We start from the raw sequence: 137,310 nt of genomic DNA, 5'->3' as shown, positions 1-137,310 counted from the left end.
TGTCTTCTGAAAATAACTCAACACACAGCCATTAATGTCTAAATGGCTGGCAACATAAGTGAGTACACCCCACAGTGAACATGTCCAAATTGTGCCCAAATGTGTTGTTGTCCCTCCCTGGTGTCATGTGTCAAGGTCCCAGGTGTAAATGGGGAGCAGGGCTGTTAAATTTGGTGTTTTGGGTACAATTCTCTCATACTGGCCACTGGATATTCAACATGGCACCTCATGGCAAAGAACTCTCTGAGGATGTGAGAAATAGAATTGTTGCCAGCATGTGTGGCGGCGCCCTGGTGAGAAGTACCAAGACAACTGTATCTTGCCTACAGTCAAGCATGGTGGTGGTAGCATCATGGTCTTGGGCTGCATGAGTGTTGCTGGCACTGGGAAGCTGCAGTTCATTGAGGGAAACATGAATTCCAACATGTACTGTGACATTCTGAAACAGAGCATGATCCCCTCCCTTCGAAAACTGGGCCTCATGGCAGTTTTCCAACAGGATAACGACCCCAAACACAACCTCCAAGATGACAACTGCCTTGCTGAGGAAGCTGAAGGTAAAGGTGATGGACTAAACCCAATTGAGCACCTGTGGCGCATCCTCAAGTGGAAGGTGGAGGAGTTCAAGGTGTCTAACATCCACCAGCTCCGTGATGTCATCATGGAGGAGTGGAAGAGGATTCCAGTAGCAACCTGTGCAGCTCTGATGAATTCCATGCCCAGGAGGGTTAAGGCAGTGCTGGATAATAATGGTGGTCACACAAAATATTGACACTTTGGGCACAATTTGGACATGTTCACTGTGGGGTGTACTCACTTATGTTGCCAGCCATTTAGACATTAATGGCTGTGTGTTGAGTTATTTTCAGAAGACAGTAAATCTACACTGCTATACAAGTTGTACACTAACTACTCTAAGTTATATCCAAGTTTTATTTCTATAGTGTTGTCCCATGAAAAGATATAATAAAATATTTGCAGAAATGTGAGGGGTGTACTCACTTTTGTGATACACTGTACATATATATATATTTATATACATACAGTGGGGCCAAAAAGTATTTAGTCAGCCACTGATTGTGCAGGTTCTCCTACTTAGAAAGATGAGAGAGGTCTGTAATTTTCATCATAGGTACACTTCAACTATGAGAGACAAAATAAGAAAAAAAAATCCAGGAAATCACATTGTAGGATTTTTAAAGAATTTTTTTTGTAAATTATGGTGGAAAATAAGTATTTGGTCAATAACAAAAGTTCAACTCAATACTTTGTAACATAACCTTTGTTGGCAATGACAGAGGTCAAACGTTTCCTGTAAGTCTTCACCAGGTTTGCACACACTGTAGCTGGTATTTTGGCCCATTCCTCCATGCAGATCTCCTCTAGAGCAGTGATGTTTTGGGGCTGTCGCTGGGCAACACGGACTCCACAAATTTTCTATGGGGTTGAGGTCTGGAGACTGGCTAGGCCACTCCAGGACCTTGAAATGCTTTTTACGGAGCCACTCCTTCGTTGCCCGAGCGGGGTGTTTGGGATCATTGTCATGCTGGAAGACCCAGCCACGTTCCATCTTCAATGCTCTCACTGATGGAAGGAGGTTTTGGCTTAAAATCTCACGATACATGGCCCCGTTCATTCTTCCCTTAACACGGATCAGTCGTCCTGTCCCCTTTGCAGAAAAACAGCCCCAAAGCATGATGTTTCCACCCCCATGCTTCACAGTAGGTATGGTGTTCTTGGGTTCTTCTTCTTCCTCCAAACACGACGAGTTGAGTTTTTACCAAAAAGTTCCATTTTGGTTTCATCTGACCACATGATATTCTCCCAATCCTCTTCTGGATCATCCATATGCTCTCTGGCAAACTTCAGACGGGCCTGGACATGTACTGGCTTAAGCAGGGGGACACGCCTGGCACTGCAGGATTTGAGTCCCTCTTGTTGTAGTGTGTTACTGATGGTAGCCTTTGTTACTTTGGTCCCAGCTCTCTGCAGGTCATTCATCAGGTCCCTCCGTGTAGTTCTGGGATTTTTGCTCACCGTTCTCATGATCATTTTGACCCCACGGGATGAGATCTTGACCCCAAGGGAGATTATCAATGGTCTTGTATGTCTTCCATTTTCTTACAATTGCTCCCACAGTTGATTTATTCACACCAACCTGCTTGCCTATTGTAGATTCACTCTTCCCAGCCTGGTGCAGGTCTACAATTTTCTTCCTGGTGTCCTTCGACAGCTCTTTGGTCTTGGCCATGGTTGAGTTTGGAGTCTGACTGTTTGAGGCTGTAGACAGGTGTCTTTTATACAGATAACGAGGTCAAACAGGTGCCATTAATACAGGTAACGAGTGGAGGACAGAAGAGCTTCTTAAAGAAGAAAGGCTCTGTGAGAGCCAGAAATCTTGTTTGTTTGTTATTGACCAAATACTTATTTTCCACCATAATTTACAAATAAATTCTTTAAAAATCCTACAATGTGATTTCCTGGATTTTTTTTCTCATTTTGTCTCTCATAGTTGAAGTGTACCTATGATGAATATTACAGACCTCTCTCATCTTTCTAAGTAGGAGAACCTGCACAATCAGTGGCTGACTAAATACTTTTTGACCCCATATGTGTGTGTATATATATATATATATATATATATATATATATATATATATATATATATATATATATATATATATATATATATATATATATATATATATATATATACTGTATATATATATATATATATATATATATATATATATATATATATGTATATACACAGTTGTGTTCAAAATAATAGCAGTGTGTTTAAAAAAGTGAATGAAGCTCAGAATTCTTATAATAGCTTTTATTTTCATACACACAAATGCATTGACAACACTGCACATTCTTTTCCAAATCAAAACATGAATTAAAATTAATCAAATGTGTTATTACTTTACAGAAAGTGAAGAAAAGGGAATATTAGGCTGTTCAAAAAAATAGCAGTGTCTGCATTTTTCTTTACAAACTCAAACATTTACTGTTTAAACTGAAAAATGCTTCAATATTTAGCTTTCCTGTAAACCACTAAACTAATAATCAGTTGTATAACCACTGTTTCTGAGAATTGCTTCACATCTGTTTCATGGAGTCAACCAACTTCTGGCACCTGTGAACAGGTATTCCAGCCAAGGACGATTGGACCACATTCCACAATTCCTCTGCATTTCTTGGTTTTGCCTCAGACCCAGCATTTTTGTTGTCACCCCACAAGTTTTCTATTGGTTTAAGGTCCGGAGATTGGGCTGGCCAGTCCATAACATTAATCTTGTTGGTCTGAAACCAAGATGTTGCAAGCTTACTGGTGTGTTTGGGGTCATTGTCTTGTTGAAACATCCATTTCAAGGGCATGAGGCAACATGACCTCTTCAAGTATTTGGATGTATTCAAACTGATCCATGATCCCTGGTATGCGATAAATAGGCCTGACACCATAGTATGAGAAACATCCCCATATCATGATGCTTGCGCCACCATGCTTCACTGTACATCCGAATGGTAGTTTTCCATTTTCTTCCACGTCTTTTTGGTTTTGGTTGCCATTTTAAAGCATTTAAAATCATTTTAGCTGAGCAGCCTATAATTTTCTGCACTTTATGTTTTTCCCTCTCCAATTGACTTTTTAATCAAAGTACGCTGTTCTTCTGAACAATGTCTGGAACGACCCATTTCACTCTGTTTTTTAGAGAGAAATGCGCCATAACCAGCATGTACAACATCTGCTGCTTTTATACTTTAATAAGGGCCACCTGTTTGACACTCATTTTTTCACAGAATGAATGACCTCACTAATTGAACTTTACACTGCTATTATTTTGAACACGCCCCTTTTAGTTACTTATTCAATTACACAGAATCAGCAGCATGCATGTCATGATGGTTGGGTCTGTTGGTTTTTTATTACTCTACTACACCTACTAGTAAGTTTTTTGCCATGTATAAATATAATTTCTACCAAAAACAGTGATTGATCTGGTTAGTGATGTTGGACTGCTATTATTTTGAACACAACTGTATATATAAAATAGAAACAGAAATGTACGTGTCTCTGCTATTGTTTTTCCTTTCATGATTTCTTCAGTAGATGGCGCTCTTCAACCTGATCAGCTTTATACAAATGCCTACCAGACGGTAGAATTTCAATTATTTTACTTTAATGACTTTTTCATTGTGCTTTTAGTGAACGTATTTTGCTTTTCTACTTATGAATAAAAATATGTATTTGTAGTCATAAAAGTAATGTCTCAAAAATAAATCAGATCAAGGATTGTCTGTTTTACCACCGCCCAGTGATTTTAGTATCTCCAATTAACATGACTGTGTGTCTTTGGACTTGTGGAAGGAAACCGGAGCACCCGGAGGAGGAGGGAACCCACACAGACATGCGGAGAACGCGCAAATTCCACACAGAAAGGACCCGGACTGACTACCTCAGGCTTGTGTTTAGGCACTTGGCCATAAAACCCCAATGAGTAACGTTTGTGGAAAGATTGTGGCCAGCCTTCATATTTTCAAGTTCTCAACAGATACATAAAATGAAATAAATATGCTTTTAGCACTGGGAAGCTTATTTATATTTCAACATCATAAGAATGTAGTATGTATATTTCTACAAACAAAATCTTAGTGAAAAAACCCAGGTGAATAGGGTTCCAGTGTGGAGATTGAGTCTAAATCTGGTGGTCCTCCAACCACACCTTGATTGACATAGCTGTGTGACTTGGAGCATTGTTCTGCTTCTTTTCTCTTTCGTTTTTCTCTTTGTTTTCACAGTTTGTGAACATTCTTAGAGCAGAGGAAAGCATGTTTTCTTTAAGGATAACCTTGTACATGGCTTGATTCCACCCTTGCTAAAGCACAGCGAGTGTGAGACACTGTTGTTTGTAGTCTTGTTCTGGTCTCGTTTAACCCTGAAGCAACCAGGTGTTTGGCCAAGCCAAAAATTAGACTTTTCAGGGAAGATTGCCTTACTCCAGTCCTCTACTGTCCAATCTCTGGATTGTCCTGTCTTTACTTACTAATGTGGAGGCTCATTAAAGCTTTTGTTATGGCCTTTCCAAAGTTCTGACCTCAACCTTAAAATATGTGGACTGTACTGAATTAAAATCCAGAGAATTTGATTGAACATTTGTCAAGTAAAGCGGTAAACAGTTTAACTGGGAAATTAGTACAGAAAAAAAATACAACAAAGTCTTACAAAATTACTGTAAAACATTTATATAAACAAATAGAATAGAAATATTACATTAACATAGTTACATACATTAATAAGAATTTACAGTAGTAAGACCTGTTTTGTCCAAGTTAACAATAACTGCTAAATTTAATGTGAGTTCCTTGCCAAAATATCTTAGAACAGCTGCCCACAGACGTGTTTGGATTTGGGTTTTGTAGTAATTTAATAATAATACTAATAATACTAATTTACTGTATGCAAAAGTGTCCGCACCTTAAAGAAATTCTTCAACACACCTACTGACTCACAATTCACTTATAATAAAAGTCTGTTTGCATTTGGACAAGAGTGTTTTCAAGCAGTGGAAGACAAAGTTTGGAAAAGTCATTTTCTGAAACATAAATAAGCATTAGAACTTTTTACACATCTCTAAAGAGTGACGATAATACTCTTTGCTGGCATTTTTATAGCAACTGGGTGCATCCTAAATTATATAATACTGTTACTAATTTGACAAAGTATTAAGTATATAAGCTTGTGATACATTAATTATTTTATTAAACAGTAGAGCAGCCAGAACAGAAAAGAAGCTACTGAACCAAAATAAGTACCTCAAGTTATGTTACTTGGGGCATGTGATGAGCCACCCACATGACAACATTGAAGCCAGTGTTATGACAGAAGTTGTGGAAGGACTCAAGACGTGGTAGACAAAGAATAAGCTGGATTGACATCATCACAATGTGCATTGCATTATCAGGGGCTAGTCTGTTTCAAGCAACACAAGAAAGAGGGCACTGGAGAAAGCTGAGCCATCTGTGCAGCCAACCATTGCAAAGCAATGACCTGACATAGCAGAGTTATAAACCTCCAAATAGTGATAAACTAACAAATGCTTTTTGTTTTAAAGTGCATGAAAATGTGTTGAAATGAATTAAAATTAGTGCTGGTAAATTCAGTCCAAATCTCTTCCTCTTATCAGTTATACAATATAATATATATATGGATATTGGTTATATTCACTAGTCCAGTAAAGTGCTGATTTATACCTTATTACACTGTGAAGAGTTTTTGGCAAACACTTTTCTTGAGTGGTTTCAGTGCTATAGTTCTACTGTTGTTTCTCCTGTTGTTTCTATTGTGATTTTCACCTCATTTTCATTCTGCAGCTCTTCTGCTTTCTCCTGAAGCTGCTGCGTCTCTTTGGCTTTTTCAATATTTTCAGCCTTCACCTCTTTCTTCATCTTTCGAAAGTACAGCAGGTTTTTCTCAGGGTAGGTCACTTTGGCGAGCGGCAGTTTGTGGATAGTTTTTGTCTCTGTGGTGATCAAAAGGAATGTGAGGGCAGAGAGGCAGAACGGCCAAGTGCACGCTGGGAGCCCAAACTAAGAAAAAGAGAAACAACATTAAATGGGCTTGGAACCCACAAGACAGGATTTACTTCAGTTGTTTTCTCATTGTAAACAACAACTGTACTTACTGTAGCCATGACATTGCCAATAGCAGAGCCAAGATAGGCACAGAAAAATGCTGATGGAAAAAGGAAAGGACATTAAAGTCATTAGCCCATATCTGATAGCATGATAAACAGTTCTAACATAATCAGAATCATTTTGTGCACAGGAAAGAGAGTAATGGTCAGACAGGGTTCGTACCACAAGCTACAGACAGGAGGTGAACCTGCCAAGTGAGAGCGTAGAACATTCCACCAATTGCAATGCATGCCAAAACACAGTTGTATCCCCACAGTCCAAAGTAGATGTTTTCAAATGGTGCAGCCAGAGCAAGACCTGAAACAATAAATATATGATTTACACTTAGATAGCAGTTTATTAGACTTTATGGCTAATTTACCAAGAGCGTTTAGCATATTAGTTACTTTGTTGGCATACATTTAGTAGTAATTGGTCATGTCAAAGAGCTTTAAGGGGTGGCTGCTTTAAGGGGTGGCCGCTCAGGTGGCGCAGCGGTAAAAACACAAGCTGGCACACCAGAGCTGGGATCTCGAATACATCGTATCGAATCTCGGCTCTGCCATCCGGCTGGGCTGAGCAGCCACATGAACAACGATTGGCCTGTTGTTCATATAGGGGTGGAGCGTAGGGACTCTCTCATGACTGATGCAACTACGACCTCTGCTGGCTGGTTAATGGCGCCTGCACAGGGGCGGGGGGTGTGTCTCTCCGCACACAGTGCTGATCCGCAGCTGATCTCATCTAGTGTAGGAAACTTTTTGAAGAACCCTCATACATATACATATGAACAGTACAATGAAATTCTTTTTTTTTTTTTTTTTTACATATCCCAGCTTGTTTGGAAGCTGTGGTCAGAGTGCAGGGTCAGCGACACCCCTGGAGCAGACAGGGTTAAGGGCCTTGCTCAAGGGCCCAACAGTGGCTGCATAGCAAAGCCTGGATTTGAACCAACAATCTTCCAATTGATAGCCCAAAGCTCTATTCACTAGGCTACTAGGAGGGGAGGGATTAGGGTTTTCTGCCATTTGAAAACATTCCTGCCATCAGTAACTGATGGATCCTAACATAATGCAAAGCTAGAGAGTATATCCAGGGGCGGAGCCAGTGGGTGGCCAGTGGTGGCCATGGCCACCATAAATTAATCTTCGCCCCCTCATAATGTTAAGGTTGCTATATTTTGGTTTTTTCACTTGTCAGGGAAAATTAAGAGAGAAAAAAGCTTATTATTATCATGCGGGTCTTCGTGATGTAATTCTACATGGCACTCACTGCCTGTGTAGGTAAATTAGTGGGTAAACACATAAAAAAGGTATCAGTTTTTGAGCCACCCCTGTGTGAGCAATGGTCTCAGTCTGGCCACCCCTATGAAAATTGTCTGGCTCCGCCACTGAGTATATCATGTATGTATCAGTATACTAGGGTGGAATTTTGAGCATATCTGATGCCCTGATTGTATAATCTGATTTTTTTTACCACACTGGTGATCTGAGGCTAAGCACAAAGTATCAGCCAGTTCATCAATGGAATGAGATTACATAAATTTTCAGCCAACAGTAGTGGTAAACCCCCTGCAACACTGGTTATCTAATACACCGATAATAAGACAATAACACATCATTTGCAATTGTCACTACAGAGGACCTCTGATTACTGGTGGTCTTATGGAAGATATGAAAGATAAACACTTTGTTGACTCAGACTTACCAGATACCATACCAACAGCTGAACCAATAACAGCATGCACACACGTTATTGGTGATGAAATAAACAGGGCAATGATGAATATGCCCCCAGTCCAAGGATTGTCACAGCCATACACCTGTCCGATGCCCACGGGAATGGAGCGGAACAGCTGTGGAAATAAAGTTCATGGTAATGGCACATGATTCGGCATGATTATCAGTTTGCATTTTTGATGTCAAGTCATGCAGTGCTTTTTTGTAACTGATTTGGTTTTGTATTGAAGCTGTTGAAAACAATGAAGCTTCAGTCAGAGGGTTTATCAGTGCTCTGCACTTATGCATGCCTGACGAGAAATTTGCGGGCTGACAGCGCTAGACTTAAGAAAATTTGACATTTCCTGCTCACTGAAGTCTCAGCAGCTTCTGAACAAGTTGTTTCATTTATGACCTGATATACAGGTAGCAGAAGGTGCTTTGTCAGTTCAAGGTTTCTAACTGGCTCTAAAGCAGTGTGCATAGTGGAGGCTCAGTGGTTCATTGTCTGTTGGTCAGACAGTCAAGGGCTCAAGCATCCCCACTGCCAAGCTTCTCCTGTTGGGCCCCTATGCATATGCCCTTAAACCTTGGATGCTTAGATGTAAATTGAAATCTGATGAAAGTATAAATGCTCATCCTTTAGTATGGAATGCGAGTTTGATCCTCACCCTGACAAGAGGTCCAAGAAATGTATTGGTCCTGTATTTGGGTAGGAGGGATTGTTAGCAGTTAGCACCCCACACAAAACACATTCAGCTGTTGTGTGAAATTCCAACAGTTTGAAAAGTAACAGTTTTTATAGACCCCTGGACTTTTTGGTGTGGATTGTCTGGTGGATATGATTTTGAATGGATATAATTGCTATTTTCCCCCATCCATCTAAATGTAATCACAAATTAAAATCAAAAACTAAAAAGTCGATTTGGATTAAAGGATCTGCTATGTACTGTATATCTTCAGGTCTCTCTACTAATGTTTGATTGAATTTAACTCTGGCCTTTGGCTGGGCCACTAACCCAGAAGCTCCGATGTTGTTTTAGCGGTATGCTTCAGGTCAGTGTCATGTTGGAAGGTGATCTGTTTGCCTGGGCTTTGAAGTTTTTTAGTGATGTATCTGTTTTTGGCTGTGATCATTTATCCATTAATTCTTACCAGTCTCTCAGTCTCTGTAACTGAGAATCACCATATAACATGATGCTGCCACCACCACTACCTCCGGCCTACAGAGATGGTTGTATATTCAACAGGTTCTTTGATCTCTGCACAGGACTTCAAGAGCTCTTTTATACTGACCTTTGGGTTGTTTTTTACCTCCCTGATCAAGGCCCAGTTTAGCCAGGCAGCCAAACCTAAGAGGATTTAATGTTGTGCCAAGTTTCTTTCATTTCTCGATTATATAAGCCACTGCAGTCCTGGATTCTGAAAGCTCTGCGATGGATTGGTGTTCCTGCCTTGCACCCAGTGGTTCCTCTGAATCGGAATAATTTTTTAATCAAGACTAGGAAACTGAATCCACTAAATTTGGAGAAACCTTTGACAGAAAACGTGTGCTTAATTTGCCCTCTTAAACATACGCCAACATATATAGCAAGTTTCTTACCTTTGCATAATCCAGCTCGGACCATGTGATGTTGGGGAAGGAGGTGCGGGGCTGGATGAGAACCTGGGGAAAGTGGGGGTTGTAATGGCCAGTAGCCACCATGTGCAGGCACACCAAAATGTTGAAGGGCAGGGTGAACACTGGCAGGTCCCACCGACTGTTTATGGAGGCCAGGGCACTGGAAACAATTGGGCTGTAGAGGATGAAAGATACAATATTTATACTCTGCTATATTTATACCCTGTTCTGGAAGATTCTTAGCCAAAGCGAAATGTTTGTGATGTTTGACCTGTTTGGCTATTGATATTTATGTCTAATAACTAAGGTTAGTATACAATGGACAGCATCAGAATTAGAATTATTTAAGACTTTATAGAGTTCGTGACAGTCTATTTCTTATCTTCACCCAGCATTACCATGTACTTTCCCATGCGACAAGAACCAGTCCTAATTTTTTGCATCTGTAGATTCCTTATCACCATGGCATTGGTTTCATAACCAAATCCACACGTCATTGCATCAGATGACTGACTACCTTCGAGGAGTTCTCTTAAACAGATATGATCTTAGATGTCTTATTTATACATTGTGATCATGTGTGACCACATTCTCCTCTAACCTGATTAACAATAATCATGCCATGAATTTCATGACTGCAGAATGTGAGCGCCTTGCAGTAAATTTTTTATTTTTTTTAAGTCCTTGTGGTTAACATTCATAATGTCATGCTGATGCTATGAAAGAAATAAAACATTAACACAGGTTAATAAACAGAGAAAATATAAAAAATATACATTTTAATAAAATCATGCCATAATTATTGCCCAATTATCTACAGTACAGTTTTTAGGTGGTATTATAATAGGTTCATGAAGTCTCCAATACTCTAATAATATAACCTCTGTATTATAATAATAATATACCTCTAATAATTAATACACCGACTAGGCATAACATTATGAGCACTGACAGGTGAAGTGAATAACACTGATTATCTCTTCATCACGGCACCTGTTAGTGGGTGGGATATATTAGGCAGCAAGTGAACATTTTATCCTCAAAGTTGATGTGGTCATAATGTTATGCCTAATCGATGTATATAATAATTAAAATACCTATAAGCCAACAAGCTATTTAAAGACGCTGTGTTCATAAATAAAAAAAAAGATGTGGTTGTAAGCATAAACTAACATTTATGCTAAATACCTGGCTGCGTGCTCAAAATACATAATTAGCTATATCTGAGGGAAAGACAGGGATTCTCTTAATGCTGCTGCAGATTCTACTGCCCTGGTACAACCTCTGCTTTCTTGTTAATGCATTAGTACAAGCAGTGGAGGATGCACATGGACCATAAGGTCTCTATACTTGGTACTGCTCACTGTTAGAATCCACTGCTGGGTGGTAAAAAGAAGCAGTGTGAGACTGCACCCTTGTTAAAAGGTGGCGGGCCTGGTCTTCTGCCCCTCTCATGAAGGTGGTGCAATTGGCGGAGGAATTTTAATTAGGAATTTAAATTACTACATTTGAAGAAAAGTGTGTGTGAAATGTGCCTAAGTTGGCACATAGTGCCATGTTTTCCTGTCCTCTGTACAGAATATGCTGTTTGCAGAGATACAACTTCAAACTTACCATGCCATTGACATAAAGATATTGGGCAGCAGAAGCCACCAGTACCAGTCACCCGCATTGGAAAAGACTGCCATTAGAAGACCAACCAGAATTCCATTGTATCCATACAACCCTGCTGCTATTGCACCTCTTAGGAAGAAAAACCCACAATTAACAATCCATTTTAAAAGCACAGCATATTATAAAGTTCCAGACAAGTTACTCAGTAGCTCCTATGAATTGTGTAGTATTCACAGATGATTCAGAAAGTGTTCAGACCCCTTTACTTTAAGCACATTTTACTGGTTGTGATTTGATTTTAAATGGATATGGATAAAACAGAAATGTTTAAATGAAAACCTATTCACAGAAGTTTTCAAGCAGTTCCTGGAACCATCTCTACCCTCCACTGCCTCAGTAACTTGTCTTATTACACCAGAAAATCTTTTTTTCTCATATTTTCAGTCTTTCACATGCTATTTAGTAAACTCCAAGTTGGCTGTCACATGCTCAGCAGTGGACTATCTCCTGCCACTCTGCCGCAAAGGCTTGATTTATGGAGTGCTCCAGAAATGGTAATGCTTCTAACACTTTCACCCATCTCAACTTTTGGGAGCTCTTTTTAAAATGAATTCCTGGAAACACTCAAAGTCTTAGATATTGTTTTATATACTTGCTCTGATCTATGCATGACATGCAAACTTGATACACCTGACCAGAATGATGTGCTAAAGCATTCAGTTGTGAATGTTAGAAAAAATATTTTTACTTCAAATCAAATCTACATCAAACAGTGTGCAGGCAAAAGTCAAAGGGTTTTAATACCTTCTGAATCCAGTGTATATGGACCCACTGACAGGGTTCTAGGTTTTCAATAGAAGTTTTCTGTACCTATTTTGTTTAAGAATGAGGGCTGAGATTGTGGCAAACAAAGTACCAACAAAACCATTGAGGGCCCACCATCTGTTTTGGAGAATCAATCCAGCAAAGATGATCAGTCCACTTAGCGGATTGTTCACAAACATGACCTGAGCTGCTCCCCTCAACACCCAGTCCAAAATCTGAAACAGGATGAACTGCCCTGGACAGAAAACATTTCATAATCATCAAAAACAATGCCACAAGAGACGGGGCATATGAATGTAGAGCAGATTACAAAATAAATGGCAATTTCAGGACAGGAGATAAAAGTGATATCAGAAGTTCATTTTGTCCAATAAGCACAAGAAGACTCAAGATTTGTTCTTGTTTACATGGCTTTTATTACTGTTGCATAAACACAGGAAAGGGCAAGCACCCTCCTTCCAGATTTACCACAACCCTAGCAGCCCATCTAAAACAATATATAACTCTCTATATCAGTATATCTTATATACTAAAAGTGTGCTAAATTAAAGTGTGACCAATGCAAGGCTACTACTTCAAGCACACTGTATAGGATTTTGTGTGCTGATTTAGACACAGCCCACCAGTTTGATGACTGGTGGTCTTTTTGATCAGTTTTCATTTTGCTCTGTGTACAGTGAGTTTTGTATATTCTGCCAAAACCTTTCATATTGAGTTATTATATGTTTTCTGTAAAACTGTCCTTGTTTTTTAAGGATTTCTTTTTCATTTTTTTGTAGACAGTTTGTTTACTTGGACCTTCACAGTGCAGCCTTGATCATGTACAATATTAAACATCTACTCCAAGCCTGTATATTATACTCTTTTAGACATGTCTTATTTATTTAATTTCCTTTTTTACTTTTTATCGCCTGCTGGTATTTATATTATCTACTGATTACACATGTTGTATAAAACATTGGGAGATACCAAATTTTGCAATCAACCGTTTGATTATATTTCACATTATATTTCACACACATGTTGGCATGATCCCTATAGTAAGTGTGTCTGATGGCTTTGTTATTTTATTTACCTTTCATCCACTCAGCAAAAGGGGTCATGTCTCCAGAAAAGTAAGACACAAAGCGGGTGAGTTTGGCTTTGACTTTCTGAATGTTGAAAAGCCCATTCTGATGTGACTGCTGCTTACTCTGTGTTGCTGTCTGGGTGATTGTGTCAGCCATGAGGGGTTCCAGCTCCTGTAAAGTAAACATGTCAGAAACTTCATGTAAAAAGATAGATAAGGACCTGCTACTTTCTTTGAAATGAAGTGTTTTTCTAATTTGCAAAAGAATACAGCTATGCAATCACTATAGACACTGCATTCTTATAATACAGCACCTTACCAAGAAGTCAGATTTCCACCCTGATAGAGTTGCCCCAGTCTACTAAGTGTTTTTATTGTGAAATGTAAATGTGCGATAGCAAAATTAGTTTTAAAGGCACGGTCACTAAATGCTAAAGCCTGTAGCATTCGAAATTCATTTGTCCTAACCAGCATGCCAAACCTATTTTTGGACACATCCACTGCACTAGACCCATTGTATCGGGAGGCTCATGGGCAGGTTTTTATGGTCGAGCAGCTGCACACAATTCTAGAAATGGTCACATGTGCATTGCAGAGTGACTGTTAGAATGGGAAAACACTGCAAGTGGGCGACACCGTGGCTAAGTGGGTAGCACTGTCGCCTCACAGCAAGAAGGTCATGGGTTAGATCCCCAGGTGGGGTGGTCCTTTCTGTCTGAAGTTGTCTGTGTGGGTTTCCTACGGGATCTCTGGTTTCCTCTCACAGTCCAAAGACATGCCACCAGGTTAATTGGAAACACTGAATTGTCCTATAGATACCTAGCCGCTAGATGCACAAACCAGTGCATTGTAGTGCCGGTCCCAAGCCCGGATAAAATAGGGAGGGTCGTGTCAGTAAGGGCATCCGGCGTAAAAATTGTGCCAAATCGATGCGCGGATCAGGATCCGCCAAAGCGCTGACCCTGCAACCGAGCGGGACAAAGGCCCAGGAGAAGAAGAAGATCTATCGGTAGTACATTTTGAATTCTTCAGGCGTTTCTGGAGGCGTTGGTGAAACGTCACGCTGTTAGCTCCGCCCACCAATCATGAACTCGGCGTTCAAACAGGTACAGAAACTTGTTTTTTTTATTGTTTTCTCACTGCGGTCTTATTTTTTATTAATTCTTTACTGTTTACAGTTTAGTAGCACATTTCCTTAAATTAATGACAAATAAAATCTTATTTTCGTTAAATTTAAATGTACACGTTACAACAAAATGTTAACTTAAAACGCAACCTGTGCCACACAAGCACGCGGGGTTTTTTTTGCCATTAGTGTGAGCAAATCAACGTTCACTGTAATTCTAATCATAAAACTGAATTTAAATGTATTTTTAACGTTTGCTGCTTCGATACAGCTATGAATAACCTCAAAGATATCATCTTTTTGCCTTTACAAACTGTTTGGTGAGTACATTTACATTTTTGGCATTTAGCAGACGCCTTTACCAAAGCGACTTACATTACTGTGACAATTTACAGTCTAAGCAATTGAGGGTTAAGGGTCTTGCTTAAGGGCCCAACAACAGCAACCTAGCAGTGATGGGGCTTGAACTAGCGACCTTCTGATTACTAGTACAGTACTAGTCCAGTACCTTAACCACTAGGCAGATTTTTATATGGAGGCATTTATTGATTTTATTTTTAAAAATCATTATGGCATGAGGGCTACTGACTTATGATCACTTTTACATTTCTGGCATTTAGTGGACGCTTTTATCCAAATCGACTTAGTTGTGTAAGTAATCTATCTAGGCAATTGAGGGTTACGGGTCTTGCTCAAGGGCCCAACAGTGGCAACCTGGCAGTGGTGCCTTAACCACTAGGCTACAACTGCTCGTACAGTTACAGTTAGTAGAATAGGAGAGAACAGGGTTACATTGCTATGTTTGCCATTTCAGTCAGGTCTGTTTCTGTTGCTTAGGGCCACAGAGAATGCAGATTTTTATATGGAGGCGTTTATTGGTTTTATTTTGGTTTTCATTTAAGGACCCTTAAGGGACAGGTATGTCATGGTACTCTTTTTCTGGGACTAAATGATTAGAACACATTCCTTTGCAAGTCTGAGTTCTCTAATAAATCTACACATGTTTGATAATAAGGGAAATTCTATAATGTTATTTAACTTTGTGGCATGACCTCATTTCCTGTTAGTGATGACATGATGAACCACTGACATTAGTTGGTGACCTCTATATAAATAAAGCTAGTTTGACTACACCTGTTACAAGTACCTAGAACCCTGGTCTTGGGCAGTTGTAAAATAAACTGTTACAGTTAGCTTTATCTGAAAATAAATTTGCCAGAATGGTTGAAAGCACAACCAGAAGCACAAAAACAGGTCCGACATGAATTAAAAAGTTCTGGAACATAGGTGTTGCTTTAAACAGCCATGTAAGATTTACGTCAAGAGGCTGGCATGCAATGATGACGCGCATATAACAAAAATTCTTAAGCATAAAGTGACTGTATTATACTTGACAAGTTGTCACTTACATGAATTAGGAGCCCATGCAGTAAAGTTAAATAAGAATATACTATATGTGTTTTTTGCCCAAAACATTTTCTGGAAATCCAAAAACATGTTTTAATCATTTAATCACAGAAAAAAGAACAGAAATCATTGACATTTGACATCAACTTTAGAATCTATGTTAGATTATCCTCTAATGTTAATAGCTCAGATAACCTTGACAAGTAATGCATGTTAATAGCTAAGAAAACTGATTGATGTACCCTATCTTTAAGAGTGAGTTTTGCATTATCAGGGTGGGTACAACTATACATAAAAAAGCTAAAAAGAAATCATGCAGAACTCCTCACATTGACAAGGACCGAATTCAGTTCCCACATGTTAAAATTCAGGTTAGCTGTGCCACGTGACTAATTACATAAAAGTTTATATAAAGATGTTTCATTTTACATGTCATGTCTAAACACCACAGTGTGTCCTTTCTTGGAATTATATTCATGGTAAAAACTGAAAACCCAATTACTTTTTTGTCTGGTTGTCATTAACAATAAACATATATATGAAATAGGGATTTCTTCTGCTGATAGTTTTCATCGGAATATTATATTTATAAATGTTAATCCAAATACATTTATTTGTTTTGTTCTTACCTTGAAATGCTGAGGAATTGATGTTTCACAAAAATGTCCTGGAATACCCTAAATGGAAATTAGACATGTACTGTATACATTAGTCATTAAATGCACATTTATTTAGTAAATAAGGCTATTGTTAATTTATGTTAATAATAAAATATTTCTCAGTCATGAAAAAAAAAACTATTCCATTAACCTCAGGAAAATGTGTTCCGGGCATAAATAAGGCCAGGTTTGTTCTCTACAGTAACCAGCAGATGTGAACATAAGCCTAGTCTGACTGAGGGCTCTATAGTGTATCAGTGGAAGCCAAGCTCCTCCTATTTGTGCTCTAATTCAAATGAGGGAATGAGAGATCGGGCCCAGATTTGCTTGTATAAATCACTCACTGATACAGTAATCCTACAAAGGTCTGTAAAGAGTTTAATATCTATGCAAAAGTTTGATTATGGGCAGTTTCATGCAGTGGGTTTTGCACAGATGTTCTGCTGATATTACTATAACACCCACATTTTAAATACAGAATTTCCTATATTCCATAGTAAAATACTTTCTTTTTAGTTTTTAGGCTAAATTGGTAGAGTTAAATGATTTTCATTTATGCTACATAGTGAAAATAATGTATAATAAAGTAATAAAATAAAGTGGATATTCAGCAGTTAACAAAGGTAAGTGATACTGCACTGGGTGACTTTTGAATCCAAATGTACCACCTTCTGTCCAGGATACAGAACACAGTATTATAGTAGTATTATAGATATTACTTCTGCTGAAATTACTATTCAGCATCCTTAACACAGTAGCAAGCGAGTGGAATTTCTTTACATTACATCACTGGTACATCACATTCTTGTGCATTAAGTAAAAGTTACTCTGTGTGTGTGTGTGTGTGTACACGTGTGTGTGTACACGTGTGTGTGTACACGTGTGTGTGTGTACACGTGTGTGTGTACACGTGTGTGTGTACACGTGTGTGTGTGTACGGGTGTATGGTTTATCAGGAAACTTCATGCCTCATAACATTCATACAACTCTTGTCATATATGAAATGACAAGAATTCTTGTTTTTAAAAATGATTACCTCGTTTAACCTCGTTGATGGAAAAGGGAAACATGCACACAAAAGCATGGTAATAGTGTCTCATCTTTTATATTTGTTCTCCCTTTTTCAATTTTGGCAGGTTTTGCTAGCTGTTGCTGGTTGAGGTGTCTAAACTAACTACATTTACATCTACATTTTCAGCATTTAGCAGACGCTTTTATCCAAAGCGACTTACACAATGAGCGGAACACAATGAGCAATTGAGGGTTAAGGGCCTTGCTCAAGGACCCAACAGTGGCAACTTGGTGGTGGCGGGGCTTGAACCGGCAACCTTATGTTTACTAGTCCAGTACCTTAACCACTGAGCTATCACTGGCCTCCTAAAATTGACTAGGTGTTAATCTGTGTGTGTTTGCCCTGTGATGGACTGGCGATGTGTTCAGGGTGTTTTCTACTTTTTGCCCAGTAAATCAGACTCACTGAAACTTTTGCCCAGTGAATCTGCAACCCTGAGTAGAACAAACTGGTGGCAAAACAGACAATGAATGAATGAATGAAAATTATTAACATTTTTAACATTTTTTTTTTCTTCTAAGCCACATAAGGAAAAGAAAAGGCCCAAAGGCTAATTACATATCTTGAATGGTGGCAAAGTTTACAGAGCATTGTTATTTTTTCATTGGCACCAGACATGCTTAACATTTATTTTCAGCTTTGCATGTAACTTGTTTTTAAGGGTAGGGCTAATGCATGCCAAGGTGAGTCAGCACATATGTGCTCAATATCAATATGCTTGAGCAGTTTGATTTTTTTACATTCAGGCACTGGCTGTTACATTAGTGCATGAAAGAAGAACAGATCTGTCAATATTAACTGCATTATAATAATAATTAACATTTGCAGTGACTCTGCTAGTTTAGAAATCCTACATTTTTATTCACAGGTTAGTGACTTTATTAATAAAAAAATAAAAACCCCATTTTCTGGACAATTATGCAATAAAAAAGGAAATAAAATCTCAATTTTATGATGTGTCTGTATGATTTCTTGTGTCTCCACCAATTTTTTTGTTTTACACTGCTGAATTGTACACACTTACTGCAGATTTGACAAGACAAAAATGATTGTTTGATCTGGAATTGTTTCATCCAGTAAAAAAAAATAATTAAAAAAAAATAATAATAATAATAATAATTTCAATGCACAGATTCTCAATCTATACAATTGGGTCTCAAAACAGCAATTTATATATAAATAATATATAAGTAATATTACATATACCTATACCGTATACCTTAAAACGTATATCTATATATAAAAAAATACCAAGGCATTTTGATGCAGAATGATGTGCTTTCTTTCAACAACAAACCTTGCTAATAATTTGATTTTCAAGACAATGATCCCAGCCCTGGAATATTCTGGAATGGCCATCTCAGTCTCCAGATTCAAAGCCCAAATAAAAATGTGGGTGGGATTTGAAGAAAGCAGTTGCAGCACAGAAGGCCTGATTAGAATGGGGGGAAAGTCAAACAACCAGCAAACGGCAGTAAATAATAAAGTTTTGTTTTTTGAGTTTGCATACATTTCAAAGCTGCAGTTTTTTCAGGGTTTATACATCATGATGGACGAAATAGTGATTCATAGAATGGACAAAATGACCAACAGCAGATAATAAAGAAGCTGGTTATTAGTTTATAAGACTTCATTACAATTACACACTGGATGGAGTGCCAGTCCATCGCAGGGCAGACACACACACACACACACCATTCACCTAGGGCAATTTAGTGTCTCCAGTTAACCTGACTGCATGTTTTTGGACTGTGGGAGGAAACCCACGCAGACACAGGGAAAACATGCAAACTCTGCAAAGAAAGGACCTGGACCGCCCTGCCTGGGGATCGAACCCAGGACTTTCTTGCAGTGAAGGCGACAGTGCTACCCACCGAGCTGTGCTGCCCATGCCAATGATTTGTTAATCCCGAAATGTCTTCAATTCATATTGCTATGGGAAGGATCTTGTGGAAATCAATACATCCAGTGATGTCCATTTTTGCATAGCTATTTAAAATTAAACAACTTTGTGGAGGTTTGAATCAGAAGCCTTCTGATCATAAGTCCAGAACATTAACCACTAAGCTACTACTGCCCATGAAACATACAGTAGGGTATTTTTATAGTACCAGGTGCATGCTAGGGTGCAAACACTTTCCTGGCGATTTTTCATAGTTAAACGCCTGCCAATTTCCAGACATAAACATTATTGAAATTGTATGGAACGTTCCAGGGCATATACTGTAAAGCAGATCTTTACCTCTATTGTACCACAAAGGCAAATAACACATAATTTTGGTGGGCCAACATTTAAGTTCATTGCACACTTTTTCACGTGTATAAATTGTGAAGCTACTTGACTTAAAAACAACTTATTGTTTAGGAAATGCTTGAAAGGGCATATTAAGTGTTCTCCTGCTTTATTGTAATATCAGGCTGTAATGATCTTTGGTTACCATATACAGTACAGTATTATACTTTAACAGAGATGGTGGAATTTCTCATCATTTAAAGAATGTGAAAAATGAACTTGCTCTTTTGGGCAATGATGCTGTTACCTTGTTAGAAAAACATTTAGCTACACAAGAATGAAGAACGCTTCAGGAGGTGTTGTGTAATCATGTTGCATAATTACAGCTCAATTAAAGTTTGCATACACTTGTAAAGGACATGTATGTCAACGCAGATTTAGTTCAGTGATTTCAGCACGTTCTTGTTTGTCACTGAAGGATTTACACAAAGACATGTTTTCCCAACTTTCAACAAGTCTGATGTCTTTAAAACGTTTGTGTGCTTTCAAAAACCTGTTTGGATGTAAATTTGCATAGCTATGTACAGTAACCAAGATTGGCCATCTCTTCTAACCAGCAAATCCAACAAATTATGAAACGAATAAACCCAACAGATAGTTTCTAGGCTGTTTAGGCAGGTCATTTCTTGCACATGTTTAATTATGAATTTTTAAATAATATTTTTTGGCTCCATATGTGGGGCCAGTTGTAGCCTAGTGGTTAAGGTACTGGACCAGTGATCAGAGGGTCGCTGGTTCAAGCCCCACCACTGCCAGGTTGCTGCTGTTGGGCCCTTGAGCGGGGCCCTTAACCCTCAATTGCTCAGACTGTATACTGTAACTGTACTGTAAGTCGCTTTGGATAAAGGCGTCTGCTAAATGCTGAAAATGTAAATGTAAATCTAATAAACACCAGGTGGCAGTAGAGATCCATCTAAAACATTTTGACTCATACTTGCTGGCTTGATCTTTCGTCTTGGTATCTTAATTTCAAACCTTTCAAAACATGTCACTGTATGTACTTCAAATATTCTTTAAGTAAACACTGTCCAAGTTGCAATTAAGGTGAAAATGAATTAGCTAATTAAAAGGTGGACAACATGTCCTTGATACAATCCATATGGAAATGTCTCCTGGTCATTAGTTTCACATTTCAGGGCATAATAAGTTTTAACTAGTGAGCTCAGGGCCAGTGAACACAGCTGGTCTTGGAACAGTATGAGAGCTAAACCCTTTCCATCTGTGTTTCACCAAATCCTGCCAAAGTCAGACCAACTTGATACCTCATGACTCCTGATCGTAGGAATGCAACTTTGCACTTTTTAACTGCGCACTTGGCAAACAACTTGATGAGATTTCCATGTGGACATATAGCCAGCAATTACAGCCATATTCCGTCTAGAGCAAAAGCGCTCTCAAACAGTGGGGTGTTTTATTTGATTCATAATTTAAAGCCGTTGCTATATTCTCCCTCCCAAGTCTCATCATTTCAGAGTCTTGTTTGGCTTGTGAAGAAAATGGGGTCATTAAAGGAAATATGAAATGATGGGGAGAAAATGTGCTGTGAAAATCATAAAAAGGAAAGTGAACTCAGATGCTTCAGACAGTATATTCCACATTTAAGCACTTTGCCTTTTATTACTTCTTGTGTTTAAGTCATGGTATTTAAATGCTTAGCTCTTTTCGAAACCTGATTATGATTGTATAGTTTCTTATTAGCATCAAATTACCCGTTTCCCATGCAAAATAAATGCCTTCCAAATAACTAAGCAAAGACAAGGAATTTATGAAGTGTTACAGGTTGTAATTGTGTAAATCAGGTTGTAAAACTTGTAATCTTGTTTACTAGATATTTGCTAGCCAGCTTGTCAGCTGCCTTCTTTTAGCTATGTGCTAACATGGCTTATATAACTGGTTTGTGATCTTTATTTAGTCATTTAAAAATGAGATAAATCCATCCGAGAATCTGATACTGAGATCACATGCCAAGTTATTTATTAGCAGTAAGCTAATAACTGTTAACTTGGCTGTGATGTACAAAGGCTGCATTCCAGATGGTCACTAACATGCTTAACAATGTAGTATTTTATGTTTAAAGGGTTTAAAATTACATGGTGTACTTTGATGAAATGTAATGAAACAGAAACATTTACATACATATTATGTAAAAACAGAACAGAGCCAGAAGGGTGGGCAGGGTGCCACTAGCAACATGCTGGGAGCAATCCAACAGTTCTTTCTGTTAACTGCTGATTTTTGTGTTTTATACCCTTTGGTTCATTTAGTGTTCAAGTGGCCTTGGTTATCCAAGTTAAATCTACCCATGATTAAGGAGGTACTTTGGGTACTAGGTATTAAGAGTTCATTACATAAATTAGAAGTAAGTATATGTAGTGTTAATATATATATATATATATATATATATATATATACCTCCATATATTGGGACGGGGTAGCCCAGTGAGTAGAGTTTTGGGCTATCAACTGAAAGGTTGAGAGTCTGAATTCCAGGTCTGCCATGCAGCCACTGTTGGGCCCTTGAGCAAGGCCCTTAACCCTCCCTGCTCCTGACAAGCTGGGATATGCAAAGAAAGAATTTCGTTGTACTGTACACCTGTATATGTATATATGACAAATAAAGGCGTTCTACTTCTAATTTAAACATTATATATATAATGTGCCGGTGCCAGGGCAAGGCTTTGTCCATCCTCTCAATCATCCCTCAGACATAGCCAATCATGTTTGTGTAGACACCCAGGCAGCTGTTAGCTAAGATGAAGAGTACAGTTGCCGCTTAGGTGACACAGCTGTCTATTACGCTAGCCCACCACCGTTTGCATTCCAAGTTTGAATCTCGGCAGTCACTGTTTAATGTTTGCATCTGTGTAGAGTTCTATTATTTAATTAGCAAAAAGTTAGAATTGAGTATTAGGGCAGTTGTAGCCTAGCGGTTAAGGTACTGGACTAGTAAATGAAAGGTCGCTGATTCAAGCCCCACCACTGCCAGGTTGTTACTGTTGGACCCTTGAGCAAGGCCCTTAACCCTGTACTGTCACAGTACTGTAAGTCGCTTTGAATAAAAGCGTCTGCTAAATGCTAAAAATGAAATGGGTTTTGTATTTTGATACTTTTTTAGGTGCAAAATTCCTATAAATGGTCCTAATAATAAATCATTGGTCAGATAGTGAGCATGAAGGAAGAAAAAGCACTCCTGAGACCTCCATTTGTTCATCATTTTTTGACTCTACTGCAGTCAACAGTTTTTTTCTTTCTTTTTTTGGGAGGGGGGAAATCACACAAGAGTCTTCTAGTAAGCAAAGAGAAATCCATAAAAAGATTAGGGTATAATGCTTTTATATAAAACGAAAACTAACACATCTGGCTGTTCATTGTTTTCCAAAATATGGGTTCAGGAGTGTATTTAGTCATTTATGCATTATTTGGTTGGTCATTGCATTGTGAGTTTCACAATTAAATGGTTAATGAACAAATGTTAGATACTTCAGAACATACCTCTCCTACTGTAATGGAAAGGAAAATTAAAAACAGAGGGTGTGACTGTGATGGAAAATATTGGTTTGACACACATCTGGTGATTTCACAGTACAGGAGTCTGCAAACACTTAACTGCAATTTAAGAAAATAATTCAACAGTGACAAAATATCCTGCTAGTATCGTATTAATCACTCATTCTGCATCTGATGACAAGGAACTGGTCTGTCTAGCCCTTCTGGCTTGTACTCGTTATAGCTCCGAGCTCCCAAAAGATACAGCAGAGCTATTTCACACCCGGGATCAATGCCTGTCTGCATAGTCCCGGTCAGAGGCTCAACCGCACTGCCCCAACTCCTGTCCCTCTTAATTACATCAGGAACTGATAGTGTGAGGTCATTTAGTCAGTACCAAGCCTGAGTGAAAAAGATACCTACTTGCACATCACCGTCCCACATTCCACACACAATAGGTTGGCTATATAAGGCCAACAACCTTCCTCACACTAGGATTCAGACAGGCGAAACAGCAGAAGTGGTTTCCAGATGTTGACACAGACAGACAGTAATTGGAGTTTGTGATGACTTCCAGCCGCCATGGCACCCAGCCAATGAATTCTCAAAGGAAGGGAATGTTCTGTGCCATAACTCACACAGAAAGGTTTGCAATAATAATAACATACTTTGCTGTCCAGTAAGAGGAAATAAATGGTTTGGTGATTGCAATAGTTGTTGTTTTTTTGGTTTGCCTCACCTCACAAAAGTGACCAAAACACAGTGACATTAATTTGAAAGAAGTACCTTTAAATTTCCTGTGCTGAATATATACACCAATCGGCCATAACATTAAAACCACCTCTTTGTTTCTACACTCAGCTCTACTTAAATGAGCACTTTGTAGTTCTACAATTACTGACTGTAGTCCATCTGTTTCTCTGCATGCTTTGTTACCCCCTCTCATGCTGTTCTTTAATGGTCAGGACTCTCCCAGGAGAGTAGGTAATATTTGGGTGGTGGGTCATCCTCAGCACTGCAATGACACTGACATGGTGGTGGTGTGTTAGTGTGTGTTGTGCTGGTATGAGTGGATAAGACACAGCAGCGCTGCTGGAGTTTTTAAACACCTCACTGTCACTGCTGGACTGAGAATAGTCCACCAACCAAAAATATTCAGCCAACAGCGCCCTGTGGGCAGCGTCCTGTGACCACTGATGAAGGTCTAGAAGATGACCAACTTAAACAGCAGCAATAGATGAGCGATCGTCTCTGACTTTATATCTACAAGGTGGAACAACTAGGTAGGATAGGATGTCTAATAGAGTGGACAGTGAGTGGACACAGTATTAAAGAAAAAACTTCATCAGCGCTGTTGTGTCTGATCCACTCATACCAGCACAACACACACCAACACATCACCACCATGTAATTGTAACTGCAGGGCTGAGAATGAGCCACCACCCAAATAATACCTGCCCTGTAGGGGTCCTGACCATTGAAAAACAGGGTGAAAGCAGGCTAAAAATGTATGTAGAGAAAAAGATGACTACAGTCAGTAGAACTACAAAGTGCTTCTATATGGTAAGTGGAGCTGATGAAATGGACAGTGTGTGTAGAAACAAGGAGGTGGTTTTATAGTTATGGCTGATCGGTGTACTTTGGTTACATTTAAAGAGCTCCAGTCATCTGAATTCAGGTTAACCTACGTCGTACTAAGATTAATACTACTTACTCATTTGTACCATCTGTTCCTTTGTCTAATTCGTCTGGGAAACAGTATCCTGTGGTCAGAAGCTGACCCCTGATGAAGGCTAGAGGACGATTAACTCAAATTGTGCATGGAAAAAGCTCTCTTCTCTAACTGTACACCTACAACTGTACCCAGTGTTCATATTAAAACGTGTTCTTGTATTTTATAAATTAAAAAAAGTTTTTTTCCTTACTCAGCTTGTACAGTGACTTATTTCATTCCATGCTTGTCAGGAATCATCCCAGGTAGAAGCTCTTATTAGAGACTTATTAAGACAAATTTTAGCTATCACTGTGGCTGAAAGTAATTGGGACAAAAATGTAAATGGTAAAGCAGCTGGCATTTATTCCTGGACAACCTACGTAGACTAGAAAAAACTTTGTGTTTGAATTTGTTTGGATCTTCTGTTCAGTTGTATCTATGTAAATCTCAACTTCTTTTCAGTCTTGGAGTCCTGTGATTATAAAATATGCAAAAAGCACTTTTATATTTTGGTTGGAAACAGTGAGAGTGGGAGGAGCAGTAGTTGGTCATGTCTGAGAGACTGATAGAGAGCTTATAGTCCGAATTTAGCATCATCTGATTTCCATCTTTTTGGATTTAGCTTCAACAGAGAATACCAGCAGCATGGTAACAGCAGTGCCTGAGGTCGGGGAGTTCAAATCCTGGGCTGGGCTCACAAATACAGAAGGTGCATGGCACTATGTGAACCCATCCATTACCAACTCCCACTGCTAACAGGTGTATAAACTAATTAGTTTGCATAATTTGCATCTAACTCTGTAGCAACAGTTTGGAGAAGGCCCTTTCCTGTTCTAGCATGACTGTGCCTCGCTTTATAAAGCAAGGTTCATAAAAATTTGGTTTGCAGGAACTCCAGTGGTCTGCACTGAGCTCTGACCTTAACTCATTTTAACAAATTAATCAGAGTGTTGATTGCAAGCCATGCCTTCTTGTCTAACGTCAATGCCTGACCTCACAAATACTCTTTTGACTGAATGGGCATTAAGTCCCACTGATACATTCCACCAAGAAATTGACCCCACATGACATTTGATTGTTTTATCTGGTACCAGTACAATACCACCAATCTATGTTGCATTTGGGATTGCACCTTATGTTTTGGGTCATCTGTCTCTCTCTTCATCTCTCTTATATATAAGTATATCATGCTGCAATGCTAAGGCTTGTGCTAATGCATTGACCATGCTCTAGGAAACTAATCTTTTTTCTTTTCTTTTCATTTTTCCCCTTCATCATTTTCTAGGCAATGTGTATCTATAATACCATCACCTTATTTGATCAATGCCCTTTTAGGATCTAGAAAATAGGGGCCCCATTATTAATGCTACATCTTTGATTAATTAAAGCCCAATCTGCTTTCCATCCGTTGCATGACAGAGGAGTCCAGTTTGACAAGCAATGGCTAGAAAACCTCTAACTTTGACATAGACCAGATGTTGGCCGCATCCCCAGATTTTCTCCAAATGAAACGGCGGCAAACAGCCAGCAACCTGGGCTGTGCTCACGATGAAATTATATGTTTACAATAAAGTGCTGTGGCTAGGGCACTGGGGTGCAGTTTCTCAAGCAGAGGGAAAGTTAAACCAGCTGTGAATGGTCAGGACCAGTTTGGGTACGGCTGAAAAATCAGAGGCACAGAAAGGGTATACAGAAGATGTTTTTCATTAACAGTACCACATTTGGCTCTTTACTTTTCTTAACATTTTCTCTAAAAAAAAAAAATCTACATTCTTGTGATTATGTGCTTTTCTATGTCTGGGGTTTTTCTTAGCACAGAGTGCAAACTTATAAAAAACAGTATATAATGTATTTGCTTGGAAAGGTCTTTAATTCCAAGCAACAAAATGACATTAACTCTACAGAAGAAATATGTGGATGCAACATATGTGAAAAAATGTAAATTTAAACAAAAACAATGTTTTATCAGTTTATAAATACATTATAAAAACATGATGTGTCAAAAAGTACATGGACACCTGCCCATAGGCTTGTTAGGCATTAGGTTTCAAAACTATGCACATTAATATGGAGTTGGTGGCTGTATCGGCGTACACTCTTCTGAACGCACTTCTTGCACAAGAATAGGCCACTGGAGAGCCTTTACACTATAGCTGTTGAACCACAGTCATGCATTTTCTTTATTTGGCATCAGCTGAATCATGCCAACCAAACCCACAGGCAATGATGACGCTGCCGGTGTAAACACAGGGCGATGAGTGTTTAGTGAGGACTACAAGAGATGAAAAGTCACTGCCGGTGTGAATGCAGGGTCAGCTGTGCTATCAGCCGACAGCTGACAGACATGATTTGCTATGCCTGGGGCTATGGCCAATGCCTTGCGATGAATTTGCGCTCTGTCCAGGATGTTTATGCCTTGCGCCCAGTGTTTCCCCCAGTGGAACCGGCCAGACCCGTGGTTGATAAAAAGGGACAAATGAAATATTTGTGTACATACAGTATCGGGCAGAGGCGCCACAATGTGATACTCTTAGCAGTTTTCCATAATCCACTTAAAGGCTTATCATTTTTTATAATCGCCACCTACCAGGTTATCCTGTTCACTCCAGTATTTTACAGCACTTTGTGTGGTAATCTATTTTTAAACAAAAGGGGACAAACTACATTTAAGAAAGTTACACGTTTGTGTGGCGTACACCTTGAAATGCTTCAGTGAGTAGAAATGCTTAAAACACTGCACGTTACTGACATCTGCTGGTCAAATTTATGCAACTGCAATGGGAAAACCTCAAAACACCTACAACTCGATCATTTCAAATTCATACTAATAATTTTATTTAAGAAACACTTTTAATAAAAGCAGATCAGCATTTAATTTAAAATGTGTAGGTCTTTACATCGATGTAATCATTTCTTTAAGTATATTTTAACTTATTATGTGCTTGGATTTTACAAAAAGTGTAACAGTAGCATTATATACGATACAAAATAAGAAAAAGTCAATTAATTCCACCAGTTTACTGGTATATTTAAAATAAAATAATATAAAACATATAAACACAGCTTCAATAAAGAAATACAAGAGTTAGTAGCAGAGAAAGTTTTAATAAAGTCAACATAAATATACATATATAAATATAGACAATATAATATAAATATAAATATATTTAGCCAGATAAAGTACTTAATTTTGCCTCAACATTTATTTAATTTTTCTCACATTTAGAAAAAAAGCATGAATTAAAACAGCTTAAACTAAAATATACAAAAACGTAGATGTTTATTTTATTAGGATTTTAACGTTATGTTTTACACACTTTGGTTAAATATGACAGAAACAGTAGTTAGTCGTTTACACAACATTCATCAGTTCACTAGTTTTGTATCTCCAATTCTCCTCACTTGCATGTCTTTGGACTGTGGGAGGAAACCGGAGCACCCGGAGGAAACCCACACAGACATGGGGAGAACATGCAAACTCCGCACAGAAAGGACCGGACCACCCCACCTGGGGATCAAACCCAGGACCTTCTTGCTGTGAGGTGACAGTGCCACCCACCGAGCCACCGTTAATGTGTAAAAAGAAGAAATGAAAGAAGAAAGGCTAAAGGGGATGAAAAATTAAACATTAAAGTAAAACGTAATTCAGACTAGAATCTAAATCAGGGTTGCCACGTAAGCCTCAACCACACATAATCTTTGGGCTGGATGTCATGTAAACACATTTATTTGTTACAACACTGCAAATCCTGTGTGAATAAGACATGGAAAGATTGCAGCACTTCCAACAAAAACTTAACAAGTGAAATTCCATTCTAATGTAGCTATATTTTTAAATGTTAGTCTGAGGAAAAGTCCTGAATCCTCTGTTTCTGGTTAGAGAGAGAGAGAGCGAGAGAAACCTGCATGTCTGCTCCGAGCCGGGAGTTAGCTTCACTAATTACATGGAATAAAAGCACCTTTTTACCAAACGGTAACCCGAGTATTCCACCGAGACGCCGTTCCTGTAAGTAGCATTCGGAGGGATCCATGAAACACCTGCAGTTACTATAATGGCAACAAGGAGGGGAGAAAGTAAATCTCAGTTTTCAGCAACTTTGTGTTGGGAGGGAAAAAGCACAGAAAGAGAAGCCAAAAGAAAGTATGATTGATGGCTCTTTAGAAAAGAACCCATTAGAGCACTGGAGAGGGAACATCTTCAGCACAATAGAGAGGAGGACATGCAGAGCATCCGTATCAAAACAGTCAGGCATGGCTGATTGCGCCCTCTTTGCATCTACCTCCATCATCTTCCACAACCATTAATCACTGCGCAAAGTGTTCGACTATATCGCTTCATTTTTTGCAGTAACAATGCAGTTTGGAATTTAAGCAGCCTAAAACTTTCTCTGCCTGCAAAGTTGTTGTTTTTTTACTTCTAGTTTTTGCAGCATATTTGGTTAAAATGTTTTATGTTTAAATGATGCATTGACAGCTCCAGGGTCCTGGGACCTGGATTCGAACCTTGAGTCACTGTCTATGAGGGGTCTGCTATATTCTACTGGTGTCGGCATTCCCATCCCCCAGAAACATACCCCTAGTTAAACTGGCTATTCTAAATTGCTCATAGATGTGAGTGAGTGTGTGGTGTCCTGTGATGTATTGACACCCTGTGGAAAGTGTATTTCTGCCTTGTGCCAAGTGTCTGGACCCACTGCAACCAGGATCAGGATAATTCAATTATTAAAGATGAGTCAATGACGTTGCCATGACCAGCTCTTGTTGCTTTAACAGCCTTTGCTAATTTAAAGATACTTTACATTATAATAACACTACATGTATTTGCTTTCTCTTAGCTACAAAAGTTACAGAAGGCCTGATTCACAGTTGGCATTCTAATTCATCCTGAGATTTTTAACGGGTTTGATAAAGCTTTTTTGTATGGACTAAAGACAATTCCATCAGTGGAAGCAGGCTGTCATTCCGTCACATTTACATTTACATTTTCAGCATTTAGCAGACGCTTTTATCCAAAGCGACTTACACAATGAGCTGAACACGATGAGCAATTGAGGGTTAAGGGCCTTGCTCAGGGACCCAACAGTGGCAACTTGGTGGTGGCGGGGCTTGAACCAGCAACCTTCTGTTTACTAGTCCAGTACCTTAACCACTGAGCTATCACTGGCCCGTCACCACTAAATATAGCTGGTACAGTTAGTACTATACATTCTGGCCAAAGGTGTTCTCTTGGGAATCACCAAAACAGCTTTCTGCCATCTGGTAAACTGCTTGGTAATAATAAATTCATCTCTCTAAAGCAGGTTTCCTCAACTCCAGTCCACTGAAGGCACTTTCCCCTTTCCCAACCTACCTCATCATGGTCATGAGGACCTGATAATTAGCTCATGTGTCAATTAGGGAAAACTGGATAGCAGTGGACCTACAGCACTGAAACTGCTTTTTACTACCCCAGAGTCCATCAGTTATGTGCTTTATAACACTCTAGCAGATGTTACACTGTGCACATTGATCTTACAAACAGATCCACAGGTAGTTTGGAATTCAGTATTAGGTGCTGTAACCGAGGACAGACCACTCTCACATGCTAAGTACTTCAGCACTTGTTTGTTCTTTACAGTGGACTTGTGTGGCCTACAGTTTTACATTTCTTCTGTTTTTGCAGCTACACTTTTCTAGACAATTGAACATGTGCTAGACATCAACGGCACTTCCAGTTTTTTCAGGGCAGCTCTAGTGGGTCCAAATTTTATAGACGTACTTGTTGCAAATGTTGCGTGTTACTACAGTGCTGTTGTTAAATGTGCTGAGTTTGCATAGCTGTAGGTTTGATTTTACACTTGTAATCAGGCATGTAATTTACTTCGGACAGGCAAAGTCTACGAGGCTTTTTCAAAAAGTTTCTGCACTTTTTAAACTCTATTTATTAAGAATTTATTTATTTATTGGAATTTTAACGTCATGTTTTACACTCTTTGGTTACATTCATGACAGGACAAGTAGTTACAGGTTACACAAGATTAATAAATTCACAAGTTTAACGTCAAACACAGTCATGGACAATTTTGTATCTCCAATTCACCTCACTTGCACGTCTTTGGACTGTGGGAGGAAACCGGAGCTCCCGGAGGAAACCCACACAGACACGGGGAGAACATGCAAACTTTACACAGGACCCGCACTGCCCCACCTGGGGATCAAACCCAGGACCTTCTTGCTGTGAGGTGACCGTGCTACCCACTGAGCCACCGTGCTGCCCCATTAAGAATTTAAAAAACAAATGACATCACTTTTCTACAGTACATAGTCACCTTCTGATGCACCTTCCCAGCGTCATACCAACTTTTTAGTGCCATCAGCAAAATATGTTTTCATCATCACATGGAAATCTTCTTCCTCTTTGAGTGTCCACAAAGGTGGAAATCAGATGGCGCTAAATTCAGACTATAAGAGTCTCTCAGTCACTTAGACACGATTACTACAATTACTACTCCTCCTGCCCTCACTGTTTACAAAGAAAATAGAAAAGTGCAGAAACTTTTTGAAGATCCCTCATGATTAAGGTACTATTGGTTTACAGATTTAGGGTAAAAACAGTGGCACAAAATTGGAAATTCCACCGTTTAGTTTGTTACTTTTTGGGGCAATATTTCCAGTTTTACTTTAGTTGTAGCTTTTACTTTTTGTACCATTTTTCATTTCTCTGTGAACAAAACAAGCAGTGAAAACATTTACATTCCTGTATTAAAAATATTACTAAGTACGAGTTTTATCCACATCGCCTAATTTTTCCTTCGCATTCCTGTCTGTCATTTTCAACAAGCTTGATTTCCTGTGCAGAACAGTATGGGTTTGAAAATTGATATGGCGTCCTGATTGTGTGCCATTACTTCCCTCAAAACAGAAAATGATGGCAGTCGCTGACAGCTTGTAGGGGTGGGAGGCCATTTTAAAACACCTCACGCAGGCATCCACATGCTAACAGCTTCATTCAGTAATCAAATTGCCATGAGTCAGACTGTCACCGTAGCAACTGTGGCCCGCGCTCCACCAGTTGTCGTCAATAAAGAATAGCATCCTTCCAAACCGATTGATTGCCATGCAGCGCCCAGAACAGCGAGTGGTGCATTCAGGGGCGAGAGTCAATGGAAGCATCATGAGAGGGTGGAGATGGAAGGATGGGCTCTACACAAGCTGTGCTAATAGAAGGGGGTTGAAGAGGAAATGATTTACTATGGAATATTTCTTCTTCCTGGAGTGATTTGCTGTCAGGGATTGATGCAATATTTGCATATCAATGAGACTCTTGTGGGTCTATCTATCTGTTTTCAAGCCAAGCGCTGCAAGGCCGCGGAAGCCTGAGTGTTTTAGATTGTAATTAATTATGGTGCACTTGGAGTAGATGTTCTTCTGGCTGGGCTTGAGTCAAGAGTCATACATCTGAGTGAATTTGAGTAAAATGGTTTAAAGTACCCCTAAATGTCATTTTAAACCTTTACAAATTATGTGTGTGTGATAATAATCTAACATTTTTTGGCCGTATCCCAGACCACCTTTAGTTTTATTAAATAGTCTGTGAAATTAATGTAACACTAATGGTAGTGTAACTACAGTTATATACAATGATGTATGTATGCATGCAGGGAAGCTGCCTTTGCTTAAATTAGCCTAATTAGCAGGCAGGCTAACATACTGCCTATAAACTAGTTAGCATTTGTCATTTAAACACCAGTGGATTTAAAGATCTTGTAATTTTTGTAATTATCGTTTAACGTGGGCCAGCCAGACACCTACACAGACATGATTGACTATGTCTGAGGGTGGGAGGGCTGAACGGATTCCTTATTGCTGCTGCAATTGCGACCTCTGCTGGCTGGTTAAAGGCGCCTGCAAAGAGATGGTGAATAATGGAGATCAGTGTGTGACTCTGTGTACCCAATATGGATCTCTGTGTGAACCTGCATTGTGCAGGCGAATAGAAGCGGTTTTCTGGTGCACATGTGTCAAAGGGGGTGTGTTTTAGGTACAGCCCTCCTCGGTCTGGGCAAAAGTCTGCAGAGGTAGATCCACCTTGTAATTAAATATGACCAGACTGGGAGAAAAGTGGAAAGTGCATAAACAGAATAATTAAAAAAGACACGGTGATCCACAGCAGCTCTGCTACCGGTCGGCTGTGCACCATCTAGCGGGCACAATTGGCAGTGCCTGCAGCAGACACAAATTGGCCACCACTAGATGTCTACTAGGTGGGTTGACCGGACCAAGTGGGTGGGGTCTTCAAATGCTAGGCAAGGACCCTGGATAGCAGACCAAAGCACAGGAGTAAAGAAGGGGACCTAGACCTGTCATTGACACACAGTCTGGATGTTCAAATATGAAACACACTTTTTTTTTATTATGTTTTATATTTTCCTGTGCAGCCGGCTTGCCATCGCCTTCTTCAATAGATACTAGCTAGTGTTTGGATTCCTAAAGATAGTTCTAACATGTACGCAGTAAAATGCCATGCCCTCTGACACCTTGACCAGGCAGTAGTAGTCAATGTTACATTGCCAAGTGGGTGATTTCTTCACCCAGTCTTCCCCTACTCAGACATGGCCAAGTGTGTATGCTGAGGAATGAAAGCTAGTAATATAAAGATTATGTGTTAATTTGCAGTAACATTTGCATAAGTATGTGCCGGTGGGTGAGAGGAATGACAGATCACATCTTACTCTGGCTAAATTGTGGGTTGTACTAGGCCTCTATGTTATTTTTAAATTACTGGAATGTACACTATTTATTTGATTTTTTTTTTTCATACTGTGCTTAAAGAACTGTCTGACCAGAATTTATCTATATACAGCTTAAACTCATTTATCTCCTTTTTCTTGAACAGAACATAGCAAAAAAAAAGCATTCTGCCAAAACTAATAGCAACAAAAAGATTAAACAAGAACACATAAATGAAGCAAAGGGCAGAGATAAAATATGTTTAGAAACCTCTAAAACTTGCTAAGGTCTCTGTGTCCACTATAATAAAAAATACTGGTAGAATTTCCACCATCTGACCAATGACCTTGGTCATAAGCAAGAGGACAGTGAATTAACAACTGTGAAGATGCTTTACAGTAGATCCAGACCCAACTGAGCTTTAATAGATGATCCAAACCCAACTGAGCTTTACAGTAGATCCAAACCCAACTGAGTTTTACAGTAGATCGAGACCCATCTGAGCTTTAACGGATGATCCAAACCCAGCTGAGCTTTACAGTAGATCCAGACCCAACTGAGCATTACAGTAGATCCAGACCCAACTGAGATGCTATGAAATGAGTCTGAGTAAATATAATTTCGATTTGATAGCAATGTGAGATCATTTTATACTGCCTGTAAAATATATTAAGTATTGCTTTATCAGGTCTTAATAAATATTAAATACATAACAATTTCTACCTAAATATTTAGCATCTGCATGATCAATAGTATTTAACATGTGATATTTGCAGAATAAATCAAATGATTCAACAGATTCCCTAAGGTTTTTTTGAATCAAAATACAAATGTCTCATGAGTCATGAGAACTTCATTATCATCTTTTTTACTTTTAAATGACGATATTCACTTATACCCATCACTGACTGTAAGCACACAGCCACGGTGCTCTGTGAACATTCGACATGCCCATCTCAGTTCCTTAAATTTATGCAGTCACCAGATTGAGTTGAGACATTTTATCCGAGCCAAGCGTTGCACCAGAATATTTGGGCAGTTCACCCAGCTGCCATGGCAACAGAAATTTTACAGAGAGGCACAGGCCTATGGTGAAGCACTTTTCACTTTGTCTCCACCAACCAACAGCCGGGACGCAGCCCAATCCATTTATCTCTCGTATGCAGCGTTAGAGTAATACAATGAGGGGGAGTGCGTGAGGCGTAGACCTTAGGGAGTGGGGATTCCCTCTACTACACTGCTTACCACTACAGATTGCACTGACACAAGCCAGATGTGCTCAGTGAAACGGCAGAGTAATACTTCATTTAGATTCACAACTGACCATCAACAGACTTTCATTAGAAATTCAAAAGTTGCATCTATTAGGGATCTGTTAATATTGGGTGGAGTGTCTATCGACAGTTAAAAAGATAAAAATCTTTAAAACATTTATATATACTGTATGTATATACACTGATGAGGCATAACATTATGACCACCTCCTTGTTTCTACACTCACTGTCCATTTTATCAGCTCCACTTACCATATAGAAGCACTTTGAGGTTCTAAAATTACTGACTATAGTCCATCTGTTTCTCTACATACTTTTTTAGCCCCCTTTCACCCTGTTCTTAAATGGTCAGGACCCCCACAGGACCACCACAGAGTAGGTATTATTTGTGTGTTGGATCATTCTCAGCCCTGCAGGGACACTGACATGGTGGTGTTGTGTTGGTGTTGGTATGAGTGGTATGAGTGGATCAGACACAGCAGCACTGCTGGAGTTTTTAAATACCGTGTCCACTCACTGTCCACTCTATTAGACACTCCTACTAGTTGGTCCACCTTGTAGATGTAAAGTCAGAGACGATCGCTCATCTATTGGTGCTGTTTGAGTTGGTCATCTTCTAGACCTTCATCAGTGGTCACAGGACGCTGCCAACGGGGGGCTGTTGGCTGGATATATTTTTGGTTGGTGGACTATTCATCAGCATTGCTGTGTCTTATCCACTCATACCAGCACAAATACTCTGTAGTGGTCCTGGGAGAGTCCTGACCATTGAAGAACAGCATGAAAGGGGGATAACAAAGTATGCAGAGAAATAGATGGACTACAGTCAGTAATTGTAGAACTAGAAAGTGATCCTATATGGTAAGTGGAGCTGATAAAATGGACAGTGAGTGTAGAAACAAAAAGGTGGTTTTAATGTTCTGGCTGATCTGTGTATATACATATCCCTTTTCCAATAAAGCAGCACTCAGTCTTCTCCTATATCTCATAAGGTTGGAAAATACAAGCAAAGAATTTGAGACCACTCCTCTTTACAGAATCTTCCGGATCTTCTAGCTCACCTCACAGATTTTCTATGAAGTTTAGATCTGGGGACTGAAATAGCCACACTATGAGCTTGAGTTTGTGTTCAGTAAATCATTTTCATGTTGATCTGGACATATGTTTTGTGATGCTGGAAGATCTAATGTGACCCATTTTTAGTTTCCTGCCAGAGGCAGACAGATTTTGATTTAAAATGTTCTAATATTTCATGAAGTCCATTATGTTATGTTCCCTAACAAGGTATCAAGGGCCCTTGAAGGAAAAACAGCCCCACATCATCACAGACCCTCTATTGTACTTAACAGTGTAGTCATCCTTCTTTTTACATCAACCTTTAGTGCTTGTTGCCAACAAGCTCAATTTTTGTTTCATTTGACTGTAGAACATGGTTCTAGCCAAAGTCCTAGTAGTGGTAAACATGCTCAACACAATTATATTTGTTAGCACATTTTTTCTGGAAAGCCTTTCAAATAATCTGTTCACATGGAGGTGGCATCTAATGATAGTTTTGAAGGGTAGGTGAGCAACTAGACGAGGTCCTGTGATGAATTGGTGTCCTGTCTGGGGATGTTGCTGCATCACACCTGGTGATTCTGTGGAAACCAGACCCACCGCATCCCTGATCAGGATAAAGCAGTGGTAAAACATGAAAATTACATTTTAAAAAATGCATTATAAATAAACATGTCTATAGTGCTGCTTCCTTTGTATGTTCTTCATGTGCCAATTGTAGGGCACAGAGGGCCAAATCTGTGGGTCTATGGTTTACAGGATTGAATAAATACTGGGACTTTTTGATTGGCAGTAAAATCACAAGATGTCAGTCTGAAAGCCAAAATGGGCACACAAAACTCTAGTCGAATTGAGTGGGCTAAAATCTAGAGAAATTAGGGTGGGACACTGATGGAGTGCTTACCTGACATGATTGGCAGTGGTGATCCACACAGGGCAGTCATGAAAGACAAAGCCACCCCAAACATTTGCTGTAAATAAACTTGAACATTGCAGTTTGATGATGTACTATTTTAAATCTTTAATTCTTATGCTGTGTTTTAAAATGTAGTTCACACATAAAATGTATTGTATGTAAGAAAATTAATAGAGATAATAAAATACCTTTATTATCTTACAAACTGAATGCCAGTTGAGACTGTCAGCCTGCAATCTCCTCTGGCATTCAGTTTAAGTGATAATGAAGGCTTTTGATTAAATTAATCCAAACCAATATGTAAATGAGAGATTGTCATTCACGTGTGTCAAAAATCCCCTAAAATGTCTGAAAAGCACTCCGGTGATACAGCAGTCTAATCAGCTAGTCCACCATCAGCCTAGTCAGGTGCTCACCAGACACAAATGGCCATGTCTGAGGGAGGGAAGGTTGGATAAAAAATTACTGCTTTGGTGCTGCAACAGTGACTTCTACTGTCTGGTGGAGGCGTCGGCATGAGTGGTGGAGGAATACAGCGGGTGTAGCATGATGAGCACACTGAGATTGTGAGATTGCATAAAGCCAAATTGGAACAATACAAAATAAGGAAAATACCTACACTAAGCCTCTAAAAATGTCTCCCCCTTTTCTCCCGACTTTTAGTGTATCCAATTACCCAAATGCATTATGATCTCTACTGATGCCGATCCCCGCCCTGATTGAAAGCAAGACTGACGCATGCCCACTCCGACACGTGCAGCAGCTGACTGCATCTTTCCACCTGCACGAGGCGAGTTTATATGCAGATCAGCTTTGTGTACGTAGAGCCACACCCTGATCAATTAATTATTCCTCAACTCTTTGCAGGCGCCATCAAACAGTCAGCAGAGATCGTAATTGCACCATATATGAGGTCCCTATCTGACACCCACCCTGTATGAACAACAGCCAATCACAGCAGTCTAATTAGCCTGTCACCAGCCTGGTCATGTGCTCACCAGAGGGTTGCATGAAAAACTACTGTCTTGGTGCTGCAGCAGCTACTTCTACTGTCTGGTTGAGGCATCAGCATGAGTGGTGGAAGAATACAGCAGGAAAATGTCTACACTATGCATCTAAAATTGTAATTATCATGCTTACCTACAATATCATTTCTGAAGCTTTATTTTATGAACCAATTAGCTTAGTGTCAGCATGTCAGAAAGCTATTTTAACAGCTACTGCATACAGAAATGCCCAGTGACCGACCCCAGCATAAAATATTGTACAAAAAAGGGGGCAAAGCAGGAATCTACAGACTTGTGTACCGCAAAACAAAGTGTCCATCTGTGCCAAACTGTTTTGATTGACTCTTATTATAAATCATTCAAAACTTTGTTATAATGAAGAATCAGCTTGAGTTTTTTTCACAAATAGCCTGGATGTGTAGATGCTGCTTGACTGAACAGCTGTTGTATTGGTCATTTGATAGTAAGGGGCATTACTATGTTTAATTTACTTCCATTTACAAAAGCTGGGCTGTGCTAATAGAGCTGTTAGATTAAGCTGTTGCAAATGTAAGTGTTATAAGCTTTGGGTAGGTAATGAAAACTGGTGTGATTAAAAATATTTGTCTGCAGACAGACCGCTGATTCAACGTTGCAATAATATCCATTGAAAATTGTCCTTAAATATTCAAATATTTAATCCTGGTTCTCTGAAGCCTTATAATCATAATGAATATGTTTATTTGTGTTAAATTCTGGAAGTACATAATGCTGTTGCGGGTTGTTTTAGAAAGCTGTTTGTTTACCCAGCTTTTCTGAGGATGGAATACATATAATTTGTGGTTGTTCACTTTATGCTGTGATGATAATGCCATTAGTGGTCAAGAAAGAACACTGGGTACCTTTAATTGTCTATTCTTAGCATTTGTACCCATTAACTACAGCTTTGTTTGTTTGTTTTCTGTGGAACTGAATCCTCCCTAATCAGAAGCAACTGCTTAAAACATTATTTATTTAATGTTGCTTATTTCAGAAAATTAACAATTAGGTCATTAACTGTTCTAGGTCTTCTAGTTAGCTTGTGTGGCATAATGCTAAGAGTCATGCTGCTTGAGGTCCAGGGTTTGAATCCCTGGCTGGTCTCGCAAATACAGAAGGTGCAATGCGTTACATGTACTTCACCATTGGGGGAAACATATCAGTGCACCCTAGGTGTCAGTCCCAAGCCTGCATAAACAGCAGGGTTGTGAGGTGGGAAGGGGATTCGAGGTGAAAACTGTGCCAAATTAAATATGCACATAAATGTGTCACTGTAGCGACTCCTAACGGGAGCAGCCGAGAGGAATCATTTATTCATCCATTCATTTATTCATTCATTTATTCATCCATTTATTCATTCATCCATTCATTAATCCATTCATTTATTCATTCATTCATCCTTTAATTCATTCATTAATTCATTCATTCAGACAAATATAAAATGACTACCAAATACTACGTGCTAGTGCCTAGCAAAAAAACAACAAACAAATGCAATATGTGATATGTTTGATAAATTCAGTTTTATTATTTTTTTTGCACAATGTATGACATGAACAAGATCAAGTGTAATTAAGTGCTCAATACTGCACTGAGATGGTTGCACAAAAAGTTGAGCTGGAAAGAGAAAAAATAATTAAAAAAAATCTCTACAAGATCATAAACAACAAATATAAGCCAACACATGCGAGCTTAAATGTATGTACATATGTACAGTGCAGTATAGGTATCTTTAAATGTGTGTATACACCGCTACACAAAAACATAAGGGCATATACCAACATACAGGTTATGTACAATGCATATGCTTGCGTATATCAATATTATTCTTTCCTATATATGTCCATTATTTGCTGTTTATTCATATTAATACAATTTACAAAATGCATTATGAATTAAAAATTAGTTTTTAAAAAAGTATCAAACAATATATCTCCAAATTAGATTTTTTTTATTTTAAATGTATTTATTTAATTAATTTGTGTGCATACAATCAATTAGGGCATGCTGGTTCAGAAATCTGAAATGTCTTATCAAAATGGTGAAAGTACCAATAAAAGAATGAAACAATGTGGAATTATTTCGTACACTGCCCTTTAATTCAGATTTCATTTGCACTGGAATTTCTTCAATAGCAGTAGAGATTAAGATGGATATGATGCTGTTGATTATATTGGCTGAAACCGATTATTATGAGCTTTGATATGAAACATTCCAACTGAATAAAGTTTTGGATTAAGTTCAGTCATAATATTCACATGAAACAGAACGGTGTAATGAGTTACTGTTTTAGTTAAACAGCCAAATGTAGAAGAAAAGTCTAATTAACTTTACAAGGCACCATTTTATCAGCTGGTAGAGAAAATATGAGCTGCCAAAACACCTTGTAATTAACATCTTTGTTGATAATACCTGTGGTACCAATTTAAAATACTGCTATTTTGTATACAGTTTATTTTACTATATATGATTCGGATCCGGATTTCTATGGATTCAGCATTGAATAATGGATGTTTTTGCCATCGTGTACAGGTAGTCTGAGTGCCAATCAATCTTAGACAGGCTGAAACGACCAAACTTGTATCACAGGAGACAGAAATAGCTGCCGAATCTGACTCTTGGCTCTAATGCATCAGAAATCGTCATCATCTGATGTCATGTTCTGCACTGACAAGATGATCAAGTTAAGGTAAGATACAAAATGTTTTATTACAGTTTTATGTATTTATTTGTTTTGTTTTTTTTCAGTATTTTTTTTCCTAGGCAGTTCCATGTAGAGCAAGCACAGCTAGTCCACGCAGTAGCACACATGATTCTACTATTTACAGTTTTATTTTGTTGAATGTAACATGATGATTAAGGCTCCACTGCTCAGTGGCTGATTTTTTTTGCCCTGCACAGTACAATTGCAAAAAAAAAAAGATAGTCTCTTGTTTGCCAAAAAACGAAAGAAAGAAACGTTACTGGTTACAGAATAAAGTATTTGATCCTCTAGTTTTAAGACCACTTCGTCAACAAACTAAATGAAACTAGTTAGTCACAAAAAGTCATTACACGTCAGTCAATTTGCAGCTAGAAACTGGTGCATAGTAAATAAAAATGTCATAAAAACCCTTGTTGCCAAAAAAAACCCCAAATCTAACCCAATAAATCCCCCAAAAAACTGGTGCTAGAATAAATAGTTTGGACTTTTTTATGTGTTGTGGTCTCTTTTTTTAATTGTCACAAGCACAGTTTGGCTTTTTTTTAAACAAATTCTGATTCCAATTAATACAGTTTAACAAACATAGGAAGCAGGTTTTGTCAGTAAGACCAGTCTGATCTGCATAATCAGATCTGATAAGTGCATGTAAATAATAACAGAACAAGACCTGAGGGCTATACCACAAAGCTCGCTAAACAAACCCAGCTCTCCACATAACCATTCACACGTAGGCTTAACCACTACCATACGTCCATATTCACATCTCAGTGACAAATACAACCGTGTGCATGTGCTTCTCAGTCTAGGGTGAATCAGTAAATTACAGAGGTTACATCTGCAGCAGCAGGTAAAGTGTGGGGAACTGCATTTAAACCTCACTGCCAGTCACCATCTTTGAGATGTTTGGCATGTTTTTCCAAAGTCAGGCAGAGTTTCGTTTAAATCTATCTCTCTCCCATTAGCCAAAACATGCAGTAGGTGGATTGGCTTACCCTAGGTGTTAGCGTGAGTGTGTAATGTACTAAAAATAAAATGCCACTCTGCATTTTGGCTTTGTATCCAGTGGTTTTACGTGATGCCGCTTACAATTCTTATTATGGTGAAAGTTACTGAAAATTGAGAAATAAATGAATGAATTAATTTAATATTAAAAATAATTTTATAGTAAGCGCTCAGGTGGGGCAGTGGTCAAATACCCAGGGTCCAAATCTCAGCAGCGTTATCTGACAATCGGGCATCTGCACAGACATGATTGGCTATGTCTAAATGAGAGGTACACTTGTCGGTCTGCTCTCAGTGCCCACCCCAAGCCCGAAAACTAGGGTTGCATCAGGAAGGGAATCTGGTCTAAAAACTGTGGCGAATTAGTTATGCGGACCAAAATGTTCCACTGTGGCAACCCTTAAATAGGGCAGCAGCTGAAATAATTCTTTATTTCTGTAAGGACTAATGATACCAATTTAACTTTAATGCATTTAAAGCAAGCAAATATTGCTGAACAATGTGATACAATAATGCACTTCATCACATAAAGTGCACGCTACATAAAAACAATCATTTTTAAGCTGAAATAACTTGATTAGGGTGATATCAGCCTTATTATTTAAACAAACCGATGATTAAGTGAGTAGCCCACTGCAATATTAAACTAAATCACCTAAAATAGGTTAGATATGGAGAATAAGTTGCCATGGTGACTGAGCGGGTTAGTTCTTGAACCACATTGGGATACTGTTAAGCCTTAATCAATCTTCAAGCTTGTTAGCGCTTAAATAATTCTGCTTTGTGGTATACCCCTCATATGAGAGGGCAGGATTATGTACATTTATGACCACCTATATAAATATATATATATATGTTCACTATATATATTTATCTCAGTATGTTTAAACTTGATTTACTTGCCATTTCTAGTTTTCTGTACCTGAAATGTTACGGACTGTCACAAACATAAGGCACATATATGAAACAACTGAAAAGTCGACCACAAATGGAGAGCTTTCTGCATTATGACCTTTTGAATATACATTTCTGAAAGAGCTTCGAATGACTACTACATTTAAGCCTGTTTCAGATGCTAATACGTTTTCTATTCAGCTTTGTACTGTATACTGTATCTATACATTCCCTCTTTTACAAGCACCTAAACAAAAAACAACTGTCTATAACATGAATAACGATTTAACTCAAGTGAAACTTTGGTTGTGGGGAATTCTAACACTGACAGACGTTGATTCATTTCATTACTTTGATTTAGTAGTAATAAAATAATATCATTATTATATTACTACAATGAGCAGGCACATACTCAAATAGACTCTGGAAAAAGGCCACTCAGTTACTGTGTTTCTTTTTTTCAAGTAACTGACTGATATTAAAGTAAGTTCCAGATATTGTTAGTTATTAAAGACAAATACTGTGATGCTGTGTAATACTCAGACAGGTATAAACAGACTGGTGTAAGTGCTGTGTTGGTGTAAATGCAAGTATAGGAGATTTCATGCACAACATGATGAACGAATTATAATGTCTATAGCTGTAATGATTATAGCTGTAATGTTTATAGCTAAAGTTCTTGTATTTTTTTTAACTTTACACACTGCCATAGTTTAATACAATCCTTCAATCTGTGATACATCCACTTCGTTACGATTTGATAAATACTGTATTGTTCTGTTTGTGTATGCCATCTATTTTATCATTTGGTTAAAACATTGAAATATCGTACAGTTTCTCTCAGTACAAATAAATGTAAATCTACTTTGTTTGAAATGTTTGTAGATTATGTTCCTATGTACAATCACTGCCATCAGAAACTATCGTAAAGTTTTGTTTAAGGGTATTGCCATTAGTTCATGCCCGGAACAAACCTGAGCGCTGGCGTGTGTTTATGTGTGTGTTATGTTATTGTTGACCAGCTATATGGCATGGCCTTTATGCACTGTGCTTTAACTTGTGAGAACCAAAAAAAAGGGGCAATGAAACCCCCAAAAGTGCACAGAGTTAAATATTCATACACACTTGCTGGTAAAATCATGGCTGTAGCCATCATTTCAAAATCTTTTGAGTTGCGGGCTTTAAGAGAGTAAAGAGCATTCAGAGATGGTGTGTAAGTAAAAGCGGGGCACTTCAGATCACATTCATTGTCAAAAATGCCCATGAAGAACAGTTCAGTTCTGATTTAGAATAAGAGAACTTGGAAATGCTCTGGCAGGATAAAGGAGTGCAAGTCGAACTCACAGTGCACTATTCTAAAACTCAATTGAGACTCTGATGAGGCTCATCCCTCTTGTTCTTTCGACTTTTCCGCGCTGGCCGCTCCAGTTGCTCCTCTGGCCGAGAGTCGGGACAGGTCTGCGGTACAATCTGAGTCCGGGCCTGGTACACCACTGCCTCAATGGCGTCTGTAATAGAATCATGGCTAAAGAATTCTGGCTGATTGGGCATTTGCCCACTGTGGAGGTTCACCCTGCCAGGAAAGTCCACATACTTTTCTAATACAGGCATTTGAGACAGGAAACCATCGTCGATGGGCTGCTTTCTGGGCCTTCCTCTCCGCCTCTTCACCATGTTGTTGCCCGTCTTGGCCTGCCGCTGGAGACGCTTGACCTTCAGGATCTTGTTGACGTGGTCCAGGTTTCTCTTGCTGGTCAGGATCTTGGAGAAGGCCTGCCGCTTGCGCACCTCATTCTGGATCTCTTCGATCTCTTTCCGCTTGTACCTCTTTTTGTAGGAGCTCATGTCTGTTAAAGAAATGAAGAGAGTTGTAAATGGTGAGGACTGTGAAGTGATATTGATGTTATTAACTGTTGACATTTCTGCAAAAAATGGACAAAGTAGGAGATGATTTAGAAAAATTATATAACATAAATGTCAAAACCTTATGTGTTTGGTTACATTAGAACTTTTTCAGGATCCCTTTTTTTGCCGCAATTGGGATTATTTTTTGTACTCACTGTCTTAATGCATGACACCAACCAATCAGAAAGAGGACGGCAAACTAAAGCAGAAATAATTGAACTCCTAGGTTTGCTCTGCATGCTTTGTTAGCCCCCTTTCATGCTGTTCTTCAATGGTCAGGACTCTCCCAGGACCACTACAGAGCAGGTATTATTTGGGTGGTGGGTCATTCTCAGCATTGCAGTGACACTGACATGGTGGTGGTGGGTTAGTGTGTGTTGTGCTGGTATGAGTGGATCAGACACAGCAGTGCTGATGGAGTTTTTGAATACCATGTCCACTAACTGCCCTCTCTATTAGACACTCTTACCTAGTTGGTCCACCTTGTAGATGTAAAGTCAGAGACAATCACTCATCTATTGCTGCTGTTTGAGTTGGTCATCTTCTAGACCTTCATCAGTGGACACAGGGGCGCTGTTGGATGGATATTTTTGGTTGGTGAACTATTCTCAGTCCAGCAGTGACAGTGAGATGTTTAAAAACTCCATCAGCAGTGCTGCTGTACCAGCACAACACACACTAACACACCACCACCATGTCAGTGTCACTGCAGTGCTGAGAATGATCCAACACCTAAATAATACCTGCTCTGTTATGGTCCAGGGAGAGTCCTGACCATTGAAGAACAGCATGAAAGGGGGCTAACAAAGCATGCAGAGAAACAGATGGACTATAGCCAGTAATTGTAGAACTACAAAGTGCTTCTATATGGTAAGTGGAGCTGATAAAATGGACAGTGAGTGTAGAAACAAGGAGGTGGTTTTAATGTTATGGCTGATCGGTGTACCTGTATATTAAAGTACAGCAAGGTTCCCAAATGAATTTCAATTCCAGTCTTTATCTAAACAAGCAAAAATACACTGTAACAATGTCCCTTGAGAAGAAAGAATTATAGCAATACGGGGCACTTAACGCTTGATTCATACATAACTACATCCATGCGTTTAATTAGTCCACATGGCACCATCCCTAATCTCTCCGTGCACGCTGGCAGAGTTCATCTCCGTGTTGAAGAGACAGCTCTGAAAGTGTGAGTAATAAACTAGGTGGCCTCAGATCCATCAGTGATTAATTTACTGCTTCTCCATTTTGCGTCAGAGTGCTGGAAGGAAGCCCAGAGTGAAGGAAACGTTGGGTTTCTGGCAGCCTTGTCTGAAATGAGTTCAGACAGCCTAAAGCTGCCTAAAATGTGTGTTCCGCATCAAAAAAAAAATCTCTCCTAGACCCTTGTGTCTCGGGAGGACTCGTTCATTTTCTTTCTCCTTGATGATTGCCTCTCCATCTGGTTAGACATCCAAGAAAACAAATAAGACAACTGTGGGAGATATTTTGCCAGCGGCTGGTTTTGCTGGACAGAGATCAGGGCCGATTTGTTTATTTCAATGTTTTGTGTAAAAAGAATATACAAACCCAGGCTCATGCTTAAAAATGAAACATGTAGAATGCTGAACAATGCTTTTTTTTTTTTTTTTTTTTTTTTTTAGAAAATGCAATGTATATTATTTAGTAAGATTATGTTTAATCTGTACATATAAGCCAACTAATGAATGTCCAAGTCCAATTCACAAATAAACTAGAAAGCTGGATTAAATTCTAAAGCATTTTTGGGCAAGCTTGCAGCAGATGCTTGTTTGGTTTCAATCAGGTAATAAAAGGCCAGCCCCAATGGCAAGGCCCTTCCTTTCCTCTCTGGCCTTGGTTTATTACTGGTAACCTTTTCAAGTGCCAGCAAATCCTTAAGTGTTTTGTTGTGTGGGTGTGTGTGTGTGTGTGAGGTCAGGTTGGATTGGGTTTTGGAGACTTTCATTTTCAAAAAGAGTGGAGACATTTGGAGACATTTATTTTCAAAACTCACTTATCCCCTGATACATCTACCTGCATCCTGCACACATTGTTTTCATTAGCGGAACCAATTGATGCTTCATTCTTAGAGCACTGTACTGGTAGGCCCCTTTTCCATCAGCACGCTACCTACATTCCATTATTTAGAGATAAGCAGTCACTGGTATTTAAAATATTAGGAGTAATGTGGAAACTCTGGAAGAGTATTTTCTATCGGAGACAGACTTGGGATGTCCAAGGGTAATCAAATACTTGGGTAACTATTTGAGGCACCAGTATTGAAGTACTGAAAATCAAGGGCTAATACTACCTTGTCAATTAGGCTTGGTTTTCAATAAAGCAGTAATATGTACCATTCAGGGATTCAGTGAGCTTGAGACCTCTGAGGTAGAAATATGTTACTGCATGCAACAATTTGTAACTGCACACCCTTCTTTGTCATAGATTATTCTGAGTGGTGAGTCAGAATCTTTTGTTTTAAGTTATGTGGCACGTAAGAGTGTGCTGTTAGTAACAATGAGTCTAAATAACACCACCCGTTTTAGGTTATTTAGGTTTTCCTGGGCTGTGCTAACACTTCATGTTTAACAGTATTGTTTCCTCCACTTACTATATTTACTGTCAATTTCCACCCACAAGTCTACACTCTGACACTGAAGCCACCAACATTGGAGAGTGAAGGTTTATGAAATGACATTTGGCATGTTAACACACTTGGAGGGGAGCACTTACTGCCCTCTCTTGTACACATGATCTTATCTCAGATGAACAAGTGATACTTTATTGATAAGGGAGACAGGGATGCCATTTGCTCCACACAGAGAGCAGGGCAAATTATGAGCTCCTAGCTAGAGCCTTCGCTTAATGCTACTAGACATTGTTGTACCAACAGTTTGGCAGATAAACAGACCCCAATTTTGATCTATAATTTGACATGATGAATTATGAAACAGTTCATGGTATTAAATATGACTTGTAACAAATTGGTAACAACACAATTTTGCAGTGCATCAAGGTTTTTATTTACTTACTCTTACCTGTATCACTTTTATAAAACAAATTAACATTTAATTTGTTTTCTCAATTAAATAATAAATAAAGAAACTGTACACTAGGATTAACTTGTTTTTACTTTACACTTCTATGAAACATGGAATTTGACCATGTGGGTTTAAACCTTTGTGTAAATTGACCTTGTTATTTCATAATATTGTTATAAAATACTGTTATACTAGATAATAATGCTCAATACTATGGGTTGGCCAAAGAGGTTTTAGCATTAAGTACCTATCAGTGTACCTGGTACACTTCTACATTCCATCATTTCCCTTTGCCGACAAATTCATAGTTTAAAATAATTGAGATCCCACTTCTGCAATTTTGTTATTGCTGTTTTATATTAAATACATATAATAATAAAAAGGTCACTTTATCAAGTGTAAAGACAGTTACACATGGGGTATAAATCCATTCTGGTTGTCATTCTAGGATGCACATATTGGTAATAGCATGTAGCTGTGACACTAGATTGAATTGACTGTCAAATACAAATGCAAATGTATGTCTACAAATTACTGCCATATTCCCTTGGTGTCATGTATTTCAAACTAGGCAATACATCAGTACATTCACTTGAGCAAGGCGAGGAGGTGTGTACCATGCAGGTCTACTACTGTAACATCCCAGGTCTTTGAAGTGTAGCTTTAATTATCAGAGGTGCTGAAGGTAGTGTGGGTACGGCACTATGTGACTCATCCTCTGATTTTCCCCAAGGAGCAAAAATGTAATCTAACTGAGCCCTGGGCTTGCAATTCCCCTCTACTGGAGTCGGCTGGATTCATTAAAACTCTGGCTGCTGGCCAGCTCTTTTAATACGGGAGAGGGTTTTTTATTGCATGTCAGTAGAAAGTAAATCAAAATGTGTGAATAATATATTTCTAAGAAAACCATTGGCAAGCAACAGAGGTATAAGGGGAGGCAGGAGATATTTGTGAATTATAGTTGTCTCCCTCCATGAATTATGCCTGCCCCGCCAGATGTTCAAATGTACAAAACGCAAAGTACATAAATGAGCCTATTTGTTCTTTTTTTGTAAAATACTGTGCTAATGCGAGCTAGATTTCCAGTGTACACCTTAACTGCGCTACCATATGTCTAATTAAACAACTTAGAGTTTCTGACCTGGTATGGCTGTGTTATCACATTGGTACATCTGTTTTGCCCTCTCTTCTCTGTCATTCTGGAAAGGCGCCATGCCCCCCTCACTGTATGCTGCAAACTCCTCCATGCTATGCCTCCTGCTGCGGGTGCGGGAACCCTCCTCTTGTAAGTGCTGCCCCTTGAAAGAGTCTAATGGCTGATCCTGGCTGGCTCGCAGGCGCTCATGTGGTTGCTTAGTGCAGATGTTCAGGAAGTTGTTGAGAGGCTCGTCTTGGGCTCGTTTACAGCTCTGAGCGTCAGATAAGGACAATGATGAGAGTGTGTCTACTTCAAAGTAGTTCCTGGTGGTCTTGGATGATGCTTCTGTGCTTTGCTGGATCCTCTGCTTGTCCTTTATCTTAGACATTGGCAAAGACCCGTTAAAGAGTCCACCAAAGTTCTCCCTCTGTGGACACGAGTGCTGGTCCTCCTTGTGTTTGTGCTTATGCTTGTGTTTGCGTTTGTGTAGACACACGCTGGCCATGCAGCCGCCTGACGAGTGATGAGTGTCACCCATTCTCTGAGATGGCATCTCATGGGGCATGCTCTTCATCCTATGTCTGCTGGCAGCAGAAAGGCTAGACAACCCACCAGAGTGGAACTTTGGTGGAGGAACCGGTGGCCGCATGAGATGTGAGCCTGGAGAGCCAAGTGCATGAGTGAGATACAAAGGAGGAGGATACTGGCCACAATAGCCCATGTTCATCATACTTGTGGCAAGAGGCATGGATGTGTAAGGCATCGCGTAGGGTGCATAGTAGTTGCCACTGGCAGCTGGGTAGCCAAAGCCTTGAATGAAAGGCATCTTTGTTATAGGTTCATTTGACTTGGCTGGCCTTCCACGCCTTCTCTTTGACTTGTCAGAACTCCTGCGAAGATAGTGTACAGGGTCATAGGGGTAGTACGACATAGGGTAGTAGTGGTCAAAATTCAGCCGGAAAATACTAGGGTAAGAGTTCTCGTGGTAAAACTTGTAGCGGTGGGAAATTCGGAAGACCTGAAATTTGCTAATGAGGTCCTCAAGTTCAGCCAGGAACTGAAGATTATCTCTACTCGCTAGGCTCTTCCTCCGCCGTCTATGTTTCTGTTTCTTAAGGCTTTCTTGCGCAAGGAAATTTTCCATAGAAACTGTTGCAATGTGCTTCTGATAGTGTCCTCGGTTCATTTTATTTGTAGCATCAATCATGGAAGCCTCTGACGCTTCAAATCCACAAAGATCAAATGAGTACCTCCTGCGAGACGCTGGGCCTTTCTCAGTCTGGTCTGATGTGCTGTTGTTGTCAGTACCGATGCCACTATCACTTGGGATAGTTTCTTCACTGTGGGACTCGCTAACCGGAGACAGGGTGACCTCTTTGATGGACGCCACTTCTGACAAATGAGAAGGCGAGTTGGCCATAAGTCTTGGAGGAGAGAGCTTCCAGTTACTACCAAGCAAGCCCTTCTGAGTTTTTGTGGGCAAAGCACTGATAGGCTGTAGATTTGGCATGGTCTTCAGGTCATGCTGGCTGGCTTCTGTGGTGGCATGATGTGCTATCCCGCTTAATAAGGATTGAGCTGAGAGAGACTGCATGACTCTGGGAGAAGGCATTTTGGTTGTAAATGAAGAATTAGAAGGCACTAGTAGGTTCTCAAATGGACTTGAAACAGGCGACAAGTGCTCGTCACTGCCTTTGTGCTCATCTTGCTGAGTCTGAAGTTCAGCTCTGGGCTTTCTTCCACGTTTTTTGCCGATATATATAGTACCGCGTTTGCTGACATTGATTTGCTTGCCAAAACTGGCTTCAATTGTTGAAGCCACAGTTGAAACTGGAACGTTGGACTTCAAAGCCAGATTACTTGTGTTGGAACAGGACAGTAGTTCATTCAAAATGCTCTGCATTTTAACCAGTTTAGTTTCCTTTTGTGTTTTATTTTTTAGGGCGCCAACCTGACCTGGTTTTTGGATTTTTACCTGTGGTGCTTTAGGGGATTTATTTAAAGACAGCTGCATAATTTTTGACAAATTATGCTTCTTCCTCCTTCTCTTTGTAGTGCTTAGGGAATCTTGAGAAATAGGGCTTACGGGACTAGTTGATGTTCCTTCATGAATTGTCTCCACAGTAAGTAGTGGTTGTTTTTTGGGCCTTCCACGTTTCTTCTTTATGGGGGTAATGACTGTTAGGCTTTTTGTATTAGTGTACAGTGGACTGGATGGTGTAATAGGGAACGCGGAGGGTGGCTCTTCAATGGGCATCACTGGATTAAGGTCTTTGTGGGGAGCAGAGCTCTTAGATTTTAAATAAGCCCATCTGTCTTTGACCTTCGATTGCCTCCTTTCTGCCTGTTTCTCCTGAACAATCTTCAATTGTTGTTTATCAGCGGGCGTCATTTTGTGTGTAATTTCAGACATTTCTACATTCGTCACTTCTGCTAAGCTCTCCTCTTCCAGATTCTGAGAATGTACTCCAAATTGCTTTTCTGTGCTTAGCTCCATTTTGTTGGCCACTTTTGGCTTTGGGGCACTTTGGTCAGCCTTATATTTTATTTCCACCATTTGTTGGGCCTCTGAAGAGATGTTGTGCTCAGTTAATTTTTTGTTTTTCTTTTTTCTTTTAGATTCATCTGTTGGATGTCTAACACGCGTCGCTGTTGTTTTTAAATCTTCCTCCGGCCTGTTAACTGATTTATCCGCCTCCTCTCTTTGAGTCTTACTTTGATCAGAGGTTATCTTTTTAATTTTAGTATTGTCTCTAGCTGGTTTCTCACTTTCCTTGTCAGTCCTTTTTGCCCATAACTGGTCTGCATTTTGGGTGGAAACCTTCCGGTCATCCTTTTTTTTGATGTTTCCAAAAACTTGCTCAGTGACTTCATGCAGGATTTTCTCTTTGCTTACTGAGGAGTGCAATAAAATATTCGATTCAGATAGTGAACTTATTGTTATATCTGCTGGTGAGGAAGCATTCGAGTCAGAATCTGGACAAGTCATTTCCGAGGCTAACCGACTTCCAGATGAACCCTCTGTGACCTTTTTGACTTGTGCCTTTGAGAAGGGGGTGTTGACCTGTGACAGGAGGCTCTTGTTAATGAATGTTGATTCTTGTTTTGATTCTGGATCTTTCCTTTGGTCCTCTTGGGACGTTGACTCTTTTAGCATTGGCTTTGTCCAGTTCAGCTGGTAAACGTCAGTTTTGAGCTCATGCTTTGGTCTTGTGTTTTCCCCAAGGACATCCATCATGTTGTTTTCATGTAGAGCCACAACTCTGTAGGGCTTCTCGTAGGTCTAAAAAACAGAGCAAAAGAAAACATTTAATCATAATAATAATGTTGTGGATTTTTTTTGTTGTGTGTTTATGTCTGGTTTAGATTCCAGACTGAATGACTCAGATAGAGTGTAATTTTACTGCATGACTCAACTAAATAATAATGTTTTTTTAATTTCTATATGAGTTCTATGAGTTTTTTTTACAAACCATTTTTAAAAGAAGCATTAATTAAAGATCTCATCACAGAGAGGACAATATATAAATAAATATTCACATAAACACCCAATACTTTAGTCAGACATCTATAGGCCCATATACACGAACAGCCATAACATTAAAACAACCTCCTTGTTTCTACACTCACTGTCCATTTTATCAGCTCCACTTACCATATAGAAGCACTTTAAAGTTCTACAATTACTGACTGTAGTCCATCTGTTTCTCTACATACTTTTTTAGCCTGCTTTTACCCTGTTCTTCAATAGTCAGAACCCCCACAGGACCACCACAGAGCAGGTATTATTTGGGTGGTGGATCGTTCTTAGCACTGCAGTGACACTGACATGGTGGTGGTGTGTTAGTGTGTGTTGTGCTGGTATGAGTGGATAAGACACAGCAGCGCTACTGGAGTTTTTAAACACCTCACTGTCACTGCTGGACTGAGAATAGTCCACCAACCAAATATATACAGGTCCTTCTCAAAAAATTAGCATATTGTGATAAAGTTCATTATTTTCCATAATGTAATGATAAAAATTTAACTTTCATATATTTTAGATTCATTGCACACCAACTGAAATATTTCAGGTCTTTTATTGTTTTAATACTGATGATTTTGGCATACAGCTCATGAAAACCGAAAATTCATATCTCAAAAAATTAGCATATCATGAAAAGGTTCTCTAAACGAGCTATTAACCTAATCATCTGAATCAACAAATTAACTCTAAACACCTGCAAAAGATTCCTGAGGCTTTTAAAAACTCCCAGCCTGGTTCATTACTCAAAACTGCAATCATGGGTAAGACTGCCGACCTGACTGCTGTCCAGAAGGCCATCATTGACACCCTCAAGCAAGAGGGTAAGACACAGAAAGAAATTTCTGAACGAATAGGCTGTTCCCAGAGTGCTGTATCAAGGCACCTCAGTGGGAAGTCTGTGGGAAGGAAAAAGTGTGGCAGAAAACGCTGCACAACGAGAAGAGGTGACCGGACCCTGAGGAAGATTGTGGAGAAGGGCCGATTCCAGACCTTGGGGGACCTGCGGAAGCAGTGGACTGAGTCTGGAGTAGAAACATCCAGAGCCACCGTGCACAGGCGTGTGCAGGAAATGGGCTACAGGTGCCGCATTCCCCAGGTCAAGCCACTTTTGAACCAGAAACAGCGGCAGAAGCGCCTGACCTGGGCTACAGAGAAGCAGCACTGGACTGTTGCTCAGTGGTCCAAAGTACTGTTTTCGGAAATCAAGGTGCCAGAGTCTGGAGGAAGACTGGGGAGAAGGAAATGCCAAAATGCCTGAAGTCCAGTGTCAAGTACCCACAGTCAGTGATGGTCTGGGGTGCCATGTCAGCTGCTGGTGTTGGTCCACTGTGTTTTATCAAGGGCAGGGTCAATGCAGCTAGCTATCAGGAGATTTTGGAGCACTTCATGCTTCCATCTGCTGAAAAGCTTTATGGAGATGAAGATTTCATTTTTCAGCACGACCTGGCACCTGCTCACAGTGCCAAAACCACTGGTGAATGGTTTACTGACCATGGTATTACTGTCCTCAATTGGCCTGCCAACTCTCCTGACCTGAACCCCATAGAGAATCTGTGGGATATTGTGAAGAGAAAGTTGAGAGACACAAGACCCAACACTCTGGATGAGCTTAAGGCCGCTATCGAAGCATCCTGGGCCTCCATAACACCTCAGCAGTGCCACAGGCTGATTGCCTCCATGCCACGCCGCATTGAAGCAGTCATTTCTGCAAAAGGATTCCCGACCAAGTATTGAGTGCATAACTGAACATAATTATTTGAAGGTTGACTTTTTTTGTATTAAAAACACTTTTCTTTTATTGGTCGGATGAAATATGCTAATTTTTTGAGATAGGAATTTTGGGTTTTCATGAGCTGTATGCCAAAATCATCAGTATTAAAACAATAAAAGACCTGAAATATTTTAGTTGGTGTGCAATGAATCTAAAATATATGAAAGTTTAATTTTTATCATTACATTATGGAAAATAATGAACTTTATCACAATATGCTAATTTTTTGAGAAGGACCTGTATACAGCCAACAGCACCCTGTGTGCAGCGGCTTGTGATCACTGATGAAGGTCTAGAAGATGACCAACTCGAACAGCAGCAATAGATGAGCGATCGTCTCTGATTTAACATCTAAGCTGAGAATGATCCACCACCCAAATAATACCTACTCTGTCGTGGTCCTGTGGGGGTCCTGACCATTGAAGAACAGAGTAAAAGAAGGTTAGAAAAGTATGTAGAGAAACAGATGGACTACAGTCAGTAATTGTAGAACTACAAAGTGCTTCTATATGGTAAGTGGAGCTGATAAAATGGACAGTGAGTGTAGAAACAAGGAGGTGGTTTTAATGTTATGGCTGATCGGTGTATATTGACAGGTCTCAAACCTTTGAGACTGTCTGGCTTGGCATAGTAGACAAAAGTTATTGCAAGATACACATCTTCATACAGTGGTACATTGTATAAAGCTATCCTGTTTTCAACCCCAACAGCTACAGGTGGTGATGAGGTTTAACCACAACTTTGTTTTTAACAGGTCAGCTTCCATTTTACTGCTGCTGAAACTTACCTGACTATATTATGGTTACAGATTAGCTTACATCTGGAGTCAGACTGGTTACAGTCTCACAGGATTTCTTCAAAACAAACAAACCTTTTCTACACAAGTGTCTTTGTGGCTTAATCATGCAGGTATGAAAATTATGCTACTTAAAAAGAATCATAAGTTCTCCAACTACAATCAGCTCCACAATGGGTCTTTTGTGAGAGGAAAATACACAACATGGGTTAAAATCTTGTGTGTTTGTGGTATGACTTCTAACACAAGAGGATTATTTGGTATCCTGGAGTCTAGTGTGTATGAATCCCTGCACTGTAAATGAAAAGACATAAATGACTGTGCTGAAAGACTCTCGCAAGAGTGAAGTCATGTTTGTTTAGGTAGGCACTCTTGGGCGTTGACAACCGAAAGAGGTGAAAGCACTGTATCCTAATAACAAAGCAAGTGGCCTGAACAATGTAAACCAAAGATAAAGCGTTCTTAAACATGACTGTTTGTCTTACTGTCTGGTTTCAAAAAATGATCCAGTCAACAGTCTTAACAGCTCAGATTACAACAGGCAACTCGGTGATCTAAATAACAATTTGTCCTGAACGTCTTGCACTACCTTTGGTTTTGAACACCCAGCTTTGTTTGCCTCCAGCAATTCCGCCTTCTACTAGTCAAGAGAGTACAACCAAGACCTAATCTAGACTATACAGCCTATACAAATAGTTATAAAATATCTAAGCTCTGGGAAACTGTCCAAGAATTGGTTATTTGTATGAACATCTGGTTCAGGTGTCATTGTTCAGCCTAATCCTCTCGAATATCATTTAATCAGTAGCCTTTAATTAAAGCAGAGCATGCACTGACAGGGCTTCACCCCTTTGCCAGTCTTGTCCTCTTTATTTCCCCCATCTGTGAGAAACTGCATCACCTTTCAAATTCTTAATCCTGTAATCCTGGGAGGAATTTGCGGTCACCTTGGCTCACAGGATACAGTCTCGGCTGCAGCGTGCCAAGCCTTTTGGCCGCTCTTTAATCTGACTAAATGGCATTATATTCCTCCCACCCTTCGTTTCCACAGCAATATCGGAGGGATTGCATAACATCCACATTGAAAATGTCAGGCCTATTATTCAAACTCTGTTAAAACCGTATCAATGTGAAGAGAGAGACATGAGATGAAGAACAAATTTCTCAAAGCCTGTCCCAGTCATTCGTATTATCTGCTTTCCGCTTACTGACAATATCCTTTTCATTCATAATCTGACATTGATGTGACTGACTGCCTAATAAAAAGAAAAAAGAGATCCTAATAAAAAAAACATGCTAGCAGCCTGGAAAACGTGTTTAGAAATACCATGTTTTCCATAGACTGTGGACATAATTAAACAGTTTTAGTTTTTCACAGTCTCAACCATCCACATATTGTCAGACTGCTGACAACCAATGTCTCACCAACGACATAGTAACAGATCACTGCAGTTCTAAATGACTCGTGTCCCTAAAGAGGACTTCCTATCTGCTGCGAACAGAATGGCAATTCTGGCAGGACCGCTGGGCAGTTTGGCTTCCAAATCCTGGCAGCCCCAGCACCTCTCTAAGCCCAGATCCCTGGGAGATGAGTCAGACGGAGAGCACATAAACAGACAGAAAAAAGGCAACAGAGATTATAGTCACTCTCATGATAATAGTCCATGTTTGGCATGCTCTTGCAAATTTTCTTACCTCCCCCTCCCGCCACTCTACCCTCAACCTCCATTTCTTCTTCAATTTGTGTTGTTCACTTTATTTCCCCCGCCTTTCCCCTTTTAGCCAAAGAGACCAGCCAAAGCCTCATTGGCCTCTTGTGCGTTCGGTTACCAGGGGATACCGTGAGTCAGAGCCACCCGAAATAGCCAGAAACAGAGCGAGCCAATCGCTGCGGCCCACTCCAACCGAGTCATTCCAAAATTGCTCTGCCTTCCTTTAAATTCTACTCAGGAGATAGCAATGTCTTTTAAATTGATAGTCAACAAGCCTTTTGCAACATGACGTCCCGGCCAAGATCCAAATACACATGGAGACAATATAAAAAAGGCAAATCAACAGAGCTGACCAGCACTGATATTGGATCGTGATGGCTCGTTTGACATTTGGCATTTAGGCCAAGTCTGAATTTTTTTTAAAACATGGGGACATTTTTCTGTTGGTTTATATCTGTTTACAATCAGTTTTAAGGCTTTCCATGAGCAGTCTTTCCATGAGCATTTTAGTATTGGATCAGTATCCAGCATTAGCTAAAACTGTTTACATCAAGAAAAGGCAGCACAGCATGTTCTGTCCATACCCCCATGGGTACTCCATGACTTACACCTCATAAAACATGCAGGAGATGAATTGGCTGTTCTAAATTGCAACTAGATTTGTGTGGACGTGTTTTTAGGTGGCACCTGACCCACCATGACTCTTACCAAGATATAGTAACTTAATAGAATAGAATGCCTTTATTTGTCATATATACATATACAGATGTACAGTACAATGAAATTCTTTCTTCACGTATCCCAGCTTGTTTGGAAGCTGGGGTCAGAGTGTAGGGTCAGCCATTGTACAACAGCCCTGGAGTAGAGAGGGTTAAGGGCCTTGCTCAAGGGCCCAACAGTGGCTGCATGGAAGAGCTGGGATTTAAACTCTCAACTTTTCAGTTGATAGCACAAAGCTCTACTCACAAGGCTACCACTGCCCCTTAAGGTAGCTTTTCCAGTGCATCCATGATCGGTGATTCTGTATGTCTTTATTAAATAAGCGATCATACATGACTCAACATCTCTGCTTTTGTCAAATTGTCTAACCATTGAATTTAAATGAACAACAACAAAATGTTTGACGGACAGCAAATACAAGGCTTTCGGAATACTCAGATGTCCACAATCATACCATGAGTCTAATTACTTAGGTTACAGCATTTGTAAGGCATGTCTGGTAACAGTGTGAGAGCATGTTGTAGTGAAAGCCAGTGCTGACTTGTTTGATAGCCTGTACGTCGAGGCAGCCGTGTTGCTTTCCGCAGCACACACCTGGATAGGATTTCGTTCACCTGATCTGGAAATTCTGTCTCCTATTACCCAAGACGTTTGTTTATAACCATTTCAAGCCCCGGACAAAATGTTAACTAGTTTACACTAAGGAAATCAATTTGGCAGCGATCCAATTGTGGTATCTACAAATGGAGCTCCAAAGAGAGTCTGTAGCATTATTAATCGCAACCTGTAATCCCTACAATAAAATGACTTTACATTTGCTTCTCCTTTGGGAAGAGACTGCAGGATAAACAGTAATTTTAAGTTAACACATAGAGTCGATGACTGGGAGGCATTTGTTCAGTAATTTGCATATAACTGCTCAATTTAACTGCTACTCACACAGCTGCGGCTCAAAATACTCAGGTATGTAATATCCTGACATAAGTATCTTTATCTGATACTCGAAACATAAATTAAACCATTTCATTGCTAAACATGGCAATGTTCAAATAAATTCCTTTTACTGTGTGGATAACCTGGTGAGACCTGAGTGCTGTAGCCAAAATATGCTGTATTCACTAACTATTTCACTGTGAATTACAGTCGGGCATCCTGTTACTAACTGGGAGCTGTTTATATGCCAACCGCCAATGGGACGATATGAGGTGACCTTCTGTTTTGAGGTTTCAAACAAGAAGAACAATTGTGTGCATGGTAACCTTGTTAGCACATAATCTATTTGTGATCATACTTTTACATTACTGAGTAAACCAGTCATCTCGTCACCCATTAGGACTGTAATAGATTTAGAGATAAGCGGTCACTAGGACAAACTCTAGGGATGACTGTACTTTGTGTTTCACATATGAAATGGCAACTGCACTACACTCGAGTCTGACAGCTCGCGAGTTTAAATCTCTGTGCTGTTGACCTAGCCGGGTGTCAAACAGGCACAATTGGCCGTGCCTGAAAGAGGGAGATCAACAGCGTTCCTCATTTCTGCAAATGTGACCTTGGCTGCTGGCCGACGCACCTGCACATCGGGTAGGAATCAGGGTTTTTTAAACATTTTTTCAAGCTGCCCACAATTTGTCCATGATTTTTGCTGCGACCCAGGCAAGTGAAATATACTTAATTACTAAAAATGGTGGCAATCTGGTCCCACTGTGGTTTACAAGATGTAAAGTAAAGCCTCCACCAGGGGGCGTTTGTGTGCAAGTTTATTTCGTTTTATGTACCTTTTTTTTCTTAAAAAAAACCCTGGGATAATGACTCTGAATAGTATAGCATGTCTCTATGTATGTGATAGGACTATTATGGACACTAATAAACTAATAAAAATTTACATTTGGTAAATATTGTGTCTATATAAAGATCTAAATCACTGATACTGCATTTAATTACTGAGTATAAGATATGGGTGCAACACTACTTACATGCATGTACATTCACATCCTGTTTACTGTTTGTGTTGTATACACTTACTCTCTAAACTTTAATCAAATTCTCATTGTGTTTATGAACGCTCAACATGTGGGACTTCACTGATGTTTTTCTTCTTACTGTGACCATGTTTACATTTCAGCTGCATTTGTTTTAGATGTATTTCATGTACGGCTTTTCACTGACCATCTCCATATGGACCTCAAAATGTGATTATCTATGAGTACAAGCACTTCAAAGCTTTCTGCAGCTTTCTAACTGATGATCTGACATCTGTAACATATGCAAACAGTTAAGCAATTGTTAGTGTTTATTACATAATTTATGCATATTAAGTTCATTATTGATGCAAGGAAGGAACTGTTTAAATAAAGAGGTGATCTGCTGTCCAACAGTTATGCAACACTATAAAAAGGTTTTTCATTTATTCATTTTCATTCATTCACCTGGTCAGGACTGTAATTGGTCTAAAGCCTATTACAGAAACACTGGTTCTTTTACCCAAACCAATTAGGAGCATGTTTCAGGTGGAAGAAAACCAGTAAGAACTCATGTTGCTGTGCCACATCTACCAGCTGCACCACCAATGGAGCATGACACAATCACATGTGCCAAATTACCTACTGGCATGTATTGGGCAGGGCATTATGCAGTACACCCATCTAAAAACATCTGGAGTTAGTAAGTGTTCCTTTCATATGTTAATGTTCATGTGTTTGGTATGTACGAACTGCTAGTAAATAAGATGCTTCTTCCTTGGATTGGGTATTTGTTGTTTTTTATTTTGCTATTATTTTTAAGTTGCAGAATAAACTCTAGCAATTTACTTGTATTTTATTCTGAATCTGTAGTAAAAAATAAATTGTTAGCATAAGCATTACTGACCAGTTCTGGCTTAAAGAACACCAGCAAATCAATTTACCTGGCTAAGGACTGGCTCTTTATTTGAGGAGCTGTCAGGAAACAGTTCCAGATTAGTCCTCACCAAGGGAGGGTTAAATAAATAAATGTGAGTGATACCCAATTGAGTGAAGCCAATCGCTTAACTCATACACCAAATAGGACAGTTGATGCTTTTCTCCAAGTGCATGATCAGCAATATTAGTGGAGGAGGAAGTACCTGTTAGCCAGTACTCTCCCAAATCTGTATTACAATAGACTGGGAATTTGTCAAGATTAACTTGGGACAAAAATGGTTTTGAAATGTAATTAATTATGTGCGTGATTTATCTAAAGAGGGGTAAAAATCAAGCGAACACTCCTGGTTTACCACCTGAAGCTCTGCTCTGCAATTCATTCAGCGCCTAACACCATTAGCCTCTGTAATTGCCACAATTGGCTTTAAAGTTCCTCTCATGCTGGGTGTTTGTTGCCGACGGGACTAATTAATTATGAGCTGCCACACCAGGCCCTCCAAACTCATCCATCCTATCCGAACAGAATGATTAAGAGACTGTGGGCAGGAACTACAGGGCTTGAACTGTTCCAGGCAGGCGTCTACAACCAAGCAGTCAAATACCTAAAACATCCTGAGCACCCCATTAGTGTTGCTCTGACCTTTTTCAGGCAGCAGATACCGATCAGATGACATCTTACTTGACCGCTCATTCTATTTACAATATGTGCTAGTTTTCAAACGGAGGCACATCTGCCTAACGGTTGGTAGAATAAAAAAGCGGCAGCTCACACTTTCAAGCCGATCAAAAACATCTGAGCCAAAGTAAAGAAAATGTAATGCCGTCGGTCTGACGATGTGGCTGGCACAAACAAAACGGAGCTCGCAAATTGTTCCTGGGAGGCTACATGAGGGCATGCAGGAATAATTAAACATCGGTGGCACATGTGTATGAATGGAGAATGAAAGGAAATAGTAGCAGTCTGATGCCAGCCTGAGGAGTGGTGGCATATTTGTAGATTATCTGCTCAGTTTTCTAGGACTTAAACTGTATAAATAAAGTAGATTTAATAGAATAGTTGTAACAAGCCTAGTAGTTCTGTTTCACTCTTTATGCAATGAGACAGCTAATCACGGGTGCTTTTCAGATGCTTATGCATACATGTTGGACTTTTTGCTAATCCAATATTTACACTTGCTGTAAATTAGGCAATGGCTGACAAAATGCTTGTGAGGAAGACAGGTGAGGGTATGGCCAAACAGCCTAGCTACTAGTACACTTAATGATTCTGAATAAAAATAAGGAGGGTTGCATCGGGAAGGGCATTTGGCATAAAAATTGTGCCAAATTAGGTATCCAGAATGATGGGTGGATGGATGGATTGGTGGATGGGTGGATGAATGGGTGGATGAATGGATTGGTGGATGGATGGATTGGTGGATGGGTGGATGGATGGATTGGTGGATGGGTGGATGGATGAATGGATTGGTGGATGGATGAATGGATTGGTGGATGGGTGGATGGATGGATGGATTGGTGGATGGGTGGATGGATGAATGGATTGGTGGGTGGATGGACGGATTGGTGGATGGGCGGATGGATGGATAGATTGATGAATGGATTGGTGGGTGGATGGATGGATGGATTGATGAATGGATTGGTGGGTGGATGGATGGATGGATGGATGGATAGATAGATACTTTATTTATCCTAAAGGAAACTATTAAGTCTGGTGTAAAGAAACTCCAGTGGCCCTGCACAAACCCCAGAGTGAATAAACCCCTGAATAAATTGCAAGGTTTACTATGAACATCAGTGCCTGATCAGCCAAATGCACTTTTGACAGAATTTTATACTCAAAGGTTGAAAACAGTATAAGAGTATTGACAACCTCAGCACTTGTCTCTGGTCAGTGAGGCATAATGTCAGAGATGAGATGTCTGACTTTCTGTTTACAGCCTTGTGGTGCGAGTCCTGCTGTGAAGTTAACAGTTCGAATCACACATGAGCGAGGTGTTTATTTTCTAAAACTCCCAAGCCTGTCTTCTCTGCTGACTGGTCGAAACACTAAATCAAAACTGGCTTAGCTGAGCTTTCAAACACAAAGTACCGCAATTCCGTGCTGAGCACAGAATGTTGGAAAACGTACCAGGCATTAGTTAGATCCAAGTGCCAGGCAAAAGGGGAACGTTAAATGCTAAAGCATATATTAGTGCTTGCATTAATCACAGCAGTCAGCAGGGGTCATTAGCACCAGTCAAACATTGCAGTGATGAATACTTCCTCAGATTGCTGCTCCAATTACAAGATTTATCTTCCTGCCTTCATATAACATTGTAAGTTATCTGAAACAGGAAACATGAAAGGAAATGCAACGACTGACAAAATGCTGGGGTCGTTTATCAGCGTTGATAGATTAGTACGGCTGTCCAGCTCACACTCCATGTACAGAAATCTGCTTAATATATGAACTGTATACAATGTATACATGCGGCTTACTACTCCACTGACGTGCCACCCGAAATTGGTAATTAGTTTCCGTTCAATCAGTTTCTCTACATAAATGACTGCTTTACTCCAGAAAAAGAACTCAAAGAATGACTGATATTTCCATGTTTGAGGTTTGCACAGTCAAACATTCCACTCTGACCTTCAAAGCAGATACAGAATGACCTTTTTCTTTTGACATCATGCATGTTTGTGCTTTCACATGATCTAACGCCACTCTCTAACACGTACTCTGTGACCTTTCACATACCAAAGTATGCTTTAAGTCAACTCATCAATTACGGGGCCAGACGGTTTGCAGTTGATCAATTTTTCCCGAGCCGCTGAGCTTTTGCGAATGGACCGTTCTCTCATTTGGCATTTGCAGCGTTTGTGGAATGTAACACTGAGGTGTGGTGTGTGTGTGTGTGTGTGTGTGTGTGTGTGTGTGTGCATGTGTGCACGTGTGGGATAAGGAAAGGGGGGGTTGTTGCAGGCTGGGTACAGGGGGATGGGTGCAGAGCTGCTAAAAACCTATTTTCCCTGCTGCACAACCAGCACTGCTCTGAAGAATTGGATGTTGCCAAATCTGATTTGATTTAAGATGATTCAGCTTTAACTTTTCTAGTGAACCTTGCCAATTATACACTATTAAAATCTTTTAAGGGTAATAAATGAACAGTTACACTGGTGGCATTATCACTGCACTGTCAACAGGGTGGAATAAGGTCCTGGAGACCTTGGATTGGTCACTGTCTGTGGGCTTTCTTAATGTCTGTCTGGGTTTGCATTGAAAACTTGCCTGTAAGTGGATGGCTTTAATGTACCCCTAAATGTGAATGGGTGTATGATGCCCTAAGATGGACTGGCAGCCAATTCAGGGTGTATTCCTGCCTTGCACCTACTTCTAGGCTAGGTTCCTGACCCATCTTGACCCTAGCTAGAATAAAACTAGTATGCATTTTTTTTTGGTGCTTAAGTGTTTACAGTATAATGTATAATTCTGGCCTTAATCGCTACCTTTCGCCCAGGGCACTGAGTCGGGAGCAGCTGTTACCCCCAGGATCATCCCCATCCCCACCCCAGCCCCTCCACTTGCGCGAGCTCAGCCGGCGAAACCGAACCCTATTAGAGAGTAGGGCAAGAGGCAAATTAACCACTTCAGCTTCCAGACGATATACAGAACAAGGCGGCGAGAAATAGACTCCCTTACCCGAAAATGAGGTACAGCTACGGTGTAACGTAATACTCTATTCAGTAATAATGTGAATTCGCTGGAGATTCTAAATTATACAGATATATATTCAGAAATGAACATTCCAGCATAATTATCAGTGCCAAAAATGCTAGTGGAGCAAATCTATCCCATTTACAAAAAAATTAACGCTGAAATGGCACACCACATTCCCTGGCTTTAATTTTTGGCAAGCGTCTTGTTTGGTTTGAGAGGCAGAACTTTGGATTTAATTGTCTTTGTGGTTCCAAACTGGAAATTAGACACATTCCTATGTTTAAAAACCTAAATCTCCTGCCTTAAAAGTATGTCTGTCTTTCTGTACTTTCCTTTCTCCCGCTGTCTTACCCGAACGGCCCTCAAATAGTTATCTGCAGCTCTTTATTTGGAGGGATGCCTGGAAGTTTGAGTGTTTCATTTTTTCCTGTGTTTAAGTCTGGGCAGATGTCCAGAAAGGCCTTAGCACAAAGAAAGAGAGAGAGGGGAAGCGATTGAGTTAGAGAGAGATGTGGGGTTGGGCGGGGGTTAGAAGCTTCCCCAAAATCCCCAAATTTCTTTCATAACCGTTCCCTCCAAAACCCAAAATGACTGATATGATCACACGGCTCCCTTGGCTTTGAGACAACACTTGCTCTTACCCCTATTATCTGTTCCAGCAAGTCCTGCTTCTGCCCCTGTGGCCCCGCCACCTCAGCCCCTGATCCTTTTTTTTTTCTTTTCCCCCTTTCGCTTTTTCTGCAGAGAACCACCCTCCCTGTGGGAACGCTGCTCAGTGGCACCCCTCCCCTCCCCCTGTGGACCCCTTCAGCTTCTATTGAGCGCCAGTCTCCCTCTCTCTGATCAGGTCCAGCTTTGTGTGACCGTCTGACAGGTCCAGAGCAAACAAACAAAATGAATACTAACACGCTTTTGTGCTCGTTTCCCAACTAGCAGCACTTAAGGGGGGTTGTGTGAGTGTGTGTGGAGGGCGGGGGGGGCGAAGGGAGGTGGGGGGGTGTCGGAACTCCTATTACCCCATCACCAATGCTCCCCGAGAGTCTACCCTCCCGCGAGCTCCGGGGAGAATAAAGAGGCCTATTGAGCAAGCCGGGGAGCTGCAGCCTCTTAAGGTGTTCTTGGCCAGATGTGTGTCTGGGTGCTGAGCTGTGCCTGTAATGGGCCTCTCAGAGTGCCAGTATGTTTGGTCGACCACACCTCCACAGACCCACAGGCCTCCATTCAGGAACACTCCAGATCCACACTCTCATTCACAACTTGCCTGCAGGAGGGAGCCATTACGTGGCTCAGGGGCTCGTGGCATTTTGACAAGTCTATTTTTAAAGATTGATCCATCTAACGCCCGTTTTATTCTTCGCCGGAGGTGCTTCAAAGAGCCACCCAAAATGAACCTCTGAAAGCCTGAGAAAGGTATTTGCGGGCTGTCCATGACACAAAGTGGTCAGGATTGTTAACAGAAAGTAATGGTTTATAAACATAAAGCAATTCCATAAAAAAGTACAAAAAAAACAAACATAAATATTTGCAGTACTTTTCCCAGTGCTTAAATACAAATTATTTGATGAAAAGTACAATGCATTTTAAAAGCTGTACACTACGAAGGAAAAAAATGAGCAGTAGTAATGACAGAGAAAGGAAAATTATAAATTAATTTAAATACATCACCATAATAGTAAATTTACAAGTATGGGATTAAGCAGACACTTCTGTCCAAAGCCACAACTGTGACCATATATAGTTCAAGCAATTGAGAGTTAAGAATGGTGCTTGAACCAGCAACCTTCTGATTACTAGTCCAGTACTTTAAGTGCTCAGCTAGCACAGCCATTGCGCTAATACAGGAGCCCTGTATTGTGGGTTAGTCCTAAGCCTTACTACTAAAGTGACTTTACTGTGCCCTAAAACATCAATAAAAAGTGATTGTTGGCGGTCATCACATGAGCTGTTTGTCTTTGCCATATGAGACCATGTACAGTTGTTTACTTCTTGTTTACTTCTTTAAATTCTTATCTAGCATTTTTTCATGCACAAAAAATTAATAAGGATATGCTTAGAAAGTACTTATTTTGATATTACCCAACACTGGATGTAAAGACAGCATCTCCAAAAACCATAGGCTATGTCTAAAACTGCACAATATGTACTGAACTGTGATATGTACTCAACAAACTCATAACAACATGCAGTTTGGGGTTCAGCCATAGACTAACTGTATGCATTGTCATTGTAATAGGAACACGTCTATAAGGGTGGGTGGTAAATTCTGATTCTACAGTTGAATAGGTGCACTAAATGGATGGGGAGAAGTGTGGAAAATAACTCCATAGTAATTATCAACCATCTAAAGGTCCTTGAAGCCTGTCTGGAAGGAAGTAAAAATCTGGTCTAAGACATCTAGAAACTCAAAACAGTCTTAAAACTTCTCATCTTTGCCACATAAGAGTTTTTTTTCCTATTTTATTTATGCATTTTCTCCCAATTTAGTGTAGTCAATTTGTCTTCCGCTGCTGGGAGATCCCTGATTGCAGTCGAGGTGGGTATATTGCTGCTCACGCCTCCGACCCGGGTGCAGCCTTTAGTGGAACCCTTCTTCACCCATGCATTCTGCACAGGCGCCTCTCTATCTGCCAATCAGGGTCCTTACACAGCGTTTGAAGACCCCCACCCACATAGTCCGGTCATCCCTGCCCTAGCAGAACCGTGTCTGCTGCAGGCACTGCCAATTATGCCGCTAGATGGCTCCCAGTCGACCGGTGGCTGGTGTGCTAGCGGAGTATCCCGCTGCGCCACCTGGGCGCCATCATAAGAGAGTTTTTTCATTTGGATTGCCCAGTAGTAGTACTCTTTACGACAAACTGGCTGAGAATAACTGTAATCATTTTTAAAGGCAGTGCTCCAAATTGCAATTTACACCAAATATGTGCAGTCTGTATCTGAAACCACCCAGTGGATTGATAATTATGGAATATACAACTGAGGTTTAGATTTCCTTTGTGTGTATAATTACCATCTTTTTTTCTTAATAATGCATTTGGCTCGGTGATCCAGTGATTTCATCTTAGTATTTGTTTGCATTTAATTGGTCAGTGCAGATGTTGCAAAAGGGATCAAAGTGGTAGCCTAGTGGATAGAGCTTTGGGCTATCAATTGGAAGATTGTCGGTTCAAATCCAGGCTCTGCTGTGCAGCCACTGTTGGGCTCTTGAGCAAGGTCCTTAACCCTATCTCAAGGGTTACCGTACAAGGGCTAACCCCGTGCTTTGACCCCAGCTTCCAAACAAGCTAGGATATGCGAAAAAATAATATCATTGTACTGTACACATGTAAATGTATATATGACAAATAAAAGGCGTTCCTCTTCTTCTTTTTCAAAGTGTTCTGATCACTAAGTAAGTGTAATGTAGGAATGTAGTTTTAGGAACTGTTATTCAAACAGAAAAAATGCAATGAACATTTACTGATTTGTCTTGAGATAAAATGATTACCATTGTTTCCCAAGTCACAGTTGAAGCCAGAGCTTGTGTGTCGTAATAGTAAGAGCCATGCTGCTGGTAACAGCAGTGACTGAGTTCCGAGGGTTTAAATCCACGGCTGGGCTCACAAATGCAAAAGGTGCTCGGTGGTACGTGAACCTAGCCATTAAAGAAACATACATCAGTGCACCCTTAGTGCTGATCCCAAGCCCAAATAAATAGGAGGGTTGCATCAGAAAGGGCATCTGGCTTAAAAACTGTGGCAAAGCAAATACATGGACAAATAATTCAGCAGCCGAAAGGAAACATTCATTCAGTGGAAGCTAAAGGCCACGTAGCCATTCAGGAAGGAAAAATCATTCAGGATCTGTGAGATCCTGGGTCACCACAGTTTGTGGAAAAGCTCTAGGCAGTGAAATGTCAGGATAATGAAAAGCACAACAAAGTATTAGTGGAATGCATGCATCACCACAAGCCAAACACCCTGTGTAATTAAAGCACTGTGATTACAGAAATAGTGCAGGAAGCAATTTACTGTCAATGTGCTTTTCTCTCTGCTTCCTTCTTTCTCTCGCTCTTTCAATTCCTTTAGGGCTTTTCTAATTTAAGCTGTGAGAAGTTGATTTTTTTTTGGTAGAAATTAACTTCCTTTACTGATAAAGCAGAGTCTATTTTGGTTAACCTGAAAGATGATCTTGTGAATCGGAGTAGTAAGCTCTCCCCAAGGTTTCATGTTTTATTAGCTCATCTGTGAATATTAGCTACACAGACACTTTAGATCTACTGTACCATTGATAGAGTACTCAATGCTCAAAGGGATTCTTTTTACAGCTGAGAAGTGGCTGTGAAATAAAATCTGTTGGAGAACGTGGCTTATCGCACTTTATACCTCATTAGTGGTATGTCATATTCTTGGGTGAGGGGGAAAAAGTTTTTTATTGGCAAATCTGCTGCATTGGCCCATGTGTCATCATTGCACTGTATTTGCTGACAAGATTTCCAGGTTGATGGGATTTTTGCTTCAAATGGTCATTTCTGGCTTTTAAAAAGCAATTTTACTATCCAATTTTACAATCACCCCGGTGCCTCTTTAATGCACCTGCACTGGTGCAAACAATGTCATAGATTGGTTAGTGAATGGCATTTGAGCCAATATACACTTTATGGCCAAAAAGTATGTTGACACCTGATTACAAGATAGTTGGGCATCCTTTTTTAATTAATGGGTATTAGCATGGAGGGCCCAACTCCATTACTTCTCAAATACACCGATCTGCCATAACATTAAAACCACCTCCTTGTTTCTACACTCACTGTCCATTTTATCAGCTCCACTTTCCATATAGGAGCACTTTGGAGTTTCTAAACACCTCACTGTCCCTGCTGGACTGAGAATAGTCCACCAACCAAAAATATCCATCCAACAGTGCCCCGTGGGTAGCGTCCTGTGACCGCTGATGAAGGTCTAGAAGATGACCAACTCAAACAGCAGCAATAGGTGAGCGATCGTCTCTGACTTTACATCTACAAGGTGAACCAACTAGGTAGGAGTGTCTAATAGAGTGGACAGTTAGTGGACCTGGTATTCAAAAACTCCATCAGCGCTGCTGTGTCTGATCCACTCATACCAGCACAACACACACTAACACACCACCACCATGTCAGTGTCACTGCACTGCTGAGAATGATCCACCACCTAAATTATACCTGCTCTGTAGTGGTCCTGTGGGGGTCCTGACCATTAAAGAACAGAGTGAAAGCAGGCTAAAAAGTATGTAGAGAAACAGATAGACTAGTCAGTAAATGTAGAACTATAACAGTAGAACAGTATTACAAAGAACTATGTGGTAAGTGGAGCTAATAAAATGGACAGTAAGTGTAAAAACAAGGAGGTGGTTTTAATGTTATGGCTGATCGTTGTATGTTAGAAATTAGTAGAAATTAGCCATTAGTAGCTGAGCTGTTAACATACTGGACTAGTCTTTGGAAGGTCGCTGGTTTGAGCCACACCACTAAGCAAGGCCTGCAACCTTCTAATGCTTGAATCGTATACAGTCACAATTGTAAGTTGCTTTATATAAAAGCGCTCGCTAAATGCCACTAATGTACTAATTAGGACATTTGTCTATATACTTTCCGACCATATAGTGTACATTTAAAATACTGACCATACAAAGTGGCAGGCAGACTCTGTAGTGAAATATGTCACTTGACTTTACAGAGTGAGAGATTATCTAGCTCCTGGGCCACATTTGTCATTTGCTTGTTACTGTATCTAAATATAACTGACAGCTCAAGCAATCTAGAACAGCCGCTCTGTGCCAAATGGCCTGACCTTTCACATCTTTGCCCTTATAATTTAAGAACCCCTAAAACTGGCAAACAAGCCTAGAATCGTAATATCCATAAATCAGGGACACTTTACAAAGCACGGTGTTAAACAGGGACATGGTCCAACATGCCCCATAGTACTTTTTGTCTCAGGACCTTCATTCACTGACATTTCTGATTTCCCTTTAGTCTCACAGACCAACGCTGACTGACGTGTCGGCTACAATGACATTCTAAACATTGTTGTGAGAAAACACACAAAAGGTTGTGCTCTTCCAGCTTAGACTGGAAGCATGAAGAGGACCAGGGTACAATAGCTTAAACCAATAAAAAGGATTGCTTAGCTCTGATCCTTGAGTAACTAAACAATGCCCCCTTTGTGAAGGGCAGCACTTGGCTCCCGGGCAGCTGTTTTTCCACTCGATATCGATCTTAAAAATGGTGTAGGATAAAAACAGCATACACGCATCGGAATACCTTCAGGAGGAGGGATGAAGGTCAGTGAACTTAATATTTTTAAAAAATCAAGGCACATGTTTTATCTGCCGAAAGCTATCTTCGCACAGAATAAAATGGTTTCTTAAGTGTTCAGAGTGTGGCTAACGTAAGAGAACCACAATCATGATTGAATCAACAACCATGACTACTCTAAAGAGAGACTCCGAGCATTAAAGCGGGGGTGGATCGATGCGGAACCTGCTTTGCCATAGCTTAAGTGCCTCCAAATGATGACTAAGAGGCCATTTTGCACGTTGCATCTCGCAAACATGTTTCCACAGTACAGATGAGGTATATGCTGACTCATAGTCATAATCTTAAAGAGCAGCCACATTAGTGCAGCTCCGTCATACCCTCAGCTGACATAAACTCTGCTGACTGATGGTGACCTGCAAATAATTTGGAAGGCAGGTTTTACATTGACTGCATAGTTAGGATTGTATTGATAATTGGATCATGCAGTGGGTAGTGTAGAGTTAATACAGTTTCAAAATATATGTCATACCTGCAGCATAAAATAGTGATTATTTAATATAATCTCAGCAGTCTTTCATATCTCTATCTTTGATAGCCATCAACAGGCTTTTGCTGGATAAATACAACTTAGGTTGGATCTTTGACCATTTCCATTTATAGCAGGACGGCACGGTGGCTAAGTGGGTAGCACGCTCGCCTCACAGCAAGACAGTCCTGGGTTCGATCCCCAGGTGGGGCGGTCCGGGTCCTTTCTGTGTGGAGTTTGCATGTTCTCCTCGTGTCAGCGTGGGTTTCCTCTGGGAGCTCCGGTTTCCTCCCACAGTCCAAAGACATGCAAGTGAGGTGAATTGGAGATACAAAATTGTCCATGACTGTGTTCGATATAACCTTGTGAACCGATGAAATTTGTGTAACGTGTAACCACCGTTTCCTGTCATGAATGTAACCAAAAGTGTGAAACATGGCGTTAAAATCCTAATAAACAAACAAACATTTATGGCATTTGTGGCATTCAGCATCCAACCATTTATCCAAAGCAACCTTACGATTACCAGTCCGGTACCTTACCCGCTGAGCTACCACTGACCAATACGGTTGACAAATTTGCAAAAACCTAACCAAATCTGTTGCTTTTTTGGCCCAGACTTGACTTTTTAAGTACAATTTACAGATTCTCTATAGGGTTAAGGTCAACAGCATTTCAGAAGTAAATGCCAATTTATAGGGGCCGCATCTTTCTATAAGTCTTTCAGACAAAGTGTTTAAATCAGTCACTGATATAATAGGGACAGTTGTAGCCTAGTGGTTAAGGTACTGGACTAGTAATCGAAAGGTCGCTGGGTTGCCACTGTTGGGGCCCTTAAGCAAGGCCCTTAACCCTCAACTGCCTAGACAATAGGCTTTGGATATCGCTTTGGATAAAAGCATCTGCTACATGCCAAAAATATAAATGTACGACCAATACCAAATATCCAGGCAATTTTTGTCTTGATTTTGTTCTTATACATGTGCAGTATTAAGTACATATTTCTAAGCATAAAAACATAAGAGACGTACTCTACAATGCAAAAGAGCCTAAAATCTCATCTCTGTACTGATTGGTTAGTTAAGATGTTCACTACACAGCTGATTTGATCAGATTATGCATGAGCCAACTGAATGCAGATCCAGGAGCTCAAACTCTGTTACTGTATTAAACAGTCCAGACTTGCATTAACTGTGTTTAGCAGATGTTTTCTTCCCAAACACCATGCAGACAGTTAAGAGTTAAAAGCCCAAAGGTGTCAATTTGGTGGTGGATGGGATTAAACCAACAACCTTCTGATCATCTGTCCAGTACCTTAACCACTGAGCTACCATTGGCCTTGCATGAAATGTACATTTGTTAGTGTAATTATATATTACAATTACAGATGCTTCATAGTGCAGTAGTATGCAGTTTGGGACAGAACCTAATCTTTAATAAGAGTATTAAACCATGTATGAAGTAATGAAATGAAGGGTCATTTTGTTGTTTCCTTTAAATTCAATTTTAAATCAATCGATTGTAAGCAAAATAAAACAAAGAACAATCGATCTTCAGGGTATCAGAGCAGGTTTGTTATTCACTATCATTTTATTGTCTGAATGCACAGATTTTTCAGAATTAATCCATTCAGCAAATTGTACCTGGTTGGAGATACATCGCTCCTACAACAAACTGCAGAGAGTGAGAAACACCTTACGGACACTAAACAATATTTATTTCAAACTTTCAATTATAACTACAACTTACTTTTAAAAGAATAGCATTCATTTTATTACAGAGAATTTTAGGTTAAACATTTGCTATTACAAACAGCACAGTTATGATCATCAATAAAGATAAGAAGAAATTCAGTAGGTTATTTTTACCTCGTTAGCCACAGTAAACTTTTTTATTAGTAGTAAAAGATGTGTTTTTGTGCATTACTACTGCACATTTACTACTCATCCCTTGTTTGATGCATATCTGAGAACCTGCTTAAGGTTTCTAAGAACAATGAACGATCTCGGCCTCTCAGCGGCTGTTTCTGTTTTCAGATGCACTAGATATCACCCATCACACTGTCCTATTATATTGAAATAACAGACTTGTTGAACAGAAAACATCACTTTACTTCACGCCACAGGGTGCTTTGTCTCTGTCTTGTCTGTTATTTTGTTATAAAAGGAAGCTCTGTTGGGCATCAACTCTTATTTATGTTGTGCCTCCTAAAATAAAGTGGTTTATTTTCTCTAAGGAGCATCAAAGTAAAATGCAGGTACTTAACAAGTTAAATGTACTCAAATGTAACCTCTATACACAGTCAAATTATTTTAAATGTAGTCACACAAATAAAAACCTTGAAGGTTTTAATTGAATCCAGATGAACACAGTCAGGCACACAAGCCTTCATGACTAAATCTGTTCCTACCAGGTCCAGGAGCAAACTGTACTTTTACCTGAGCACGTGATTTTTATTACACCATCACCCACACAACACACACACACACTTCTCCCAACAACACACACCCTCCCCCACTCCGCTGCATTTAGTGTGTGGGTGAAAGGTCATGGTAAAGTAGCATTCCACAGAGTCTGTTGCAGCAGCAGTGAAAAGAGAAAGGAAAAATGGTTGTACATCCCAAATCCCACAGAACCAAAGATTTGCTGGTACACCCCCCAACACACACACACATACACACATACACACACACACACACACACACACACACACACACACAAGAGACAACATAAAAAACATGGTTAACAGGCTTCCATCAGCTCCCACAGGGATTTTGGGTGTTTGTGTGGTCAAACTCCCTAAACCCAGACGTTATTACAAACAAAGACTAACCAAACGTCTGCGCCACACACCTGCATCATAACATCACAGTAACATATATTTAGTCCAATATCCCTCTGTTAATTTTGGAATTGAAACACACTTAGCATCTCCTACATTTCTTTTATCCAAATTCCCAGGCGTGCTAGTAGTTTCTCATGAGCCGTGTACAGGCTGGAAAAGAATGGAGCTCATTCATAGCTTTGGGCTGTTTGAGAGTGCCATTGCATTGGTTGGCGCTACACTGAATACTCAAGAGAGGTCACTCCTGGTGTCATTCTCACACAATGCCCAACACAAACACGATTCTTTCCTTTGTTCACAAAGCTCTTACATTCTCTTAGTGTTAGGAAAGAACTGATCATCTCTGAGGACAAATCATTTATATTAACAGGAGCTTTGCTCAATTGTAGGTATTCATGAACAGTTTCTCTCTTATTAGAGCTGAGATGGTGACGTCATTTGTGCTAAACATTTAAGCTTTGGGGACATTGTATTCTCAGCACCTACATCTCCTATGCCTATGTAATTGCATCCACACAACTAAAATCTCATGTTCAAATGGAAGTACATCTCAGAATCGCCCAAAGTAAAGTTCTAAAAGCCCAGGATATCCAGACTATATCAAAAATGTAAAGGTTTTTAGTTGTCTATTAAATAATCAGGCTGGTGAGTGAACAGAATGTAGCAATAGGCAAGAGTAAAACATGTATGTTAAAAATAGAACATGTAGGATTTATTAACAATGGTATAGGGCTTGAAAGCCAAATCTGTCCATCCAACAGATCATCACATTTAGAAATAAAGGTACTATCACATACCTTCCTTCCTTAGTGCAGTGTATTAATGACACAACTGATTATGTAGAAGTTTGGTTTCCCAATATGATCATCACCAGTCCAAGCCCATTACCAAAGTCTCCTGTTTAAAGCCGCAGCTACCAGCTCTATGAAAAGGTTTAACACGTGCTTCCTATAAAACACATGAAGCCTGTTAATACATCTTTTTGACAGCTTATGCATTCTATATACAGAAGCCTGTAGATGCTCGAGACAGGCTAGTGTCACTTCAATTGACAAGGGAGTCAGGAACGGTATCACTTCCACCTAGAGAACAGAGCCAATTAGGCTGTCATGGCATCGTGGGAAATTAAAGGGAATACTTTTCTGTTATACTGGTGTAATCTGGAATTATATTTAGGACACGTGTATTCAGTTTGGAGCACATCACTTCATCATGTTTACTGGACAGTCTGTTCTGAAGTTGGCAACAGATGTATTGCAGACCAATGTCTTCTAAAGTTCTTGTCATTAATCTAGTTCTAGTTCTAGTATAAATCAGGCATAACAAGTACAGACCAGTTCTAATATAATCTGTTAAATATTACAAGACAAAAAGGCAGAACCAATAACTTCATTATTAGTTGACAGACTGGAAGTCCTTTACTCACTATCCTCAGCAGTAGCCGTCGTTTTCTTTGAGCTGCCACTACTTTGAATGACTCTTTATCTTTCATCTCAGTAACAGTGCTCCCCTGCATTCTTACTCTGGGAAGCCACTGTCCTTTGTGTTTGGCACAATTAATTACCTGCTTTTCAATGGCACTTCGTTTGGGCAATGAGATCAAGACAAGCTCGGTGAAAAGATATCTGGCCCTGCTGACATCTTGGCAGCAGCGGCAGGGTGCATCTCCAGGAGACAGCTGATGGGCCTGATCACATTTCACTGACAAACTCAACTGCTCTTGAAGTGAGATCTAGTGAAAGTCAATATGCCACATGGCCCTCGTGCCTGCTGCGACTATAGCAGTGACCAGATATCTGGCCTCACTAATGCCACTTATTTATTCATTATATTTCCAAAGTGTCCCAACAGGTAGGGTTTTGTTCCCAAGTGAAAAGCCTCTCAGCAGTGTTGTAAAACTATATAAACCTATACAACTATGTGTTAATAATTTACCAGTAATGGCGCATGTCTCAACAGGAATAAATACATTATAACTCTACTATACGCACCACACAGTATAAACCATAATAATGTCAAGGTTTAACTGCTTCCCATGCATTAAAAAAAAGAACAGCCTTTTACCACTACTTACTTTTACTGACTTGACCACCTAGACGTGGTTTCATAAAACCTAACCACCAGGCACTCCAGAGGTTGTTTGAAATCAGCAAACCCCCCAACCTAATTCTAAAAAGACCTTGCAAGAAAGCCTGTGGTTAGCAGAGACAGCTGCCACCCGGCAGCACAACGGGCAGGAAGCACATTTACAAAACATGCAGGCCTTTTGTCGCATAAAGAGAAGCCAATTAACAAGCTGCAGTCCTATCAAAAACTTTAGCCGCCACCTGACAAGCACTGGGAAGAAGTTCCTCACCACACGTTTTATTTAACCACTATAAATACAGATGTGACTTTTTGCCAAAAAGTGGTTTGAAGTTTGTAAGTATAAGATAAGTTAAGTTACCCCAGATTCATCAGATGAAAGTCACAGCCATAGAAATAACTGATTGATCTTTAGTCTAGAGCTGATTCATTCCAGTAGCTACTCACTTCTGACCACAGATGGTTATGGCATCATTGAGGTTGGAGAATGCAATGGCACCAGTAAAAAAATCACATCATCAATAAAATCACATTTGAACAAAGTAACAGATTTTGTATGATGTGTTGATACCTCATTTCTCCATAAGTTAAACAAATAAGCAGCATTTAGATTTAAACAGGAGGTCATGCTGTGCAGTAAACATTTTAACCACTGATATCGTACAAAATTTGCTGATGTTAGCATAACTGATGTTAGCTTGGAGTGTTGCACCAAATGACACACATACAGACATCAATAAACACACATTTACTCTCTCACAGACAAATGCAAACATTAGGCAGAACTAGGATGCAAATTTTGCCAATTCATTCATAGAAAAGCGGCTGCTGTTAGTCAACGATTAACCGTAAAACAACAAACTTATCGTCCCATTAAAGTATAAAACACATTACAGAGTTTTATATAATGTAACAGTAACGTAATATAAACACAGCGAGCAGAACCAGTTTAGCTCAAAGTCAAAAGCAAACAGTTTATTACATTTATATTTGCAGCATTTAGGAGATGCTTTTATCCAAAGCGACTTTGACAGTATTTAATCTAAGCATCTAAGGGTTAAGAGCCTTGCGCAAGGGCCCGACAGTGGCAACCTGACAGTGGTGGAGCATGAACCATCGACTTTCTGATTACTAGTCCAGGACCTTAACCACTAGGATACACTTGCTTATTACAAGTGCTAATTAAACATGCTTATTTAAAACAAAGATGCAGTCAGTATAGTCAGGCTTTGTCTGACATTATAAGTGTATATGTTATAAGGTAATCCACAAACTTCTAGTTTTATATTGGGACATGGTGCAAATTATTCAAATTATAAGTTACCTGTAGATCCACATGTGCAAAGTTTAACATGATCAAGTTCCATATTTATGCAAAATAGGTTCCCTGTTTATAATTATACTGTGTAATGGTTCAATCATGATTTAAATAATCATGAGTTCACAGTTGTACCCAGACACAGTGTAGTCTCCTTCAGTGAGAGATCAATCTGCACACTATCAAATCTGCTACCATATTATACAAACAAAACAGTGGGACACAATGACTGTAAGGATGTTTGCCTTACCTTGGCAATTTGAGGTGAACAATGCTGGACTGACCACTATATGATTATTGTCAAACTATATCATCCTGCACCACAATAAATGGCAGCAGGACTAAACTGCAGTTGGTTAAGAAAAGCAGTGGCAAGACATGACTTGCTACAACCTGAAAGTCCAATCAACCTGCATGTAAGCACTTATGTATAAAAATGGTTAAATTACTAGTGAAAAAAACTATGAAAACACAGTGATACTGCAGTAACTTTCTCGACAATAACTTGTTGTGTAAATGGAACAGCCCGCTAATCATAAAAACCAGCAAACTAAATTTGGAACAAGGGTGAAACCAGCAAATTATCTAACCAGCCTATTGCCCACTTTCTTGGTTAATATACCATGACCAACAGACTGCTGTAAGGTGACTGTGTGGGGAGACCTTCCTGATGTGAAAGGTTCTTTTAAGTGCTGGCATTTTCCATCCAAATGGAAAGCATAGCGCTCAGGCAAAGATCCCTCAGAGCAAGGTCTAATTTGGAAAGCAGGGTAAGCTGGCCGACTTTGGGAGATTACAAGATTTGAGGCAGGATCAAGACCAATGAGGAGGAACTTAAGTCTCCCCTGACACAAAAGTGTGGGGTGAGCTTTTCAGTACAAGGTCTCAAGTGGGCTCTAACACCCAGACTCTTTTGCTTCAATTTAAATTGAAGCAGGCAGCAAGAAGTTCACTTAAACTGAGTCATTCTCAAAGGCAAGAGTAAAAACATTTGTCTTTGAAGAATGAATCATTTGAGGCCCTCTGGATACTTAAATATTCAACTGAATACAGGGTCTGATTTCAGTTTTATTTTGTAATTAATTATCAAAAGACATGATCTCAACTTGTGCTAGTGCATGAATAAGCAAAGATGAATGCCTAAAAATAAGTAGTTTACCCCATTCGTCATGGGAGATCCCTTCAAGCTCCATCATATTAAGAGATGTTCTATATAGTTTGGGCTGTGGACGGCCATTCAAGGTTATTCAGGGGCTTGTTTTAAAGCCACACCAGTGTTGTTTTGGTTAGGCTTTGGGTTACTGTCATGCTATAAGGTGAACTGTTGCCCCAGTTTGCTATGGAAGAGGTTTTCGTCAAGGATGTTCCTGGATTTGCCTGCATTCATCCATCCCTCAGATCGTACCAGTATCCCTGTCCCTGCAACTGAGAAGCGTCCTTACTATGTTTCAGTATAGAGATGATGGTGATGTGCTTTCTCCATGTTGCCAAACTCCAAGCTGGCTTTCAAATGCCTTTTACTTCACAGTGGCTTCTGTTTTGCTGTTCTGCCCTAAAGGTCTACCTTCCTGAACTCTACAGAGCGGGTTGTCCATCCAACAGGTTCTCCCATCTCTGCAAATTACTTTTGGGGCTATTTGCTCAAATGCCCACTTTGGCCAGAAAACCAACTCTAGAAAGGGTCAGTAAGGTGCCAAACTTCTTCCTTTTCAAACGTATGGCCACTGTGGTCCTGGAAAAACTCAAAGCCTTAGATATCATGTTATATATTTGTTCTGATCTGTGCCTTGCCACATTATCATCACCATAGTCAGTTGCTTGGAACTCAAGGCTGTTTTTTGACCTGACAATGCAGTATAAATTATGTGACCTTACAGACCCAGGTTTGTGCCTTTCCCACGTGTCCAACCAATTTATATTGCAATAGGTGGACTCCAATTAAGTTCCAGACACGTCTTAGGAATAATTACAAAATGATTACATACAGATTGATAAGTAAAAATGGCATTTCTAACCATTCAAATTCACAACAACAAAATAGGGGTGTGTGTGTGTTTTGACTGAAGTCCTGCCTCTCCTGGTAGAAGCAAGACAACCTACCTGAGCTCTAATAAATTCAACATTACATGCTGCGAGGAAAAACAAAAGTGATGTATTCTGGGTAAAAATGCTAGATTCACTTCACTTTAAAACACCAACAACATCACATTCCACAATCCAGCAAACCTCCACATTCCTCGAGCATCTCTTCAGAACCGCAACTGTAATTTGACATCTGTGCAGTATTAACTAAAACTCTGGCCAAACAGGCTTTTGTGCTCCATGAAGCATGGATAATAAACAAGGTAGATCCACAGTGGGCTCCTTCTGAGAGCTAACGCTGCTTGCAGGCCTCAGTAAACTAACAATTCAATGAAGGCTTTTGTGCAGTTACAAAATAGTGTGTTCTCATGTTTGCTCGAGTCTTTCATTGAAACATCAGAGGATATCAAGGGCATTATGAACTCGACTTGAGGGAAGAGGAAAAAAAGCACTCTGGCTGTGCTTCATTTAAAAGCACATCGAATGCTCACTTACCTTCCAACACATGCAACAGTAGCATGGTCGGTGGAATTTTAGCTGCTTGCTATGTCCATTTTTCTTATTAAATCTTAAATGCAAGCCTATATTTTAAACCTCCTCACATACCAAGACTAACCACTGAGATCCAACCACTAAACTAAGGTTCTGGTTGGTATATGTTCTAATAGTTCATTAAGAGCTACACAACATGGCCAAAAGTAGGATGACATCTGACCCCTTAGTTGCTTCATTTTACCTAGAGGACTTACAACACAAGTTTACATGGTGCATATTCAAATAAAAGAGCATTTGTGATGAACTTTTGTTTTTTAATTCACTTAATTGGGGTCAGAGTTGAATACCCTCATACGAACCCCAACACTATGTTAAAGGGAATCAGCTCCTTATTATAGAATATACACTAATCATAACATTAAAACCACCTCCTTGTTTGTGCACACATTGTCCATTTTATCAGCTCCATTTACCATATAGAAGCACTTTGTAGTTCTACAATTACTGACTGTAGTCTATCTGTTTCTCTGCATGCTTTGTTAGCCCCCTTTCATGCTGTTCTTCAATGGTCAGGACTCTCCCAGGACCACTACAGAGCAGGTATTATTTGGGTGGTGGATCATTCTCAGCACTGCAGTGACACTGACATGGTGGTGGTGTGTTAGTGTGTGTTGTGCTAATATGAGTGGATCAGACACAGCAGCGTTGCTGGAGTTTTTAAACACCTCACTGTCACTGCTGGACTGAGAATAGTCCACCAACCAAAAACATCCAGTCAAAAGAGCCCTGTGGGCAGCATCCTGTGACCACTGATGAAGGTCTGGAAGATGAACAACTCAAACAGCAGCAATAGATGAGCAATCGTCTCTGACTAGGTAGGAGTGTCTAATAGAGTGGACAGTGAGTGGACACGGTATTTAAAAACTCCAGCAGCGCTGCTGTGTCTGATCCACTCATACCAGCACAACACACAGTAACACACCACCACCATGTCAGTGTCACTGCAGTGCTGAGAATGATCCACCACCCAAATAATACCTGCTCTGTGGTGGTCCTCTGGGGGTCGTGACCATTAAAGAACAGCATGAAAGCAGGGTAAAAGGTATGTAGAGAAACAGATGGGCTACAGTCAGTAATTGTAGAACTTCAAAGTGCTTCTATGTGGTAAGTGGAGCTGATAATATGAACTGTAAGTGTAGAAACATGGAGGTGGTTTTAATGTTATGGCTAATCAGTATATAAACTTATTATAAAAAGTAAGAAGAACAACAAACCAATGGGTAAATAAAAGTATAAAAAACATGCAAATATTGAATAATTATATAATTGTTTATATATTATATGAAGCATATTATTTTCTTTGTTTTTATTAGTATTTGACAGTCAATTTACAAAAGCCAGTCAACAGCACCCGCTCCTACAGTAAACACTGTTCAGTGTTGCCCATCAGAAACATTCAGGCATAAGATTGTGGTTAGCAAAAGTCTTTTTATAGAAACCACAACTCAAAATCTAAAGGTCTCATCAGTAGGGAGATTCCAGTTGTCTAAACCCTGACCCTACACACACACATACACACACACACACACACACACACACACAGACTAAATCACCCACAGTGCAATTCTCACTAGCGTTCAACCCAGGTCAAAACATGGCTACTTACTTACCAAACAACATTCATATACCTTTATAAAACACAGGTAGAATGTTAACGTCAGTCTACCAAGCTCACCATGTTAGCCAGCGCAGATGAATAGGCCCGGTGGATATGGCTTTATTAGAGAGCAGCGCCAGGGCCTGCTCAAGTGGGAGGAACACATGGAGTGGCAGGGTGCCCGGGCAAGTGTGTGTGTGTGTGTGTGTGTGTGTGTGTGTGTGTGTGTTGTTTTCAGTCTGTGTAGAGGGGGTTAGGCTGGACAGGCACAGAGGGACAGCTGGTCTTTTAGTGGTAGTAAATCATACAGACACAGCTCTCACTGCACCCCCATCTCCATCAAATCTTTCTCTTTTCCTAACCCCCCGTATATCAGAGAGGACAAGACAGAAAATACCTCTTCCAGATCAGTGGCCTAAAAATAAATCCAAGCCATGCAAACAGAGGAGAAAAAGACAGGGACAAAAAGCCACACGAAGAAACCAGTGTCTTCTTAATAAAGCACAATTGCTTTTTTTGATCAGGTCAATATTACGAGTATAATTTAAATTTTATTTTATCTAAATTGTCAGTTGTGGAGAACACCAGCATTGCATAATACCTGGGATGTCTACACTTTTTCAGGAGCCAGATGTGGCCCATAAATAGATTTCAATTGATCTGTGCACAGTACCTCTCATAGAGTCCATTTATTGGTAGCCACCAGTATATTTATCAGCTACAGTCATCATTATGACATCATAATTATCATAGTGATAACGGGATGTTTTTGTCATGTGATAACTTGGATGATTGGTGTCTTTATTGTAAATGTCCAAGCTGATTGAATATTTAGCATTTTAGGTGCTTAGGTGGCAAAGTGGTAGAGTATCCATTAAATCAAGGGATCTGGGGTACGCATCTCAGCAGTGCTATCGGCTGGTTGTGTGTCTGTACGGACAAGATTCCGAAATGTCAGATGGGTGGACAAAACAGCCTAGCCATTGGGAGGTGCACTTGTCAGTTGGCTCTCAGTGCTGAACCCAAGCCCTGTTAAAATAGGGGGGTTGCGTCAGAAAGGGCATCCAGCGAAAAAGCTATGCCAAGTCTGGTATGGAGTCCAGATACGCTGTGCTGACCCCTAACGCATCCCATTTTTCTTATCGTCATCTGCTTTGGCTGATAATCAAAGCTCTTGCATTGTATTCATTCTTCATTATCACTGTTTCTAGCAATAAAAACTCATCCCTAGAGTTCAATGTAATATGATTTCTGTTTGTCGTGTTGTCTTTAATTACAGTAGTAAAAAATTCTAACTGTCCCTCTTATTTCCAGGCTGTTTTCCACAAGCCAGACACAAAATCAATCACAGCTCACCTTCTTGTTATACAGGCTACTCCAAATCTACTGGCTAAAATTGAGGGAAGTGATAAATAAGCATGCTCAGCCCATTCCACTGCCCCTTTCAGTAACTCTCCTCCACACAGAGGTCACCTTCCTGACCTCTCAACTGCCTACAATTTCCTCCCAAGTCACCAACACCGTTGCCTCAAAGACAAATAGCTTGTTAAAAATACCCCACATCCAGAGCCTGTGGGAGTCCCGTATCGACTGATGTGGAGCGTGGCCGGCCACATTAATATTCTGTCGACTACACCAGACTCGCTCTTAATGATTACACTGCAATTATTACTGCACGCAAGCAACGCTTCAGGAGCAGAGGTTGTGTGACGGTGAGATAAGCACATGGACGCACGCCATCGGCACACAAAAACAGCCGGTCTGGGAGGGCAGCGGGTCTCAGCCCCACTTCAAAGGGGGCTTCCTTATCGCACCTTGCACACTCTTAAATGGATTTTAAATTTGGCTCCCACCGATGGGAAGGTAGATGAACATGTAACGAGGAAATGAAGAACAGACAGCTACTGGGGCTGAAGATGGGAGTGATTGGAGAGAATACATCACGCGCACGGTTTGGTGGGGGACAGGGGTAGTGCAGGATCTATATTTCTTTGCCTGTAATCACTGCTGACTGTATTTTACTGGTTGCTTCGACGTGAATGAGGCCCAGAGAAAATATGATACATGTGTCAGGAGGGCCAGTGTGTAGCAGTAGATCACGGAAATACTAAAGCCAGACTTTAGATGGGTCATTGAGCATGAGCCTGTGTACACACACAATAGTTGGAGAGCCTAAAACTCTGAGTCAAGAGGTTGTGCGTGTGTTTTTTAGATGTGTGTAAATGTAAAGGGTGCTAAAATAATACATACTGAACTGTAGCTTAAAACTGATGTTTTAATTCAAAGGTTTCACTCATATTAAGCTCATTTCTAAAAAGTCTTAAATTGCAAATACAGTGGTACCTTGTAACTCAACATCCCTAAATAAGTGTCAAAAACAACCCCATTATTTTACATTAGCCTACAATATATGCAGTTCCACTGGACCATGGAATGCATTAACAGGTTTTTCATACATCCTTATGGAATAAAATACCCTGAAACTCAACTCCTTTAAAACTTGACGCCACTCCCAGAACCAACTGACGTCGAGTTTCAAGGCACCACTGTACAAATACAATGAATATCATGAAGACTATGAACAGTTATGGAAGAAAGCTACATTTATCACAGTGTGTGTAAGTTTGTAGCTTGTCTAGACCCAGGGCGCTCAAATGATGTAGCATTGTTTTCGAATCCCAGCTGTGCTATCAACCGGCCGTGTTCCTACACAGACACAATCTGCTAGGTCTTAAAAGAGAGTTAACAAAGCAGGTTCATCGAATGGGTTCCTCATCGCTACTGTAACTGTGGCTCTGATGGCTGGTCGAGGCGTCTGCACGAGGGATGGTTGGTAACATGGATAGTAGAGCGTATGTATGCAATACCACTCTCAGAAAAACTCAAAGAGACCAAAGATCTTATCAGATTACTCTTTTTGTCCTTTATTGTCTCATGCAGGGTTGTAATACAATAACATCTGTGAACCAAATATAGTTATTATGTCCCTATGATTTAAGAGCCTAGGGAAAATTTTGATTTTTAGTCATTGTTTCAAGATGGCAAGAGACTCTGTACTAGAACCCCAGTGGTGGAAAAACTTCCCTGTCTGTTCAAACAGAAAAAAGCCATGATGTCTGTCTTCCCTAATTCCTGGGGGGTTCTTAAATGGAAACGATATGACCTGTGTTCCAACATGCATAAATGGCTGTGCCTGAGGGAGGAATTCAAATGTGTTTCTCATTGCTGCTGCAACTGCAGCCTCTGCTGGCTGGTTTGGGCACCAAAATGGGAGAAGGATGATTGACTGACAGCAGTGCATGACTCTCCATACATAATATGGCTTTCTGTCAGACTCTGCAGGTGAAAAGAAGTGGCCTGTGACTGCACACATAATAGTCAGGGCAGGGGAGGTGCAGTGGTGGAAGTTACAAAGGAAAGTGAAGAAATGCCAAAGAAAAGGATTTAAACTTTGCATAAAATTACAAACCTTCATTTTATGTAGATTTTAAACCGTCCTTTCAAAATCTACAAAATGATGTGTGATATAAAAGTACAAAACAGAGTTCTACTTCTGCTTCAACATAGAATGTTCACAGACTTTAAATTTTCTGTATTTTTGTGTCAGTCCTAACAAACATATGGCCGCCCATCAGATGAAATTAAAAATATCTAATTTATCTGTAAGCTACAGAACAACATACGGATGCCATATGCATCATTTTACAAAACTTGGGGAACAAAATAAATTGGATGGTTAAATTGACCGGTGCGTCTATTACTGTCAAGATTCTGACTTTCCTCAGTTCAATAGGGTATCTCGCTAATGAGAAGAGAAAACAGATGTAAACACTGAGAAAGTAATCACGCTCGACTGAGCAAAATCACTGAGACCGTTTGACGTACAGCAGTGTTGTCTGATACTGACGGCAGGTTTTCCGAAAAATATTTTTCATCGCACAAAGGCTCGGCAGCGAAGTCAAGTCCCACCCTTAATTACCTGCTATTGTATCACACGTCCCCTGCCCATCCCCCGCCACAGTGGGGTCCCATTTTAACCAGGCTCCCCATATGCCCAGGCTCACTTGTTGGCCTTTCCTCTTTGCCACCATCTGGCATATTAGTTCAGCCAAAATGAAAAAAAAGAGAGAAAGAGCTAGTGAGAGAGAGAGAGAGAGAGAGGTGGGGGGAGTGAGAGAGAGAATGACGGAGTAAGAGAGCAATAGAAAGAATGATAAAGAAAGAGACAATAAGAGAAAGCTAGCCCATCTGCTCCCTGCCAGACTCCCCAGTCATTACTGCACAAAGGCAACATTTAACCCACTACGGAAACCATTTCTTCACCTCTTTCTGTCCATTACTTTTATTCTGGGTGGAGGCTGTCATTTATGCTATACATATACTTAAAATATACATATCTTCAAAAAATGCTTGAGGTGACCCGGTGCTTAAAGTGCCTATAAAATCAATAATAACACATTTGCACTCAGAGGGATTCAACTACAATCAGTAAAATATTTACTAGAATGGATTTACTCCCACCCCTAAAAATTTGAATTTAACCCATCACTGAACTGTAGAAAATGAATTTTATTAATTAGTTCATCTTCAATACACACTTTATCTAGTTGTGGTAGGTTTACAGCCCCAGGATACTCGACAGTTAGAGTGCCAGAGCATTAGAAACTTACCGCCACATACACACTCAGTCGCATCTAGGAGCAATTCCGAGTAGCCAGTCACTACTGGCATATTACTACGTACAAGGATGTACCTAAAACCTACCTGTTGTGCTACGATGTCTGTTTTTCTTAATATTTTAGGACAGATAAGTGTATAGATAGTCAAGATGTTAAGTACATTAAGATAATAATATTGTACAGTTTAGTATAGTATAGTGTAATGTAGCTAAAATGACTTCCATTATAGAATGCCATTCTAGAATTATTCAGTCAATAATCATCTTTTTTAAGCAGTATAGCTATTGGTTTACCTAGATTTTCCAGTAGTGGGGTATTAGTATGATTGCTTTTCAAATAAACCATATAAATAGTAAATTAGTGTTATTATCAGTTAAATCAGTACATCAGTTCTACAGATCTACTGGTAAATCAGTTTATGGTGGCAAATAGCATATAAAGCTGCCCTTTTTTGAACCGTCTTTACTCCAATCCAATTGAGGCGGCACGGTGGCTAAGTGGGTAGCACTGTTTGCATGTTCTCCCTGTGTGGGTTTACTTCGGGCACTCCGGTTTCTTCCCACAGTCCAAAGACCAAGTGAGGTGAATTGGAGACACTAAATTGTCCATATATAACCTTGTGAAATGATAAATCTTGTGTAAAAAGTAACTACCGTTTCTGTCGCGGATGTAACCACAGTGTGTAAAACATAAGGTTAAAATCCAAATTAACAAACAAACAAAACTCCAATCCAATGACTGAGGCTGCATTCCAAAGCGGATACTGCTGTAATGAATATTAAATCATCATAGTGATGTCATCATTAGTAACGTCTTATTTTGACACAATATTGTGGTTCATAATGTAGCCATAAAAGCTTTTATTTTTTATTTTTTATGCAGAATATAGGTAAGTACAAGTATGTACGTATGTATATGTAGAGATTATTAAGGCTATTTATTAAATCCTTTTTTTGAAATATTTTAAAAAAAAGTTCAGTCTTAAATTAAAAAAATTAAGTATGACTATTTATCAGTATGACTAATAATCAGATAATACAGTTAATAATTGCTGATATATAATAAAGATTGGATTATTTGTTATTGTATATGACCAATTTCGCTACCAATATGACACCACAGAAGCACAAATGCTATAAAACACTTTTTTTCCCAATGGGAGGCATGATGGGAGGGACAGTGGTAGCCTATAGTGGGGTAGACCTTTGGGCTATTAATTGAAAGGCTGAGAGTTTGAATCCCAGCTCTGCCGTGCAGCCACTGTTGGGCCCTTAAGCAAGGCCCTTAATCCTCTCAGCTCCAGGGGTGCAGTGCATTGGCTCACCCTGTGCTCTGACCCCAGCTTCCAATCAAGCTGGGATATGCAAAAAAAAATTCATAGTACTGTACATGTACATGTATATGTATATATGACAAACAAGGATGTTCTTCTAAAACATTAACAGTAGTTTAATATCATATCAGCTTGTTTCATTAAGAAAATAACAGTTGTACGTTTAAGTACCAATCTACTTTGTGCCTTATAGACTTTGCTTAAGTGGTGACAGTCCTCAGTCATTCACAGGAACTCCCAAAAAAGGAAACTACAAATTTGACCTCACTGAATGGGAATAGATTTGCATTTATCACTGTGCAGGTAGGCCATGTCAGGTACCTTGTCAAGCACCGAGATTGTGGTACTGATTAAACGTGGCACCTTGAAATGTCAACTCTGGTATTTAGTTGGCACAAAATTAACAATATTTTTGACAGTCCTAATCTTAAGTGCTATTTAAGCATGACAACTGGAAATCAGTCATGGCTTTTGACATGCCCTTAAAGTGATACTCATTTCATGAGTGTGTTAGTCAGCAGAGTTCAGACAGCATTACAGAATCATGCCAGATGATCTCAGCTAATATTTTTAAATCAGTCACATCATTTCAATAGCCACATCATTTCTGAGTGATGTAACCTCAGGAAAAACCAACCTAACATTCCCATTTAACACCAGTCAGGATGGGAAAACGACCCACTCAGCTTCTTATCAGAACGCCCCAGGGGTGTTGAACCAGTGGGCCTCGATCTTGCCCTCCCCTGACAAACTCGCACCACTGAGCACAGGCAGCGTGGTGGAAACGACTGACAATCAAAGCGCTGTCGTCAAACACACAGCACCGAGCAAAGATCCCCCTGTCTGCTTCTTATAGCACACACACACATACACACATCGATCTGGTTTCTATCCGGCTTGTCATCACAATGAACCCTCGACAGGGCTAAACCACAGGGGTGATACTGGAGACAAATAGAAAATACACTTCACGACAAGTGGGTCTCGCCGGACACCCACATCCATTTTTTATTAACCTGGACTCTGATTCGGATTCAATAAGCTCCTTTTTCTTATAAACACTTGTCAATATTGTTATTTTAAGGATAAATTCTACGGAGATCGATATATCCTAAAGAAATAGAAGCAGCTGGTGGTTGAATATTTCTTCTCAGAGATTAAAAAAAAAAACCACATGCTATTTGTAAAAGCCCACAGACACGCTAATGGAAATGACAAACACAGAGCACCCTGACCTCTGCATATTCACACCAGCTAATTGCACATCCAGACGCAGGGCTTTTTAGAGCTCTATTCCTGGCCGTGCGGTCACAGGGCACCTTTGTGTGGGCGAAAAACATTTCTGTAACATTACACGCATTTTCCAAGCCATTCAACAACACACCTAGCTTTTACCACAACTCTCACAAGTACCTCAGTGAGCACTGAGGATATCGGTAATCCCCGTTACAGCTAATCATGGTAATTCATCAAAGGGGGCCAGTTTGTCGAAACGGCCACAGTCCTTGACAACATGATTTCATTAGCAAAAGGGGAGGGAAAGGAGGCCGTTCCGGCAAGCAGCTGTCACACGCCGAGCACGCTGAGGTAAAGCCCTATTCTCAGCAAACCTTCACCGGTTTCAATTACGCACTAACCCCTGACCCCACGCAGCTTGGAACTGAGAGACGCGAAGAGGTGGCAGCCTCAACGCCTTAACGTGCGGATACAGAAAAGATCAGGATTGGATTATTCATAATGAAAAGATCACCTCAATTACACACTGTGTACACACACATGCAAATAACGGTCTACCCCGACAACTGAAACTGGAGCGTAATCCAATGTGTAGTGTAGTGTGTATAGTGAGTAAATGTTGTGTTGCTCACATACTGCTTAATACTACTAGACTAGTATATTATTTGGTATGCTGCCTTAGTCAAACTATATACAGCTTCAAACAGGGCAATATTACACACCATTTTCCACCATAAAGATAACGGTGTAAATATTTCAGTGGAGTGGACTTGCTAGAAGCAAATTACCCATTTGAGATAATCTTCTTCAAAACAAATATCAAAAAGAATCCATAATGATGAATAAAAAATAATAATATCCAGTCAACAAGCACTTTATCAGGTGCGCTATTCTGGTACGTACATGAATCTATTGTTTAATATGCTACATATACCAAACGAATGAACATTGTGGGTATACAATAACTGACAGTGTGGTTATACAATTACTTACCCATCTGTTGCTCTGTACGTTTTGTCACCACCTCATTTATCAATTGATTATTGATAAAGTACCCTCATTCACCAGATTTTATTTGGGATATGGACTATTCTCAGCTTTGCAATGATACTAACATGCTTATAACATGATATTACCAAGTACACAGTGTTGAAAAGACTAAAGAAAGATCAACACTGTACATGTTAAAAAAAATAGAAGTTTATAACTGTACATGAATATTATAGGTGTTCCTAATCGAGGGGTCAAATCCCAACAACCCCCCTGCACCTGATGCAATCATACCAGGACAACACACACCACCATGTTACTATGTTACCATGTTATTATTAGTGCTGTTGCACTGCTGAAATGATCCACCGGCTAAACACCATTGATTGAGAAATAGGGTGACAGTGCACAGAGCATCAGATAATCACTACACTACAGTCAGTAACTGTATATTGTATACTCACAAAGGTCATCCGTATAGTAGCTGCAGCTTATAAAATAATCAATAATTGTATGTACCAGATTTGTTTACCTAACAAAGTGCTTATGTACATTAAGAATATGAGAATATGAGTGTGGTACCCATCAGCATGACTCCTCTGTCCTAATGGCTGATGTAACTACTCAGTCCTTAAAATAATTTCAAATTAGTATAATTATATATGATGTGTAACCATCATATAGAAAATACAATTAAATAAACTACATTTATTGCATAATACAGACGTGATGAAAATATTCACTGAGTAATTCATGTACACAAGATCATTACTGGTTAATATAATAAAATTAAATGAATTAAACTAGGTTGCTGGTAAATTCTATCCAATTAGATTTAAAAAGTAGAGATGTTACCACCTCTGTGCAGGAAAATAAACCGCTTTACTACAGGCAGTCTAAAAAAATCAAATTACATGCTGACTCATGTAAATGCTCATGTCAGATTACTAAAGATGTCAGTAATCGGATTATTACCAAATTGTCATTTCCTGCAGTTATCTGATCATTTTGTACATATAAATGCACCAACAGCACAGTAAACTTGGTTTTATCTACCATGCGGTCGAGGGGTCGTGTGTGTGTGTGTAAGGGGGGTTGGGGCTTGGCGTTTCTTCACCTCTTTGGAACGCTTTTCTATAGACATGACTATCCTTTAGAGGATGGCGCGAGACCACCTCCTCTGTTCCTCCTCCTGCCCTTTTTGACCCTCTGTCTGTGGTCAATGTAGAGATTGCCAGAAAGAGACAGCTGCACTTCAGGCTTCCCACCTCAAACCCCTGTTACTTCTACAGCCTTCACCCACCCACCCCCAACCCTGGTCATTCTTTCCCTCCCCCTCTGCATGCATCAAATGCTTTGAAGCCAAAACTGACCCCCAAGCCTTTGTTGATGGCTAAATCTTTAAACCTCCGTAAGTGAAAAGTTGCAGTCTGTATCTTTTGGGAATCTATGGACTTCCAAAGTTTTCCCCATTATCAGTATTTTTAATGTATTTATTTATTTATGTAAGTTTAGGAGTACTTTAAGCATGTATTTTAAACCACATAATGTCAAATTAACTCTCCATTGAAGTCTAATGCACACAAATGTAGCATAAGCAAACATTATTTGCTTGAATTTCAGTGTTAATAAAGTGCTGGATGAAGTAATTGTGATAAAGTGCTATTTGTAGGAAAAATTCCCAGTTTTTTCATTCTCTATGCCAACAATTCTTTAGTGTTATCGAATAGAAAAACGCAATTATTGTTAGCTTGTGGTCCATCGACCGAAAGATGCTGATGTCTGCACTTCAGCTTCGATTCCGTAAGCATGCATTTTCTCCCTAATTATGGGTAAATTACAGGCTCTGTCTGTGGGAGCACCAGCCACTCCTCCCCATCGCTTCCAGAATCCTCCACTCTTACCGTTTTACTGCCATAAAGTTGACAAGGAAGGGCAACAAAGCACAACAATTGTGGTGCACTAAACAAAAGAAATCGACCAAAATGATCTGTGTGCTTTTTGAAATAGAGCCACAGAAAACATTGCACTTATCTGAAGGACACCAGCATTTATCGAGGCATTGACACAATTGGAGCTGTCACTGACAAATCTGTCCAAAATACATACTTGACAGTGTTTTGGACACAGTATCCATAATACCCATGCTTCCTGTGGTTGGCCTTCTTGTCAGTGTACCAAGAGCACTAACGAGGGATGTGTGGATGAATTTAGAAGTAGTGCAGAGCAGAGTAGGTGCAAACACTGATTACCTTGTGTTGTACACAATGAGCCGTGGGTAACAGTAAAGCAGTGCACAAGCACCAAGGAGTTAATGGCTGAAAATTATATGAACAAGTGCTTCTTGAACAGGTAAGCACTGTAATTTTGCCTACACCCACTTTAATTTTTTTATCCTAAATCATCCCAACAAAAACTCTTTAGTCTGCATATTTTTACTGACAAAGTTGGTGTGAAGTAGATCAGAACTCCTGTAGCTATAAAGCATAATCCACATGTAAATCTGCTCAAGTCCTTGAGTCTAAAAGCCAGAGAAAGTTAACAGCAGACTTGCATAAGCAACACAGTCGAGCCTGGACACCCTTCATTTGACATGCAGCCAACGGAACAGTTACAGACAGAATTGATAGCATGCAAAATACAACAGTCTAACCTTGGCAATGTGCCAAACATTCTAGTCTTCTATAGCGAAGACTATAAAGCCATTTCCAGAGCCAGACACAAAGAGGTAATGCAAGCAATATTAGTCAATGCTGTAAAATTAAAGATAACAAGATGAGACTGGCCACCCAAAACACGTTTTACTTGTAGAGTTCTGTGTGAAATGATAAACTATGGAAACCATGATCTCTACTTAGGTCACTTGAAAATATGTTTTACAAGCCTATTTTGCTCTTTGTCTAGTCCCACAGATTAGTCTAGTGTTTACTATCACATAGCAGCTATTGATCCTGGAGGGTAGGGCTATCAAACCCTTTCTTAGAGGCAGATAAAACCAGGCAAAGCATTTTTTTAAACTGCTGCATGTTAAACTGCCCTAACGTATGAACAAACAAAAGCTTAAGATTGGCTACTGGTGAAAATAGGAATGTTGTCTACCCATGGAGAAATGCCCATTAAAACCCCTGGTCGCTAACAGCTGTGACATATTCATTATTCAAATTTCCAATCTATTGATTCCATTGATCTATTGATACTCTAAAGATTCTTGCTAATGCAGAAAGTGTAATAGGAGAAATCTGAACAAATAAAAAACTGATACTCACTCTCTTTCTGGGAGGTCCGAGATCTTCCTCCTTTCCACCTTTGCTGCTTCTGCCATGCTTGGGTGCCTTTTGCTCGCCGGGTTGTTTAATGGTGACACGAATCTCAGGGGGACAGATGTAGTTCTCCAGGTTCTTGGGTGGCTTTTTGGCCCGCTTTGTAGTTTGGATCTTCAGCTTAAGGCTGCCCTCCGAGAAATTAGCCTCTTTGATGGAGAATTCCTGCTCCTCAAGGTTGTCGCCCTGCACCCACTTCTCGCTGTCAGCATTGGAAGTAGTGTCAACGTCCTTACCCAGGCCGAGATCTTCATCCTCCTCATGGTCCTGCTGATCACTGCTGAGGACAAGCCCTTTGACTGGGGTGGTCAGTAGGCCTACCTCAGTGAGATCAGCCCTGTTGATAGTTGTTACGGTGGAGAAGAACTCCTCATTTTCTTTGGACCGGGGAGGGCGGGTTAAGTCCCTTTGCTCCATCCCAAAGCTCGGTTCAGAATTGAACCAGGAGGGAGCCGAGATGACAGGGGGACACCGGTCACAGGTGGATTGTGTTCAGCTGTAGTGGGGTGTGATGAATCCTAATTTACTGCTCCCGGAATCGGACAAATCTTGTAAATGGACGCATTTCCTGATGGGAAACTGTAAAGAAAAGAAATATAAAGCAATTTAAATAATGTACATCAATTTACAAAATTATAGCTGTAAGGAATAAAATGGGCAGTAGTTAGTCAAAGCAGTTGGAGGTTTCTAAAGTGCTTCATCAGTTCTGTAATTAGTACTATTAATGGCCTAGTCCATAGGCGAATTGTTCTTTGTTGAGTGCACCTGCAAAAATACCCCACTCTATAATCATTTCACATTAACCAAGCATCATCAGCTGGCTTAATAAGACAAATGTCCTCACATTAAACAAGAGATTAATTTCAACCAGGGTGCAAGCATCTACCACTGACTGGACTGATTGGAACAGTCACACCATTCACCCCGGGAGAACTCCTAGACACCGTAATTACATCACTGACCAGCTCATTTGCTTTGGTGGTCAGTTCAGTAACCCCAGTCCTGGTGTGAAAGTGAACAAATGAGGCCTCTAGCCCAGTGATAAACACCTCTCAGACATCAGACAGACCACAACCTGCACAGTCAGAGACCTGGAAAAAACCAATTAGGCACAAACCCAACATCTTTGCTGCAGTCTGCAAGGCATCAAAGAGGAAACACAAATTAGCCTCACTCATTTCCTTTGGACCAATTATTATATGAGTGATGGGAGTGATACAGAGCATAAGCTGCTTGGAAGAAATAGCTGGAAAGACAAGAGCAAGAGTCAGGACTTGACACGTACTTGCTTTTTTATGAACATATAGATGACCAGATGGGTTAGGAAGGACTAGTCTTAAGTGCAATACTAAACTAGTTTTGGTTTGTCTTTATTTTAGCCAGAGCATATAATCCATCATATTTTTTACATGTAATTCACTTACACATTCCAATACACTGAACACATCTAACTTAATAGAAAACAGATTCTTTTATAAGACATCACTAGTGTACAGTTAATGTTTGCATGAGTTACTTGCACTATGTCTTCTTATGCCCCTGTTACCACTGCACGGTACCCTACAGTATGTGGCTTTGCCAAGTATCCTGTACCAAAGTCGGTTTGGTCATTCTTCTTGAGCAGGGATTAAGCATATTGAATCAGGCTGTATGGGTGGGATAAGTCAAACAGGTCAAACAGAATTGTCACTGAAGTGAGACAATGCAAGCGCTCTATATAAAACCAAACTACAATAGATTAAACACCACAACAACCACAAAAGGGCAAACCAAGAATTGTCCTGTTGTTGCCACAGCTATTGTTTACAGTTACATTACAGCAAACTCCTCCTACATTCCCGGAGTACCCTTGTGCAATTGGAAACAGACAATAGCACATTAGGTACAGCACTGATAGCAATGGATTTAGATAAGTACCATAGTGTGCTATATGAAAATGGGCTTTATTTACTCTAAGATTGTGAATGATTGGTATTGGTAATGGCTGATGATCAGAGTTTCAGATCAGAAATAAGAATGGGATTGGAACATTCCAAAATAATAAAGTTTTCTGTGCTCTTTTACCACTGTTGGTTACCCCTGCCTGTTCCTCTGGTAAAGAGTTTGTTTTTTAATTTGATGGTGGACTGAGTAGCTGGCAGGGTTGCACCATTCTTTTGTTTCATCTCAAGTCTGTGCAACTAAACAGCACCATTTGAAGTTATAGTCAATTTGTTATCAGAGTAAAGTTTCAGGTCAGAAATACTGTTACACTATTTTAAGCAGGATAGTAAAGGACAACCAACAGATTATGGTTGATCAAATCATGTTATGTTATAGCTTTATGTAAGCTAATTGTCTACTTTTATATGGACATATTAATAATGAGAGAGTGCTGGTTATGTCCTTAATTGTAACAACAGATTCATAGATGCTTAACAAATGTGTTGTGTTGCATTAAGTACCTGCCTACAAAAACATCCCCTGTTAATGTGTTGTAGATTATTTACTAAATACATATTATTGCCTTTTTGCCCATAAATCTACACTTAATCACCCATAGACCCATTCAGACCCTTTGCTGTGGCACTCAAAATTGTGATCAGGTGCATCCTGTTGGCTTTATTATCCTTGAGATGTGTCTAAAACTTAACTGAAGACCACCTGTTGTTATTTAAATTGACATAATTTGAAAAGGCACAACAGCATATTTATCATCTGTCTGCAAACCCTTCAAACAACCCACCAAAGTGTGTCACAGTAGTTCATATCATGACATGATTAGTTATAACAATCTGTTCCAAGCACAATCCCAACAACACTCACTTTAGATCTAACACTTGACCGTAATGGTTTCAAGTAACTCCCTTAGCAGCAACTGTGTTGAGTTGTGTGAGCGCTGATGGGTATTGACCAAGGCCTGCAGAGTTTATTCCTCTCACTGGCAGAGCTCGAGCTTTCATCCTGCTTAACCGCTGCTGCCCATGTGTCAGACTGCTCTCAGTGTCATTTTCCTGTTCGGTTAGCAGACAACTGAGAGATGAGAAGCTGAAAACAATGGCTATAACCTGAGTGCTTGAATCCTCAACAGACTAAATCGTCTGTCCATTACATGGTGACAGTCTTAATGGTTTAATGCTCATCCATTCCATGATGATGCAAACACAGGACCTGGTAAATACAAATAAACTATTTTAATTTATGCCGTAATGCTTCATTAGGAGGCTATTACTCTGGAAGGCTCCCTGAAAAAGCTGGGTGTTCTGGCAGTAAGCCAGTAGACTGTTGAGGTATGGGTATTAAAGAACATTAATATCATTTGAAATCAAGTCTGATGAGCACAAATGGAAAACAACATTAAATTCCTTGCCTTTTAGGTACATTTCCCAGTCACTTTAACAGATTTATAAAGCAATTTCAAAACAATCTGCAAACTGGGGGAGGGGAAGTTTGGGTGAGACGATGGCAGAGGCTAAACAAACAACAATTAGCATGCTCACACAGACTTTGAAAAATAATGAATGTAACTTCTTGACTTGCCATGCAGGCAGGTGTTGGTGGTGCAGGTGGATGGAAAGTGTAGTTCTCTCTTATATACTCTTTTGCTAGTGTTCTTCAGCTTTGGTTTCTCTTAACTAGTGGGTAAAGAGTAGTGTCTTTGTTGCATTGTACCCGCCAAAGATGGTGTGGCAGCTTTGTGTGCTCTTTAACCATTGCTGGTTTCCCCTGTCTGTTTCTCTGGTTGTTTGGGTTTTTAATTTGATGGTGGACTGAGTAGCTGGCAGGGTGGAACCCAGGCATTGTTTTGTTTCATCTCACGTCTGTGCAACAAAACAGCACAGTTTGAAGTTATAGTAAATTTATTATCAGAGTAATGTGTAGTTTGGGTCATTGTCTGTTGTGTAGCTGATCTTTTACCCCTCGAATATGTGTAAATGTCTCTCATGGGTTAAATCCTACCTCCAAAAAATGCCTGTATGTATACTGCTTACTCCAAGTTGCCTCAAGGTTAGTGAGCAAAAGGTTGATTGTGGCATTACCTCACCCAGCTAGAAAAAAATATCTATAATATTGAGCTTTTATGTGTTTCCACTAAGGTTTTATAAATGCAAATGTAAAATTCAAATAAAACGTGTATAAAGAACCCCATTGTCCCCAAATAGCCATTTCTCTTCTCAATCCAGACTATTCTCAGAATCTTTCTCGAAAAACAAAAACATCAGATTAAACCATGAAGCTTATATAACCCGTCTGGCCTAGCAAGCAGACCAACTGCGAGCTAATTGTGCAAGACTACAGTCTGTTCAAAAATAGCTTTATTATTTTCACAAATATGCCTGAGGCGTATGCCGGGTTTTCAGCTAATTGCATGAAAGAGCTGTGTGTCGGCAGCGTAGCCTCTGGCTGCTTCTGACGGGAATGGATTCAGACGTTTGTCCTTCAAGGCCTTTGTGTGCTGATCTGCTCTATCCTCTTTCTGAGTGCATTTCAATTAGGGCGATCACAGCTTTGTGTCGCAATTATCTCAATGTACATTCCCAGCACCCTGCATAAAAACAGCCATTAATTGACACACTCGGGACGTAATCATTCTAACCACCGTGCTTACACAAAACACAGATAGCCCTAACAAGTATTTCAGAAAGCAAATCGTTTCAATCTGAGAACTGGGCTGAATGAACCTGAACCGACATGTTTAATTCTGGCTGTAACGCTATCTGTGTGCAGTTCTGGCAAATCCAGTTAATGAAGTGGTAAACAGTAGCTGTGGATTGCATCAAATGAAAGTGAGAATTGGGTTGATTAAGTAAGCAGACTAACAGTGTTGGCTCCTCCCTGGGTCTGGCTATCACACATACTGTGAGTGTGAAAAAGATCCCAACCAGTTACACAGCCCCATTTAAGGCGATGAACAGGGTGCACTGTGGCAGCTTTACAAAAAAACAGCCCAGCCAAAAAAACACACATTGACGATTCGCTCCGGTGCAGTAATAAACACAGAGGAAACTTTCGAGGTGCAACACCATTTCCTTTGAACTAAGAACGCCAAGGAAACCTTTCTTTAAAGTCGAACACAACAGCACCCTTTAAAACTGTTTGGTATTGCGTAGTAAAATGCACCTTCAAGCTTTTAAAGCACAACCAGCAGTCAGCTGCCAAGTGTTCATGAATACTGACGTTCTTTCGTTTTTACCTCAGTCTTTCATCTAACTTTGACAATTCCTCCTTATTCACACTCAACCTAAGCCCCCTTATCACACAACTACTAACACAATTAGCATTTTTTTATAATGCTTTTATTCGTCATATATACAGTACATATACACATGTACAGTACAACAAAATTCTGTCTTCGCATATCCCAGATTGTTTGGAAGCTGGGGTCAGAGCGCAGGGTCTGCCATTTAACAGCGCCCCTGGAGATGAGAGGGTAAGGGGCCTTGCTCAAGGGCCCAACAGTGGCTACATTGCAGACCTGGGATTCAAACTCTTAACCTTTCAATTGATAGCCCAAAGCTTTACCCACTAGGCTACCACTTCTACATTTAAGTCCCAGTTACACTAAATTTACATTTGTGGCATTCAGCAGATACTTTTGTCCACTGTAAGCTTTTATCAACTTACATTTATGACTGAATACAGTCTGAGCAATTGAGGGTTAAGGGCCTTGCTCAAGGGCACAACAGTGGCAACATGGCAGCAGTGGGGCTTGAACTGGCAACCGTCTGATCACTAGTCCAGTACCTTAACCACTGAGCTACGACAGAAATACAGATATTCTTTTGGAGGGTAACAGTAATGTTAGAGCCTTGTCTTGCTGTTATGGATTGTGCAGCCACATGCTTATAATGTTCTTTAGGCATCTTATACCAGGGCTTATGTCAGAGAGTTTAAAGCAATTGGGAGTTTTCATGTGCATGTAACAGCCTCCACCATTCTTCAAAAGCTTTCCAGTATGTCTTGGAACATACACTAATCAGCCATAACATTAAAACCACCTCCTTGTTTCTACACACACTGTCCATTTTATCAGCTCCACTTACCATATAGAAGCACTTTGTAGTTCTACAATTACTGACTGAAGTCATCTGCATGCTTCGTTAGCCCCCTTTCATGCGGTTCTTGGTCAGGACTCTTGGTCAGGTCAGGACTCTCCCAGGACCACTACAGAGTAGGTATTATTTGGGTATTAGGTCATTCTCAGTACTGCAGTGACACTGACATGGTGGTGGTGTGTTAGTGTGTGTTGTGCTGGTATGAGTGGATCAGACACAGCAGTGCTTCTATATGGTAAGTGGAGCTGATAACATGGACAGTGAGTGTAGAAACAAGGAGGTTTTAATGTTATGGCTGATTGGTGTCACTAGTCATAAACATGAATGTGTTTGTTCTGATCTTTTGATCTACATGCTAGTCAAATAGTGATGTTTATATACTTTTGACCATATCAAGTTTTACCACCTTATTACAGATAAATGTATCTAGATACCTCTAAATCTTGTATAAAAAAAATCAGTTCACCGAGTCTATGTTGACTTAAAAGCTGGAACATAGATTACACTGTGTTCACACTGTCCACAGCAAAATTGCTCACTTAATCGGGACAGCATGACCCATGGTTCAGCTTGTAATAAATTTTGGGGTTTCTTCCAGAGCTTGGCAAGAGACCACTGGTCAACTAACTTTTTAAAGGGTAAGAGTAAATGCATATGGAAAAGGTACCAGCTTTGTACCTTTGTACCTTCAGCAATGAATAAAGAGGCCACGCTCCAAGGTTTTGGGTTATATTATGGGTTATAGAACACTCTTCATCACCAAAATAGTAATATAAATAGATATATGTATATTTTAACCAGCACACTTAAAGGAAATCAACAGTACATACAAAGGTTGTTGGAACAAAGTATTGTTCAAAGTATGTTGCAGAAATGTGTCCTCTCTAGATGTATCTATGGGTGGGAATATTGTGTTAAATCACTGTGAGGAGAACAGACAGTTGACAAGATAGACTGATGGGGAAGCAACTACACTCCCCTGCTAAATGTTGACTTCTCTGGAGTAGCAGCATTGACTACTCTCTAAAAAGCTAAACAAATGCCTGAAAGTACTTTACAAAATACTCAATTTTTCTCCCTAAGCCGGAGTTGTTCATGACAGACCTCAAACACTATAAATCCAACGCAACACAGATGCAAACTGTGGTTTACAGCAGCTAAAAACAGTACACAATACGTCAGAGGTTAAACGGGAACATATAATCCATCTCTGGTTGCATGAGTGGATGACACTGTTTGGTTTAGACATGACTACGATACACCGCTGAAGTTTTCCATGATTATATTTCTTCAACATTTTGGCCATGACTACCATGTACCACTCAATTGTCCATGATTACATTCCCTCATCATTCTGGCCATGAATAAGGACATGCCCTAAAGCCCAGTCTGGGAAATCTGGTTTATTTAGAAAACTCTGGGCAATGCTGAAAACTCCTGATCAGCAGAGTTCAACAAAGCGAACCCTGCAAAACAATATTTCATCAGACCTTACATCACCCAATAAATCACTTCTTAAAAACAAAGTCATCTGGCTCAACTATGCACCGGGGGTGATTCATTTTATCACAATGTCAAATTTAAAAACTGTAATGGCTTTGTAGAAAAAAAACACTCACTAAGAGTTTAAAACGTAATAAAATATATGTCCAATCAGCATGCCTGTTTAACCATCTAATTATCCTCTAACAAATCTAGTAATGTAGCCTACATTAAACAATTCATGAATACTATGCTGTACTTCTGTGTGGCATCACCCGGCTTACACAGACACGATTGGCTGTGTCTGTTGGGAGGGCTGATCAAAGAGACTCCTCGTTACTACTGCAAATGCAGTTTATACTGGCTGATCAAAGGTGCCTGCACAGAGACGGGGAATAATGGAAAGCAGTGCGTGAATATCTATACACAATACTGCTCTTTGTGTGAGTCCGTCTCTGACAGGTGAAAAGAAGTGCCTGGCAACTGCACACATTTCAAAGGGGTGTGTGTTAGTTACAGCCCTACTCAGTCACGGCAGGAATCTGCAGCATTTAAAGAAAAGACAACTGGGTAATTGGATATGACCAGATTAGTAGAAAAATTTAAAAGACAGAAATGGTCAAAAGCTTAATATACTTTCTTGATTTTCATGGCCACCAACACAAATGGTTATTAAGGTGTAATGACAGTATAGCTCAATATTTCATATATGCCGCAGTTATAAACTCTTTACCCCAATGACGTGGTATCTTTACATCTACCATTACATTCCTGATACTCCTACTATACTCCTCTGCCTTTGTGCCACAAAGCTCCAGTGACCCAAGTTTTTTTGGTCACCCCAAACCCTTTCTCTAGACTTTCTGTTTTTCCCCACTTCCCAAAAACATTTCGGTGAGTGGCTTAAGCTACACTAAATTGACAAATATTTAAATTAGTAAGTAGATGTGTGATGCCCTTTTGACTGACTGGTGTTCTGTCCAGGACATGTTACTGCCTTGCATCCAGTTTGTACTGGATAAATTCATAACCCATTGCAACCCTTTCTTACATAATAAAAACAGATTTTTATTCATAACTTCAATAGCATTTAAAGTATTCAGCATATTGATAACTTTAATAGCTTTTAAAATATTCATCAAATTGCTCCAAAACAAGTTGTATTTTATCAAGTGTAACCCACATTACATACTACAACTCTTATACTGACACTTTTATCATTTATTACATAATAAAAGACATATTTTTATTCATAACTTCAATAGCATTTAAAGTATTCAGCATATTAATAACTTCAATAGCTTTTAAAATATTCATCAAATTGCTTCAAAGCAAGTTGTAATTTATCAAGTGTAACCCACATAACATACTACAACTCTTGCATCCAGTTTGTACTGGATGAATTCAGAACCCATTGCAACCCTGACCAGGATAAAGTGGCATGAAAAAAAGGGAGAACTGTAGTGCTGTTTGGTAAAGTGGGTGCTGCACAGCAAAGCTTGTCCTGGAGACCTGGGTTTGATCCTTGATTTAGGTCACTGCCAGTGAGAAGCTTCATATGTTCTAGTTGTGACCATGTGGATTTTCTTCTGGGTACTCTGGTTTCCTCCCACCTCCAAAAAACATGCAGAAGGAGGATTGGCCATTTTACATTGCCCCTCTGAGTGATTAGAGCTGTCTTGGCCTATAATGTGCTACACTTAACTCCAGTGTTTCTGGGTGGCACCAAACCCACTACGACCCTGACAGAAATGAAGAGATTAGTGAAAATGTATGATGGTAAATGAAAATAGGAGCGGACTCACCCTTGTACAGCTGATGCTTAACTTTTTACTTGTTGTGGAGAATGCTGTTACATTTATTATAGACTTTAAGTACTATAGATTTACTTTATTTCTTTATTTTATTGCCATTAAAAGAATAACTGATTGTTATTTACTACTTTTAACATTTTATCTTAGAAGTGACATTAGAAGTGACAGGATTTTTAACCTTAGTGAGAAAATCAAAATGACTCAAGTCAAAAACAAGACTGTCTTTTTTTACTGGGTCTGACTGCCAAAAGGTGTTTTTGTTCTGATACTCTATTTAGAACGACTGCCAAAAATGAGATTTGTCCTTGGATATCTCCTGCTCTTCCTTTGTCTCCTGTCAGTTCTTGGCTATCCTCCAGCGAAACTCACCCCAGCCGGGAACAGAGAGTGATCTATCCACATACATAAACATCACCACAGATCTGTAATTTAGTCACACAGTACTGCCTTTATTCAGAGCTAATTTAATATATGCTATGTGTTGAAGTACAGTCATTTTTTAGCTTGACTATTGTGGAAATTTACGTAGGGAATGATATTATTGTGGGCTATTAAATTTGATTATATCAAATGTCAATTTTAGTTCAGTTATCTGAAGTCAATCTGAGGTGAAAAGTATGCTAAATCAGAACGGGGATGATTAATGCACTGTAGTTTAAACCATATAAAGTAATTAGATTCAGTCAATGCTGATAGAGGTGGTGCAATCACTTAAGTTTAGTGGGTAATTACACACACTTTCACACACACTTAGAAATACAGGTAGTACACACCCAAATGAACCGTCACTTCAACAAATGCTGTTTTTTACAAGATGTGTTCCTCTCTATCATATCATGTTTGTTTAATGAACTAAAATCAATTACTGTGACAAACACACAAGAGGGAATCAGACAGGGTGCAATTAATTTTTCCCACAGAGCTGTAAGTGGCTTCTTTTACAGAATCAGTATTACAGATAATAAACAACAATTGCTATCTACAGCAAGTTATGACAGTATAATGAACACGCCTCTTCCAGAATTATGAGTGTGGCCATCACTGTCACTAATGGGCCCTGCATGTTCCAAAGCTGGTACAACTCAGAAAAGAAAAAAGTCAGGTTGTCATGGTAACTAAAATGAAGGCAAACAATGTACATCATTTTAATGCATGCCTCAGTCCTGCCCCGGGCTAATACATAGCAATAGGCTCCATTTCCAAGAGTACGGCCACCCTCGCTTAGAAAGCTTCAGTTGCTTTAACTGGATGAATCATTTCAGCAGTATCTCACACCACTCTGTCTGGTTTAAGAGGCAGAAACATGAGCATATTTAACTGTGTGCTTAATTAACAGTGGATCTTGAAATATACGAACTGTATAATTTTAATGAATTTCAGCTTTTTACATATGCACTTCCCACATGCCCATGTTTGGTTAACCATGTTTTCTGTTTAAATGCCAGTTATGCCAATGTTATTTGAATACAATATCACAGTAGTACATATGTAGTTCTGTATAATGCACATACTGTAGGTCATCAGTATAAATATGAGCTAATTAACTATGAACTCCCTCTGACATAAGCACTCAACCACAGAATGAACCTTACAGAACTGGCATACAGCTACTAAATGGGCTGTAAGGGTTCAAGCATTCTATGTAACAGCATCAGTCATAAAACAGGTACTATCTTACCATCTAAGCTTTTTGATTGGCTTTAAAACATTGTATTATTTTTACCATATTATTTTAAGCAATATTTTTTGATTTCTAAATTCGCAATGACTAACAATCTCAAGTTGACCAATCAGCAACTGACCAATCAGCAACGTCACTTGTGTCGTGCAGATGAAGTTATATTGTACATTTATGACATTCAGCAGACGTACAATTGTGACTGAATACATAGCAAGCAATTAGGGGTTAAGGGCCTTGCTCTAGGGGCCAACTGTGGCACATTGACAATGCCGGTGCTTAATCAAGCAACCTTCTAATCACTAGCCCAGTATCTTTACCACTTAGCTACAACTAGTTACAGTTTTAACTTTTGTAAGTATGTATAGTAAGTTTTGAAAAGGTTGGCTATTGGTGAATAACTTTCAAACTAATGCTGGGATATGTGTGAGTGAGTGTAATCTATTTTTTAATGTATTCATCTTCAGTACTCTCTTTACCTTTAACAGGGTGAATACACTAGACACAAGGCAGGAATATACTCTGGACACTGTGTGCCTGCCAATTGCAGGGTAAAACACACTCACAGAAACAGAGAAAACTATTTAAAATGTTCACATTGTAACTGCAGGTGAGAATCAAATCTAGTTTACCAAGATGCTTGTGCTGAGCTGCGACCACATTACCACCCAAGAATTACCTTTTTGTGGAGAAACTGGATTTGTGTTTGGAAACTGATTGCAATGCAAATCAATAGTCTGAAGTGCCACTAGTGTCCACCTATAACAAATGCTAGCTATTTTATAAGCTGTTGACTAGGCAGTTTGATATTAAGAAAGACAGAAGGACATATTCACATTTCCCTTTGCATTTATGTATTTTTATATGTATCTTTGAATTCTTAGTGAGATTGAAGCTAAAGCATTGAAGGCTCCTGCCATGTCCTGTTTGTAGTACAAGACAACCATTAAAATACATGAGTTATTGTTGTACACTCAGTGTACTGATACTTCCCTTTTTTTTTATGATCAAAACTCTGAGTGTTGGCCACTGACGATACTATTCCAATATTCGTTAATATAGTTCATGTTCAGTATTTACACTATTAGTTATGTAATACATGTCCACAGTGTAAAATATGACAGCCGGTCAATCCAGGGTTTTTCACCAATATCAGCCCCAATTTGGATTATCACTGAAAAATGGACAGGCCTTTAGACAATCAACCTAGACCAGAAGATAATATCGCACACTGGAGTGTGGGACAGTAATCCTTTACAACAATGTAGGTAAATCAAGTAAGTTACATTATTGCTCAGATTTATAGCCTGTCCTCAATCGATTATAGACACCCAAAAAAGTCTTTCAATACCTTACATGTTATTCATTTATGCATGTATGTGAACTTTTAGAGATAGCATGCTGTCTAGAATCCCAAGGGTTTTTTCATCCCTTAAAAGTTCTATGCAGCATCCTACAAAATGCCAACAAAGAATTTCAAATAGAAATCATCCTCCTAAGGTCTAGAGAACCATTAGGTAGTGATAAAGTGCAAGCAATATCAGCATCAAATATTTTTTTAAAGTTTTACTGACAATGTAATATGCTTCCAAATAAATGAGGTCTATGATCATGATTAGACTGTCAGAAAGAACAGTTTATTACAAAGTCCAGTTCGCATTTGGAGAGGTCCAAAATATTATGCACTTGTCTACAGAAATGTGATGTGGTCATTTACCATATTCTAAAACACTGGATTCCTGTGACAACCACCAAGAGGACAGTACAGAGCTTAATGCTTAAGTTCCTTTAGAGAAAGGTAAGGGGGCATTTTGCTGGCATGGTTTGGGGCATTTACCTTATTAGAGGAAAGGGTTGTTGCAAATTAATTTTGACTGGTCACTTAAATAATATGATTGAACGCTTTTACTTCAAGTGGAGTTGACTTTCTCAGAAAAGCAATACCCTCATCCACAGGGCAGGAAGTGTAACTGAATGGTTTGATGAGTATGAAGATCTTTTCAGTCATATGCTATGGCTTTCAAAGTCATTACATTTCAGCCATGGGTATAAGACCACTGACTGATACAATCATATCGAACCAACACACACTACGTTATTGCTATTGTGGACCAGTGTTAAGAATGGTCTCTCTGGGTCTCACAACCCAAACATCACAAACATCATCTATTTATTTGGGGTCCTATTGGGGTCCCGTTTCATTGAGAAATGTGTTACAAAGTGTTGCCAAAGCAAAGCGAACAGAGAATGAGATAGGCTACAGTCAGCAATTGTATACCCACAAAGATAAACTGTATGGTAGGTGATAGATTAGAAAATAGTCAATAAATGTATGTACAGTATTAAAGAAGACTAAGGTTTGTTGCTGATTATGTGGACAAAAGAAGCAGTTGCTAGGGCTCATTTCTTGCACAGCAGCCTCAAATCCCATGGTGATGTAAAGCTTGTTTGACTGTTAACTGTGTCATTCATATTCCAGAAGTTTGCCGTTCATAACAAACATGATATATAGATGGTAGTGCTATAGACATAATATACAGATTAAAGTGCAGATTAAGATTAAGGTGCTATGCAGATTAAGGTGATACAGATTAAGGTGCTATGAACATAATAGACGAATGTATACGGTTTAGGTTGTGTTGGGTATGACAGGTTGGGTTTCCTGACCTATCTTCCTATCTTGTGCTGATGAACAGTAAGAAACAGCCCTACTGTTTTGGCTTTATTTTAGACCTTTAGACCATTAGGACTAATTTTTCTAGAGTTTGGTGATCTTTGGGTTTTCTTTCTGACTTTGGAGTGGCACTATCACCTCACAGCAAGAAGGTCCTGGGTTCGATCCCCAGGTGGGGCGGTCCGGGTCCTTTCTGCGTGGAGCTTGCATGTTCTCCCCGTGTCGGCATGTGTTTCCTGCAGGAGCTCCGGTTTCCTCCCACAGTCCAAAGACGTGCAAGTGAGGCGAACTGAGATACGAAATTGTCCATGACTGTGTTTGAGGTTAAACCTGTGAACTGGTGAATCTTGTGTAAGCGGTAACTACCTGACCTGTCATGAATGTAACCAAAGTGTTTAAAACATGCGTGTTAAAATCATAATAAATGAATCTTTCTGACTTTGTGAAGTTTCATTCACATGAAAAGAACAGTTGCAGTAAATACATGTCCACTGCCTTGTCCATGTGTTTCAAAGTTCCACATGTATTGTCTCTACACTTCAGACATAACAATCATGACCACACTTAGTGTGGGATGTGGAAACCAGCCCACACAGAGGCTTCTAGTGGAAATCACACTCGGTTTCGGATTTGCGCGCCTACTCGTAATGACAGTGTTGGTCCGTGGAGCCCATAAAACTCCCATAGCTGCAAATCATACATGAACCAGGGTGAAAGATCATTGCCCTGGACTGATACAGGGTGTCACAACGCGTCCTAATTCTTAATGGTGCAACATATGGCTGACCTAGAATCAGAAGTAACACTGATCGTGACTGCGAGCGCTTTTTATTTGTTTAAAAAGGAAAAGAAATACAAAATACAGCAAGTCGTATGTTTACATTAAAACAAGCATTTTAACAGGATGATCTCGTGTACAGTTTTGCACATGCATGGCATTTTTATGATTGTTAAAGCGCAAATGTAACTCACCCATTTCTGAAGATCTGGCAGCGCTCACGTAGTTAAAAGCAAATCCATCCAGTGACATGAATATGATCTGATCGAGGCGATTTCAGCTTTGCAATCGAACAGAACCCTTAGTGGGTCTGTTAAGGCTGTTTGTTAGAATAAAATAGCGTCAAGTAAAATACGGATCTAAGAAAAACGATCAGCGATCAATCGGATTGGAAATGGAAATATGTAAAGCGTGTAAATGCAGCCGGCGCACCGCTGTAAGAAATAAACTAAAGCATAAAGCGTACAGAAAGTGCACAAACTGCGGGCTTTTACATCTGCTGATAAACCTTCCTCCTCCTGATCGCAAGCCTGCACCTCTTCTGCTCCCTCCTCGACTCTCAGATCTTACACTCGGGGTGGATCGAGTCTTTTCCACTGCAGAAAAAAACAACAACGCAGCCCGTAATTGGTATCCAAAATATCCAAAGTTCCACCGGATAGCGCCGGGCCTGATGAGCAGGCGTGCAGAGATCAGTCAGGTTTGAATGTTGGGGGTATTTCCTAGTTTCGGATCGAGTTAAACCGCGCTTACGATTGGGTATAGCGTCTAGCTCCTCCGGACTCGGTGTGTGTGTGTGTGTGTGTGTGTGTGTGGAGTCCTGCAGCACTGTTGTTTTTGATAATGATCTTGCAGAAACACGCCGGGATTTTTTTCCTGAAGCGCGCTGCTCACTGGCGCCACCTCCCGTCCACGCATCGCACAACTGTGTTCTATATGCTGCATCGTTAATGTACAGTATCTCACAAAAGTGAGTACACCCCTCACATTTCTGCAAAGATTTTATTATATCTTTTCATGGGACAACACTATAGAAACGAAACTTGGATATAACTTAGAGTAGTCAGTGTACAGCTTGTATAGCAGTGTAGATTTACTGTCTTCTGAAAATAACTCAACACTCAGCCATTACTGTCTAAATACCTGGCTACACAAGTGAGTAAATCTACACTGCTATACAAGCTGTGCACTGACTACTCTAAGTTATATCCAAGTTTCATTTCTATAGTGTTGTCCCATGAAAAGATATAATAAAATAATAAAATAAAAACTTTTGTGAGACACTGTATATACTGTGGATTTATCTGTGTGCTTATGTTGGAATGACTGCTTATTTACATTTACATTTTCAGCATTTAGCAGACGCTTTTATCCAAAGCGACTTACACAATGAGCGGTACACGATGAGCAATTGAGGGTTAAGGGTCTTGCTCAGGGACCCAACAGTGGCAACTTGGTGGTGGCGGGGCTTGAACCGGCAACCTTTCGTTTACTAGTCCAGTACCTTAACCACTGAGCTATCACTTGTCCCAGTATTTAAGACAAAAAAGGAAGGTGGCTCGGTAGGTAGCACTGTCGCCCTACAACGAAAGGTCCTGGGTTTGATTCCCTGGTGGAGCGATCCAGGTCCTTTCAATGTGGAGTTTGCATGTTCTCCCCGAGTCTGCGTGGGTTTCCTCCGGGTCCGGTCTCCAAAGACATGCAAGTAAGGTAAACTGGAGATGCAAAATTGTCCGTGACTGTGATATTAAACTTGAACAGATGAATCTTGTGTTTATTTGTTTATTTTGTTTATTAGGATTTTAACATCATGTTTTACACTTTGGTTACATTCATGACAGGAACGGTAGTTACTCATTACACAAGATTATATCAAATACAGCCATGGACAATTTTGTATTTCCAATTCACCTCACTTGCATGTCTTTGGACTGTGGGAGGAAACCGGAGCACCCGGAAGAAACCCACGCAGACATGGGGAGAACATGCAAACTCCACACAGAAAGGACCCGGACCGCCCCACCTGGGGATCGAACCCAGGACCTTCTTGCTGTGAGGCGACAGTGCTACCCACTTAGCCACCATGCCGCCCTGAATCTTGTGTAACTAGTAACTATCTGCTCTGTCATGAATGTAAACAAAGTGTGTAAAACATGAGGTTAAAATCCTAATAACTAAAGAAAATAGTCGCTCAGGTGGCGCAACGGTAAAACACGCTAGCACACCAGAGCTGATTTTTCGAACTCGTCGGTTCAAAACTGAACCAATGATTGGCTGTTGTTCATACAGGGTGGGGAGCCAGATAGGGACCTCATAACTGATGCAATTATGACCTCCGCTGGCTGGTTGATGGCACCTGCACAGAGTCGAGGAATAATGCATTGATCAGGGTGTGTCTCTCCATACACAAAGCTGATTCGCATATGAACTTGCCTCGTGCAGGTGAAAAGATGCAGTCGGCTTCTGCGCACCTAGGAGGAAAGGGCACGTGTCAATCTCGCTCTCCTCAATCAGAAGTGGAGATCAGCATCAGTAGAGAGGGAGCGTAATGCAATCAGGGTAATTGGATACAACTAGATTGGGAGGAAAAATGGGAGGAAATGCAAAAAAAGGCATGGTCGCACTTTATTAAGCACTTCTATCTGTATTGTACAGTCGACGATTCTTCAAAAAGCTACATACGTATTAACCTTGTGGGTATACAAGAACTGAGTAGAGTCCATCTTTTGCTCTGTACACTTTGTCAGCCCCTGTACCCCATAAGAATCCCACTGACCAGATGTAATTTGCCTAGTGAACCATTCTCAGCAGTGTAATGACACTAACCTGGTAATAACGACATAATTTCTGCCCAAAGGTTCTTCTTTCTTGCATTCCAGCCTTATTGTCTATGGCAATGTGAAACTCACTTGACTGTGGACAGTAACATACATGCTTCAGCAGCTTCTAATACATGTCAGACCTGATTTTAAGTGTTGGTCAGATGACATCCTACCATCCAGACAATTTTACAGCATGGGTGAGATTAGATTAGATTAGATTAGATTAGATAAGATTAGATTAGATTAGATTAGATTAGATTAGATTAGATTAGATTAGATTCAACTTTATTGTCATTACACATGTACAAGTACAAGGCAACAAAATGCAGTTTAGCATCTAACCAGAAGTGCAATAAGCAGCAAGTGCAGGATGTACAGTATCTACGATATACATTATTTACAGAATACGGGCAGTGGTATGAACAAGATTTACAAGTATATTAATATATTATTGAATGTACTATAAACATGATATATAGATGGTAGTGCTATAGACATAATATACAGATTAAGGTGCAGATTAAGATTAAGGTGCTATGCAGATTAAGGTGATACAGATTAAGGTGCTATGAACATAATAACAAATGTATATGGTATAAGGTTGGGTTGGGTATGACAGGATGGGTTTCCTGACTTTGGCAAAGAAACCATTGCGCTGTCTATCTTGTGCTGATTAACAGTAAGAAACAGCCCTACTGTTTTGGCTTTATTTTTAATTCACAAAAAAACAGGTGGTCCTTTTTGTAGGTGAGTGGCAGTAGTTAAGTCTACACACTGCACAGATTTCCTTCTTGTGAAGAATGATAGATGTGTTATGTGTTAAACTGACTTAAATGACAGGATCATAACTCATAATAATTTAACAGACGCTGTTACACTATGGCTGTATTCAGTATCCGCTATTATTGTTCTACTTAAAGTGTCACAAGGACTATAAACCTTTTTATTTGATTTGTTAGGGGTGTGTGAGAAGTGATAACAAGGCATAAACATTAAGAAAGACAATCTCACTCCTCTCTTATTACAAGCGTTTGCTTTGACGTTTTGGCCTTTCACAAGGAGGCTACAGTGCATAACATTTTATGGCTTCTTGCCCTGTTATTTTCATCACTGGCTTGGTGCCATTATTGCAGTACTGACAGAGGTGCCAAATATGTGCGTAACATAACATACGGGGCTGCATCTAATGAGACACCTTTAGTAAGTGCATTACTATTTTGGCACCATTAGTGAAAAATCATTTTAAAGTTTGTATAAAATGTCCCATGCATGCAAATACAGTGTATTAGCAAGAGCCATAAAGTTAATAGAATTGAATCTAAGCATGAAAAGAAATCTCTGTTGAGACAGACAGAATGATGTAGATTTATAATTTAACTGTACAGAATTTTTTAAAGGCAACAAACAAAAAATATCTGGAATATATGTATTTTTGTACTATTTACACAAGAAGATGATTATAAATAATGTAACTCATTGGCTTTGTATTGTTTAAGTATGATATAGAATTTATACATTGTGTGAAATGCTGAGCATGGGACATGGGATAGTTTTTGTACTTAACATCTTAACAGCTACTGGAGAAGGTTAATCTTTCCAAAGGACATGGAAAGCAAACACAAGGCCAAAGCAACACTGAAGTGGTTTGAGGCACAAAAAGGTGAGTTTCTTTCACAATAGCCCAATCAAACCCCTGATACCACACCTACTGAGAATCTAAGTCACTGAGAAATCTGAGAAAATTGCTGTCTTCAAATGATTATTTCCAGACACCATGCAAAGCTGGCACATGCATACCCCAAAATACTATTGGGCAACATTTCTGTTTATTTCCTGGATTTGAAGGCTTGACATTTCAGATAAAATGTGGATAATTTGCTTTACTTTTACCCCAAGACTTACCCAGTGAGTGTCCCATGGCACTGAGAAGCTACCAACATGGAAGAGGGAGGGTTAAATACTAGGTGAGTTAAAATTATGTTAACACTAATGGATCTATTCCCTGCTAAATGTGTCAGAGCTTTTAATGGTACTGTTGCTCGCTGGTTTTTGTGTGTTAGACATGATGACGAACACGTTGAGACTGTCCTGTAAATCATCCTACACATGTGAAGTATGTTTTGTGAATAAAAGGTTTCTGCCATTTAAGTGTTAACATCATTTTGACTCACCCTGTATTGTATACAAAACTGAGAAGCAAGCACCTTACTTTTCAAACTGCTTTTAATGCAATATTATTAGGCACTTAAACATGCTTGAACTGCTGTTAATTGCCCCATCAGTTCACAAGATGCCTGAGATTAGCTAGTGTCACTTGAATTTATTTTGGGAAACAAGTAGGGGAGCACACGCCATCATCCAGAAATAAGGGCTAATTATGCTCTCCAGGACACCCAGAGATTACGTCCATAGTAAGAATAAACAATTCACTTTTAACCATTTAAGAGCCCATGTCCACATATCTTTGATAAATAAAAAAATGGTAATAGCATTAAATAAAATAAAATCACTGTGAAGATTTTTGTATTTGACCACATTAGTATACCTGATACTGAGGGCGGCACGGTGGCTTAGTGGGTAGCACTGTCGCCTCACAACAAGAAGGTCCTGGGTTCAATCCCCAGGTGGGGCGGTCCGGGTCCTTTCTGTGCGGAGTTTGCATGTTCTCCCCGTGTCCGCGTGGGTTTCCTCCGGGTGCTCCGGTTTCCTCCCACAGTCCAAAGACATGCCACCAGGCTAATTGGAAACACTGAATTGTCCTATAGATACCTAGCCGCTAGATGCACTAGTGCATTGTAGTGCCGGTCCCAAGCCCGGATAAATTAGGGAGGGTTGTGTCAGGAAGGGCATCCGGCGTAAAAATTGTGCCAAATCAATGAGCGATCATGAGGATGACTCACTGTGGCGACCCCTGAAAAAAGGGAAAAGCCGAAAGAAGAAGTATACCTGATACTGAGAATGTTATTTATATATTATGAAAGTCTTATTACAATAATTGGAATGAGAATATCAAAAAATAGCTTAATTAATAAATGTTCCAATATAATAGTGAGTATCTGTAGCGTGCAGGCGGTACGGTGGCTCGGTGGGTAGCACTATCACCTCACAGCAAGAAGGTCCTTGGTTCAGTTTCCAGGTCGAGCAGTCCGTGTCCTTTCTGTGTGGAGTTTCCATGTTCTCCCCGTGTCCATGTGGGTTTCCTCCTGGAGCTCCGGTTTCCTCCCACAATACAAAGACGTGCAAGTGAGGTGAATTGGAGATACAAAAGTCCATGACTGTGTTTGACATTGAATGACTTGAACTGATGAATATTGTGTAACCAGTAATTGCCTGTCATGATTGTAACCAAAGAGTGTAAAACATGACCTTAAAATCCTAATAAGTAAATAATAAATAAATAATAATAAATAATAAATCTGCAGTGTGCTGATACTGATCCACAATGCTGGATTGATATTAGACTGGATTTCACATATTCTGTAATGGAGTTGCTGACACATTTTATATATTTATTTACTTTATAAAACACATATCATCCACATAACCAAAGGACACAACATTTCTCCAAGCATGACACATTATACCTTTAATGTTTTGTGTAATTTGCATGCAAAAAGTCCACAATCAATTCAAAGATCTCAGTACTATGCTGGTACATTAATGCTATTTGCTGATAATAAAAGCTTTAAATTCAGTATTAGATCATGAGTAAAAAAAAAAAAATTGGGATCAAACCTTAGATTTGCAAAAAAAACTAATCAATAATATTGGTTAACACCCACATGTAAAACGGCCTCTTCAGTAGGGCTGACGAAATGTGGATACAAAAGCATTTTACATCACTTAACAGAAGTAATAGAGATTCATGCAAAAGGAATGAATGTTGACGGGGAAATTAATTTTCCTAGAGCATTTCTTTTTCATGCCAGTCTACATGCTTCACCTCCCTCGCCCTGTGGACTAGATATGGGCTTATAGCTGAGCTGTGTATTGATTGGGAGGGTTTTGTAATGATACACTGAGACCTCTTCAATATAGAGGTCAGCCACTGTTCCCTTGACAGCCAATCAATGTGTTGAGTGCAGTAGTAAATAATCCTCATAGGTCAAACCCAGGAAATCACTGAGACTGCCAGAGATGCAAAGAGGACTGACAATTTTTTCCTCTGCAAATGTTGCCATGGATACAGCATGCATGGAGTTCAGAGACTCCAGCGAGCAGTCTACATAAGACTATACATTTTTAATTTTCAGAACACAGCCACATCGATTACTGCTTATATTATTCACATGACTATGTTTGCTTTGTCTTGTTTAACTATAAGATAGATTTCTGCATTTAAAAAAGACTTGCTATTGACATTGGGTCACTTTTACATTTTATTTGAATAATATTCATGTATATTTAGTAATGTACAGTGGTACAAAGTGTCCTTTTTCATAAACGTCCTTTTTTCATATTTGTCACACTATAAGATCTCATTTATGTAAATGCTTTATTTTAGCATTTAGCAGATGCTCTTATCCAGAGCAACTTACAAAAGTGCCTCCACAGTGAACATTTCCTTACTCTAGTTAGAAGACAACAGTCCAAGAATACAAATCTGCTGAAAGCCCTGTTAGAACAATTTTTTAATGGAAAAAATAAATAGAGCATTAGTAAGTACATGTCAGCTTAAGTGCTTAGTAAAAAGGAGGGTTTTTAATTGTCTTTTAAAGACATTCAGAGTCTCAGATGTTCAGACAGACAAGAGAAGCTCGTTGGTTAAAAATCAGCCGAGCAGCTGCATTTTGGATGAGTTGTAAAGGTTTAATAGTGGACATAGGAGCACCTGCAAGGAGGGAGTGGCAGTAGTCCAACCTGACAACCTTGACTGGACAAAAATCTGAGTGACTTCCATGGGAGAAATGGATGAATCTTCTTGATGTTGTAGAGGAGGAACCGGCACGATCTTGTCATGTTGACTACATGAGGAGAGAGGGTCAGCTGGTTATCCAGGACAACACCAAGGTTTTGTACATTATCAGAGGGTTTGATCTGGGAGTCATCAAGAGAGATGACTAGGTCTTGGGTTGGAGATTGATCTCCAGGAATAAGTCTTGCTGGGATTAAGTTTTAGATGATGAGCTGAAATCCATAGTGAGCTATCTGGTAGACATGCTGATACTTCAGACTGTCTGAAGGAGGAAATGACAGAATGAGTTGAATATCATCTGCATCTTTATTAATCAAAACATAATATAAACCCCAGTAAAACATCATCGCCCTATTTATTACTCAATCCACCAGTTAATCAAATTTAATTAGTTAGTCAGTTTAGTTTATTGAACAAACTAGAAACACCAGTCCTCTAGATTTTTTTCGCTGATCCTTTAGAATATAAATCTTACTTATGTACGGTATCCTAAACTCAAAGTTTTTGTAGAAACAAAAATGATCTAAAGACAATTCCAGCAATTTAGTTACAATTATGTCATAAATAGCTTACAAAGCCATTATTAATGCTGTACTGTTGTCTAAACTGTTGACAAGCAGGTTGATTCTACAGATTCATGCTCTTTACACCAAATCCTGACCCCACAATCTCCACATAGTACCAGAAATCGAGACTGATCAGACCAGACAACATTGTACCAATTTTTGTCCACCCAGTTTTGGCAAAACCTTTAACATTATGTTTTTGGCAGACAGGAGTGGAACCCAATGTGGTCTTGTATAATATAATGTAGGGCAGTTATAGCCTAGCGGTTAAGGTACTGGACTAGTGAGCAGAAAGTTCCTGGTTCAAACCCCACCACTGCCAGGTTGCCACTTTTGGGCCCTTGAGCAAGGCCCTTAACCCTCAATTGCTTAGCCTGTAAGTCGCTTTGGATAAAAGTGTCTGCTAAATGCCTTAAATGTAAAATGTAATGTAAAAATGCCTTGTTGCATTTGCTTGTTGCTTAATGTTTTGCTGTGTGTTTTGAGATGCTTTTCTGCCCTACATACAGTAAAGAGTAAAATACAGTGCCCTATTCTCTTTTAACCTCACATAAACAAGAAGTTACCTTCTACAGAACTGGCACTTACTGGATGTTTTTGTACCATCGAATCAGCAGTTTCTGACATGCTCACACCAACCTAGAACTAACAAGCATGCCACGATCGGTCATTCAGACCAGATTTTGTCTAATTCTAATATTTAATGTAAAGCTTTTGACCTCTGCCTGTACACTGTCGTGCATTGCGCTGCTACCACATGACCGGCTTGTTAGATTATACAATATAGAACAAAATTAGGGATAACTAAATGCAATTCTAGCTAATACTAATTTAAAATACATCTGTAAACTTTTTCTAAATTGTCAAGATGTTACTGTCAGATCGTATCACCCAAATCTCTGAGATTTGATAGTGAAATCAGAACTAGGGAGGGGGGGTATAATTGTAACATCTCTAAAAAAAAAACAAGAGGGCATAAAATGAATGAAATTATTAATCACAGTATTTAAGAAAACTACTTGTCAGCTACAAAGTCATAACTGTGACAGACCTAGATATAGTGTGTAATAGTGACATGTCTGTGGTTGCACCACTCTGTTTCAGTTTGACAATTCTGTACAACATGTAAGGGCCCTTAGGAGATGGTTTTGTGTGAAAGATTTTGACTGGCTTGCTTGAAGCACTAATCTCAAAACCTATTCAAGACTTTTGGAATGAATTGAACTGCAACCTGAGAGGCATTTCACACAACAACCTGCCTGCCTGATTTCACTTCAAATCTTATGGCTAAATGGAAGCAATTCCTAACAGTTATGATTTAAAATATAAGGAAATGCTTAACCAGAAATCTGGAGAGTGTTACAGCAGTGGGTTAGAGGTTTGCAGCCTGAATTTACAGCTAATATTACATCAGTCATTTGTAAATGCATGAATCAATTCACACTTTCACATCTTCAAAGAACTTTTATTGTCTTTTTATCTAAGTATTAATTAGGCCTAGCTAAGCAATGCAGATTTGATCAGACAATATATAATGGTGGGGCCCACACAACGCAGCTGTTAGTCAGCTTACTCATCATTGGAATGGATATGCAGATGTGAGATGTGTTAATTTGGTTTCTAAGCTTAACTTGTACCCACTCGCTAACAAAGTTTACAGTAGTGGAATGAATCATTTTGAGCTCCACAGGAAGCAGAATGACTAAAACAGGATCCATGTCGACTATCTGTGTCGTTGTCTGTAGTTAAGCTTGTGAATCCATCTGCAAAGAGAAATACAATCTGATAAAACAAGTGCATGAACGACTTTAACATTTAACCTTCTAAATACTGTTCAAGCACTAGTACACAAATGACAAAGCAGTGTTTTAATGATCACTGTAGCTGAAAATCAGGTTTAAAATCAAAATGAAATCCTGCAAAAGGGTCAGTAATATTTTAGATGGTCAAAAGTATGTGGACACCCTTCTGTTCCTTATTATTAATGTCATGTTTGGGCCACATTAAGTGCAAACAGGTGTATAAAATTATTTCAAAACAATAAATTATATGCTTGCTATTGTGTGCCAACAGATTGGGGAATGCCTTTTCCAGTTTAAGCATGACTGTGCCCCTGTGGATTCATAAATTATGAGGTTCATAAAGCCAACTTCAGTACCCTGCATAAAACCTTGACTTCAAACCCAATGAACACTTTTGGTATTGACTGGAACGTCAACATTCTTGTCCAGCATCAGAGCCTGACCTCACAGACTCTGTTTTGATTAAATTGTTCACCGCAGACTCTAAAATTCCAGAAGAGTGAAGACTTAGATCTTCAGATTAAAGCTTATGGTTTTGGGATAGGGTGTCTAACAAGCTCATGTTCAGAAGTGTATATAAGAAGTATTTTTAATTATTTATCTGCAGTAATTAATACTACTACTTGTATTAAAGCTTTTAAAAGGGTGGAGCAATAACACAGGGTCTTGATAGGCCACTCAGGCACACTCGGCACAAGGCAGGAACACTGGGCAGGTTGCTGATCAATCACACGGCTAAGACACTTGTTCACTCACACACAACTAGGGGCTATTTATATTAGCTAGTCCACCATCTGCATGGTTTTGGGATGTGGGATGTAACTGGAGTACCATAAAGAAACCCACGTGGATATCAGGAGATCCTGGTCATGGAAACATTAAAGTATGTATCACTGGTGATAAGACTGCACCTTGGTTGCTGGAGCTGTGTGGTTTTATAAGTACCTGCTGCTACAACAGTGTTATGGTCATTTTTTAAATAAATTAATACAACTTTAACATCATTGCTGTATATATTTTCTGTATACGCCACCTTACCTAGTAAAATAAACTAGCCTAACCTTGACTTGGGTAACTTGGGATAATAAATTTTGCAGCGGGTAACACAGCTGGTAAAGTGGGTGACAAACAGCAACATGTGTCCTGGGGACCAAGGTTTGACTCTCACCCCTGGTCACTGTCTGTCAGTAGTTCTCTCTGTGTCTGTGTGGCTTTTCTCTTGGTATGCAGATTTTCTTCCAGTCTTCATTAAATGTGCCAAAGTGCATAAAGCAAGATCCATGAAGGTAGAATTGGGTTAGTTTGATGTGGATGAAATTGACCGGCCAGCACAGAGCCCTAACTTCAACTCTATTAACACATTTGGGATAAGATTGGAGAATGGAGATTGTGAGCCAGAACCTCTCGTCCACCATCAGTGTCTGACCTCACAAATGCTGTATTTGATGAATGGGCAAAAATGACCACAAACACATGCCAAGATCTTGTAGAAAGTCTTCCCAGAAGAGTGGAAGCTGTTGTAGCTGCAACTCCATATTAATGCCTATGGATTTAGACCGTCCCGCACAGAGCCCTGACCTTAACTCTATAAACTCCTTTGGGATGAACTAGAATGGAGATTGTGAGCCAGGTCTTCTCGTCCGCCATCAGTGTCTGACCTCACAAATGCGCTATTGGATGAATGGGCAAAAATGCCTACAGATACACTTCAAGATCTTGTAGAAAGTCTTCCCAGAAGAGTGGAAGCTGTTTAAACTGCAACTCCATATTAATGCCTATGGATTTAGAATAAGATGGTGTAAAAGCTTCTGTAGGTGTAATGTGTAGGTGTCCCAATTATCTTGTTTATATAATTTATTAGTGGTGCAGAAGACATACTCATAATTGGACCACCTCAGTAACTGGTAAAGAAATATTTTGGTATTTTAATTTCTGAGACTGTACTTAATACAAAACAAATATTCAACTTGTATATACACCAAATGAAAATGAAAATGTACACTTCAAATGAGCTAACCATTGTATTTCAATAGGCCACCAGATCGCATGTCATGAAACCACACAGAAAAATGTTTTGTAATTTGAGGACGCTGGATACAACAGCAGTTAGAGAAATTTATCTGATGGGGTTAGTGCAGCAAACCACAAATGTGTTTATCAAAGTCAGAGGAAGTGGGCGTTCTCAAAAGAAAAGCGCCTAAGCCGACCACTTCCTGTTAAGATGGGAAACTTCTGATGGTGTTAGAAAGTGTACAGTAAACAAGTCAAACGAGTGGTATTGAAAAGGAAGCGGGAGCTGAGAACAATCCTGTGTAGTAACTGTTAAATGTAAAAAAAATCCTTCCTTTCATGTACAAAAGGATGATGAATCTATAAATCATGACTACGTTTTTATTCCATATTACCAAAAGTAACTACAGTAGCCAGGAAAGGTTTATGAACTTTAGAATTTGTTGGATTTTTCTTTCAATTGTGATTTAATCTTAATAAAAAACACACAAACAATGACAATAAGATTTTTACATATCAAATTACGAAAACTTTGTTACATTAGTGACATGTCTTCTGTATTTACTCTAATTTAAAACAACACAGGGGTTTTTTTTTGTTTTGGTTTTTTTTCCCCAATTTTCCTCCCTATCTAGTCGTATCCAATTACCCGATTGCATTATTCATCCCCTTACTGCTGTTGACCTCCACTCATGACTGAGGACCCATGACTAACACACGCCCCCTCCGACACACGTGCAGTAGCTGACTGCATCTTTTCACCTGCACGAGGCGAGTTCAAATGCCATCCAGCTTTGACATGAAGAGTCACACCCTGATCCCATTATCCCTCGTCTCTGTGCAGGCACCATCAATCAGCCAGCAGAGGTCGTAATTGCATCAGTTATGAGGTATCACCTCTGGCACTCTCCCTGCTAATGGGCCAATCATTGTTCGCATAGCTGAACTGAGATTTAAACCAACAAGTTTGAGTTGTCAGCTCTGGTGTGCTAGAGCTGGTGTGTTTTATTGCTGCATCACCTTATCAATGTTGTGGATTTTTTAAATAAATATACAATATTTACTTTTGATGCCTGCAACACAATTCAAAAAGGTTAGTACAGATGCAATGTAATACTGAAAAGTTTGTAAAAAGATCAAATCTGCAGTTTTCCACAGGTAAGGTAAGCAGATGATAAAATAAGCATTAATGCAAGGCTTAGTCCTGTCAAGATTCACCAGCTTGTAATCATCTGCTGGAGTAAAAGGTCTAACAGTTTAAAGACAATAAATCTCAACAGACGCTTGCTAAGAATTTCAGCAATAAGAGATTTCACATATGCACTCCATAACATCATTAAAAGGTTAAAAATCTGAAGTATTTCTGTACATAAAGGGAAAGGCTGAAAAACAATATTAAAATATCTCAGATCGCGCTCCATTAAAAACTTACATGCTTTTGTTATGCCATATGGGCTCAGAAATAAAATCTCAGAAATAAAACCCGTCACATTCCTGCCGGATGTGACGGGTCTGGAGTAATTGCACCAAGAACGACGAACTCACTACAGACTTTATTGAAGACTAGACCGAATAATAACTCTATTATTTATTTATTTATTTATTGCCAGTTATAACTTTTAGTTCATTTAATTCTGTGTTTGTATGATTTGTGTAAATCCTATTTATTTAAAGTATCCTCCAGGCCACCCAAGAAGGATGGGCCCTGCTGAGTCTGGTTCCTCTCAAGGTTTCTTCCTGTAATTTTCAGGGAGTTTTTCCTTGCCACAGTTGCCCTCGGCTTGCTCAACAGGAGTTTTTGGTGTGTTGGTTTTGGATTTTGTAAAGTCGCTTTGAGACAATGTCTATTGTAAAAAGCGCTATATAAATAAACTTGACTAGAAATACTTTTTTTTTTTTTTAAGTATTACAATCATAAATACATTAAAAAAATTAAGCCATGCCACAAAATTAACATAAGAAATTTGTTAAATTGTTCACTTTGATACGATCATTAAGCCAGAGAAAAACAGAAACCGTTGCCTACATAATAGAAAAATCAACGTAATGACATACATGTTTCTTACAAGTGTATGTAAACATTTCACCTCAGCTGTTGGCAGTTAGCCTTTTTAAGTGTGCTTTGAGCATCAGTTGGGTAATTTGCTATGAATTTCACACTAGCAGCGTGATTAAAGATGTGATGTAAACTGTGAACTAAAACGCTCTTACCACCTGTCAGTTCGTTAATTAGCTTCATATAACTGATCACAAAATTTTACTCTAACTTTTAATTGCTTCCTCATTAAGCCAGATTTTCTTTTTGTTTGGAACTTAGATGTCTGAGCAAGAAACCATGACTCTGACAATATGGCCTAATGGATCTTAGATACAAGCATCTCGCTATCAATCATGTTTAATAACAATACTCATCTGCATATTCACTTAAATGCTGACAAAAAAAACCTCACATCACTTCGTAATGAGAATTGGCTTAATGTTTTCCATTAAACACTTTCCCATCATTATCTAAAAGTTTTAATGGTTTCCAGGAATGCATTCATTTATTATTCAGTTACACAATCAGATTTTTCATTCAATTCTAGTGATGTACTTCATTCACATCTTTGATCATGTTCACTTAGTCACACAAGTGACAAACTACAGCAGTAAATCTACATTCTTGCATGTTTTGGAATGTGGAATTAAACCCACAAGGACTTGAGAGGAACATGCCAAACTTGTTACAGAAAAAAAAATGCACCTGCCAATGCACCTACAGCTTAAATTGCAGGATCATTATAGACACAAAGCTGGGCTTATTGTAAATCCAGCAAAAATGCTGTGTTTGGTGGAACCCATATAGAAAAGAATGGTGGTGGTGGAATCATAATGTCACAGTGTTTTTCATCAGCAGGTACAAAGAAATCGGTAAGGGTTAAGGCGGACATGAAGGCATCAGTTCAGGGCAGCATACTTTACTATTTAATGAAGTTAAACCAATTGTAAATACACAGTTAGGACCTACATGAACGTTTTAAAGGTTATTTCATTTGTTTATTTTATATTTTTAACGGGATCCATCGTGAGACCTTTTGAGATGAGGGTTGATTTAAAAAAGGAACAATAGTGACCTCTGCAGGATACTCTACCAATTAACGTTTCAGCATTTACATAGGTCTGTTTGTATGTACGTTATGAAAACAAAAAAATATACAAAAATGTATTTAATAACGAATCTACGTATGTTTTTTTTATGTAAATTATAAGTACAAACGCACCTTACGCACGTTGCGCACCTTACGCAAATTCACGAACTTTGCGTAAACGTAGGTCAGTTTTGTGAATCGGACGGAGCATGCGCAGTGAGGCTCTCATTCCGTGTGTTCGTGTATTGATGAGTAAGTGCTCTTTTCTTTTGATTTTGTGCTTATAAATGTTAACAGTTAACATAATAGCGTCTATTTTTTATTTTAATTTTAATTAAGAAGGACACATATATTCGGTCACTATTAAAAATTTACATATTTATTCACTTGGCAAACACAACTACTTGGTGTGAGTTAGCAGCAGATGGTAACGTTGTGAGAAAGTAAAGCACCAGAAACAAGAAATGACCACTTTAAACAACAGCTGGGAGCAGCTGCTTATAAAAATGTATGTATTACAATATTAATATGATAAGTTATAAATACAGAGTGCTTTTAGAAACAGTAATCACTGCAATTAGCTTAGCAGCTAACACTAGCGACTAAGCTAACAAGTACCGGTGTTGTTGAGCTTGAATATTAACTCACAGCTGTAATGTATTTCGTATAGTTACTGTACTGTACACAGTGCACAAGTCTTTATTGTATATCTTTCATAATAATAATAATAATTATGGTGTTTGTTATTTGTGTTTTAGTATCTCAGCTGTGAACTAGTTGGCTAGGCTAGATATTGACACATTCACACGGCTATTCTAACCTTTTATTTTTTCCCCGCTACATCAGTACGATTCTCCTGTTTCATAAGAAAGTAGAAACCATAGCTGCGTCCGCGAGAGCGAGTAGTGTGTCCGAATATGTAGTATTTATTACACAGTACGTGAAAAGTACCCGGATGACGTACTGCGCATGGGCAGTTATTTTTGAGTATGTAAACAGTGCACACTACGGTCTATCCCATAATAAAACTGGAGCTGATAGACGGTGGAGATTCGGCTCTTTACAAGTGTAAGTAAATAAAAACACGTTCAGCTCGTATAAAACCTCCCGGTTCTTCTGCTCACCTTCACTGTTCAGTCTGATAGTGAAGCTGCTTTTCTCCTCTCGTAAATCACTCGATCTGCCTCAGTGCTCAAAACACAACATGGAAACGTGTTGAATTGTATTTTCTTTAGTATTTGAGCTCCTGTACAGACGCTGTTGAGGTGCAGCCACATTGTTTCATGTTTATTTACTCTTCTTTATATAGTAAATCTTCCCGAGCTAATCCGAGCCAGAAACCGGACAAGTTACCTCAGCAAAGATCCACATGATGGCGCAGAAACACCACAAACATTCAGACAGAAAACGCTTCATTTGGTCAAATTTCCGTTTATTATCAAAACTGTCATAAATAATAAGTACAAATTATTATTTTCATCATCTGTTAACAGCGTTGATAAGCTAAGTTGGTTGTGCCTGTAGCGGTAAATGTTTGTATTGTTTATGCTGCTTATTTTGCACAGTGTTTAGTTTTTTTGTCTGTATCTATTTACAAGTACAAATAAAGTACATATATTGAAATTTTACATAACTGTTCTTGATTACTGTCCTGATTTGCACACACGTTTAAAACAATGGTTATTTAGTCGAGACGATGGTTTATTTGCATGCTTAAAGGCTTGTTCGCGTTATGAAATGTAGGTATAATTATCGTTGGAAAAAAAAAATAATGCAAACCACATTTAATGTTAGTCCAAGATTTTGTTTTGTGTCCTTGATGCAACTTTTGAAGCTAGCAGAAGCATATATTTATATCCATGCTGAAACTCTCTCTTGGATCGAATTAATGTTTTTCGTCGTTTTTTCATTCCTGACATGAGTACGTTTCTGAATACTTTGCTTTGCACATACGCAAATAGGGGCAAATTTATGGAAATTATAGTGTAAGTGATGGTGTAAACAAATTACAAATACACAATTAAGACCTGTGTTGAAGGTTATTTCATTTGTTTATTTTATTTTTTAACGGGACCTTTTGAGATGAGGGTTGAGTACAAAAAAAAAACAATAGTGACCTCTGCAGGAAACTCTACCAAATAACGTTTCAGCATTTACATAGATGTTTGTATGTACGTTATGAAAACAAAATGATGTATAAAATATATTAAAATGTATTTAATAACGAATCTACGTATGTTTTTTTAATGTAAATTATACGTACGTAAAGTACGAACACACTGCGCACATTCTCAAATTTTGCGTAAACGTGAATCGGCGCATGCGCAGTGAGGCTCTCCTCCTTTTGATATGTGCTCTTTTCTTTTGTTTTTGTGCTTATAAATGTCAACAGAATAGCATCTAATTTTTTATTTTAAATGACCGAGGACACATATATGCGGTCCCTATTAAAAAATTACATATTTATTCACCCAGCAAACACAACTACGTGATATGAGTTAGGTGCTTGGTGGTGATACTCTGTGACGGTAACGGTGTGAGAAAGTAAAGCATCTAGAAACAAGAAATCTGACCGCTTTAAACATCTGAATTTATCTACAACTCTACTGAGAGCAACTACTTACAAAAATGTATTAATTACAATAATAATATGAGTTATAAATACAGTGCGCTTATCGAAACAGAAATCACTGCAATTAGCTTAGCTACTAGCACTAGCGACTAAGCTAACAAGTATTGGTGTTGTTGAGCTTGGATATTAACTCACAGCTGTAATAGTTATTGTGTATATCTTTGATAATAATAGTTATGATGTATGAGTTATTTTGGTTTTAGTCAGTATCTCAGCTGTGAACTAGTTGGCTAGGCTAGGGATTGACACCAGCACACGGCTATTCTAACCTTATTACTAGCGGATCGATCCAAATATTGACAGTATCGATAATTTAGTTTTACATTTTCAGAACGTTTCTCCCGTTTTATAAGAAAGTAGAAACCATGTCTGTACAGTCTCCTCTCCTCTCACATCTTACATGCTCACATCTCTCCTCCTGCTCTGCTGTGTTTTGTTGTGGAACCGTCACGTGACTAAGGGCACCGAGAGACCGAACACGTGTTAGCAGTGAGAGAGAGAGAACATTATTTAAATTAATATAAATGTTTATGTATGCAATTTTTTTTCATTTATTATCTAGTTTGTAAATGCACTTTGGCAATACAAATGTGAATATTTGTCATGCTAATAAAGCACTTTTGAATTGAATTGAATTGACTTGAATTGAGAGAGAGAGAGAGAGAGAGGAGCTGTGTGGGAATATTGTCAGAAAAGTGCAATGGGATAAATTATGTTTTGTTATTATATAATTGGTTTTGAACAAAAACCTCAGACTTAGTTAATTATAGTAATAAATGCCCTATTCATAAATCATGACACACTGATCTCCCCTACATGAAAGTAAATAAACTGCTTTTATAAGTAAAAATAATATCGGTATTGGTATCGCACACCACTAGTATATACTGAGTCAAATGTGTTTCGCTGATGTATAAACTGAAACCTGCTGATTGGATCGGCGTGTATGATATATAGATCACTTTGCGTCTCTTAATAGTTCCGAGTGACTTTTGTTTTACCCGGATGTTAGGGTACTTTAACTGTCCTGCTGCAGGCTCGCCTTCACAAGCGCTGAGTGAATTTAAAACATGGCTTTGGATGTGAAGTCCAGGGCTAAACGATATGAAAAACTGGACTTTCTTGGAGAGGGACAGGTAATGGATAATAATAGAATAATGCTATAAACCAGTTTTCAGCAGGACTGGCTCTGTTGTAGATACAGAAATGAAGATACATCAACCAGAACTTGTTAGCTTAGCAAAGTAGACGCTCGTTTATGTAACTAAGCACTGAGTTACCAGTTCATTAGGTAACGTTACTATTTTCCTGCAGTCCGACTGAGCATTTATTAAATACATCTAACATATCGGTACACTGTGTCAATAATCACTCATTAATCCGTCTGTTGGATGCACATTATATCAGTTTCTCTTTTTTAAAGAAATAACAGCAGATTTTTTGATGTTCTTAGAACAGTCTAGGTTAGTTAGTATCCTTAATCATGGTTTATGTCATGAAATGAAATGGTACTTTCTGTAGAAATTGTAAAGTGTTAGACGTATATAATGATGATTTTACTTATTGTCTACTTATTTATCTTCTTGTTTTGCATTTGTTTACATTATGTTGGATTTAAAAACAACCAAACACATTTTACAGGGTCGAGCTGATGTGCCTTTTATTTACAAACTCCAGAAAAAAAGTTCCTTATTGTTATATTAAACACAATGTTTCTAAAGTTTAATGCTCATGTGCTTTGTTTTTTGTTTTTTCTTTGTAGTTTGCTACCGTTTACAAGGCAAGAGACAAAACAAATGATGCAATTGTGGCAATCAAAAAGGTAAGACAGTTTACAATAATTAACATTCATCTCTCTGATAGTATTTAAAAGAAGTCTTGGTCATATTATAAATAAGCAATTAATTAATATTTTTCTTATAATTTAAAGATGTAATTTACATTTTTATTAATATTATGACATTTTATGCAACTTGATTAGCTTGTGATCTGCTGTCTCGGTGATAACCTGCTTGGTTTTCTATTCGAAACAGATTAAAGTCGGACACAGAACAGAAGCAAAAGATGGTAGGATTAAGGCTGTTTAAGCACAAACTTAAATCATCTGCTTAAAATAAATGTCTTGTAATTTGTTGATTGGTTTGTCATTTTGTTGTAATTTGTGTCTTGTAGGCATCAACAGAACAGCTCTTCGAGAAATCAAACTGTTGCAAGAGTTAAGTCATCCAAACATTATTGGGGTAAGTGCAGATATGAGCTCTGCAGTGAAAACCACACTATAGATAACTCCATAGCTCCTGGGCAGTGGTTTTCCAAATTTGCTTCTACAGCCAACAGCATCATATAGGCTTTGCAGATACTGTTTTCACTACAACCATAGGTCATGACTAGGGCCCTACTAAATTCACGGGAAAATAATTGTCTTATGATTGCTAGGACCGCATCATATTCGGCCTCATATTTCATACACTACAGTATTAAAAATGTTAAATCGCTAAACACAAACCTTAAATTTTGACTTACAGCGAGGAAACGGCTCATTTCACCGGTCTGTGACGTGATTTTCACAGCCGGGAATTAGGTAGGGCTTTAGTCATGACCAAAGATCCATTAGCTTAAGACTTATCTTTCCAAGACCTGTCGCATTTACCAGATAAAATAAATATCTAATAAAAATCAAGCATTATATAATGACTGACAGGAACACATGCCAAGAGGAATAGCACCAGCTCTGATTTCAGACATGCCTTCTGAATGAGTATCAGCCACCCATGCAACATCTGATTTTAATTTGAACTTGGCCAGCACTGCTAGGGTTAGCAAACAGCTTTGATTTATTTAATAAAAAAAAAAGCATGAAGCTAAAATTTCAATTGGTATTAGGAGGTTTTAAAAAGTGGTGCTTGTTCTGAAGTGTGAGAACCATTGCTCTTTGTTAATATGGTTGTATTTTATTTTGTGTTCTATTACTTACTTGGTCTTTTATTGTGTCATTAGCTGATTGATGCTTTTGGACATAAATCCAACATCAGCCTTGTGTTTGACTTCATGGAGACAGATCTTGAGGTAATCATTTTTATTCATCTTTGTACATTTTTTTACCTACTTTACTTTCAAGACCAGGAAGCACCCTTTTCAGTCCTTATTAAATTTTGGCAGCAAGAAGCAAAAACATAGTGCAGGAAAGGACAGACAGTCTGTCCTAAGAGCACTTAAAAAATCAATAGCCTCTTATATTTACTTAGCTAAGCAGCCCGTATGAATTTAGAGGGCAGGCGCCAAATAAATTTAGAGAGTTGATAGAACAGCATATGATTTTTTTTTTTTTCTTAAAAAAAGGAAACATTAAATGTGCACCTTATGTTTAGAATGATTGCATTTTTTTGTAAATAAACAATGTAAAATTGCATTACACTTCAGTTTTATATTCAATAACATCACAGACAAGACTGTGGGTGTTGTGTAAGGGCCGTTTATGTACTGTTTCAGTGATTTCTGATTTTAAAATTTGATTGGTGGTGTAGACGGTTCTATAATGTTGTTTAACTTTCAGGCAAATCCTCTTTATTTTCTATGTTGAGCTTTATTGTGGCAGTAGGCAGCCTCTGAGTCTATTGCAATGTTAAACTTGTTTGGCTGTGGATAGTATCACCCCTGTTCCAGCAGCGTCTAATTTATAGCATACTTGAGTTTTTTGGAGGTTTTAGATTACAACTGACCACCAAACCCATTAATTGAAATACGACAATGGCTAATTATAATAGTTAAAGTATATTATAATAATTATATCACCTTGTAATGGGTGAAGTCAAACCAGTTTGTTTTTAGAAATGTTTTTTCTGTCATTTTTTTAATGGTAAAAATTGTTTCACATCTCTCAGTGGAACAGATTGCAAATACTGTTTATTTATTGTGTATTATTATTTTATATTTTTCTCTTTAGGTTATTATAAAGGACACAAGTCTTGTATTGACACCAGCTAACATTAAAGCATACATACTAATGACACTGCAAGGCCTGGAATATCTTCACCATCACTGGATTCTTCATAGGGTCAGAATACAAGTTTATAGTTAGATCATTACTCTTTGAACAAAACATATTTATTTCAATGCGGTTGTTTTTCCATGACCTGCCAATAACAAGGTACGCTGTAAAATTTGTATTATTTACTCTTCTGCCCTCTTTAGGATTTAAAGCCAAATAACTTGCTGCTAGATGAAAATGGGGTTCTGAAACTTGCTGATTTTGGTCTGGCAAAAACATTTGGAAGTCCAAACAGAGTTTATACACATCAAGTAGTGACTAGGTATGTTTTCTATTTCTATTCCTATTTTAGAAAATCGTAGCATATATTTTCTTAATGTACTGGGATGAATAATCAGAATCAGCCAAAATCCAAATCTGTCAGATTATTATTTTTATTTCTTCTCATCAGTCTTGTGATTAAGATGTGAACAGCATGAATAGATAAATGCACATTTTAGTAGTGTTGCTACATGTCTGCCAAAATAGCAACTGTTCAAAAACATTCCTAGATGTAAATAACTGCTTAAGTAAAATTATGCCTGATTATTCTTAGTGCTAAATTGTCAGTTGTCTCTGAAATGGAATCCAGCTCAAAAAGATAAACTCAAGTGCACATGTGTAACTACAATAATATTGAAGCTTAAATTGCATTTTTATTTCAGGTGGTACCGTGCTCCAGAGCTGCTTTTCGGGGCTAGGATGTATGGGGTAGGTGTGGACATGTGGGCAGTAGGCTGCATTCTTGCAGAACTTCTTCTACGAGTAAGTTGTGTGACTTAAACAATAAACATTGTTACATATTAATTAGATGTTTTTTCACTGAATTATATAAATCTTTTGTAATAAGGTACCCTTCCTAGCTGGAGATTCTGACTTGGATCAGTTGACAAAAATATTTGAAGCACTGGGGACCCCGACAGAGGAAATCTGGCCTGTGAGTTCATTTCAGTATTTAATATTCACTTTCTCTCTTTCCATGGAACTGGTTTAGATAAAGAAATCTACCAGAAACTTACTGCTTTACTGTGTTGACCTCTTTTAAGGGAATGAGCAGTCTTCCAGACTACGTGTCATTTAAACTGTTTCCGGGAACTCCGTTAGAGGACATCTTTAGTGCAGCAAGTGACGACCTTCTGGAGCTCCTACGTGGCCTGTTTACCTTTAACCCCTGCACTCGTATCACAGCCACAAAGGTAACAAGCATAGAAATTATCATCTGACTTAGATTCAAGACAGTGGCTCACAAGTTTTCAAGTTATTTCGTTAATTTAATATAGAACCCTAGTGGAGCATTGTTAAAATAAGGAATGACTTGTCTTCAATAAATTAATATATTATTCAATAAAGTTCAATAAATTAATATATATTTTTTAAATATTATACCTGTAGTTTTTCACTCTCCTCAGATGTTTCAGCTTTGTGTTTGATGGCTTTTTACATGAAATAGTAAAAACGATGCAGGGATGTATATTTTGCATATGCAAAAATATGTATGCACAAAAATATCAGGCATTTGTATTAATATAATGAATTACAAAGGATACAGCATGTGATCAGTTAAAATTTAACAAAGCAACACCTACTGTCCTTTACCAAAATAGGTTTGCGTTTAAGTTTTTATCCCACCATATTTGATGATTTACTCAGTGTCTCTTTAAATGTTTCGTATAGGCACTGAAGATGCGATATTTCAGCCAGAAACCAGTACCCACCCCAGGGCCACAGCTTCCCCGACCAAACTGTTCAGCAGAGGCACTTAAAGAACAAGAAAATCTCACTATTGGCATAAAGAGAAAGCGTGATGGTCTCGAACAAGGTGAGAATACATGCAAATAAATCAACTGGTATACATCAATACATTAACGTTTGTCTATCTGAAGCACAGGGACTCAACTTTGCACCAAAAATGTCCAGAACTTACAATGGACTTTATCACAGACTGGACTGAATAATGAAAAACTCAAATTATTTTTTTGCTCGTCATAACTTCAGTTCAATTTAATTTTGTGTTTGTATGATTTGTGTAAATCCTATTTATTTAAAGTATCCTCCAGGCCACCCAAGAAGGATGGGCCCTGCCGAGTCTGGTTCCTCTCAAGGCTTTTTCCCTGTAATTTTAAGGGAATTTTTCCTTGCCACTGTCGCCCTCGGCTTGCTCAATAGGGGTTTTTGGTCTGTTGTTCCTGAATTCTGTAAAGTTGCTTTAAGACAATGTCCATTGTAAAAAGCGCTATATAAATAAATTTGACTTGACTTGACTCAAGAACTTTACAAAGCCCTAATGTAATGTATTTGTGCATGTACACTATTCAGATACCTCTGTTTAAATTTCATGTTAGTCTATTAGTAAAAACCAACTTAAACCAACCTAATTATGACATTTTAGTGGGCTCCAAAGTGGTTATCCAAACTGTGCATACAACTGTGTACCTCTCTATGTAATAATATACTCTGTAAGGAACTGACGTTATAACTAAGCAATTGATTACAATTTTAAATGTATTAGGTCATTTTTGTTTGTATTTTAAATATAAAAGTATTTATAATGGCACTTATTGTTTACCTTTTGTTTTCTAGGTTCTTTAAAGAAAAAGTTGGTGTTTTAGAGCATCTCATTTGGAGTCTCCTGTGTGCCTTTGAGCCACATGAGCACTGGTGCTGCTGCAGAACTTTCACTAACAGTTCCATCTTCTCAACATTTCATACAACTGATTGGGACTGCTGGGACGAATATATGACTTGATTGTAGATGTATTTCTTATGCTGTTTTTTTATACTGTGTAAAAATAACTTATGATTAAAAATATTTTGTTTTGAGTATATTTCCTAGTTGAATATTACTTTTTTGATTCAATAATAATAATATTAAATGTAATTGTACATGCCACATTTACATTTTCAGCATTTAGCAGATGCTTTTATCCAAAGTGACTTTATACAGTACAGTCTAAGCAATTGAGGATTAAGGGTCTTGCTCAAGGCCTTGTCCAACAGTGGCAACCTGGCAGTGGTGGGGTTTGAACCAGTAATCTTCTGATTACTAGTCCAGTACCTTAACCACTAGGCTACAACTGCCCTATATAAGAATTTGGTTCCCAAGCTACAGTCCTCCATTACTTGAGTGCAGATGAGTTTTTGCAAGCCTTGCCATATGATTGAAAAGGCCTCAGCTTGAACATGCAGTTTCTTGGGAGGACAAAGAATTAAGAATGTTAAGCATACAAATCTACAGTATTTGCCTAAAATGAAACATTTTGTAAGACGTGTCCCATTACATCTGTTATAAAACTATCCATAAGTACTCAAATGTATTAATTTTTTTACATCATAACAGTCAAAATATGGTGGAGGTGTGATAGTACAGAAATTATTTGTTGCATCAGGGCCTACGAAAAAATACCATGATTAATGGGAACATAAATTCTGCTCTTTATGGACATCAGTCTGTGTTTTGTATTTTAAGCACAATCGGGGTATTGCAAGACCAAAACAATCTAAAAAATAAAAGCACATCCACTCTGAATGGTGGATGTATATGCTAAAAGTATATTAAACAACAAAAGTGGATGAATACTTATTTCACATTACTGTATGTTTTTAATTGTGCACCTACCCACTTTCTCTCAAAAGAAAAACGTGATGCCAAGTGAACGCGGTAGGTGGTTATCAGAATTGTCAGCTTTCAGTCTAATACTCTATAGACACAAGTGTATGTTAATGTTTCCATGCTGATTTATTACTGCTGCTGTTGCACACTGCTGTCATCACCACATTTGCCGTTACTGAACAATGATTTATTTCTGCCTTGCCCTTGGTGTTTGGCAGGCTGCCAACATGGCTTCTTGCATTTTAAAGAACACTAGATATAAAATGGGTGGCCACCAAGGACGGATTAAGGATAGTCTGGGCCCCTGGGCAAAGAGTTGCCCAGGGAAGCAACCCAACCCACCCCCACCCCCACCCCACGCGCCCCCACCCCCTCCAAAAACATAAATAAATTAATACATTAAACAACCTGTCAATAACTAACCCTAACACAAGAATCTATTTGATATAAGTTTCTTTCTACTCTTCTTTCTTGCAAAGTCATCCACTAATTCATCAAAATTAAGCTGTCTGACCAAATCTGATTCAATGGCCAGAAGTGACAGTGAGTTCAGGCGGTTTTGGCGCATCCTAATCCTGAGTTCATTCTTAATACGAGCCAGTTTGGAGAATGAACGCTCCCCTTCACAATTTGTGATAGGCACAGTCAAAAAAAGTCTAAGTGCTATGTAGACATTTGGAAAGGTTGACTGTAAATTCAAATTGATCATGGTTTTGAGCATTTTACTAGGACATTTTTCTTTTTCTGTTATGAATTATTTGTATTGTATCAATTAGGCTCATGTTCAGATCTGAAGGATATGCTGCAGCGAGTGAGTTAGCCTTTAAAGTGAGCTCACTGTTGGACATATTGTCAGGCATGAAAAGAACATCAAATAGCTCAGTTAAGTGTGTGTATGCATTCAAACTGCTTCAAATTGCTTGTCTTAAATTTAAATAATTGCAAAATTGCAAAATTAATTTGTGTCTCTGCGCTTAAGAGAAATTGAACATAATAATTTTGACACAATACAAATTCAGAAACATTAAGTAAGGGCCTGAATCGCATATTTGCAACAAAACGTTTGTTATGAAATATGGTAGCTTGCCTGGCAATTTGTAGGTCCCTAGAAAGTCAAGGAGCCATGGTAAACGACTTCTATGGAAGTCAAGGGCCCCATAGCAGGGGCCCTCGTGATCAAGGGCCCTCTAATGGTATGCCCTGCTCTTCTCTAGGGCCCCCTGGTAGGGGCTCTCATAACCAGGGCCCTCTAAAAATATGCCCCCCTCTTTCCTAGGACCCCTAATAGCCAGAAGTCGAAGTCAGAGCAGTGCCACAACGCCTCATCCATTTTCATAAGGGGCCCAAAAGCATGGCTAGGGGCCCCAAGAGGCCCTGGGGTCAAAGTCCCTAATAGTCACAGGATCCTTAAAATGGAGGGCCCTCGGAAATAAAAATATATTGTATCATAAATGTTGATAGGCATCGCAAAATGTTTTGGGCCAGGGCCCCCCCGGGGCCCCCTGACCTCAAGGGCCCCTGGGCGCTGGCCCCACTGGCCCGGTCAGTAATCCAGCCATGGTGGCCACATCTTTGTTTAAATTCAAAACAATAACCAGTGTTAGTGCCACACAGTTGCATTGACATTTGGCATGTCCCCTCAAGTTTTGTCACAAATTCTGTAGTTTCTTACCAGATTATTCCACCTGAAATTGCTTATAGGTGTAAATGGATAAGTGTAATATGTTCTAGCTTGGATTCGTGTTTCCAACAGAAGCTCTGGACAATATTATTAAACTACAATAAACACCCAAGGACAGAATGAATAACCTTAAAAATTACTAGATTTGACACCTGGGTTTGACGCCAGCAAGTTAATTGCTTAATGAATTTTTATTGGATACATATTACACATTGACTACTACCATTACCCTGGGTGGAGTCATTTGGAAATTATTTTACTTTAAACATTGTTAACAAACAGACATTGTAGTATTACACAAACATTCGACTTAACTATGTTGGAGTAGACCAAATATTTATTACCTTTCTTGGCTGTAATTCATTTTTTATCAATTATGTGGAAATTAGTTTTTATCCTATGAGTCTCTTCCTATTTAAACAGTTAGAAGCTTGGTCTTAAAATTGGCTTCCAAAAACAGCCCTTAGGCTTCCATTGCAAGTTTGTTTTGTTTGAGTAGTTTTTGTCCTTTACCAATAGGCTTTACCAGCATGGATCAGGTTTCAGAAACAGCTGTAACATCCATATAATTATTTTAATTACAATGGCATTGTTTTATTTTATTTGTACAGGTGTCCATTATTATTACTATTATTATTATTATTGTTTTATTATTATTATTATTATTATTATTATTATTATTATTATTTAGCATAGAATCTCAGTTAAACAATTTACGTGTTTTTAAGATATTAAAACTGCACATTTTAAGTAACAATTAAGCACATTTACATGGTTTGAAAAATGTTAATAGGAAAAACTACTGATTTTTCATCTTTACAATTAAAGTTGACTCATTAATTATTAATTTAAGAAAAACGAACAATAACATAGTTTGCATAAATATTACAGACTTTTGGTGTGAATATATTTTAGGGACTGTGTTTGGGGATGTGGTGGATCAGAACAAAACATTTAGGATTACATTGTCTTGTACCACCACCAAGTCAAGTTTTGCAGGTAAACCTCATAATATTCATTTTTAAACCCATAGTGTATTATGTAAAATATGCTGCAAGTGTTCTACTTCTGTAAAAATGTAGGATGTAATAAGAATAACAATAAGTTAAAACAGTATGTTCTTCCACAATATATGCTATAAAAATAAAACATTGTTATGATGTTGGTTTTGATGATGTGGATTTGCTGTGACTGCTTTCCATCTCTGCCTTTCCAACAGCTTCTCGTAGTCACATTTCAATGACGCCTTGTTAACTCTCTAGCGCCCTACATAGGCTACACATGGCATTACGTTTTACCCCATGTAGTGCGCATACATAGGGAATTTGGAAACAATTGGAATCAAACCCGTGACTTCGACGCTCACCGGTCGGTTATTGTGTGCTGGAAGAAGGCGAGAGTGTTGAACCGAGCGAGCGCTGCTTTTTCCGAGAGTAACATCTGTATCGAACTGGAGCTATACTTGTGAAAAAAGGGATTTTTTGGGAACGTTTTGAAGATGTGTATCCCTTGCTGTTTATCTCAGGTAAGTGTTAAAAGCGTTTGAGTAACACATTTATGAATAATGAAGCTCGAAATGAGATGTGGACTGTAGTGGTTGTTGGGAAGCTACACTCGTATTACATTAGTTTGTTGTCAGAAGGATTTTTGGCCATTTTAGAAAACTATTTTATTATGTGTGGTTATTGTTATGCTATTTCAGAAAACATTAAAGCGTTTTGTTCATGTCGTCAATCACGACTACTTCCCAAATGCTGTTTTATGAAGTGTGCTTTGTTCCTGTTAAATGGAATGATGGAGTTGAGAGTTGTTAGCTAACATGCTATCCGTTACTGCTCTGTGTGGATGGCTTGGGCGATATGGCAAAAAATATCACATCGCGATACTTGAAGACCCCTTTTGTGTGGACAGTGTATCGCAATGGTTGGTATTTGTGGGATATTACATACAAACCTTCACCAAACCAATTGAACCGCATCAGAAAGTAAAACTATGAAGTACTGAAGTATTTAACTGCGAAAAAATAAACAATAGCACCCAAATATATTTGACTCTATGGCTGGGCAGTATAATGATATAATGGATAATGTGAGGACAATATAGTCAATCCTTCTAACAAGGTATATTTCAGTTTTGGGTACAGTTGTTCTAATAATAAGGGTCAATATGAATATATTGCAATATAACACAAAAAAGTATTGTGTATTGTGTATTTTTCTGCTTGTTGACAATCTTTTACAGAACATATTTGATAAACATTTAATTACAGTCCTGTTTAAAGTCAATCCTACATGATTATTTTACAAAGTACTGCTTTCCGGTCAGTTGGAGATCATCAGTTCTGAATTGTGACACAAAAGGCTGATGATCCAGCTATATAACGGTATACATTATTATATTGCCCAGCCATTATATTGATATTTGATATTGCGTTATTAACACATCCATGAAACAAATGTACTGTAAGATTTCAATGGAGGGTTTATCTGTAAATGTGCATAGTAATCAGATAACTATCAGAAACTAAATGTAATCAAACACATTGTCTATTCTAAAAATACAGCCAATGCCTGCTTGGTATAAGAAATGCATGGTGCCAGCTGTGTACGAGAAACTGTGTGGGGGTGCTTACATGGTTGGGATTTAGTATAGTGGAGATTTTACTAGCTAGCTAAGTGAAGATTGTAATGTGTGTCAGGATTGTGTAAAGGTTTGTCAAAAAGACTGAAATCTAAGCTTGGT

The 137,310-nt window shown here is 39.1% G+C and overlaps 4 protein-coding genes across 4 annotated transcripts in view; 2 read left to right on the top strand and 2 right to left on the bottom strand.

Annotated features, from left to right (window-relative positions):
* Nucleotides 1-6,312: 6,312 nt before the first annotated feature.
* On the bottom strand, nt 6,313-13,715 carry slc14a2 (solute carrier family 14 member 2). Its single transcript, XM_063018309.1, has 8 exons — nt 13,535-13,715; nt 12,505-12,694; nt 11,635-11,763; nt 10,003-10,195; nt 8,389-8,536; nt 6,865-6,999; nt 6,690-6,739; nt 6,313-6,594 (listed from the first exon to the last, which is right to left on the bottom strand). The coding sequence occupies exons 1-8, from the start codon at nt 13,713-13,715 to the stop codon at nt 6,313-6,315; spliced, it is 1,308 nt and encodes a 435-aa protein (XP_062874379.1).
* Nucleotides 13,716-44,040: 30,325 nt separating this feature from the next.
* setbp1 (SET binding protein 1) lies at nt 44,041-107,942 on the bottom strand. Its single transcript, XM_063018073.1, has 4 exons — nt 107,570-107,942; nt 92,861-93,493; nt 48,953-52,232; nt 44,041-44,712 (listed from the first exon to the last, which is right to left on the bottom strand). The coding sequence occupies exons 2-4, from the start codon at nt 93,329-93,331 to the stop codon at nt 44,228-44,230; spliced, it is 4,236 nt and encodes a 1,411-aa protein (XP_062874143.1). The 5' UTR covers nt 93,332-93,493; nt 107,570-107,942; the 3' UTR covers nt 44,041-44,227.
* Nucleotides 107,943-126,286: 18,344 nt separating this feature from the next.
* cdk7 (cyclin-dependent kinase 7) lies at nt 126,287-132,097 on the top strand. The gene is made up of 12 exons (XM_063017767.1): nt 126,287-126,386; nt 127,013-127,072; nt 127,284-127,317; nt 127,423-127,490; nt 128,248-128,316; nt 129,194-129,304; nt 129,442-129,560; nt 129,943-130,042; nt 130,128-130,214; nt 130,324-130,473; nt 130,952-131,096; nt 131,858-132,097. Exons 1-12 carry the CDS (start codon nt 126,321-126,323, stop codon nt 131,884-131,886), a joined length of 1,038 nt encoding a protein of 345 aa, XP_062873837.1. The 5' UTR covers nt 126,287-126,320; the 3' UTR covers nt 131,887-132,097.
* Nucleotides 132,098-136,003: 3,906 nt separating this feature from the next.
* The window catches only part of serinc5 (serine incorporator 5), a 23,896-nt gene continuing 22,589 nt past the window's right edge, over nt 136,004-137,310 (top strand). The window contains exon 1 of the mRNA XM_063017430.1: nt 136,004-136,093. Within this exon, the coding sequence (XP_062873500.1) occupies nt 136,067-136,093 (27 nt within the window). The 5' untranslated portion in view covers nt 136,004-136,066. The remainder of the gene's footprint in view (nt 136,094-137,310) is intronic.

The sequence above is a fragment of the Trichomycterus rosablanca genome, chromosome 21, assembly GCF_030014385.1.
Source record: "Trichomycterus rosablanca isolate fTriRos1 chromosome 21, fTriRos1.hap1, whole genome shotgun sequence".
NCBI lineage: Eukaryota > Metazoa > Chordata > Actinopteri > Siluriformes > Trichomycteridae > Trichomycterus > Trichomycterus rosablanca.
The sequence above is the reverse complement of the archived record's forward strand: the minus strand, read 5'-3'. Positions and strand labels throughout refer to the sequence as shown.

What these genes read in the sequence shown, in the direction of transcription:
- slc14a2 (XM_063018309.1), bottom strand. Translation starts at nt 13,715, where the DNA reads ATGTTTACTTTACAGGAGCTGGAACCCCTCATGGCTGACACAATCACC. An exon ending in CCGAGCTGGATTATGCAAAG is followed by an intron (nt 8,537 to 10,002) that starts GTAAGAAACTTG and finishes TTATTTCCACAG; the next exon opens with CTGTTCCGCTCCATTCCCGT. An exon ending in TTGGCAATGTCATGGCTACA is followed by an intron (nt 6,595 to 6,689) that starts GTAAGTACAGTT and finishes TCTTTTTCTTAG; the next exon opens with TTTGGGCTCCCAGCGTGCAC.
- cdk7 (XM_063017767.1), top strand. Translation starts at nt 126,321, where the DNA reads ATGGCTTTGGATGTGAAGTCCAGGGCTAAACGATATGAAAAACTGGAC. An exon ending in CGACAGAGGAAATCTGGCCT is followed by an intron (nt 130,215 to 130,323) that starts GTGAGTTCATTT and finishes ACCTCTTTTAAG; the next exon opens with GGAATGAGCAGTCTTCCAGA. An exon ending in CTCGTATCACAGCCACAAAG is followed by an intron (nt 130,474 to 130,951) that starts GTAACAAGCATA and finishes TGTTTCGTATAG; the next exon opens with GCACTGAAGATGCGATATTT.
- setbp1 (XM_063018073.1), bottom strand. Translation starts at nt 93,331, where the DNA reads ATGGAGCAAAGGGACTTAACCCGCCCTCCCCGGTCCAAAGAAAATGAG. An exon ending in TCGGACCTCCCAGAAAGAGA is followed by an intron (nt 52,233 to 92,860) that starts GTGAGTATCAGT and finishes TCTGTTTTTTAG; the next exon opens with ACCTACGAGAAGCCCTACAG. An exon ending in TGATAACACAGCCATACCAG is followed by an intron (nt 44,713 to 48,952) that starts GTCAGAAACTCT and finishes TTTCTTTAACAG; the next exon opens with ACATGAGCTCCTACAAAAAG.